Raw genomic sequence first — 138741 nt, 5'->3', positions numbered from 1 at the left:
ACACCCGGGAGCCCTCCTCCCCTGCACCTCAGAGCCGAGTGCTCCGTGGGGATATGCAGGGACTTGAGTCCAAGCATGACCTGAGGGGTAACACCGGGTTCTGTCCCCGTGCTGCTGGTTCAGCTCACAGGACTGGCTGCCGCCCGGCCACCTCAGGCCTCCTGGGAGCAGGGTCCAGAGTCCCTCTTAGGAAGGTCTCCCCCGCGTCAAGTGTAGACAGCCCTCCCTCTGTTTCGAGTTGAGGTTCACGTTTCTCTGCAAAACTCAGGAGCTCGTCCAGTCAGCCAGGCTCAGTCTCCAGGGCTCGGGGCTTCATTCTGTCCCTCAGGTCTCGGGACTGGGGTCCTGTCATGGCAAAAGGACAGCACTCAAAACCCGTTCAACCTTGAGACAGGCTCGGGGTTTTCTAGACACGTGGCTGAAACCAAGCGGAACAAGGTGAGGCGGAGCCCCGCCCACCACCCGGGCCCGCCCTCGCCCCGCCTTCCTGGGCGGGGCTCTTGGCGTGCCCTCCTCCACACACCTCTCAGAACTAGATGAGATAGAGCCCCACCCACTTCCCCGGCCCCGCCTTCCTGGGCGGGGCTCTTGGCATCCCCGACTCCTCCAGAACTGCCATCCTCCAGGTCAAAGCGAAGTGGTCCCACCCCATCGCGGTGACAGGAATCCGCATCACAGATGCCAACACCTCAGGAAAGGATGGAACAAGGACTTAGAAACAGGCTGCGACAGACAAAGTCGCGACAGGGACTTGCAACACGCACTTGAACACGGTAATGCTCACGTGTTCAGCACAAGACGATTTTAGTATCTAGGTTTAAAAACTCTTCACAAGTGGAGCACAAGGAATAACACACGATTGTTTGCAAATATACAAAAACATATCCAATAGGCTGGCATGTAATTTTAGAAAGAGAGAGCCTGGGCTCAGAGCAGATCTGCCGTGTTGCAAGGCACAGTGCTCCGGGGACAACCTCCCCACTCCACCCCCCCACCCAGCAGCTGCCAGAGAGCACAGGAGGCCACGGCCCCCTTGGGAGGAACAGCATCAGCTCCGCTTCACACATACACCCAAAGAAAAGGGCTATCTTCAGGCAAAAATTTTTAAATGATTCATTAATATCAGTATGGTACGTGTGCTTCCCAGGTAAAGAACCTGCCTGCCAATGCAGGAGACATAAGAGATGCTTTCCTGAGCCACCAGGGAAGCCCAATCAGCCCCAGAAATGGCTCCTAAGTGGAGGACGGCCCCAGGCAGGAGTTCTCCAGGGATTTAGACTCACAGCTCTACTCAGCAGCTGCTATGTTTTGTTGACTCAGGTGATAAAGAATCCATCTTCAATGTACGAGACCTGGGTTCAGTCCCTGGGTTGGAAAGATCCACTGGAGAAGGGAATGGCAATCCACTGCAGTATTCTTGCCTGGAAAAGCCCATGGACAGAGGAGCCTGGCAATCTACAGTCCATGGGGTCGCAAAGAGTGGGACACAACCGAACGACTAAGCACATGCTTTCTTCAAGGACATGTGAAATTCGCTAGATCCCAGGAACTTGGAAGTAACTGTCCTATTAGATGCTTCAAAGCTAAAACAGTGTTTATGGCACTTCAGGCAAAGGGGTATATTCACATAACCCTAAAGGGACACCTGCAGCATGGTACCTAAAATACAAGGCTAATGATTATTCAAAACAAACAACTTTGAAACTAATTCTAGCATTGGCAATGTGAATTCCACTTTGAAAATGACACGCCCACTGCACCACCCATAACTTAATATTCTTGTTGAAAGTCCGCACAGTCCCAAGACTTCCCTGGTGGTCCAGCGGCTAAGATTTCGTGCTCCCGAGGCAGTGGGCTTGGTCAGGGAACTAAGATTCCTCATGCTGCAGCTGAGAGTTCTCATGCCACAACTAAAGATCCTGAATGCCACATGAAGCTCTAAGATGCCACATGCCACAACTAACACACAGCGCTGCCAAATATTTAATATTTTTTAAAAAGTCAGCACATCCCTGCTCCTGAGAATGTCACCAACCTTGAAGTTTCCTGAGAAAGTGTCTGTAGAGCTCTTGGCATGCCTCCAGGTAGCCCTCAACCTGGGCCTGGGAGTCCAGGGAGAGGGGAGAGGCTGGCTGGAGATGTCCAGGGGGACCTGATTATACGCCTGTAAAGGTGCCCCTAGCTGTGCATTTGAAAAGTGGTCAAGGGGGACTTGAAAGGGCAAATGGCTAGAGATGCACTGTCCAGGTGGTGACAGCTTGTACAGGGCAGGGCACAGGAGGGGGGACATATGACACTGACCTTCCAGGCCTGTTTCCACTCTATACTACAATGTGCCATGATGCAGATTAAGCTCTGTGTGTAATGACCGAAAGACCACGGGGATCTTTGATACAACAACCCATGTAAATAAAGGATAAGCACCTTCAGGAAGCCAATTTTTTTAAACATCGTTAGGACCAAAGAGTGAATCTCAATCATCAAAGCGTAAGAAACTTTTAAACAGAAGAGTTTAAAAGTACTTTAAAAAAAAGTACAATAGGGACTTCCCTAGTGGTTCAGAGGTTAATGTTCCATGCTCCCTATGCAGAGGGCATGGGTTCGAGTCCTGGTCAGGGAACTAAGATCTGGCATGCCGCACACAACTAAGACCTGGTGCAACCAAATAAATAAACAAAAGCTTTTTTTTCTAAAGTAAAGTATTTACTGAGCACCTACTGCATACAAGGTGCTGCCCTAGTACTGCCCCTCCTGCGTGCACTCTGAACAGAGCACGGCTGGATCAGAAGAGCTCTTCCCTTCGACCCGTCAGAATGAAATACTTTATGTTTCACAGTTACAACTGGTTGGGGGGTGGAGAGGAGATAGGGAGTCACCTCCAGTCTCTGGTCACAGATCCCCGTGTGGAGCTGGCTGATGTTCAAAGTGACCAGAGACTCGCCAGGGAATTTGATGGTGATCACCACAGTGTCTGTGCTGTTTATTTGCCTGTGACGGGTCTCAGTTGTGGCGCGTGGGATCTTCGTGACATCATGTGGGACCTTTCATTGCATCACATAGACTCTCTAGTTGTGGCCTGTGGGCTCAGTAGTTGTGGTGCCTGGGCTTAGCTGACCAGTTACACATGGGATCTGAGTTCCCCAACTAGGGGTGGGATTGAACCTGCATCCTCCGCATTGCAAGGTGGATTCTTAACCACTGAACCACCAGGGAAGACCTATCTACATCTTTTAAGGAGGTCATATCTATTAATGGATAGAAGAACATTTTAGATGTCATAGGAGTTAATCTGGGGGAAGTATAGAGCTTCTGATATCCAAAGGGCAAGTAAGTTTTCTACACAGGGTACAGCTTTACAGCAAACAGGAAACTGAGAGAAAAGGGGGGTTATGGCTGGTGAACCAGTCAATCTAAAAGTGTCTCCTAAGCACAGGTGTGTGGCTGCCCCAGGCTCAGTGCGGACAGTGCTGCACGGAGACTGAGTCACCATCCTGCCCTGGGGAGGGGGCCACCTGGCCCAGGACAGCACAGAGTCCCCACCACATGCAGTAAAGATGCAAACAACTGAAGATCGAATGCCACAACTGAAGGTCCTGCGTGCAGATCACTGCAGCTCAGTGCAGCCAAATAAACTGTTGTTCAGTCGCTCAGTCGTGTCCGACTCTTTGCGACTCCATTGACTGCAGCACCCCAGGCTTCTCTGTCCATCACCAACTCCCAGAGCTTGCTCAAACTCACGTCCATTGAGTTGATGATACCATACAACCATCTCGTCCTGTGTCGTCCCCTTCTCCTCCTGCCTTCAATCTTTCCCAGCATCAGGGTCTTTTCTAATGAGTTGGCTTTTCGCATCAGGTGGCCAAAGGATTGGAGCTTCAGCTCCAGCATCAGTCCCTTCCAATGAATATTCAGGGTTGATTTCCTTTAGGATAGACTGGTTTGATTTCCCTGCAGTCCAAGGGACTCTCAAGAGTCTTCTCCAACACCACAGTTCAAAGGCATCAATTCTTCAGCACTCAGCTTTCTTCACAGTCGAACTCTCACATCCATACATGACTACTGGAAAAACCATTTGACCACATGGACCTTTGTCGTCAAAGTAATGTCTCTGCTTTTTAATACACTGTCTGGGTTTGTCATAGCTTTTCTTCCAAGGAATGTCTTTTAATTGAGGAGCCAAATAAATAAATAAGCAAATACTTTTTTAAAAGACCAAGAATGATTGGGAGCCTGGAAGTGATGCTTGTGTCAGCTACAAATTGGTACTTGCCATCTGCCTCTGCAGAGATTGAATCCTGCGCTGCTGCAGCTGCTGACCTTCGGCACGCCCTGAAGACAGTTCAGGGTGGAGAGTGGGGCACTCCATGATCCAGGGAACCTGGTGGAAAGGTCTTTAGATGGTTAGATATTTTCAGGAACTGATTTCATGATCAATCTTTGCATCTCTTCATATCTGAAAAAAGAACTAAACCCCTTCATGGTGACATCTACCCCTCATGACTAGCAGAAAACCTTTTGTAAAGTAAATACTGATTACACTGAAATCCCTCCCAAAATCTTATTTATTTACCTTCCCCCACTACCTCTTTGGAACAGTCTCTCAGGGCTACCTGAGGTGTGGTGTCCCAGGCTGCAGTCATCATTTTGCCCCAAATAAAACTGATCTCTCAACTCTCACATTGTGGATCTTTTTAGTCAACAGCTGAAAACTCATGTTCCTGGGTTCATGGCAGATTTATTCACAAGAACCAAAATATGGAAACAACCCAAGTGTCCATCTATGGATGACCACTGGGATAAAAAAAATGTGGTCTATTTATACAATGGAATATTATCCAGCCCTAAAAAGGAAGGGAAGTCTGATCACAACTTGAACATTAGCAGACCCTCTCTATTTAAAGAGCTCTCTGGAAAGCAAATGACTACTTTTGCACGGCTGGGAAATGTCTTAGCAGGGTTAATCCCTGCCAGGCCTAAAACCCAGGATCTGTTTACAGAAAGAAAGGAATATTGTATAAGCAGCTGCCCCATTGGTGATCAGCTCCTATTTCTAGACTCTGAATGAAGGATACATTCATGGGTCACAGTTGAGTAAAATAAAGGTGAAGACAAAATATCTCAGGCCAGGGGCTAATCTCCAAGGGAACAGATGTCTCATTTTCACCTCACTATCCCTGGCACCGGAACAAGCCTGCTGTTTTTTACTGGTTGGCCTTAAGTATTTACTGACTTAAAGTTTGAAAACAAGCTGGAATGTCCTCAGCTTTTTACTGCATTTTTCACCAGAAATCCTCATAAGACAAAAATGATGATTCACGCATTTGACCAAATACTGCTACGTGCCAGGCATGTTTCAGGTGGCCCGAGGCCAGGGAATCTGGACTGGACAGCACTCTTCACTTAATATTACTGATGGGGGAAGTTGTTATGGGTTGAATCTTGTCTCCTAAAAAATTCATGTGTTGAGGTCCTAACCCCCAGGACCTGTAAATGTGACCTTATTAGGTAACAGGGTCATTGCAGACAGTGAATGGTTGGGTTAAAGTGAAGTCACACTGGAGTCAGGCCCTTAGTCCAATAGGACTGGTGTCCTTATAAACAGGGGACATGTGGACACAGGCACACTACATGGGGAGGTGTCATGTGAAGATGAAGCGGAAGACAGGGTGATGCTTCTCACAAGCTGTCAACGACACCCTGGCACTTGCCATCAACCTCTGCAAGGACTGAGCCATGTGCTGCTGCAGCTGCTGACCTTCAACACACCCTGAAGGGATTTCAGGGTGGAGAGCAGGAATGAGGCGCTCTGGGCTCTGGGAAAAACTGGCAGAACAGGTCTTCGGATAGTTAGGTATTTTGTGAGCCCTATCCTCAGAACTAGCAAAGCACTACATCCCTTTGTGGTGACATCAGCTCCTTGTGACTTGCAGAAAACTTTTTTGCAAAGATAAGTGCTTGATAACATGAACTCCCCCTTCACCAAAATCGCATATATATTGACCTTCCCCTCCCTCAACCTCTTTGGAGCAGTTTCTCAGAGCTCTCTGAAGTGCCGGCTCCTAGGCTGTACTCCTCATCTCACCCCAAATATAACTTCACTCACAGCTCTCACGTTGTGCAATTTTTTCTAAATCGACAAAGCCAAGGAGTCCCAGGGGACTGGAGGCTCAGTGAGAGACCTGGAGGCACCTCCTCCACAGCCTGAGAAGGAACTAGCCCTGCCGACATCTTGGTCTTGGACTCCTGGCTTTCAGAACTGGAGAAGTGACTCTGCCACGTGAGGCCAGCACATGGGGGACCAGGGCAGTAGTAGCTGCCACTGGGGGTTCTGGCTCTGTTAGGGGAAACACTGACTGGAACCGGCCACCCTGGCCAGGCACCACGTAGTAGTAACCATCTACCTGAGTTATGTTAAGATAGGAGGTCCTGGGAAGGAACACGGAACTAACAATCCAAACATCTCATCCTCTGTCTTCCCCTTCTCTTCCTGACTTCAATCTTTCCCAGCATCAGGGTCTTTTCCAGTGAGTCAGTTCTTTGCATCAGGTAGCCAAATCATTGGAGTTTCAGCTTCAGCAACAGTCCTTTCAATGAATATTCAGCCTGATTTCCTTTAGGATTGACTGGTTTGATCTCCTTGCAGTCCAAGGGACTCTCACAACACCACAATTCAAAAGAAGGTGCTCAACCTTCTTTATAGTCCAACTTTCACATCCATACATGACTACTGGGAAAACCATTGCTTTGACTAGACAGACTTTTGTCAGCAAAGTAAGGTCTCTGCTTTTTAATATGCTGTGTAGATTTGTCATAGCTTTTCTTCCAAGGAACAAGCATCTTTTAATTTCATGGTTGCTGTCACCATCTGCAGTGATTTTGGAGCCCAAGAAAATAAAGTCTGTCATGGTTTCCATCATTTCCCCATCTATTTGCCATGAAGTGATGGGACCGGATGTCATGATCTTAGCTTTTTGAATGTTGAGTTTTAAGCCAATTTTTTCAATCTCCTCTTTAACTTTCATCAAGAGGCTCTTTAGTTCCTCTTCATTTTCTGCCATAAGGGTGGTGTCATCTGCACTTCTGAGGTTATTGATATTTCTCCCAGCAATCTTGATTCCAGCTTGTGCTTCATCCAGTCTGGCATTTTGCATGATGTACTCTTCTTATAAGTTAAATAAGCAGGGTGATAAGATATAGCCTTGACGTACTCCTTTCCCAATTTGGGACCAGTCTGTTGTTCCATGTTCGGTTGTAACTGTTGTTTCTTGATCTGCATACAGACTTCTCAGGAGGCAGGTCAGGTGGTCTAGTATTCCCATCTCTTGAAGAATTTTCCACAATTTGTTGTGATCCACATAGTCAAAGGCTTTGGCATAGTCAATAAAGCAAAAGTAGATGTTTTTCTGGAACTCTTTTACTAACCATATGCTATTTGTGAGAGATACACTTTAAATATAAGACACAAATAGATTGAAAATGAATGGATGGGGGTGGGAATGCCATGAAATAGAAGCATAAGAAGGTAAGAGTGACTATCAGATATCAGATAAAATAGACTTTAAGGCCAAAAAGATAAAAGAGAGAGATCTTTCATTAAGATAAATAGTTGATTCATGAGAAAGAGATGACCATCTTAAATGCGTATGTGTCCGGTAATAGATCTCCTAAACACATAAAGCAAAATTTATAGAACTGAAGGGGGAAATAGTTCTGCACCACAGTTGGAAGATTTTGATAATCTTTTCTCAGCAGATGAGAGGGGTAAAAATCAGCAAGCCAAAGAGGATCTGAGGAGCTCCTTGGTGTTAGGACTCAGAACTTTCAGTGTTGTAGCCCACATTCGGCCCATGGTTAGAGAAATAAGATCTCACAAGCTGCACAGTGCAGCCAAAAAAATAAAAATAAAAAAGAGAGAGAGAGAGAAAGATGATCTGAATAAGACTATGGGTTTCCTTTACCAAATTGCTCTACATAAAACACTACACCCAACAGCAACAAAGGAAGCAGGATGGAATTGGAGGCTGCCCCTACCCCAGAGCTGAACCGCTCAACAGACAGACTTAAGACAAAAGTAATAGAGAGAAACCAAAGCAGAAGAAGAAATTAGGAAAGAATTTAATAGATCCCAAAGAAAGCATTAGCTCAGTGGGTAAAGAATCTGCCTGCACTGCTACCAAAAAGTCTACAAATAGTAAATACTGGAGAGTATGTGGAGAAAAGGGAGCCGTCTTACACTGTTGGTAGAAATGCAAACTAGTACAGCCACTATGGCGAACAGTGTGGAGAGTCCTTAAAAAACTGGAAATAGAACTTCTATAAAACTCAGCAATCCCACTGCTGGGCATACACACAAAGAAAACCAGAATTGAAAAAGACACGTGTACCCCAATGTTCATCACAGCCCTGTTTACAAAAGCTAGGACATGGAAGCAACCTAGATGTCCATCGGCAGACGAATGGATTAGAAAGTTGTGGTACATATACACAATGAAATATTACTCATCTATTAAAAAGAATGCATTTGAATCAGTTCTAATGAGGTGGATGAAACTGGAGCCTATTAAACAGAGTGAAGTAAGTCAGAAAGAAAAACACCAATACAGTATATTAACATATATATATGAAATTTAGAAAGATGGTAACGATGACCCTATACGCGAGACAGAAAAGAGACACAGATATAAAGAACAGACTTTTGGACTCTGTGGGATAAGGCAAGGGTGGGATGATTTGACAACAGCATTGAAACATGTATATTACCATATGTATAATAGATGACCAGTCCAAGTTCAATGCATGAAACAGGGCACTCAAAGTCGATTCACTGGGACAACCCAGAGGGATGGGATGGGAAGGGAGGTGGGAGGGGGGTTTGAGATGGGGGACACATGTACACCCGTGGCTAATTCATGTCAATATATGGCAAAAACCACTGCAGTTGTTAGGGGAAGCACACTGATTGAAACCACCCACCCTGGCCAGGCACCATAGTAACCATTTGCATGAATTGTTTTATGACAGGAGATCCTGATAAGGAATATGGAACTAATAAGCCACCACCAACCAGAAGAGTTCGGGAAAGGCCGAAAGGAGACACCGCGTGTCCGTCTACTTCCCAGAATCCCTCTCGCTAGCATCCATCTTAGCTGAGCGATGCGTGGCACCACCAGTTTGAAAGACTCTGAATTAGAATGATTGGCCAAAGACCACCCAGAAACTAATCCCATCACAATAAAACCTGAGACTGCAAGCCACTCAGCAGAGCAGTCCTCCTGGGTTCCCTTACACTACTGTGCTCCACCCGGGTGCCCTTTCCAATAAAATCTCTTGCTTTGTCAGCACATGTGTCTCCCCAGACAATTCATTTCTGAGTGTTAGACAAGAGCCCAGTTTCGGGCCCTGGAAGGGGTCCACCTTCCTGCAACAAATGGCGACTCTGGCGGGACTCTTCTTCACTGAGACTGACAACCTGACCACTCCGGGTACTCAGGGGCCAGCTTGCCTGCCAATGGACCAGACCCAGCGGCTGCAACTGGGACCCTTTTGTCCCTGGTCTCCTCCTGACGCAGACAACTGGCCAGAGTGCCCCGACCGGTAAGGAACAAGAGATTTTATTGATCTCTCTCCCCTTCCCTCTCTCTTTCCTCTCCTTAAACCTTCCTATCCTTCCCCGTTTTTCTAGTCCCCCGGTCCTGGATGCAGGAATCTGGTCGGAGGGCCCTCAGCCTGAGCTGAGGATTGGAGACTGATTGCCTCTTCTTGGCAGAGAACTCGAATTCTGGTTCTGGTCTGGTCTGATTTCTGGTAGTGCCGAGTTCCAGTCCTCCCTTCGCTGGAGGCCCAGGGTAAAGTCCCGTAATGCCTGGGTATCTGTGGGTGGCAGGAGACGTCTGTAAGGCCACCACTTTTGCCCCCTCTCCCGCCTTCTCCCCCTTCTTTCAACCTGGCTTCCTTTCCTCCCTTTGAAATCTTTGAAGCTGTTAGTACTTAGATCTGAAGTTCTGTGTCTCTATAGGAGGTTTTCTGAGAGACTGTATTCTTGTATTTAAGGGAGTGTCTGATGAGGACTGCCAGGTTTATATGTGTGTGTTTTAACTCTGTTCTGTGTTGTGATTTTTGATGGCCGTTTTGCTTTGTCTGGCCACCATTTGGTTTAGACCTGCCGCCATTTTGTTAGAACTTGATTTTCTTTCCATATGCCTTGAGACCAGGACTCTCAGGAACACTTATCTAGACCATCTCTAACTCCTGATACTGAGGGAAAAGGAGAAAAAGACTTTAAATTTTTTATTTATTTCAACTGTTTTTTTATAAACTAGTAAATTCTATATTGTAATATCTAATTCATGACTAAACTTAGAAAATGAAGCTAGATCTTGCACTGTGTCTGCCTAAATATGTCTTGGTATGTCTTTGTCTCTGGGTAATATTTTTGAGGTTAATTTGTAAATAAACTCTATTTATTTGGCTTAAAAAAAGGTAAGTGCTTACAAATCAAATAATTCTAAATTAAACAATAAATTCCAGGTTAATTGAACTGGGAAATATTCAGATTAAATACCTGATATTAATGTTTGTTTGTTGACCTATCTAATATAGATATGTCTTAGAGTAATTAACATTAAGTAGAATATTTTCATTGTACCTAGGTTTAATATAAGTTAAATATTATATCTGTTACAAGTTTATCAATAAGGAAATTACCTTGAGTGAAGAAACGTCTAAAAAAATGTAAATGAGATATGAGCTTTTATATAAACTCTATTAAGAATAATTATTCTTTAGAATTATCTGTCTAAAATAGTCTCTCCAGATTGGTGTAACTTAAATTTCTAAGGGTTGTGCCAAGTGTGCTAAGTGTTGGAAGTCTGTTGAATAGTTAGGTTATTTCCAAATAAAATAAAGATTTTGAAACATTTACTACTAAACACTAATTTCCTTTTACAGAGAAACTAAAGAGATTTGGGACTATAAATGAATAATGTTTGGTGCCATCCTAAAATGTTCTAAGAAAGCAAGTGTTTTGGAAATTATCACTGATATTTATGCTCACCAATCTATAAAATGCTAATATAAAGGTAAGTTCTTGGTTGCTAAAGGAAAGTAGGAAGTGTGTTTTCAGTAAAAAAAAAAAAAAAAAGGTATGAAAAATTACTAAAAAGAGTTATGCATGATCAGGATTTTCTAAAATTGGATTACAATTAGTCAGATAAATGGATTTTGTTAGAAATGACACAGCCATAAGAAAACTGGGGTCCAAGATGGTGGAGCTGACTTTCACTAGACCTTGAGCCTTGGTATTTAGGCCTATTGTGACGTATCAGCAAGCTAAATGATGCACCCATCAACACTGACTAAATCTGACCACATGTTCTAAACCCTTTTAATTGATCTTTTCAATAAAACTTCCTAAATAGAATTCTTTTGAAGTTCTTTTGACCTCTAGCTAACTTTGGGGTGCTTCAGAGGGCCCCTGAAACATCCCAAAGAGAGATATTAAACTGTGTTTATTTCGTTGGTTAAATTACATGAAAAAGATTATCAAATGAGTAATAAATCCGCTCACGTTATGATGTATGGTAAAATTACTAATACAGATGTCCTAGAAATTATATGAAGTTCTTAACATTCTGATATGTCCTGGTATTCTAATGGAAAACCTGATGACTTCACAAAAGTTAACAAAAGGACTGAATGAGCCAGCGAATATGCTTATAACTTTTATGGTTTCTATCTGAAAAATTACTGGTTTGAATCTTAGGTTTTCAGGGAGTAGGGAAAACCTTCCTCTCAAACTAATTGTGACAATACTTTGGTAAAATTAAACGTTATAAACAAAACAATTATATTTTCTCTCTATCTGACTCCTCCAAAAATTGGAAATTCTTAGGTTTCCAGTAAGTTTATCAAATGAGTTAGGAAGGTTATCTCATGGGTACAAAAATCTCAAGAAATTTTTGAGACCTTAAAAAGGGAAGAATTCACCCAGATTTGTTAGGCAAAATCTGTGATAAGCCTTTGGTGTGAGTTTCCCAGCCCTGTTTTATTTTAATAGTTCAGTCTGAGACTCTATAAATATTTCAGCAAAATAAAAAGTCTATAATCAATTATGGTTATATAAATCATCAGACCCAAATTAGTGAGAACAGAACTATTTTGCAAACAAACTATCCTTAATTTGGTTATATTTGATAAAAATGAGGTTAACTTTTGGGAGAAAAAGATATTTTTCAAAAAATGTTAAATCCCAGTTTGTTAATGGAGGTCTGCATCTAGTAAGACTCATCTTTTAGATCGTTCTTTGCTGTTATGTGATATTAATGTAAAATTTAATTGAATTCTTAAAGAACACCCTAAGTTTGTTTCTGAAGCTTATCTCAGTAATCTATCTTTGGATGAAGATCAGATGCCTCATGACCTGCAACCAGGACTGGAAAAAGACATAATTTAAGGGACTGTCTCCAACCTGGATGGAAGGACTTTTTAATCAGGTACTCTTAACTAGCTCATGCACAAGGAAACTGAAGGGAAATTAACTCTTAGATTAATTCCCACTTCTAAAGGCCCCTACACTGGATTGGTCTACAGAGAAGACAGCTGACCTGATCTCACTTTAAAATGATGCTCAAGCAGGAGAAACTACACTACACTAGGATGAGAAGACAACGACATCAGAGGTAGACAGCTTGCCCAAGATGCTGGACCTGATTCGTATGATCATTTATGTTTTCTTGACTTCTTAGACCTTTGCATAAGGCCTTTTCTATCATAGGCCTGATTCTATGCTAGTTTTAGAAATAAATTCAATTGTTGGGTTTGTGGCCAATTACCTATGTCTAGTTCTGGGTTACCTTGGTAAATTTCTCTACTACAAGACTCTAACTGGTTGGCCCTGAGAAATTTTACTTTAAAAAAAAAAATTATAGTCATATTCAGGTCACTGTGATATTACTAGATGGGATCCCCTCACTGGGCCAATTAATAATGCCTGCTCTGACTCTGGCCATAAATTTGAGCTTTTTTCTATTACTCAAGCTCAATCAGAGAAACCAGAAAAGTTTCAGCAAAGGAGGAAAAAATCTCCCACAATTATGGGATGGATTTATATAGATAACACCAGGCTATGATAATTTAGGTTTAAAGTCTCCTCTGTGTTGGAAACAATTAAATCATACTAAGGACAATTAGTCTAGTAACACTAGAAAACTGGGCTATGTGCCTTATAGATGGTGCCAATATATAATTTCCCTGGAAGATAAAGATTCTACAGAGCAGACTAAGTCAGATGACCTGAGATATACGGCTACGTCTAATAGAAGCTCTTAACTTAAGTCTTACTTGTGACTTTAATAATACTGCTGGCTATGTTACTTGTATTTCACCTGTTTTACAAAACTTGCTGTTTCTTACACTGTCAAATGTGTGTCTGAGGCCTCTAATAGAATAATGCTATGCTATGCTATGCTAAGTCACTTCAGTCATGTCCGACTCTGTGTGACCCCATAGATAGCAGCCCACCAGGCTCCCCTGTCCCTGGGATTCTCCAGGCAAGAATACTGGAGTGAGTTGCCATTTCCTTCTCCACTACATGAAAGTGAAAAGTGAAAGTGAAGTCTCTCAGTCGTGTCCGACTCTCAGTGACCCCATGGACTGCAGCCTACCAGGCTCCTCGGTCCATGGGATTTTCCAGGCAAGAGTACTGGAGTGGGGTGCCATTGCCTTACGAGACAGATGATGGTAACAGTGTAACTCTAGATATGAGAAGCAACAAGAGGGAATATTTTCCTGGACCAAGAGGCTAGTATGACAGGTGGTCCAGAGAATTTTGGATGCTGTTTTATGGCCTAGTCCAGTAACAGCACATTGAGTGGCCTGTCAACAAAATCTTTGCCAAACCTGAGAATGGACATTCTCAGCACCATGGGATAAAATAGTCTTGAAATGTCCCCCTCAAAATCATGGTCAAGTTTATGAGCAAAAAGGGGCTCTGCCAACTGAAGACTGACACTTGCCATCTACATCTACAAAGATTAAATCGTGGCTGCTGCAACTGCTGGCTTTCAACGCCCCTGAAAGGAGTTCAGGGTGAAAACCAGGAATGAGGCACTCTGTGCTCTGGGAAAAACTGGCAGAACAGGCTTTCAAATAGTTAAATCTTTTCAGGAGAAGATTTTATGAATCCCAATTCTTGCATCTTCTTATACCTAGAGAAACACTGATGTCATTAACGGTGAAACCTGCTTTGGCTATTAAGGAAAAGTTTACAATTAAAAGTCAAAATAGAGTAGCTATGATTCAGATATCCTGGGAAATAAGTAGGTGATGCTATGGGTGTACTTTCAGGTTAGACCTTGTGTTGATAAACACTTGAGTTTCCTGAGTCATGTCAGGCTCGGATGCCACCATTCTCAAAACAATGTCTGCTGGAAGCTAGTAACTGCAACCTTCAGTTCAGTTCAGTTCAGTCGCTCAGTCGTGTCCAACACTTTGTGACCCCATGAATCACAGCACGCCAGGCCTCCCTGTCCATCACCAACTCCCAGAGTTCACTCAGACCCACATCCATCGAGTCAGTGATGCCATCCAGCCATCTCATCCTCTGTCATCCCCTTCTCCTCCTGCCCCCAATCCCTCCCAGCATCAGAGTCTTTTCCAGTGAGTCAACTCTTCGCATGAGGTAGCCAAAGTACTGGAGTTTCAGCTTTAGCATCATTCCTTCCAAAGAAATCCCAGGGCAGATCTCCTTCAGAATGGATTGGTTGGATCTCCTTGCAGTCCAGGGGACTCTCAAGAGTCTTCTCCAACACCACAGTTCAAAATCATCGATTCTTTGGCGCTCAGCCTTCTTCACAGTCCAACTCTCACATCCATACATGACCACTGGAAAAACCATAGCCTTGACTAGACAGATTTTTGTTGGCAAAGTAATGTCTCTGCTTTTGAATATGCTATCTAGGTTGGTCATAACTTTCTTTTCAAGGAGCAAGCGTCTTCTAATTTCATGGCTGCAGTCACCATCTGCAGTGATTTTGGAGCCCCCCAAAAATAAAGTCTGACACTGTTTCCACTGTTTCCCCATCTATTTCCCATGAAGTGATGGGACCGGATGCCATGATCTTTGTTTTCTGAATGTTGAGTTTTAAGCTAACCTTTTCAGTCTCCTCTTTTACCTTCATCAAGAGGCTTTTTAGTTCCTCTTCACTTTCTGCCATAAGGGTGGTGTCATCGGCATATCTGAGGTTATTGATATTTCTCCTGGCAATCTTGATTCCAGCTTGTGCTTCTTCCAGCCCAGCGTTTCTCATGATGTACTCTGCATATAAGTTAAATAAGCAGGGTGACAATATAGAGCCTTCATGTACTCCTTTTCGTATTTGGAACCAGTCTGTTGTTCCATGTCCAGTTCTAACTGTTGCTTCCTGACCTGCATACAGATTCTCAAGAGGCTGGTCAGGTGGTCTGGTATTCCCATCTCTTTCAGAATTTCCCACAGTTTATTGTGATCCACACAGTCAAAGGCTTTGGCATAGTCAATAAGGCAGAAGTAGATGTTTTTCTGGAACTCTTGCTTTTTCCATGATCCAGCGGATGTTGGCAATTTGATCTCTGGTTCCTCTTCCTTTTCTAAAACCAGCTTGAACATCTGGAAGTTCACGGTTCACGTATTGCTGAAGCCTGGCTTGGAGAATTTTGAGCATTACTTCACTAGCGTGTGAGATGAGTGCAACTGTGCTGTAGTTTGAACATTCTTTGGCATTGCCTTTCTTTGGGATTGGAATGAAAACTCACCTTTTCCAGTCCTGTGGCCACTGCTGAGTTTTCCACATTTGCTGGCATATTGAGTGCAGCACTTTCACAGCATCATCTTTCAGGATTTGAAAGAGCTCCACTGGAATTCCATCACCTCCACTAGCTTTGTTCGTAGTGATGCTTTCTAAGGCCCACTTGACTTACATTCCAGGATGTCTGACTCTAGGTGAGTGAGCACACCATCGTGATTATCTGGGTCATGAAGATCTTTTTTGTACAGTTCTTCTGTGTATTCTTGCCACCTCTTCTTAATATCTTCTGCTTCTGTTAGGTCCATATCATTTCTGTCCTTTATCGAGCCCATCTTTGCATGAAATGTTCCCTTGGGATCTCTAATTTTCTTGAAGAGATCTCTAGTCTTTCCCATTCTGTAGTTTTCCTCTATTTCTTTGCATTGATCGCTGAGGAAGGCTTTCTTATCTCTTCTTGCTATTCTTTGGAACTCTGCATTCACATGCTTATATCTTTCCTTTTCTCCTTTGCTTTTCACTTGTCTTCTTTTCACAGCTACTTGTAAGGCCTCCCCAGACAGCCATTTTGCTTTTTTGCATTTCTTTTCCATGGGGATGGTCTTGATCCCTGTCTCCTGTACAATGTCACGAACCTCCGTCCATAGTTCATCAGGCACTCTATCTATCAGATCTAGGCCCTTAAATCTATTTCTCACTTCCGCTGTATAATCATAAGGGATTTGATTTAGGTCATACCTGGATGGTCTAGTGGTTTTCCCTACTTTCATCAATATAAGTCTGAATTTGGCAATAAGGAGTTCATGATCTGAGCCACAGTCAGCTCCCAGTCTTGTTTTTGCTGACTGTATAGAGCTTCTCCATCTTTGGCTGCAAAGACTATAATCAATCTAATTTTGGTGTTGACCATCTGGTGATGTCCATGTGTAGAGTCTTCTCTTGTGTTGTTGGAAGAGGGTGTTTGCTATGACCAGTGCATTTTCTTGGCAAAACTCTATTAGTCTTTGCCCTGCTTCATTCCATATTCCAAGGCCAAATTTGCCTGTTACTCCAGGTGTTTCTTGACTTCCTACTTTTGCATTCCAGTCCCCTATAATGAAAAGGATATCTTTTTTGGGTGTTAGTTCTAAAAGGTCTTGTAGGACTTCATAGAACCGTTCAACTTCAGATTCTTCAGCGTTACTGGTTGGGGCATAGACTTGGATTACTGTGATATTGAATGGTTTGCTTTGGAAATGAACAGAAATCATTCTGTCGTTTTTGAGATTGCATCCAAGTACTGCATTTCGGACTCTTTTGTTGACCATGATGGCTACTCCATTTCTTCTGAGGGATTCCTGCCCGCAGTAGTAGATATAATGGTCATCTGAGTTAAATTCACGCAACCTTACTTTTTATAAAACTAGGCAACTGACTACCTGGCTAAAAGTCTCCCTGAAGTGCCAGGTCCAGACTGGGTTTCAGGCCTATTCTTCCAAAAAGAAATGAGATTTATTTTGTCTACTAAATCCCAGTTATCACTCCTCCAACTACTTCTAATTGGGTCTGTTACAGCAAAATGGCAGACCAAGGGATTGAAATTTTAATCATACAAGACTCAGATCTAGAACTTGGAACTCAGAAATAGTTCCAATTCAGTGTCTATACTCCAAGCTGAGGCAGTCCTATGCTCCATTTTGACAAGAAGTTATCACAGTCATAGCTGCCTAGTTCCCTAAATTAAAACTGAGTAGAACTCTGTGGGGCTCTGGAGTAGAGATCTGTTCTGTGTTCTCCATTTCTTGTCTGTAGGATATAGGCTTCATTCAGCCTCCTTGACATTCCCTGAGTTCCAAAGGGTGGATTCAAACAATTGCTAATCAGGGAAGGGAGGGGATACAAAAACAGGAGAAACAATCAAAGGTTGGTACTGCCTCCAGACAGAGTCCTGGTTCTTACTCAAAGAAATATGCATAACAGTCTTTAAGCCCCCACCCAGGTGGAGGGTGGTAACTTCAGACTGAACACAAGATTTCTGGAGCACAGCTCTATTGCCTCACCACCAACCAATCAAAAAGGGTCACAAACCCTGTAGCCCTCACCCCAAATGTTGCCTTTTGTTTCTGGGGACCAGAGATGACCATCCTGTTAGGTCTCCTGTTTGGCCCCTGTCTGTTTCATCTCTGAGAGGGGCCAACAGTTTCAAACTAAATTGCTGTTATTACAAGGGTGAATGCTGGTTCCAGGCAAAAAATACCTCGACTTAGATCTGGTAGAGAGAAACTTCTGCTCTGCTAGGCAGGCCTATGCCCATGCATAGCAGGAAGAAGTTACAGAAGGAAGAGACCTCTGCCCCAATTCCCAAGAAGTATCTTGAGTATGAAGTCTCTCAGGGGAAAATTGTTAGGAGAAGCACACTGATTGAAACCGCCCACCTTGGCCAGGCACCATAGTAACCATTTGCATGAGTTGTTTTATGACAGGAGATCCTGATAAGGAATATGGAACTAATAAGCCACCATCAACCAGATGAGTTCGGGAAAGGTTGAAAGGAGACACTGCATGTCCGTCCACTTCCCAGAATCCCTCTCGCTAGCATCCATCTTGGCTGAGTGATGCGTGCGTCACCAGGAAAGACTGAATTAGAATGATTGGCCAAAGACTATCCAGAAACTAATCCCATCACAATAAAACCCTAGACTGCTAGCCACGCAGCAGAGCAGTTCTCCTGGGTTCCCTTACCTTACTGCTCTCCAACCGGGTGCCCTTTCCCAATAAAATCTCTTGCTTTGTCAGCACATGTGTCTCCTTGGACAATTCATTTCTGAGTGTTAGACAAGAGCCCAGTTTCAGGCCCTGGAAGGGGTCCGCCTTTTACAATATTACAACATAATATTGTAAAACAATTGGCCTCCAATTAAAATAAATTAAGTTTTAAAAAAGGAAAAAGGTAAAAATTCTGGCAAAAACAATAAAATCTGGATTTTAGATTAAAAAAAAAAATAGAATCTGCTTGCAATGCAAGAGACACTGGAGACCTGGGTTCAACCCCCAAGTCAGGAAGATCTCTTGGAGAAAGAAATAGCAACCCATCCCAGTATTCTTGAGAAAATCCCATGTACAGAGGAGTCTGGCAGGCTACAGTCCATGAGGTCACAAAGAGTCAGACAGGACTGAGCACACACACACATAAAGAAAGCATTAACATAACCATCTGGGAATGACTGATATTTGATTTTCTTACATTTGTTTCATGATTCAGGATTACCCTTGTACTGTCTGTATCTCTACTGACATGGGACAGGCACCAAAGCCTTTGCAGTATTGCCCCTCATGCTCTCATTGACACATTTGTTTCCATAGGTGCCTCCAGGATGGCACACGGGCCCCTGATGGTTCTCAGAGCCTCTGATTCCAAGAGGGACCCTCTCCTTTCAGACTCAAGATAACAGTCAGGAGTGGGAACCAAGATGGCAGATTCAACTGTCTGTGAAACGCAGAACCCAGAGCTTCATGTCTAGACGTGTCCCTCGCATGGACTGGAGAAAGAGCAGCAACACATGACACTGAAACAGGCAGGAGACTTCAACTCAAAACAGTGTTCCAGTTTCCTTCGAAACTCTGAGCTGGGCCAGACCAGTGGATGGTGTGGGAGTGAAGACCATGCTGAGCTGTAGGACACATGAGGTGACCCAGAGGGGACTGGGCTCTGGGACGACACCTTGGTTCCCTTGAAGGAGAGTGAAGCTGCTTAAAAACAGCTCTGTCTGCTGCTCCCTGAAGGATGGGCTGAAAAAATGTAGCCTCAAACTATTGGTGATTTTTAATCTTAATTTTTAAAAAAAACTGTAATTTGAGCCTGCTGCTGCTGAGTCACTTCAGTCGTGTCCGACTCTGTGAGACCCCATAGACAGCAGCCCACCAGGCTCCCCCATCCCTGGGATTCTCCAGGCAAGAACACTGGAGTGGGTTGCCATTTCCTTCTCCAATGCATGAAAGTGAAAAGTGAAAGTAAAGTGGCTCAGTCGTGTCTGACTCTTCAAGACCCCATGGACTGCAGCCTATTAGGCTCCTCCATACATGGGATTTTCCAGGCAAGAGTACTGGAATGGGGTGCCATTGCCTTCTCTGTAGTTTGAGCCTACATTCTTTCAATCCATCCTTCAGGGAGTTGGAATATGCCAGCCCCTGCTGGCAGCAGGCAGAGGTGGGGGTTCGATCCCAGGTCTGGGAACTAAGGTCCTACATGCCAAGCAGTATGGCCAATATATATATATGAAACAATGTCTAAAGTATGGATTTTAACTGAAAAAGTTAAATTTTCACATCAGAGCCACTGATGCAGTGTCAGATTTTTAAATAAGGGGAAATACTAAGGATGATGAAAAAAGTGAAACAGAAGAATGGGTGGCTAGTGTGTCAGGGCATTTTCCTGTGCTTGAAACATCCTGATATTGTAGTGGAAGCAGCTTCTTCTTCCCCTTCCCAGTAGAAAATTAAGACAGATGACAGGCCCCGTCTCTATGGAGACATCTGTGATGCCATACACTGCTCCCAGGACCCCTTAGGACATGGAGCTTGAGAAGCTGGGCTTCTGCCCACCTGTGCTTGGACCTGCATGTCCATGCTTGGGGCTGTAACCCCCTCAGCACCCAGCTCCAGACCCAAATCCCACAGGATTGATCCGAGTCATCCTTCAGGTGACCAACTTTGGTCCTTCGATCCACGCTTACAATGTTACCCATCAGAGCCAGCGGGCCCAAGAAGAAAAGTCTCGTGCCCAACTTGATAGAAAAGGGCCTGATTGTCCTCCGGAAGGTGGCCAGCCGGGATGAACAGCCCCCGGAATGGAAACTCCGCCAACAAAAGCGCTCCCTCAGCAAGTCGGCTCAGGCCATCTGCCGCTACTACAAGACGCTGGTACGGGGTCTCGGGAGCAGGGATGGCCCTGCCACACATGATTATCTGGAGATGACATGCTCTCTGCTGGATCAAAGGCCTTGAGGGTGGAGGGCCGATGGGGCATCCTGAATCAGCTTGGGCGGTGGGTTGTGATGGGGAGATTCTTGGGGTGGATGGGGCCTGGGAGAGAAGATGATGTGTCTGTCTTGAGCCTTCCTTAGGGGCCTTTTTAAGAAGGAGGGAAAGGGGGAAGAGAAAATAAGGAAGAGAAAGTGCAGGCAGCAAGTTTCATGCGGGTACTTCATGTGGTGGGGGGCGGGGGGAGACTGGGGAGCCAGCCCACTCCCCAGGGGCCCGCTAAGTGGACAGCAGCTCTAGGCTCAGCTGACTGCAACTTCCAAAGCAGGGCTCCCACGGCCCTCATCGAGCAGCCAGCTTTAGGGGAGGAGACAGCCTGCGTGGTTGGCACACAGAGCCAGGCCCTGGAGCTCCACTGGTGGAGGGGGTGGAGGGCTTCCTGGGTCCCTCCTTTCCTGCTGGTCTCATTCTCCCCACTCCCCAGAGAGACTTCAACCAGAACGCCAGCCCCCAGGACAGCGGCTTCATGTCCGAAATGGAGGAGCTTCGGCGCAAGTTCCTCACACGTCCTGGCTGCCCCCAGTTCAGCACCAGGTCGACGTCCATGACCCACTACGGTAAGTGCATCTGACAGGGCCCTGTGTGCACACCCAGCCCCACTCCAGCTAACCCACCTGCTGGAGTCCAGGACAGCCTGCGGGTGTGGCCAGAGGAGGGGGCGTGTGCAGTGGCCGCAGCTGCTGCTTCTGAAACTGGCTTTCAGCTAAGGCTGGGGTTGGGCCTCGGGGAAGGGAAGGAAAGAAGGTCCTTCTTCCTTCCACTGGGCACATTTGTATCATTGGTCTCCCAGCCCACTTACCTTCTCTGGCTGTCAATCACCAAGATTCAGTAGGGTTGGGACACGGGAGGAGAAGGTGAAGACTCTGGAAGCTTCAGTAATGAGGTCCATAGGCCCAAAGGTGGGTCATTGGGGACCGAGCCCTGTAAGGAGCCTCAGCAGCCTCTTGTCTAACCCCACAGTGCTCTGATTCAGCCAAGAGGCTCTGAGAGGGCAACCAAGGTGCTCAGCCGCCACCCGCTAGCGCTGATCAGGCCAGGCGCCATCCCAGATTCCCGCTCCTTTTGTTCTCTGCTGCTCCTTTTGTTCTCTGACAGATAACATTATCTTCACGGTGGTGACATTAAGGCTGAGTGCCTGCAGCCAGCTGCTGGGGTCCTTTCTATGGATCTCAGGTGGCAGTCAGGCAAAAGTGGGGTCTCACCCTACTTGTCAGGCTCTAAGCCTTCCTTTCTCAATGCCGGGGCCTCAGAGAGCAGCCAGCACTCCAAGACCAGGAGGGTGGGGGTGTCTAGGGAGGGTGGGGGGAACACAGAGCATCCTGGGTGCAAGGATGAGCCCACATACTGTTCCTAGTGCACTCGCCACCATCTGATTCGTGCCAGCTTAGAGGACACGGGTCTGACCCTTGGGGTGAAGGGGATTCTGCAAGATTTTGAGGAGACAGTTTTACAGGAGGAACAGGGGCCATCCTCTGGGGAAGAGGCACTGATTTACAGAGACTAAGTTGCACCTGATCCGTTCTGGGGGGACATGCCAGGCGGGCAGGGGGACAGAATCACATTTCCATTCGGTCTCGTAGTCCAGTCCTGTGCTTCCACTGAGAAAAGGCACCTTGAACCCCACCCAGTGTTTCGAAGGAAATACGAGTCCTCACCCAGAGGTCTTGGAGAGACTTGGCCTCAACTGTTCTCCATTTGCCATCCTGCAGGTTCAGCCACAACCCTCTCTCTGCCTGAAGACACAGACATCGGCTCTGAGACCTGGAAGGAGGCTGAGAACCCACTCTCCAGCCAGCAAGGCTTGGATGTGAAGGTGGACGGTGAGGGCAGGCCGTGCGGGGCACTGGGGGTGTGCACGGCCCATGGGGTTCTCTCCTTGGCACCCCAGCCCAGAGGGCCCCTGTTCCCTCCATTCCTATGGTGCCCCATGGAATTGACTTCCCAGGACCACCTGCCTGGCCTGGTGTTCCTCACATGGGCCCTGGGACGCGTCTGTCCTTGAGTACAGGGACACCCAGGCGCCATTCCTACAGATACATACTTCTGTTTATCCAGAGATGAACTCCACCCCCAGAAGTATGCTTCACTTCAGAAGTGCCCCCTGTGCACAGGCAGCATCTTGCCCTGACTCCAGCTCTGGGACCCTGAAGGGGGCTCGGACGCCACTTATTCAGGCTGGGCTGGGGGTGGTGGGGACGAGTGTGGGAGAACGGGGAGCTGGAGAGGAGCCCAGCTGGACAGGGAAGGGCTCCTGGGGGAGTCTCAAAAGAGGGATGTTACAGAAGATCCAGGGCTGCTCAGCACAGGAAGGGTCTGACCACCCCCCCACCACCACCACCTTCCCTCTTGACAGGCTGCCTCCTTCCCCTTAGCAAGAGTGCCTGTGAGTTCAACTACCTGCGGAAGAAGAGCGAGTCCCAGGTGCTGAGCCCGACCCTCAGCAGCCCCGACCTGGGACAGAGCTACCCAAGGAAACGGGTACCCTGGTACATCTCCGTCATCCATGAGAAGGTATGGCTGGGCATGGAGCCTGGGCACAGATCCTGGTCCTCCTGTCCCGGCTGTGCGTCCTGCCAGAGGTGATGCCTGGCCCTCGGGGCTCTTGTTCTAGTCTCTGGTCCCAGGTGCAGTCTGAACTGACCTTCTGACCTGTCTCATGGCTTCTACAGGTCAGGTTCCTATCTGTCTTCTTCCCCATGGAGAGCAGTTTAGGCTGGCCTGGATGTTGCCCCCTCCTACACAGCTTCGCCCCATGTGTCAAGACCCTCAGCATCCATAGGCTTTTAACCCAGTCATTCCACTTGGGAGACTGTATTCCTTAACACAGTAATAACAATCAGCTTGATGGGCAAAGATCTGCCTATGGGTTGATTCATCATGCTGTCATCTTTTTCATCCTTGTTTGTGAGAGAGGCTGGCCTGTAATTTACCAGCCTTGTCATCCCCTTGTTTGCTTTTGGGGTCAGAGTCTTCCGGCTGAGTAAAAACAATGAAAGTTGAGAAGCGTTCCTTCTTTTTCGATTCTCTGGAAGAATTCACCTAATGTTGTTGTTTCTTTATTAAATTCTGAAGATTTCATTATCGAAGTCATCTGTGCCTGGTGATTTCTTACAGGGTTTGTGTTTTGTTTTTTTTTAAATTAATTCCTTTTAAAAATATTCAGATTTCCTTTTCCAGTTCCAGTTTTGGAAAGCTACATTTTTCTAAGAAAGTGTCCAAGCCATGTCAGTTTTCAAATCTAGGAGCCTCACTCTGTGCACAAGACTCTCAGTATCCTTCCAGTGTCTGGAGAAGATTCTGAAGAAGATTGTCTGGTTTTTTGTTTCTGACATCCCTAATCTCTGTCTTCTCTCTTTTTCCCTCCACCAGTCTTATCAATGTAAAAAGTCTCTTAGAGTCAGTTTCAGGTTTTTACAAAAAAAATTTTTTTTTAAAGCTCATGAAGCACTAACAACAGCTGTGGAAATAAGTCACATAAGATGCTGGGTGGTTTGTCATGAGCACACAGTGGGTACTCGTGAGCCCTCATAATATGGGTCCATGAGTATTCATTTTATCTTTATTCCCGAAACTGTACCTTTAATTTTATGATAGATTTCACAATTTGTTTTTAAAAATTTTTTATATTTCACAATTTAAAAAGCATTGATACCATCAACAATCCCACCTTTGGAAAATAGCCTGAGGATATAATTAGAGTTACACAGACATACTGTTCATGGGGTTCTCAAGGCAAGAATACTGACGTGGTTTGCCATTCCCTTCTCCAACAAACTGGAAAATTCTTCAAGAGATGGGAATACCGGACCACCTTACCTGCCTCTTGAGAAATCTGTATGCAGGTCAGGAAGCAACAGTTAGAACTGGACATGGAACAACAGACTGGTTCCAAATAGGGAAAGGAGTACGTCAAGGCTTTATATTGTCACCCTGCTTATTTAACTTATATGCAGAGTACATCATGAGAAACGCTGGGCTGGAAGAAGCACAAGCTGGAATCAAGATTGCCAGGAAAAATACCAATAACGTCAGATATGCAGATGACATCACCCTTATGGCAGAAAGCGAAGAAGAACTGAAGAGCCTCTTGATGAAAGTGAAAGAGGAGAGTAAAGAAGTTGGCTTAAAGCTCAACATTCAGAAAACCAAGATCATGGCATCTGGTCCTATCACTTCATGGCAAATAAATGGGGAAACAATGAAAACAGTGAGAGACTTTATTTTTTGGGGCTCCAAAATCACTGCAGGTGGTGACTGAAGCCATGGAATTAAAAGACATTTGCTCCTTGGAAGAAAAGTTATGACCAACCTAGACAGCTTACTAAAAATCAGAGGCATTACTTTGCCAATAAATGTCCATCTAGTCAAAGCTATGGTTTTTCCAGTGATCATGTATGGATGTGAGAGTTGGACTATAAAGAAAGCTGAGTGCTGAAGAATTGATGCTTTTCAACTGTGGTGTTGGAGAAGACTCTTGAGAGTCCCTTGGACTGCAAGGAGATCCAACCAGTCCATCCTAAAAGAAATCAGTCCTGAATATTCATTGGAAGGACTGATGCTGAAGCTGCAATACTTTGGGCACCTGATGCAAAGAACTGACTCATTTGAAAAGACCCTAATGCTGGGATAGATTGAAGACAGGAGGGGAAGGGGCTGACAGAGGATGAGATGGTTGGATGGCATCACTGACTCAATGGATGTGAGTTTGAGTAAACTCCTGGAGCTGGTGATGGACAGGGAGGCCTGGCGTGCTGTAGTCTATGGGATCGCGAAGAGTCAGGCGTGACTGAGTAAGTGAACTGAACTGAACACAGACATACATAAAAGGATGCTCTTTGCAGGCCTGTCAGGGAGGGGAATTCCAGGGGAAGGACTGCAGGCTAGGCTGTCTCCAGGGGCTCACACCATGTCCTCAGGGTCTTCTTTCTTTCACCTCTGTCTTCCTTGGCCCTGTCGTAGGCAGCATCACTTGCAGCAGCAAGTATGTGCTGTTGCAAAGTTAGCATCCCCACTGGAAACCAGCAACGCCTTCCAGGACTTCCTTTTGTTCTGGACACATTTGTTGCTATTTTTCAGTCACTAAATCGTGTCCGACTCTTTGTGATCCTGTGGGCTGCAGCACACCAGTCTCCTCTGTCCTCCACTATTTCCCAGAGTTTTCTCAAGTTCATGTCCATTGAGTTTGTGATGGTATCTAACCATCTCATTCTTTGTCACCCCCTTCTCCTGCTGCCCTCAATGATTCCCAGCATCAGGGTCTTTTCTAATGAGTTAGCTCTTTACATTAGGTGGCCAAAGTATTGGGGTTTCAGCATCAGTCCTTCCAATGAATATTTAGGGTCAATTTAGGATTGACTGGTTTGACCTCCATGCTGTCCAAGAGAAGACTCTCAAGAGTCTTCTCCAGCATCACATTTCAAAAATATCAACTCTTTGGTGCTCAGCCTTCTTTATGGTCCAGCTCTCACATCCATACACGACTACTGGAAAAATCATAGCTTTGACTGTACAGACCTTTGTTGGCAAAGTGATGTCTTTGCTTTCTTAATTCGCTGTCTAGGTTTCTCATAGCTTTGCTTCTAAGGACCAAGTGTCTTTAAATGTCTTGGCTGCAGTCAGTGTCTGCAGTGATTTGGGAGCCCAAGAAAATAAAATCTGTCACCTCTTCCACTTTTACCCCTTCTATTTGTAAACTGATGGGACCAGATGCCGTGATCTTAGATTTTTAAATGTTAAGTTTTAAGCCAGCTTGGTTCCCCAACTAGGGATTGAACCGATGTCCTCTGCATTGCAAGGCAGATTCTTAACCACTGGACCACCAGGGCAGTCCCTCTATGACTATTTTAACTTAATAGTGTAAACAATTCCCATATACCCTCCAGATTCTCCAAATGTTAAAATGTTGCCGATTTGCTCCATCCTCCTCTCCTCCCTTCTTTCTCTGTTTCCCTATGTCATTCATTCATTAAAAATTTTTTCTAAATTTATTTGGCTGCACCTGGTCTTAGTTGTGGCACAGGGGATCTAGCTTCCTAACCAGGGATGGAACCTGGGCCCCCTGTATTGGGAGCATGGAGTCTTAGCCACTGGACCACCAGGGAAGTCCCTATATCATGCATTCTTGCCCTGATTTTTAAAAATTCCCTTCTTGCTATGTACTTTAAATGAAGTTTTCAGTTCCTTTTTCTGAATGCTTGAGAAGGATACTTAGATCATTGATATTCCATTGCTTCCCCTGATTGTTGCATTTGAAGCTTATTAATTTGCCCTTAATCACAGCTTTTGCTTCACCGCATGTCATGCCACGTCCAAGTATTTGTTATTATTCTGTCTAAAATATCTCATAATTTCTTGTGTGGCTTCTTCTTTGACTCATGGGCTCCATGTGAGCCTATCTCTTAATTCTTAGACACCTGGACGACCTCCTAGTTATCTTTTCCTCAGACTCCATCTGGGACCATCTCCCTCTTGCTTGAAGAATCCCCTTTGTATTTCTGTCAGTCGTTCAGCTCTGATTATGACAAATTCTCTCAGTGACTGTCCAAAACCACCTTTATTTGGTCTTCAAGCTGGAATGATTAGGGTTTTGAGATTCTGAGAGGCAGTAGACCCAGCTCCGAAAAGCTCCTTGGAAGTCTTTGGCAGGTAGTGCTGGTTAGTAGGTGTGGCTCAGACGGTAAAGCATCTGCCTACAACCTGGGAGACCTAGGTTCAAACCCTGGGTCGGGAAGATCTCCTGGAGAAGGAAATGGTAACCCACTCCAGTATTCTTGCCTGGAAAATCCCACGGATGGAGGAGCCTGGTAGGCTGCAGTCCATGGGGTCGCAAAGGGTCAGACATGACTGAGCGACTTATTTTCAATCACACCTGGGCACTGACTGGGGCCAGGGCCTGGAGGGGAGGCTGCCAGGAGATCCTGGGCAAGGGTGGCCCTTAAGCAGGAGGGGCTGCAGGTAAGAAGCCGCTCACCTTGGGCTGGGGTCATGGGGTCCTCCTGGCCCTGGAGCTGCTGCTCTGGGTGGGGGGGGCAAGGGAGGGTGCGGCAGGGGTGTCTGAGTGTCTAAGTGGCCCCCTGGGCTGCCCCGTTTCTCCTCAGGACCAGTGCCTGTTGGCGCTAGGGGAGGAAGTCCAACGCCTCTCGGAGCTGGAAGCACAGGTTCAGAAGAGAGAGGAAGAGATCCTGGCTCTCCACGAGGAGAGGGAGGCCCTGAGGAAGCAGCTGAAATGCCTCCTGAAGAGCAAGAGCCAGGAGGCCGCGCCCAGCCATGTCTTGCGGGTGAGCAGCGGCAGGCGCTCCAAGGACTAGCCTGGCCTGGTCTTGCTCTGGGACGGGGCCTTGCCTGTAACGTAGGCATGGCATGCTGTCCCCGTCGACCCCAGGTGTGGGGTGGGCACTGGAGGAGGCAGGGTGGGGTGGGGATCTGGGGGCCATCGCCTGGTCTGAGACCTGGTTTCTTTCTCATCTGAGGATACAGCCTGCGTTTACGCTGGGTGCACATATGAAGTGGGGGTGGGGGGCTTCAGACCCCTGCTGGATCCTCTAGACACCTCCAGAAAAAGCTACCCAGACACTGATGGTGGGGGAACTGGTGGGCAGGGAGGCAGCAGGAGTCTGGAGAGCCTGGAAGCATGGTCCCGTGTCCCCCCTATTCCCCAGCCTCCCAGGGGTTGTCAGCGAGTGGGCACTGAGGGGCAGTGACCTGCGGGCGTGTTTGAGGTTGGCCTCCCCAGACTCTTCCAAAACAGTGTGCTTGTTACTGCTGGGCCTCTCACCAGGGGTACCCCCAGGGCCGTCACCTACACGGCACGGCCGCCTGCCCATTGATAGGGCAACCCCAGGCGGGGAACGGTGGGCCCCCTTCTGGGGGGACAGGTCTCAGTGACATGGGCCCTGGGGGAGCTGAAGGCCCAGGTTGAAACCCTGAGGGTGCCGTGGGCATCTCACAGGAGCGGCCGTTGGAGTCTATGCTGAAGCTGCAGGGGAGACAGAGTACCCTCAGAACCTTCCGAGACGAGGAGGACGTGGAGCCCTGGCGGCAGGTGTGGGCTGGCTGGGGCCGGGTCCCCCAGGCTGCCCGGGAGAGGCACAGGCCACAGCGTCCCACGTGCTGTCCTAACCTGGTGGCCCTCACTCAGGCTGAGCCCTCAGCCACAGCAGGGGAGGGGTGCTGGGGCTGCTCCTGGAGATGTAACCTGAGGGGAGCTGGCCAATAGCCCCGCAGCACTGTCCTCCCAATGCCCCCTTGAAGGTTTGAGCCTCCCTCCTGGGGGTGCCCGTAGCCCTGTCCAGCATCCCGTCCCCTCCCCCAGCTGCAGGAAGAGTGCAACAGAGGCAAGGAGCTGGAAGGAGGCGACTACGAGGAGGAAGAGTACCTGGAAGGGCAGGCCAAGAGGGCAGAGGACAAGGGGGCGAGGGCTAGAGCCAGCAGGAGGGAAACTCTGCAGGAGAACAGAATCGAGGAGGAGGCGGTGGCCATGGTAACTGCGCAGGAAGACGAGGACGAGGACAGGGATGCGTACGGGGCCGGGGAGGTGGAGGAAGAGGAGGACGAAGAGGTGATGGAGCTGGATGAGGAGAAGGAGCTGCAGGAGGAGGAGGCCGCGGCCAGGAGGCGGGCCGGCTTCGTGGACGACACCTTTGAGGAGGAGCTGATAGCCCAGCTGGAGGAGTATGAGCAGCTGATCCAGGAGTTCCAGTTCCAGCTTGAGATCACCAGGACCAGATACTCCCTGGCAACAGGTGGAATGCCAGAGGAGGCCAAGGCGGGACCCGCAGCGAGGATGCCCAGGACTGCCCACTTTGCCCTGGGTCCCTCTTGGCTGGGACCATGCGGTGGCCGCACTAGACCCCTGGGATGGGAGCAGGCAGCCAGCCCTCAGCTTGGAGCTCCGCAGAGCCCTAGGGATGGTGCAGTGACTGGCCCCCTCCTCCCTGCTTTCTCTCATCTCATGCAGGAGCCATCAAGTCTTTACAGCGACAGGTGGAATTCCAAGAGTCGCAATTGCTGAAAATCAACACGGAGAATGAGATGCTGCAGAAGGAGCTGCGGGAGCGGAAAAAACAGCTGCAGGCCATGTCTGACAAGGTAGCGGTATCCTCTGCTGTGCTGGGACATGTGCCATCCATCCCCGCCCCTACCCCCTGACAGAGACACTGGACTCAGGAGCTGATAGTCACTCAGTTATGTCTGATTCTTAGTGACCCCATGGACTGTAGCCCGCCAGCCTTCTCTGTCCATAGAATTCTTCTCCAGGCAAAAGTACTAGAGTGGGTTGCCATTCCCTTCATCCAGGGAATCTTCCTGACCCAGGGATGAAATTTGGGTCTCCTGCATTGCAGGCAGATTCTTTACCGTCTGAACCACCAGGGAAGCTGCCATAGCTAGACCTTATTAAGGGTTTGTTCTCATTTGTCCTGGGCACTCAGTAGCCGGCTAGAAACTTGTATCACTCAGTTCTGAAAATGTTCTCTGTTTACATGGATTTTAGTCCCTGTCTCTGTTTTCTCCGAACTCTCCCAGCAACCCCATCAATCAGCCAGCAGACCTCTTCTTTGGGTCCCTTTCTCCTTCCTGTCTGTTCCTTTCACTATCTTGTCTTTTTGTTCTACTTTTAGATTTCCTTAACTTTATCATCAGCCCTCTTACTGGTTTTTTAAAAATAATTTTATTTGTTTATTTAATTTTCGGCTGCACTGGGTCTTCATTGCTGCACAGGCTTTCTCTAGTTGCAGCGAGCAGGAGCTACTCGCTAATTGCAGTGAGCAGGCTTCTCATTGCGGTGGCTTCTCTTGTTGCGGAGCACGGGCTCTAGGGCTCATGTGGTTCGGTAGTTGCAGCTCCCAAGCTCCAGAGCACCGGCTCAGTAGTTGTGGCGCACAGGTTTAATTATTCCCCAGCATGTGGGATCTTCCTAGAGCAGGGATTGAACCCACCTCCCCTGCATGTAGGCAGATTCTTTGCCACTGAGCCAGCAGGGAAACCCTCCTCTTGAGTTTTAACTTTGTTTCATTTAGTTTCTAAGATGTTGCTTTTGTTCTCTGAATGTTCCTTCCCCACTCCCTTTTATTTAGAAGCACACTCATGTTTTATTTCTTAATGGCGGTATGTCTCTGACCTCCTAAACAGCTTAAGTGAGAGTTATGGGAGATACTTAAGGGATTTGACTGCTTGTGCTGTTTCTATTTCCTATAAGCTCCTTTTGTAAGTCTATTTTCAGTTTCTGTTACTCCTTCCAGAATTTTGCTCAAAGGTCAGAGGTGCCTGGAGTCTCTCAAACTGTGGGTGACCATTTTGTGTTTCATGGCAGAGAACTGTGCTTGGGTACATCAACGGAAAGTTAGTTCAATGGTCCTGTTGTTGGCTCCTTCCCCTTGGCTTGCTCAGATTCTCCTGTTATCTGGGAGACTGGAAGAATTCCTTGCCCAGTGTAATGGTCCAGCTGCTGGCATCTCCCAGGCCAGAGATCCTCTTCTCCCCCACCCCCCACCCCCCGCCAACCCCAGGGCCTCCAGTCTCCTGACAGATGGAAAAGCGGGAAGGTGCCTGGCATCTCCTGGTCAGGGCTGAGTCTGAGGCTCCTGATTTCTGATATGATGTTCCTCCTTGTGTCGGCCTCCATGTCCAGAAGAGCCTGGCACCATCCCCCACTTCTGAGATATCCAGGGACCTGTGGACTGGGCTTGTTTGCAGCTTCCCCGCTGCTGGCTTTGGAGTCTGGTTCCTTGGGTCTGCCTCCCGGCTTCCAAAGTGTGTTTGATACCTTCATCAGAAATTCCCCCTTCCCCTTTCATCAGAAATTCTGATGCTTCCCTTCATTTTACTGAGGTTCATGGAGGAAGGTTCAAGGAGGCAGCCATCTATCTCCCCCCACCAGCCCCTAAGCAAACCCCCATTGCCTTGCAGTTCTCTAACCTCCGGGAAGACAAGAAGTACCAGGAAATGATGGGCCTCATCGAGAAAGACAACCTCCTCCTCAGACAGGTGCCCTTGGGGTGGCTGGGGGGCAGCCACAGGTCCTGATGGCAGCAAGGAGAGTCAGCTGAGTGGGGGCCCCTCATTTCAGACAGTACCCTGTTCAGTAAATCCGGGGCCCTGGACACCCACTGGGGAGCTGGCCACAGCCGGAGCCAGGCTGGCTGGAGGAACTCAGGGAGAGGTGGCTGCCTCTGGGGGAAGGAGGGGTGGGCAAGTGGACCTACTGCTCCCCACCCCACAGCAAGTGTCGGAGCTGGAGAGTGAACTGTCCAAGCGGGAACAGACCATCTCGGAGCTGGAGGACAAGGTCAACCAGCTCCAGGCCCAGGTGAATCAGAGCCAGAACCACCTGCAGAGGCGGAAGCAGCTCCAGGAGGAGATGCAGAAAAAGAATGAGATGATTCAGCAGGCGGAGCAGCAGGCCCGCGAGGCCCTGGAATACACCCAGGCCAGGGTATGCCCGGCTCCCCATCCCAGCCCTGGAGAGCGCTCAGGCCTGAGTACACTCAACTCCTGCCTCCTGAAGGCCTGGGGCCCTTGCCCACCACTGCCGTCCCTGGGAACGGCCACCCTGGGGACCATGCACCAAGTGCTCTGGGCTCCCCTCTTCCTGTGTCCAGAAACACTGGTGGAGGAGGGGGCGAGGGTGTGGTGTGGCCGTCTTGGTCACCTATAGTGGCTGGAAAGAGCTGAGTGCAGGGGCTTCGTTTATGGAGGAGCCCCTTGAGTTGTGCTATGAAAGAGACCCAGGGATATGGTGGCCAGCCAGGGAGGGTCTGAGGTGGGAGAGAAGTAGTAGTAATGATGCTGTCTATTTATAACTTAGAGAGCATTTGCTGTGGGTCAGGTGCTGTTCTCAATGGCACCCCACTCCAGTACTCTTGCCTGGAAAATCCCATGGACAGAGGAGCCTGGTAGGCTGCAGTCCATGGGGTCGCTAAGAGTTGGACACAACTGAGCGGCTTCACTTTCACTCTTCACTTTCATGCATTGGAGAACAAAATGGCAACCCACTCCAGTGTTCTTGCCTGGAGAATCCCAGGGATGGGGGAGCCTGGTGGGCTGCTGTCTATGGGGTCGCACAGAATCGGACACGACTGAAGTGACTTAGCAGCAGGTGCTGCTCTCAGCATTTATTAAAGTCATTCAACCCTGTTAACAAAGCCATGATGTGGGTACCGCTGGTGTCCTGGCACCTGCAGCACAGAGAACGAACAGCCCATCTGAGTTTCCAGAGCTGCGTGGAGGCGGTGCTGGGGTGTGAGGTCCCAGGTCCTCACTCTGAGCCCCTGATAGATGTGAGCAAAGGCATAGGAGGAAACCATCAGTCAAGAGCTGACTTGCTTTAGAATCTAAAACCAGCAAAGGTAGAGGCCCTGAGCACGAAGGCTTTTGAAATGACATTTTCCCCACTGGCCAAGCAAGAGTGCGGGCTGTAACCAGCTGTGTTCTCCCTCCTGCTGGGGCCCGCCTCCTGCTATGCACGAGGCTGCCAGTGGCTGCCAAAGACTACACAGGCTCAGTGGTCCAAGCTGCTTAACTCCTGGCTAATGCCTGGTTAGTGCAGATGTCCACAGCTTGGAGCGCTTCTAGGTCACTTAGAGAAGGAGGATGGGCTGGGAGTATAATGCCCATCGCATGGCTGGTCAAGTCTGCAGGTTGTCTGCTGTGGGTCAGCGGGAGACTGTGGCTAAAGCGCCTCTGGGGGATGGAGGACAGCCTGGGGGGTCATTCAGAGTTTTGTTTTGACCATGTGCAGGTTTTGCTTTTTCAATTAAGAAACAAGCAAACAAATGTGGTGTGGTAGAGAGACTTTGGGTTTTGGTGTTAGGCCTCCTGGGTCTGGATTTTGATCAGGTCCCTTCCAGCTCACAGGAGACCACGCTGACCACTCACACGCTATTTCCAGCTCCTGAAGCAGGAGAGCTGAAGACAGGTCCACCTCCCCTGGAGCCTCAGAGAGGCAGCGGGTGTGGAGAACACTGTCTCTCTACTCAAGGTGAGCTTGGCTGTTTCTCCTCTGTGCTCACAGCTCGAAAGACTGAGAAACAAGATCATCCAGGCCACCTTCAACACCATAGGGATCAAGTCCTTGGCCACTGAGATCTCTGACAATGACATTCTGGAAGGCTTACAGGTATAAACGGTGCTCAGAGGCCTCCTTGTCCCCGGGGCCCCATCTCTAGGCCAGAGCTCCTGCATCTGCAGCTGGGAGCAGAGGGGAGAAGCCTGGATGGGAGGTTAGGAGCCTCCATTCTTGTCCTGGTGGTGTCATGCTTTCACCGTGACCCCAGCATGGTCCTTTCTCTCTGCTCAGGCAGAGGGGACTAGATTTCCCTAAGGGGTTAGGGAACAACATCCTGGAGCTGCTGTCGGTGTTCAGCAACCATCAGCAGCTGCGGAAAACCCACCTGGTATGGTAGGGAGGGAGCCAAACAGCTGGGTCCTGGTTCTCCTGCAGCAGGAGCCCAGCCCTAGGCTCTGCTCAGCCCAGCTCCCCCAGGGATGCTTCTTTGCATCTCAGCATGGCCTCAGCTGGAATCGTTGCTGAGCTCAGAGCCTGACATGGATCCCCTCCCTGGCCTCAGCCCACACCAGCTCCTCACCAACAAGCAGAGGTTTCAGAGGGGCAGGGAGGTTTGGGAGAAATAATGTGGCTTTGGGGCTGGCAGGAGTGTCACCACCCCGGGACCTTGGCTTCGCAGCTGTAGGCTGGACACTTGACTTGCTGAGCCCTAGAGCACCCCCTCTGTACTGGGGTGAGGAGCACTCCCTCTGTACCGGGGTGAGGAGCACTCCCTCTGTACCGGGGAGAGGATGCCTGCCTTCCAAGCCTCCTCCAACAGCATGGCCCTTGACCCCAGCAGCTACCTGTGACCTGCCACTGGCCCATTTGTCTCCGAGGCCTGGTTCCTTTCTTCTGTGAGGCTGGGTGGGTCCCTGGTTAATAGAACTCTTGTAGGGTGGCCAGTCCTCAGGGCAGAGGGGGACCCCTGCTTGGAGACCTGGGGAGAGGTCTCTGACTACTAGTGTTTGGGGCAAGGGAAGAAGGAGGTGCGGGGTGAGGGGTGGGAAGGAGAGAGAGGAAGGGGAGGGATGGGGGTAGGGAGGAGGAGAGAGGTTTTGAGAGGGAGGGAGGGACAGGGGGTGATGGGGGTGGTAGAAAGAGAGTGAGGGAGAGGATACAAGGAAGGGAGGGAGGGAGGGGGATAGGAGGAGTCATCACCACCCACCAGTAGTCATGGAAGAACCCCTTCCCTTGCCAACACCTGCCCCTCCCCACCCTGCACAAACCAGCAAAAGGCCAGAGAGAAGGAAGGAGGCTAAGGAGGAGGCAGGGCAGCCTTCCTGCACAGAAGGTAGAAGAGACTTTGCCCTGAGGGTCAGACTTGACAGCCTCTGATGTCTCTGGGAGTCTAGGCTCCTGGCAATTCCCAGAGGACAAAGAAGTGGATCTGGCCCAGGCTCCAGGAGTGAGCTGGCCTGGATGGTGGGCATCTCTACCCATCTCTGAGTTCTCTGCTTCACCCTGTTGGCTGGATCAGCCCTGATGGGAGTGGTTTCAGCACAGAAATTGGCAAATGCTACAAACCAGAGCTTTTTTATCCCTCCTGGAAAGGTTGTAAATATTCACCAGCACAGACAGCACTGCGGCAGCAGGCCCTTCTCGGGGAGAACAGGGTGGTGTCCCAGGAGCTGGCAAGGCCTGTGCGGACACTTCCGGGTGTCTTTTACAGAGGATCATCTCAGACAGAATGGAATACTACAACCAGCTGAAACAGAAGGGAGTCAAGGTGCCCCCCCTGCAGCAGATGGAGATCTTATCCTCACCCAGCAAGTCCAAGAAGATAAGCTCCAAGGAGGCCCAGCTCAGACCCTAGGTGCAGACGCACAGCAGAGGCCAGGGCCCAGCCTGGGTGTACCCTGGGTGCCCCTTTCCCCTCCATCGCCCCTCCCTCACCTATGGCCCCACCCTGGCCCTCTGATTCAGAATTACACTTGATGCTGCCCGTGGTCTCACCTTCTCCTTCACTAGGACACAGAGGGGAACTTGGGTTACATGAACACCCCTTCCCACTCCACAGCTCACTGGGTGTCAGCACAGCAGCTTGCACCCATGGCTCCTTCCTGGGGACACCCCACACTGAATATGGTGCCCTCTGGTGGTCCCAGGTGTAGGAGGCCTGAACTGGGCTCCTGTCCACCGCGTTTGGTTCACACCCCCGCAGGGGTCCTTTTCTGAGGCCAGCTGCACACACCTGCACGGCTCTCCCGCTGGGGTGCCCCACCGGGGCACTGCTCTGCTGTTGCGACCCTGCGGAAGGAGGAGGGTCGGCCTGCGCACTTTTCTGACCGTCCATCGTTCTGGTGATGACAGCTCTGCAGAGCACAGGCTCGCCTGTCTGTGTGCCCCGCACACAAATACGTGCTCAGTGGACTGGGTCCTTTGCCTCTTCTCTTTGCTTTCCACCCCCACCTGTCCACGCATCCTTTCGTTACTGCAGCGCCCGCCCGCTGAGGGCGTCAGGTGCATGGCCGCCGGGCCCAGGCCTCTAGCCTCTCCGAGAGAGCAGAAGGCCCCCGAAGACCGGCGCCTAACTGCACGCGCCCCGGGAGCTTTCTCGAATCGCCTAGTGCCTCGGTTCTAGCTCGGCAGGCGCGCCCGGGACCCGCTTTTGCGCTCGAGCCCGGCTCCCGGCGGGGAAACTGCGACAGTGGGGAGAGGGTCCGGATATCCTGGCCGCGTCTGGGCACCGCAGAGCGGCGCGGTCTGTGACCCCTGCGGCCCCTGAGGAACGCGACTCCTGGAAGGCCTGGGGCTCTGGCTTGCTCCGCCCCAGCCACGCCCCCGGGAAGCGCCCCGCTCCTCCACCCGGCCCACCCCTGCGTTAGGAGTCCTGCGGCCACCCACCCACCCACGGCCCCAGGTACCACCCCGTTTAGGCCCCACCCAATGAACCAACGCCCCGCCCCTTGTCCAGATCCCACCATCCACCGCCTCGCCTCCGGCCCCGCCCCCGCTCAGGCCCCACCACCCACCCGACCACGCCCCCTCTAAGCCCCGCCCGACTCCGGCCCGGGACACGTCTGCGGCGCGGAGCGGCTGGGGGCTGTCGAGCCAGGTGAGACGCGGGGTCGGAGTGCAGCTTCCTCGAGTAGCCAGAGGGAAGAGGTGGTGGGCTTGGTTTCTACAGCCCCCCGCCCACGGGGCCGCGGTCTCCCTGACCTGCGAGCGCCCGGCCCGGAAAAGTGGAGTTGCTGGGGTGGGGGCGGGGTTGAATGGTCCCTCGGCCCACAGACCCCCGAGGCCAACTGCCGGGCCAGCTCTTGCTGGCCGCTTGGGACGCCCCAGAGCCCCTTTCCCTTCCCTACTCTTGCTCCTCTTCACTTTTTCTTTATTTTCTCTTTCTTTAAGGTTGGAGAATTCTGAGACTCCCCAGACCCCAAACTGCGAGCTGGGAGGTGAGATTCACTGGCCGAGCTCTGACCATTTTCCTGGATCACAGAGGCTTCAATCCCTGACGTCAGGACTCTCCCCTTGTAAGTTGTGGGCTCCTTGGAAGTGCATTGGGGTGAGGGGGTCTTAATGTATGTACCGTCCCTGTGTGCCCAGAACTCTGTCCCCACACACTCCCAAGAGGCAGGGTACCCCTGGGAGTGAGGCTTCCAGGGTTCAGCAGGTGTCCCTGCCAGGCAGCACAGCCCCAGGGTCCTGTGACACTGTGGTCATCACGTGTGGGTTGGTCAGGCTGCTACAGATGAGTGAGCGAAGCCTTCAGACCTTGGCTCCAGCACACCAGCAGCTTCTGGTGGCTTTGTCCAGCCAGATTGACTTGAGGGCCACAGTCCACATCAATCAGGAACCCGTTCTATCACAAACACCAGGACCCCACTATGCCAGGCTAGAGCAGATTGGGCTGGCCATCCTCACACCAAGAAACCCACGGGTGGGCAGTGGGTGTGCATTTGAAGACTCAGCACCACCGGGTAGTGTTGTAGGATATCCAGACTGCAAAGTGGCTGCTCAGCTCCGGCCATCACATCAAGGAAGAGAGAAGGAGGTGCCTATTCTCTTTCACAAAAGCAAAAGCCTCCTGCTCCTGCTGCTCTCCAGCACCTTGCTCATATGTAGGTGTCATGGGAAGTTCAGTTAAGTTCAGTCACTCAGTCGTATCCAACTCTTTGCAACCCCGTGGACTGAAGCACACCAGGCTTCCCTGTTCATTACCAACTTCCGGAGCTTGCTCAAACTGATGTCGGTGATGCCATACAAAGCAGCAATCAAAACTTGTCTTAGCCCATGAGCATCGCTTGGGGCTGGGACACTGCAGCCTGGAATAAGACAGGAGCTCTGGCCACAGGAGGGAGGGGTGGACATTAGGTAGCTCACAGAGCTGGCTCAAAGCCCCTTTGCTGGACACACCATGGGAAAGCAGAACCCACAGTCAACAAATGTTTGGCTTCCCTGGGGCCTGAGACCTGGCCTGCATGGCTGCCCCCAGAGCACAGGCTCCCATGGGAAGGATAGGCTTTGTGGCTTTGAGACAAGCTCCCTTCCTTCATCCTGAGTCTGGGATTTGGGAAAGGGCAACCTGGAAGGGGTTGAAGGGGGTTCAGAACCGCCTGGTTTCATGAAATTCTGGGTTGGCTTCTTGTTAAGTGGCTCACTGTGCCTTTAAGCCTCTGTGTCCCAGATTACCTGGAAGACAGGTCAGGTTTTCGCAACAAAGTCTCAGGCCTCTAAAAGTGAGGGGCCTCTCAAGTCCCTTGACCACCAGCAGGGCATAGCAGTAGGTGAGGGAGGGGTTGCAACTGGGACAGGCCAGAATTCACAGCTACTGCCACTGCCGCCAAGCCCTACCAGCTGCCCCCAGGCCTGCTGCTCTGCAGGTGCCAGCCCTTTGCCTCCCAGCCTCCAGGGAAGGCTCTGGGGCCTTATCTGGCAGGAATGGGAGGTCAGGCTGTTATCAGGCTTGGTGACCTGACCCCAGCCAAGGGCCCTCCAGGGTGGCAGCAGCTGTGTCTGCCTGACCCCCAGGGTGGAGCAAGCTGGTGGAAACACAGCCTCTCACATTCCTGAGGGCAGGGTTTGGCAGACTTTCAGACTCTATTGGAATTCCCTCTTTGCCTCCTCCCACGTCACCCTGGGCAAGTGGCCTAACCACTCCGCACCCCTAAAGCCAGATGAAAGGATGTGGGAAGAAATTCCCAGGTGGCACAGTGGTAAAGAATCCACCTGCCAATGTAGGAGCTGCAGGAGATGTGTGTTTGATCCCTGGGTGGGGAAGATCCCCTGGAGGAGGAAATGGCAGCCCAGTATTTTTGCCTGGAAAATCCCATGGCAGAGGAGCCTGTTCATGGGGTCGACAAGAATTGGACATGACTGAATGAGGACACAAAGAAGCCAGCCCACCTCGGTGCCTCTCTGCCCTGGCCCCACCGCCAGGCAGACCCTCACCCTAAAAGCAATGGCACGTGAAACCTGACCGCTGGCCCCCTGGGGGTAGAACAGGCCTCAGTCCACCCTCTGTCTCTCCCACCAGAACCCTGTGCCCCCATGATGGAACCCCAGGAGAGTAGCATCAGGTACAGCAGGTGGGAGAACAGCCACCCGGATGAAGTCCATGTGGCCAGCGGGCCCAGTACAGAGGAGGCCTCAGGCTGGCAGAGGTGAGGGGCCAGGAAGGAGGGGCCCCGCTTCGCCCTGTGCAGACCCCTCCTGTCCTTCCTGGCAGCCACCACATCCGTAGACCTGGGCCCCACACTTCCCTGACTTGTTCCTTCACTTGCTCCCTCCTGTCTTCCAAGTTCAGAGTGCCCAGGCTGCCCTGCTGCCCGGGGCCTGCTCCTCCTCCTCCCCCAGCCCCCATCCCTACTCCAGTCAGGGCTGCCTGGGGCTCACGTGCCTGCGGTTCTCACCCTAGGGTCTCCCAGAAGCTGTGCTCGGGCAAGCTGGGCATCGCCATGAAGGTGCTGGGGGGCGTGGCCCTCTTCTGGGTCGTGTTCATCCTGGGCTACGTCACTGGCTACTACGTGCACAAGTGCAAGTAAACGCTGCCCAGACACGCCCCCAGGAGCAAGGCTGGAGGGACACCCTGTGTGCGAGAACCCTTCCATGTGCATGGACCCACCTGCCTACACAGACCATGGTGTACCCAGAGTCCTGTATAACAGCCCCGCTGTGTATACACAGCCCCCCGCCCAATGTATACACAGCCCCTCACCGTGTATAAAGGCATTCCTTGCACCAATGCACAGATTCCAGGGGCTCGCATGGACACCAGTGTGCACCGCTGTCACAGGCACCCACAGACATACAGCCAAACAGGGACACAGGTACATGGGAGCACACACATGCATGCCTGGCACATACCCACCCAGGGACCCATGTGACCGGAAGACCAGTCCCAGCCTGACTGCAGGACACACCCAGGCTAGGCCTGCAGCCCAGGGCCCCCAAACCTCACTTCTCTCCCTACTGGGGTCCTCCCTGGGTGGGCTTCTGGTGGGGCTGTGTCCTGCCTTGCAGGCTCCTCCCCTCTCTAGCCCTTCTGACTCCCGCTGTGGAAGGATGCCTCTAAGGGCAGGGGTATGTATATCTCTCTGACCATCCACCCTCCCCAGGGGCTGAGTCTTTTCCTGGGCAGAGGGGGGAGGGGGCCTTGGCCCTTGTCCAAGACCCACGGCTGTGTCGTCCCTCCAGGAACGTGGGTGTGTTCCCTGGGGCTGTCCACCCTGCCGGGTGGGCTCTGCAGGACCCTGGCCTTTATGCCTGCACGCTGTGGGAGGCCCAGACCCTGCACTCGGAGGTGGTCATTAAATGTCTGTTGAACAAAAACGTGGATGATGGTGTCTCCTATGGGCCTCCCCAGTGAGGCGTGACTGATGTGGAACTGGCTGGAGGGCATGTGGACAGCGGCTGGGAGGCCTCTCGCTGAGCTCTGGCCTTGGGATGCACCCAGTCCTGGCCAGGCCCTCTGGCGGGAGGTGAGAACATGGGGCAGGGCTGAGTTTCCATATGTGGCCAGGCCTACTCCTGTGTCTCCTGACCATGGATAGCGTCTCCCTGCCTTCGTGCCCTCCTGTTCTGGGCACCCTTATGAGAAACACCGTCTTATAGGACAGTGTCCTCACCCTAGAGTTGAGGGCAGGAGATGAGGACAGTCAGGACCCTCATGGGCTCAGCAGACCTGGGTATTGGAGGCTGAGCTGCCAGGGAGGGCGGAGACCCCATGGGACTGGCTGTGGGCCTGGGTCAGGTGAGCATGAGGTGGGGCTGCACCACCCAGGTGACCCTTTGGCTTTGAGTTCCCTGCTGGGCTGGGGTTCCCCCAGCAGTGATGCTTCAGCAAGGCCTGCTGTGGGGGGTAGGAAAGCAGGGTAAGGGGCCGTGGTGGAGGGTCTGTTCAGCACCCTGGCCTCTGGGGCCCCAGCATCCATCTCCAGAGAGACCCCCCCCCACCCCCACCCCCAACTTGGGGAGTGGGCACCACCTGTCTGGCCTCTTTCTGATGTCCCAGTTGGGAGTCTCCTCTGGCCATCTCAGGACTAGCACTGGGGCGGGTACTGTGGGGAGGTGGGCAGGGTCCACCAGCCTGGCAGGCTTAGACTGGGTGGCCTCCCTGGGCTCTAAGTGGTCAGCAGTCCAGTCCAGGGGTACAGGGGCTGGGCCTCCCCAAGGCCTGGTGTAGCCTTGGACAGGAGCGGGGCGGCGGTGCGGGACAGAAGGGAGGAGTCACCCTGGCTGTCCCCTGCCCCCTACTCCCTCTTTCTGAAGCCGGCTTGGCCTCCCTGGCTTCTGAGATGGCCTGCAGCCTCCAGGGCCACGTTCCTCTGGTAGCCCCCTCCCTCTACCATAGAAGCAAGTCTGCTGATGCACAGGAGTGTCTTCCCCAGGGCAAGGCAGGGAGGTGGGCAGGGGCTGCCAGCAGGCAGCTGTACACAGTGCTGGGGTCTGGCCTGGGTCTGGCCAGCCCTACCCCATGTGCCCCCATGACCCAGCGGGTCTCAGAATGGAGAGCTGGGGGCACCAGCTCACACCCTGATGGGTGCTCTGTATCCTCGGCCCCTGGGCTCTGCATCCTCGGCCCCTGGGCTCTGCTGGCACTGGGTGCCTGCCTCATGGTGGGGGTTGCAGGCAGGGGCACACAGGGCACCCCCCCACACACATACACACGAGCCACCTGAGACCCTCCCCCCAACCCCATCCCTCCGCCCAGGGCCCCAGCTGGACCCCGTAGCCAGGGTGGAGGCCGTGTCCCAGCAGCCCTGGGGGAGTAGGGAGAAGAGGGGAAGGGCTTGGCCTCTCCCTCAGCAGGTTAGGATTGGGGTGGTCTGCTGGGGTCCCAGCAACTTGACTCCTTCGTGTTTGTCCCTGGGTGGGGGTCTTCTGGGCACTGCCACAGGAGCTGGTTCCCAGGACTGGGGTGGGGTTGAGGGCAGCAGCCTCTCTGGGTCAGGCCCCTGTGACAGGAAGTAACTGTGTCTTGCTTTGTGGCCAGGGGGCCCCTGGTCCTCAGTTCTTCCACCGACACTCCCCACACCCTCCTCCAGAAACCCTGGGAAGGATTCACCAGGAAGGAGCCCAGATGTTCTTATCGAACGTTTTTTATTAGAGGGCTGGACAAAAACATCAGTTTTCCTGCTGTACGTTAAATATGTTTCCAAACTTCACACGCAATCAAGCTGCCCCAGAAAAGAGCAGAGGGCTGGCAGCCTCCCCACCATCAGGGAGGCCCCAGATCTGGTGACATGTGGCCGCTGAAGCCAGCCGGGAGCCAAGGGAGCAGCTTGGCTGTGGCCCTGGCCTGGAGCTCCCTGCAGAGCTTTGCTGTGATGTCCGCGCCCATCCCAGCCACGGCATCAGCGGCCTTGACAGCCAGAGGGTCACAGAGTGACAACGTGGAGGCACGAGGCGGACGTCCGGTAGGTTTGGGGAACACCGTCACAGGCGCCCTCTTTTGCCTGGCTAAGTGTGGCCGCCCCAGGGCCGACGACCGGCAGGCATGCTGGTCGTGACTGCAGAGCTGGGCCGGGTATCAAGGTGCCACATCGTTCCAGGTGGGCTGGCCGGGCCCTGGGAAACCCACGTGGCTGTGCAGCAGGCCATGTGCGCGGGGTGTGGGCCTCTGCTGCTGACGGCTGCACACTGGGTCTGGTGGGGCTCTCGCTAATGCCTCCCCCAAACTGTCCTTCTGATAAAACACACTAACTGTCCTTCGCAGGTCAAACAGCAGAGAAGTCACGGTGTCACTCCACGATGGGGAAGCTGGCGGGTCCCATTGTCTTGTCCTGGCTGCTCCTGGAGCAGTGAAATCTGAGAACTGCCGGCCTGGATTGGCATCACCTAGAAGGCCGGAAGCTGCTGAGCCTCTCAGGGCACATGCCCCATGGTTCCAGGTGTCAGACTCCTCACGTGTCCCCCAGGCACCATCAGCTCGTCCTGGTTCGAGCTGAGCGTGGCCGACCGCCCTGTCCATGCCGGGAGGCTTGTTTTGTGGTGGGAAACCTGCACACTGTCCTCCAATCTCAGGCATGACACCTGGTGGTACTGGTTTACGAAAGGGTGACCCCCACCCCGCCCCAGGTCTGGCCAGTGCAGTGGGAGGGCCCGGCTGTCACCCACCGGCAGGCTCTGCAGCTCACCCCCAAAGCATCCAGCAGCACTAGTAAGAAAAATGATTTGACCAATTCTAAGGTCACATTAAAAAATTTTTTTTATAAAAAGATGATGGTTTATGGCACCTGGAGACCCTGACGTCGCCCCTCATCTCCAGCTGCAGTGCTGGCGCCAGAGGACTTAAAAAAGACCCTGAATCGTAGAAAAATAACTGCGCAGCTCAGTAACACACACATGGTTCAGCTTCTCAACCTAGAGCTGAATATTCACACCAATCATGGTGTCCTTTCCCCCCTGAATACAGTGATTAGCTATGTGTCTATGTGATTGCAGAACCCTGTGAGCAGTTCATTCCAACATTTGAGTGACTTCATAAAGAGCGCTGGCAGTCACTTCGGCTGTGAAGGTGGACACTGTGGCCTCCCCCCATGGCAGGCCGGATGGAGAACTGAACAGAGGGTGCATATATCCTAAAAACACCGAGGTGAAGAATTGTTTAATACCACCCCACGGAAGCCCCGATGAGTTGGCGCAGTGGATGGCACAACCCAGGAGCCTCGGGTGGCAGCCTGGCCATCAGCGCAGCACGGTCACATGGGCAGCGGCGAAGTCCAAGTCCATCTTGGATGGGTACACCACCTTCAGATGCCCCTCCTCGTCCACCACCCGGACCTGCTCCACCACCAGCGGGGTGCTCCCTGTCACTTCGGCACCTGGAGTCGCCTTGGGGTCCAAGCCGTGTCCACAGACGGCGTCAGACTCGGGGTCCGAGAGGGAACTTTCCTCTCTGTTTTCCAGAGTGTACTTGTTGATTTCTGCCATTTTCTGCAAATGAAAAATATCTTCTTAATCGAGAGAAAAAGCCAACCCAGGGAAGTCATGGTAAAGGGCTGTGGATGGGCCATCAGTCCTGCGGGGTCAGTGCCTTGGTGGGTGGCATGCGCAGGGTGGGGCAGGGCTGGCTCACCAGGATGAGTGCATCCATGATATCTTTGCAAATCTGCAGGCTCGCGGCGCTCGTCACTTCCAGAAACAGATCACTTGTGGTTTTCTTAATCTTAAAAAGAAAATGGGAAGATTTTAAGAAAGAACCAAGTTATCACAAGCAGACGCCATCAGCTCTGATGTCTCCTCTGCAGAAAACCCCTTGTGGCACGTGGACCCAGACGTGGCCCCTCCGAGGGGCGCAGCGCACACGGTGAGTCATGGGCGGCCAAGGACGCCAGCAGCGACATAGGTGAACGAGACACGCGACATGGCCTCAGAAACACTCAGATGCTGACAGCAGCCCCCACCTTGGTCTTCTCGCTGTTCGTGATTGGTGGGAAGGAGATCACGTCGCCGTCCGCATCCACGAGGCAGGGGTAGTGCTCCTTCCCGTCCAGCAAGTGCAGGTACCTGGTGGGAGCACACACAGTCTCAGGCTTGGCAGTAAACGCGGGCTGGAGGGGGGCTCTCTGTCAGGGCAAGGGCACGTTCCCTGGGCCTCCAAGGGGCCCAATCCCAGCCGGTGGGCCCAGCTGCCCCCTGCCTTGGCCTCTGTCCCAGGCACTTAGTGGATGTGCCAATGGCCGCCCTTCCCCAGACAACACGCCTGCCAGGCACTGATTCTCTGAAGCCAGGAGATGCAGTGCTAACAGTGTGAGCGCCTCGAGGAGACTGAATCCCCGGGAGGAGTGAGAGTCCCCTTGCCAACCTGTGCAGGCCCGACACGTTCTGCCGCTTCTTCTGCTTCCTGTGCTCCTCGGCCTCCAGCTGCAGCTGTCGCACCAGGTCCTTGGCCTTGACCTCTCGGCGCCCCAGGGGGATGATCTACAAGGGGGAGAACTTCACACTGGCCTGGTGCTGTGGGTCCCAGTGAGAGGACCAGCTGGCTGAGGAGAGCCACGTCACGTGCGGACATGTGCCTTCAGAGGTCACCCCAGGGGCTGAACCTGAAACCCCTTAAGCACAACTGCGTCCCCACGCTTGTGCTCTGAGGTGGCTGTGGGAGGAGACGGGGCTGGCACCCATCCCCGGGGAACCCTCCTCTGCCGGGCCCGCAGTGCCTTGTGTAGCAGCAGAGACTAGGAGCAGGACCTTGACAGGACAACGCACACTGCAGTCAGCCCCAGATCAGGGGGTTTGCAACTGGGATGTAAATAGCAGTTTTTGGTTAAGTTAATGAGCAGCTGAAGGAATCACTTTCAAATTACACCTCCTTTGATGTTTACTTTTGAAGGTAACTGTCGACACAGCCTGCCTTATCCTCTTGCAGCACAGCATGGTCACATTCTAACCAGGATGCTCTGACAATCGTCCACATGTATACTTTTCTAAAGCTACAGACGGAACACTGGGACTGCACACTGGGCTGTGAGCCTCACCTTGAAGTCCTGTGGGGGGCGGGCAGCATAGAGCAGGGGCCCCCGGACAGCTCCGAGGTCGTGGGTTGCGATGGTGGCCACCGTCCTCTTCTCACAGAGGTCCTCGTGCAGCTTGTCTGCAGCAGGGGATCCAGGGCGGCGGTGCTAAGCGTGTGAGGCCCATCACCCTGGCCTCCAGAGCAGCCCCACCTGCTGCCTCCTTTCTCTGCCTCCCCAGCCACCTGTTTCTCTTGTGGAGCCTTCCTTAGAGAACTGTTATCTGCTTATTAGCAGGATTTTCTCTTTCCCCAACTCTTACTACACGACGCTCAACACTTCCAAGGATCCATCCCGAGCTAAGTTTGAGTGAATAAGCACAAGTGTGACTTCACAAGAAAAACCAGCCCAGATCTCAGGTCCTGGCTCAGCTCCCTCCCTGAACGGGTGGCCTTTCACAGGTGGCCTCAGCCACGCAACCATGCTTGGGGTTTCCCATGGGCAAGGATGTGCTGTTTATTTTAAAACCTGGGCAGATGTCACATAAAGACAACAAATTCCTCTTGTCTAAGTAAAGCTTCACAGAAACTCAACAACTCACCCAAGAACGTGCTGGCGAGAGCTGACAGTCCTAATACTATCTCATGTGAGACCAAGTGCGTCACTTACTACACAAATGTACTAGTGACATTTCAGAGACTCAGGACGGAGGCCCCTCCCCACCTACCCAGGCCAGGTCAGGGGAGGAAACCCAGGCGCTTTGCAGGAGTGACGCCCAAGGTCGCCAGGCCCACGGCCCATCCTCCCCGCCCGATGCACACAGCTGTGGGCACTCACCTGGCAGGACAGGAACCGCTTCAGCGCGTTCCCGGGCCGCAGATCCATGCCCCGCACGACAGCGCCCACGAAGAACGGCCGCACATCCCTGACCTCGGGGCTTGCCCGAACGGTCAGCAGGGAGGGGTTCTCTGACACGTGCAGGACCCGGAGCAGCAGCCGGCTGGCCTCGTCCACCACCGCGTCCGCGCCCTCGCCGCTCTCCCTCTTCTTCCGCTCCCGCCTCTTCCGCCGGCCCTCCTCCTTGTCGGGGCCCTCGGCCTTGCCCCGGCACCGGCCGCGGCCCCCAGCACGCAGGTACTCCAGGATGGACCTGGTCTGACAGCCGCTGACCATCTTCTCCAGACGTTTGTCTCGCAGCCTGTTCCCTCGGAAGTTGATGTCCTTGAGCTTTGGGCAGTCAGCCAGCTCCGCCGGGATCTCGCTCAGCTGGTTGTTGGACAGGTCCAGTGTCTGCGAGGGAGCCCGGGACACATCAGATCCCCAGCTCTGGTCTGTTGCTGGGCCATGAGAGGCCCCCAAGGCCCACCCTCATTGACCGTCTGCCCTGTATCAGCAACACAACACACGCCATGCTTGCCCCCGCCCCGGTGCCCAGTATGGACACATGGACTGTCCACTGAGGGGAGGTGTGGATGGCCTGCCAGTCACCTCTCTAAAATGCTGCATGACCACTGTGTGCTCATGGTTGCCAACTACAGCACAATTTCAGGTCGACGGTTGGGTTGAGGAAAAAAAGATGGCAAGGAGGGAGGGGAATGTTCGGTGAAGAACAAGCAGGGACTTCACATGAAAAACACATTTCCCACAAAATAGTGATAGTGTTTTTATCGTTTTCAGTACTTATTTGGTGGCCTTAGTTGCCCCATGGCATGTGTGATCTTAATTTCCAGACCAAAGATCAAACCCACATCCCCTGCACTGCAAGGCAGATTCTTAACCACAGCCCATCAGGGAAGCCCCAAGATGTTTGTAAGTAAATGAGCAGAAGAGAAAGAACAGAGCACGAGTAACAGCGTCGCGCTCCACGCTGAGATGCAGCGTTTCCAGCACACAGGGGATCCTCTTTGTACCCTGCATGTGTGATGGTGAGTTTGCGTCAATGCTGGGAGGGCTCTGGGCCCTTTGCTGTGATGTGGGAGGAGGGAGTGGGGGGCCACTGCTGTCTGTGCATCAGGAGGCCCGTAAGAAGGGACAGGAAGATGAGGGAAGCAGTCCTGAGTGCCGCTGACCCCCTGGGGTAAGAGGTGGTGGGTGGAGGGCAGGGTCCTGTGCCCTGGGGGTGGGGGTGGGGGAGGTGGGGAACAACTCAGCTGGTGGTAAAGAGGACAGCCCCTCCTAGGATACTGGCCACACCACTGTCCCAGGGGCCATCCAGCCCTGCAAGTAAATGGCTTCTTGTGGGGAGCTCTGGCGAGACCTTGCACAGCTTTGCGTACACCTGACCTGGGCTTAGGCACTTGACAGGGTGGCCTGGGGAGAAGCCTGCTGGCCTGGTTTAGTTGGAGCGAGCACAGGGGTTTGGTCTTTGAAAAGTAAGACAGTGATGGGTGGTAGGGGCCTCCTGAGGACTGAGGATCAGGGAGTGCTTGGGTGAGACCACTGCAGAGCCCCAGTGACAACCCAGTGGGCAGGCTCCTCTGGACACTCAGGAAGCAGCACTCACACCAGCATGGCCTGTGAGGAGTCCTGGTCCTGACCGGGACACAATGGTCCCGAAAGACCCACAGCCGGTGGCAGGGTTGTCACCAGCTGGGAAGGTGGGCAGGGGCTCTGAGGATGCCGTCTACTGTGGTTACACAGAAGGCAACCCCAAGTTACAAAGGGACCCTTCTTTATCACTCCTGTCTGGGGCCCTCTGGCTCGGCAGTCAGGCTGCAGCGAGGCTGGGACAGCAGTGTGGAGGGGCATGGCAGGTGGGAGTGCGACAGAAGAGCCTCCGCCTGGCAGGACCAGAGGCCTGGGGAGAAGGGAGCACTGCCAAGCAGGCTCTGATCCTGCATTCAACCTGGAAACAGAAAGAAAAGGTGAGCCCAATGCAGTCTCCAAGTGTCACCAGGGACTGAATACTCAGTGGTCACCAGGCTGCAGGTTAACTCAGCAGTCAGTGCTGCCTCTCTTGGCCTGTCCCTCCATGTGGGCAAGACTGGACGGGTGGGCAGATGGGCTGAAACGTGGCTCTTCCAGGCCACCCTGTGACACCTTGCCCCCCCACCCAATAGGACATGGTGGTGCCCCTGTCCTGCAGTTGCGCAGTGCTGAGCCCACGTGTCCTGTATCAGAAGACGCCTGCTCTGGAGGACTGGCCAGAGACACCTAGACTGATGTCTGCATGTGCACACCCAGCCAGGCTGGGGCCAGATGAGCTGGGTCCCGTGCCCGCAGGGAGGCTGTGAGCAGGAACAAAGGGCTGCTGTGTCACAGTCAGGTCTGCACATCCAGCCCTGGGGTCTCCTGTACCATCGAGACGGGCTTTGGCCGAACAGCCTGGACTCCACTGGCACCTCTGTGGCGTGAAGGCACAGCCGCCAACGATGGAGTGCGTCTGCCTCCGTGGTTAGAAGAGCCTGAGACAGCAGCAGGGGAGGCACCAGCAAGGAGTCGGGGCAGGAGGGATCCCCAGCTCTAACAGAGCCGTGCCAGGCCAGCAGCCTGGTGAAGTGGTCTCCACAGGGCAGGTGCAGTAGTGTCGGGGCGGGTCACACAGGGCAGCAATCACTAACACTGGCTATTTCTGAGCAGCAAGTGGTGGCAGCTCAGGACCTGCCCTGAGGCCCTGGGCAGAGCAGGGGGCTGGGCAGCTGCTGGGTCTCTGGGGGCCATGTCCAGCAGAAACAGGGAGACCACTAACAAGCAAAAACTGACCCCAGCAGCACCATGTGCCACGCCCAGCCCCACCTAAACTGCAGATTTGATGTGGAGTCCACAGGTTTCCCAAGTGGACCAGGAGCGCTGGGTGGGGGAGGGGGTCGGAGATGGGGGGGCAGTGTTGGGTCTCCAGGAGATGGGAGAAACCCGGACGTAACATCCACACAGGGAGTTCAACTGCACAAGAGGGTGGGAGATAAGAAATGCAGCGTCACCAAGGGGAGAATTAAGTGCACTTGGAGGCACCTCCTTCAGGGCACCTTCCCAGGACACCCACCCATTCCCTCCCTCCTGTAGGTGACACTGGCTGGGCACGGCCAGTCTCCACCCTAGACTACAACTTGACCACTGCTGGGCCACACTGCAGGGGAAGGACCCTAACTTCCTTGCTGAGACCACAGACACATATCCCTGGGGGTGTGGAAGAACCCCTCTGCTCCAGCTGAGGGGACCAGGACCCACCATCTCCAGCAGCAACTGATAAAATAAGAAGATGGAAAGATACTTCTTTGTGGAAGCTGATTCTGGGAGGAGTCCTGTATGTGAGTGACACTGGGCCTGGCACTAGCAGGACTGGGACAAACCCCGGACACTGTGCTCCTTCAGCTGACAAACGTGCTGTCCCAGGACAGCTGGGGGCATGTCCGTCCTGCCCATCCCTCCAGTGGTCCCCAATGGGAGTGCCACGGGTGTGGAGAGCAGTCACTGACAGGGCAGAGAGCTGTTAGTGGGGGCCCATCTCTGGCTCGTCACAGTCCAGCGGCTGAGTCCATGGGTAATGGAATCTGGTGGCGAGAAGCCTGGCTAGGGGCCCTGAGGCTGGGCCAAGGAGGAAGCTGGGCTCTCCAGGCAGCGTGGGCCGGGACGGGGAGGACAGCTCTGTGCAGCCTCCTTGCCCCCATGGCTGCAGTGGAGACGAGGGTCCGGCCTTCATGACTCTCAGATGAGTGGACACCAAGGCACTCACAGGGGCCCTCTGTGGACTGGGGGTTGAGTGGGACAAGCAGGGGCTGTGTGCTGTCACTCTGGCGGCCCCTCCAGGTGCCCACATCCATGTGACTCTCCCGTGACTCTCGACTGAGCTCTGCTTACAGAACCAGCAGGATGCAGTGGACTCAGTGGGCTGTGGGGTCCATGTCTGCTTCCCGAGAAGGCCTGGCTCCGGAGCCCTGAGGTACCATGTGAGGGCAGACCATCTGGCTGGGGCGGGAGACATCCCGAGATGACACAGAGAGAGGAGTCAGCCGTGTCAGCTGAGCCCAGCCTGAGCCCACAGCAGCTGACTGCGGCCACACGAGCCATGAACAGCAGAGGCGCTGGTCCAGCTGGGCTGGCCCAGAGTGGATGACGGGGATCAAAGAAAACTGCTGTTGTTGTGTTAAGCCGCAACCTTGGCCCGGCTATACAGCCACAGAGGACACGCACCAGCACTGTCACCGTGCTGTCTTCACGACACCACTGTCACCTTCACAGTTCTCACAGGGGAGGGGATGGGCAGGAGCCCAGGGCGCTGCTACAAGATGCTGAACTGAACCCACATTTTCCAGTTCTGAGCTCAGCTGTCCCCCCACAGTGCAGGAAGGACAGAGAAAACTGGTGTCCTTGCAGCTCCAGCAGGTGGAGGGACTCTGCTTCACCCAGTTCAAGCAGCCGTTCCCCCAGGGAGGCATCACTTTAGAAAAGGCTCCCAAAGGACATCAAAGTCCAAGCAGATTCCCAGCAGCTCTGACGTGATGCTCTCCAAGAAACGGCCTCTTCATGTAACAGAGATGGATGGCAATCTAAAATGGGAACAAGGTGGGCCAGGAAACTGGGGGCTGAGCAGTGAGACATTCTCTCTGACCTGAGTGAGGGCATTCTGGGCACAACAAAGACGACTTTACGGGGCAGGTATGCAGAGCTACGTAGAACATTAAACAAAACAAACCCAAACTTTCACCTTCTGTAAAATCAAGAGTGGGAGACGGGTGACGCAACAGAAAGGGCTTACACCACGTGTCACACCAGCCTCTTAGGGAAGCTACAGCCCTGGGAACCAGTTTCTGGGAGTCGTTCCAGGAGCCTCCGGAGCGGCTTCCTGGAAACACCAGCAAGTGCGTGTCACTCTGTTCTTGCGACCACACACACACACACACTTCTATCCTGACACAATGATGTTGTTCTTTGCAATGCCATGGACCGAAGCACGTCAGGCTCCTCTGTCCTCCACGATCTCATGTCCATCGAGTTGGTGATGCCATCCAACTATCTCATCCTCTGTCACCCCCTTCTCCTGCTCTCAATTCTGCCCCCAATCAGGATCTTTTCCAATGAGTATGACTCTTCACATCAGGTGGCCAAAGTACTGGAGCTTCAGCTTCAGCATCTGTCCTTCCAGTGAATAGTCAGGGTTGATTTCCTTTAGGATTAACTGGTTTGATCTCCTTGGTGTCCAAGGGACTCTCAAGAGTCGTTTCCAGCACCACAATTTGAAAGCATCAGTTCTTTGGCCTTCTTTATGATCCAACTCTCACATCCCTACATGACTACTGGGAAAACCACAGATTTGACTATACCAACCTTTGTCGGCAAGCGATGTCTCTGCTTTTTAATCCTGACACATAGACATTTGTAAAATGAGCTGGCAACATCTCAAGAGCAATTCCCGATGCAAAAAGGTCAGTTGCATACACATTTGATTGTTTAAAAAAGTCTGCACAAAAGGGATGGAAAAAAAGTGAAAGAAACAGAGGCCTGCCTCTTTAAGGACAAGAGCCTCTAGACTGGACTTAGGCCGTGGTGCCCGCAACCTCTGCCCTTCTGTCTCTTCCTCAATAGATTTACTAGGCCTTAGTTATGAGCCCAGCATTGTTTGACCCGGGGTCCCCAGATAAATAAAACAAGCAAGCAGCCCCTACACAGAACAGTCTAGAGAATGCTGAAAGCTATTCGCTGTGTACTCTGGGCAATCCTTCCCGCCTCCTGTAAGACAGGAATAACCATCCTTGCCTTGAAAAGTCGCTGCTGGGGTCCAGTAAACTATCCTGTGAGATCACACGAGGGGCCTTATGCAAATTCCAGTCATTTCACAGCTTCCTGCCCTGTCTGGGAGGTCCCGCGTACAGAGCTCACTGTCCTTTCGCAAATATTTGGAGATACAAACATTTAGCAATGAGTCCCTGCTGCTGACCTGCTTCCGACCTGAGCGGGAAGCCCACCCAGTTCGCAATCAAGAAACACAATCAAAGTGTTAAGCGTTAAAGCCCAGTTGTCAGCAGAATGTGATGCGAGCCGCGAGACCACCAGAGGATGGAGGTCAGGCGAATGGGAAGGGACCTGGGGGTGGACCGGCTTCCCAGCGGTGCCGACGCTGCGGTGGCCCTTCCCGGCCGAGGAGAAACGGCTCAACACCGGGAGATCGCCCACCGCGGCTACCAGAGGGCCCGCCCCGCTCACCTTGAGCGACGCCAGGTGGGCGATGTCAGGGCTGAGCTCCCGGAGGCAGTTGTCAGCCGCCGCCAGTTCGCTGAGCAGCGGCAGCGCGCCGGGGAGGAAAAGCGCGGCGGGGAAGGCGTCCAGGCGGTTGCCGGTGAGGTTGAGGGTCTGCAGGCGCGGCGCGCACCGCGCCAAGTCGGCCGGCAGCTCGCGCAGCCTGTTGCCGCTAAGGTTGAGGCTCTGCAGCTGCGGGAGGCCCGGCGGCTCGGCGGGGCCTAGGCCCTGGCCCGGGGGCAGCGCCTCCAGCGCGTTGCCCGACAGGTCGAGCACACGCAGCGCGGGCAGCGGGCCAAGCTCTGGACTCAGGCCGGGCCCCAGCGCGTTGCGCCGCAGCACGAGGCTGTGCAGCTGCGGGAGGCCTTGCGCCAGGCCTGGGCCTGGCTCGCGCAAGCTCCCGCAGCCGCTCACCTCCAGGTAATGCAGCAGCGGTAGGGTGAAGAGCCGCGGAGGCAGCCGCCCGCCCGCCGCGCGCACCCGTTCCTCCAGTCCGGGCCCCGTCAGCAGCAGCTCCCGCCGCCGCTCCCGCTCCGCCAGGTCCAGCTCGGGCCAGGCCTCCGACACCGCAGCCGCCGCCGCCATCGCGCCGCCGCTCCCGCAGCCCCTGCCGGTGCGCTTCCGGGGCATGCGGCACAGCTTCCTGTCTGGGCCGGAAAGCGCCATCGAGAGCAGCGCGGGCGCTAGAGCGCCGCCGCAAGCGTCTTAAAGGAGCTGGGTACAGTAGGGGCGTTGGGACCTTCAGCGCCTTGGACCCAGTTCTCGCTGTGGGCGTGGGACCTTGAAGCACGGGCAGCTGGTCGAGCCCTCCCACCAGCGAGGCTGTCGGGAAGCAGCAGGAACGACCGAGTCCCTAAGAAAGACCGGAGACCGAATCTGCGGACGCGTCGGCCTCACGGCCCGGGGGAGGTGCTCGGCAACGTCGTGACTCCCCGGGCTAAAAGCCGTATACAGGGCGAAGGGGGAGGAGATGCGTGGCTTTTGGGGGAGAGGAACGGGCCTTAGAAGACAAACGGGCGGGAGGACCGTGTGACACTGTCTATGTTGTTCCTCCTAGTCCCTCGGGGGTCTCGGGCGACTGAGTTCCTTTGCGAGGCTGTTTAGGCAAGAAGGGAAGTTCAGACAGGCCTCTTCCTGCATTGACTGATTTTCAGGGGCATACAGCTCACAATAGCCAATGTACCGAGGTACACGTTTCCGGGTGGCATAGACCTTTACCCTTCAAACTCAACCAAGTTCATCTCGGTAGTTTCCCATCTGTTGGCTTCCTCTCCCTGCCCTGTGGCCATAATCACCCCCATGCGTGCGTACTGAGTTGTGTCTGATCCTGCGACCCCGTGGACTGCCCAGGCCCCTCTGTCCATGGGATTCTCCAGGCAAGAACAGTGCAGTGAGTTGCCATTTCCTCCTCCAGGGGATCTTCCCGACCCAAGGATCGAACCTGCGTCTCCAACTTCTGCATGGCAGGTGGGTTCTTTACCACTGCGCCACACGGGAAGCCCTTTAAAGCCCCAGCCGTCCTGTAATCAGAGTTGAGATGACTTTCCCTTGTCGCAAGCATCGAATAAGTCTTTTCAGTTTTTAACAAGCACCTTGTGCACTTTTTTTTCTTTATAGGTTAGTGGTTTGTGTATTGGAGTCATCAGGAAATTAGAAATGAATGTGGCCCCAGCCCCCTTGTCCAGAGATGCTGGCCTAGCAGTCTGGGCTGCAGCTCGGGTGTGGGGATTTACACGCTCCACAGGCATTTCTGTTGGGCAGGCAAGTTTGTGAGGCTGCTTGGGAGCAGACAGTTTGCCTGTGTTAGGACCCACGGGCCGGAAGTGTTTGGAGGAGGGGGTGAGAGGAATAGTGCTGAGGCCGACTGTACTATTCTCTGTTCCTGTTTTGTTAACCCCTCACCCCAGCAGAATTGCCAGTTTTGTTTTGAAATTTCTGAACATTGTATTGAAGGGTGATGGACTTCCAGAAGGCACAACACATCCGTGTAGCCATCATGAAGCTCAAGAAAACAATGATCACCAGTCTCTACAACACCCCCTTGTACCCTGACACTGTAGTTTTGCTGCTTTTTGGTGCTTCCTGTATATGGTGCAGGGCCAGGCCTAGGTCTGCGGGAGTCGTCTGTGTGTGGGTGGCACTTGGGCATTGTCTGCTCTCTGGTGTTTCAGTACATTTGAATGAGTGTGTGTGTGTGTGTGTGCGCGCCGCTCAGTTGTGTCTGACTCTGAACCCCATGGACTGTAGCCCACCAGCCTCCTCTGTCCAAGGGGATTTTTCAGGCTAGAATACTGGAGTGGGTTGTCATTTCCTCCTCCAGAGGATCTTCAGGACACAGGGATTGGCATCTCCTTCACTGGCAGGCACATTCTTTACCATGGCGCCACCTGGGAAGTCTGTTGTGAATATACCGTGTTTATCTACAGCAGAGCCTCTGTGCTGCGCTGATTTCACCCTTGTCACCCTGTGACCCCACACAGGAAAGACACTGTTGTGACCAGTTCCATCTGTGAAGGACAGGCAGTGACTGTCCCAAGGTCAGGAGAGGTGAGGGGAGGCCCCTAAGATCTTGTCCGCCCTTGCACTTCCCTCCATGTGCACTGTAGCCACACCCAGAAGAGCTTTAGGTCTCCTCAGTGATTTCTTGGAAGATTGTACACCCATACTTAGTATCAGTGGCTTTCAGTTCCTGGGACCTGCATGTCCTCTTGCCTGCTTAGTTTCCTGGAGTAGGTTTCTGGGCGGCTGTGCGACAGCTTGTGCTAACACATGCCGTCTTGATAGGCAATGTGGGTAGTAACAGTTGTGTAGAAGCTGACACTGGACACCACCAACCACCACCACCAGGAGAGAGGATAGTGCATTGTGAGACAAGCTGAAAGCAGATGGCCATGTGGACATGAGCTGAGCTGCACACGGAGGCGCGAGTGACAGATCACGGGGCGGTTCCATGTGCACAGCATGTGAACATGCACACAGCAGCATGAGTGACAGATCATGGGGCAGTTCCATGTGCACAGCTTAAACGCACCAGACTCAGGGTTCCATCATGAAGGGATCCACGCCTTTGTGGTGAGTCCATGAAGACAGCAGAGGTGGATCCTGGGGATGGTGCGAGCAGACCCCAGTGCTATGGCTGCACCTTCCCCAGCCTGGCCCAGGTGCTGGGTCGGCCTGTGGGGGCAGCCAGTCCAGCAGACCCCTCTCCATCCCCTTCCCTGCCTGAGTCCTGGTTCCATCACTGTCCATACCCTGGTCCCCGCCCATGTCCCTGCCCTGGTTGAGGCTGGGGCTGGAGGCCCTGGGTGCCGGCCTCACTTGCCCTCCTGCCTCTGGCCCAGCCTTAGGATCCCCGAATTTGGTGAACAGCACTCCCAAGCGTTGTCTCCTTACCCTCCGGGGAAAGGAAGATCTCGATTCAGAACCCTCACAGTGGTGCCAACAGTCACCCCACAGTATCAGACGGGATGCCGCTCCCCTGCATTTCCAGGACTGGTCTCCGGACACCAAGAGGCACTAATAGTGAAGGCACGGCCAGATGACTGGTGCGGAGGTGGCTGTGGGCCACTCCTGGGGAGCCCTCAACCTTCAGGATAAGGGCCGCGAAAGGGGGCCGTGGGGATGAGCCAGACCCAGGCTGCCTGCTCACAAGACCACCCCTTTCAGAATCTGACTCCGCTCTCCACTTGCACCTGCGGGATACCTCTTGATGGGGAGGGGCCTGCACACTGCCCCTGCACATGAGCATTCACACTTGGGTGGGGGTGGGGTGGGGGCTGTGGTGTCCATCCTGAAGCTGGGGGGGGTGGGGGGCTTGCTCCCGCCCCACTGGGAAGCATCCCCAGGTACCTTGGGCCAGAAGAAAGCTTGGAGCGATTTCAAGGCCATTCGGGCAGGTGGATGGCCCCACGCCTTCCGTCTCCCCCATCCCTGCCGTGGGCTCAGCACCTTCCCCACCTGAGCTGAAGGAGTGGAGGCTGCCTGGGCGGATCTGCTATGTGCAAGGGGGTAGGTAGGGGCCTTGTTAGCACCTTCCTCTCAGCTCCATTCCAGGTGGGGACCAAGGCAGAGACAAGCAAATCTGGACTCCACTACCTGGAACCTGTGCCCACACCCCCGTTCCAGGGTGCACAGAGGTGCAGGGTTTAGGCACTGAGCCAGTCTCCCTGGCTACAGTGGAGGTGAGAACAGCTGCCCCACAGGTCTTCGGCGTTCCAGAACACCCACGTGGGGGCACAGGACCTCTCAATGCAGCAGCTCAGGGGGTTGCTGCCTTAAGCCCTGACCCCAGATCCAGGAGACGCAACCCCACCCAGGGCTTCCCTGCCCCCAGTGGTGGAGGGCTGGGTGCAGGCCCCAGGGCTCCCAGGACTCCCAGGACTCGGGGCGCACGTTGTTTCGCAGGCTTTTGTTTTTAGTGCTGACCTAGTTTTTTTTTAATTTATTTGTTTTCGGCTGTGCTGCGTCGTCGTTGGTGTGTGAGCTCTTCTCTAGTTGCGGTGTGTAGGCTTCTCATTGCAGTGGCTTCTCTTGCCGGGAAGAATGGGCTTTAGGGCGCGAGGGCGCCGACTGTTGCTGCATAAGGTCTCAATAGTTGCGGCTCCTGGGCTCTGGAGCACAGGCTCAATAGTTGTGGCGCACGGGCTTAGTTGCTCTGCAGTATGTGGGCTTTTCCTTGATCAGGGATCAAACCTGTGTCTCCCATATTGGCGGGCAGATTCTTTACCACTGAGCCACCAAGGGAAACCCCTGATCTAGTTTTTAAGAGCAGATGAGCAATGGCACAGATGAACACCTAACTGAGAGCAGGTGGAACCATACTCTCCCAGAGTTCACACCAGCTTCCCCCTCCTTCCTGTGCACAGGCTCGTTCACACACTCTGCCTATGCAGGTAAGAGCACCGATTTTTGCTGTTTAAACTGTAATGCCCCTAAACTTCAAGTTTATGTATATGTGCAACCATGTCCAACTCTTTGTGACCCTATGGACTGTAGCCCGCCAGGCTCCTCTGTCCATAGGGATTCTCCAGGCAAGAATACTGGAGTGGGTTGCCATGCCCTCCTCCAGGGGATATTCCTGACCCAGAAATTGAACCCAAGTCTCCTGCAATGCAGGTGGATTCTTTACTTGCTGAGCCGCTTGTGGAAGGCTTCCCCTTCCACATATAAGGGGAAGCGTGTGCGTGCGTGCGTGCGTGCGTGGTGTGTGTGTGTATGGAAAAAACTAACTTCAAAATGGAAACAATCATAAAATCAAAACTAGTAAAAGCTTAAAACCAGTCTACAGCAGAGAAAATACTGTTTTACTTACTTGAAAAGCAAAATAACCTTGTTGGCTGGTAAAAATCCCCTCTTTAAAAAGGAATAAAAAAACACAGGAAGAGATTAAGAGGTATGAACCTCTGATGGGAGCACAACTGGGGTATATATAAAATGTTCTCTTTATCCCACAGGATAAAATTGGTCACTATTTCTAACTTCTGTGCAGCTTAAACTCTTTTAGCTTCTTTACCACTAAACCCACAAATAACTTATTTTAGGAACTAGACTCCCTCCTGGCAACTTAGTGCCCCCTGCCCCTTGCCCAGCAAACCTCAGCGACTCAGTGGCATCTCAGGGCTGCATCACGCCTGCATGTTTACAGAAGATGTAACTTAACCATAAGCTTTTCAAGTATAGTCTTCAAAGGGACAGAACATTTAGTAATCTTTTTATTATATTCACATGCTCAGGGTGAATTCAACCCTGAGCCCTGAAACAACAACAAAAATATATTACTTAGATGTTTTATAATTTTGGTACCTGAAATAAAGACAAATAGAAAACTATGTCAAAACATTAAAAAGTTGCAAATTTTCATTAAAAGTATTTACATTTGTATTCTAATGCCAAATTTATAGATAATTCTTTTAAATTAGAATACTCTGAAATATGAAAATAATAAATATTGTTAAATAGCCACAACATATTCATGAATGAAATTTCAGTTATTAATTACTGTGCCAAGTTTAGATATTTATGAATGGCCAAGGCAGCTTACAGTTCCTTTTTACTTTTTTATCCTTTATTCTTGGTTCCTTAATAGCATATAACCCTGTAAACCTTTTAAATGGCCACTGATCACTGCCAGGAATCATTTGAACATAAACACATGATTCTTCTGTAATCAGCAAGATCGACCTGTTTTAAATGCAATTAATTTTGTCAATCACTAAAAATTAAGTATTTTTATAAACATCTTTACATTACAATATACAGAAAACATTATATGTATGTTTCTTAGAAGTTTTGATTGGCGAGAAAAGGATAATTTCTTGGTTAACTTTTCTTGTTCTATTTAAAGGAGTATTTTATGTATACTTCAGCAATGGGTTAGAAGGTTGTGGCAACACACCTTTTTGAATCAGGAAGAATCATTTTATAATTACCTTGGCATCCATACTCTGCTCTATCGAGTAAAGTTTTACATTATTTCTCCCTCCATACTTTAAAATTTTTTAATAGCGTATATTTTTGAAGGTAATTCTCTTTGTCAGTCTTATTCTGGCTCAGGATTTTGAGTCAACCACATGAGAAAGTATCAGTTCACCACAGACTGACTAGTACAGGTTCACTGTCACTAACTTACCCAGGGAGTACCTTGCTCAAATAGCTATTAGTTTTTCTTTTAAATATTATTATATATTTTGTTAGTTTTCATGGTTTGGAATTAAAATTTCTTACATTAACTGTGCAGTACAAATTTCATCAGTTCCGTGAGTTTCTAGTGGGCATCCTGGAAGCCCACCTGTCACACACTCAGGAGGAAGGCGTACCCCTGGGCACACGGCCGGGCAGGAAGGGCAGGGCTACCTTCTTTGGGTCTCTAGTGGGCTGGGCACCTGGGGACCACAGGCCTGGACACGAAGATGGCCTTTCCAAGCACGTTTTGGACAAACTCTGGCTTTTCCCTACAGCTACCTGGCTCTGGAGCCAGGCAAGCCACTTCCACAGGCTGCAGGGGTTGGGTTGGTTGCGGGCTGGTGAGGAGAGGTTTGGTTTCATCATTTTGCTTGGCTTTTATTAAAGTACGGTATAATGTGTTGGAGAAAAGAACATACAGTTCCAGTTTCCACAGATCCCAGTGGGTCAGTGTGAGGGGCTGGGCAGAGGCTCAGAGGCTCCTCTGAAAGTTAAACAGGGTGGGGGTCACTCCATCTGCCCCAGGGGCTTAAGGAAAGGCCTTTCTGACTGACATCTGCTCACATGAGTGCAGGAGCATCAGGGAATGTCTCATATATTTTTAGGGCTTCATGCATGTAAAGAACTTGAAGCCCCCTGAGGAAGGGCCTGCTGTGCAGCCATCAGTATTAACCTCCGATCCCCTTGGGGTGGGGGCCAGCATGGGGGTGGTGGTGTCAAGTGGGCCACGCTCAGAGCACCTGCAGGTGAGAACTGAGGGGACTGGGCAGCGACCTTACTTCTCCACCTTGACCTTACTTGATGCTGCTGTGGACGTGCAGGCTCTGCAGGCTGATGGCTCCCTGACCTTGAGGGGAGGAGTCACAGCCGGGGAGGAGGAGCACAGGGTGGACTCGCAGGCACCAGCCCACCTTGTCCCATCCTGGCCCCATGAGCCCTGCGAACCGTCCCCCATCCTGAGAGAGACCCACGTGCAAGAGGTTTAGAGGGAGCGAGGACTGGAGAGGTTGCTCTGCATGCGCCTGCCCGGTGCTGCTCTTTCGGCAGAACCATCTCCCTCTGTGACCCTGGGCGGGAGGGCAGAGACCCGATAGCGGAGCCATGGGAGACAGAGCCGCACCCGGGATGGGCACGGCCAGGAGCCTGGGGCAGCAGGGGCGAAGCGGGGGTCAGCACATCTAGGGATGCTCCGAGGAGACACAGCCATGTCATGGGAGCTGCGCGGCCCCTCTGGAGGTAGGCGCTGCGTCCTGTCACCGCTTCGTGTACGTCCTGCTGGAGCCTTTACTCAGGCCCCCCTTCGGGGTGGGGATCTTGCTTCCCACCTTGGATCCTGAGGTCCCTGCCCTGGTGGCGGCTGGGCCTTTACCTGCAGTGGACATGCAGACACACAGAGTGCAGGGACACGTGTGAGCCAGGGCACAGAGCCCAGTGGCGGTGTGAGTGGCAGGTGTCACAGACACTGGGAGGAGCGGACTACGAGGGGCCCGGACGCACCTACCATGGGGTCAGCACCATGCATGGCGGTCACCCAGCCCGTAGGCGGCAGGGCCACCCACGAGGACACACATGTGATGGCAGAAGAGGAGGAAGAGCCAGAGGAGCCTGGCGCACGCTTAGAAGGACCAAGCCATACACCTCATTTTCAACTTCAAAGCCTTGACTCCCAGATGAGAAACCAGAAGCCACGTGGCCAGGGCCCCACTTCCAGGCTGAGAGGCTGGGGCGGCTCCCCAGCACCGTGGTCCTCACTCACGGTGTGGGGCGCGGGAGGCACCTCGCATCAGTGGTACAGCCAGCCCATCTGCACTGAGCATGGCTCCTCAGGTTCTCATTGATCACGTGCCCCGAAAATAAAAGTCCGGTATCCAATACTCTTTCAGGTCAAGAATAACTTTCTAATGAAAAATACTAACTTTTCTGTAAGGCATTCTAAATCTGACATAAAGTAGCCAAAACTGATTTAGGAATCAGGTCGTGGCGCCATCTGTGGTCTGCTACTGCAGTTCCTGTTTCTGGACACTGGTGTGGGTGGTCTGGAGGGACACCAAGCCTTGAGTGTGCCTGTGAACACCCGCGGTTTGAGTTGTCAACTCCCTGAGCACCACCACGGAGTCTGGGCGAAGCAGGGTCACAAGAGGGCCTTTAGCCAGAGCCTGTGCTGCAACATGATGACCCTGCCTGCCAGGGACCCAGGGGCAGGGCCGAGACCACGCGGGCACTTACCCGGTGGCAGCACGGGCGTCCTGTGAAGCACATGCGTCCGGCGAAGGTTCATGGTGCAGCCAGCGGGGCCCATGAGGTGAGCCTTCCACGCCTGAAGTGAGAGGCATGCAGTGTGGCAACCAGGCCACCAGAGGGGCCACCAAGATGACCAAACCAGAGGCAGTTACTACACATGGCAGTCTCAGGGGGTTCCTGAGCTCTGGGTGTGTCCTGCCCTGAGCCCCTGAGCACGATGATCCCAGAGCACCCGTGACTTATGAGCTTCTAAGATACTGGCCCGCACGTCACATGCCTCCTGACTCTTGCATGGCTGAGCACCATGTGCTGAGGCCGCTGTCACACATGTGCAATGATGCAGGGGGGAGGGGCTGAAGGAGGCCCTGCCAGCAAGGAAGCGGGACCTCGGTCCTACATCCAGTAAGAAAAGGGTGCTGCCAGCGCCTGGAATGGGCCAGGAAACTCCTCCCCAAGTCGGGCCCACAGATGACAGTGTGGCCAGGCCGACACTGTAAGTGCAGCACTTTGAGACCTCGAGCAGAGGACCCAGCCAGGCCGTGCCTGGACTTCTGACCCGCAGAAACTGTGACAGAATAACGGGTGTTCAAGCTTGTTGGCGGGTGGAGACTGGTTAAGAAAATATAGAGGAAACAGAGGAAAAAGGAGCATAGCCTGCTGCTGCCTCACCACGTGGCCTGAGGCAGGTGCCGTCCCCTCCAGGCCGGAGTTGGAGTGGTGGCGGGGGCAAGAGGGGCAGAGGTCACTGCAGATGCCAGCACTGCTCAGAGCAGGGGGCTGGCTGGTCTCCACAAGGAGGGGGCTGGTCGCCTAAGACAGTGGCAGCACAAGGTGACGACAACTAAGCAGAGCCACCTAACCTCTAGCTGAACAGGGACCGAGGAAAAGTGCACACATTTGAGAGCTGCCTACATGTAAGGAAAAAATTAAGCCATTAAAAACCCTTGTTCTGTAAGAGGAGGGATAGGGAGCAGGGGCAGGCTGGCAGCTTCTGCCTGGTCTTCTCTGAATTGGCCTCATTTTACAGACATCAGAACCCTCTAAGTACCTTATATAATTGCAGAACTTGATTTTGAAAACTGCCAGGACCTGCACATAAACTGAGACAATGAGGCTCAATTGTTACCAGCCGGGGTACAGCAAGTGGAGTGACTCCAGTGCCCTGAGGCAGATGCTGGAGCCCACGTGTCCAGGGGGCAGAGAGGGACAAGAGGAGCTGGGGTGGCCAGCAGCGTCACCCTGCCCACAACGACCGGGGACCCTGGGGTCAAGACGTGCCCACTGTGTGACGGCTGGATGGGCATCTCTGGGGGCTTTGGGAACTAATTCTCGGGAGGATGGAAAGAGACTCTGTCCTGAGACCCATGGAGTTAAAGCAACCCCTGCAGCTCAGACTCTGAATCAGCAATGTCAGTGTGAACTTTCACGGATTTATCTCGACGTTTTCCCGGCTCTGTCTGCAGAGAGGCTCAGAAGGGTACTGGCCCACAAGCAGAGCACCCAAGGGGGTCACGGAAGGTCATTTCCAGTGAAGGGAACCAGGAAGGGAAGGCTTGGTCGGAGCCAGGAGGCTCTGCGTCGCCAGGGCCCACTCACACTGCCAGGCGCCCATCTGCAGAGGCCCCACCGGCCAGAGGCTGGCTCATCCACACACCGCAAAGCACTGTGATGCCCACACAGCTGAACATATCCCATAGCCTAAAGCCATGGGTTCGCAATGATGCTAAGATCCAGACAAACAAATAAGCTACCGCCAGAAGATGCTGGGCACACAGCTAGTTATTCTGAAAACTAGCTGACAATGGAAAGGGAAGGAGTAAGCCTTCAAGTACCTCCCACACACAGCCAAACCCATGGCCAGGAGGGCAGAGCCGCCTCCCTGAGAGCTCACAGATGTTCTGGGGTGGGGGGCACGGCATAGAAACCTGGAGACAGAGCTCCAGAACCACCTCTTCCCGACACCCTGTCTCTGCGCTGGTCCAGCACTATAGCAGCCTCGATACCGACAATCGAGGTGCCTGGTCGCCACCCCCACTTCAGCCTCTCCCCCAGTCCCAGTCCCACACCAGCCCTTCCCCACATCAGTCCCCTCCCCTACACCAGTCCCTCGCCATGTCAGCCACCGTCCCACGTCAGCCCCCTCCCCACCACCCCTCACCTCTTCTCCGGGGCTGAAGTTCTCATGGCACAGAGGACACCGGTTTGCCAACTTCTCTGATTTGGCGGCTGAATGAATTTGAACGAAACAAGGATTTCTGGTTACTCCTGCGGGTCGTTGATAGGGCACCAGTGGCACTGGCAGACGTGGGACCTGACCTCCAGCCCTGCAGCTGGGCCCCCGGGGATGACACAGTTTGGGGTCTCGAGGTCTGAGGGCACTCACGGTTACAGTCTCTGGTTTTGACGTGTCTGGGCAGCTCCTCCTTTGAAACAGCCTCGCTGCAGCGGTAACACCTCCCAAAGCCGTCCTTCTGGTCACACTCGGTCAGCAGGTGCTCCGTCAGGCTGGAAATCTCCACCACCTGCAGAAAGAGGACATGCCACGTGGCTAAGCGCAAGGTGGTGTGCTGTCCCGGCCCCTGCGAGAGCGCTGCTTCCTGAGGCAGACGCCTGCCTGTCACCTCCGTGGTCATTTAGGGTACTTTGCTGAAGACCCCTTCCCTGCCCCTGTGCTTGTCACGTGACGCCAGGAGCATCTGGAGGCCATGGCTGGGGCGGGCAGGGGATGTGAGGGTTCACCCCACAACCCTAACCCTAACCTGAACCTGAAGAGCTCAAAGGCTCTACGTGAGGCCTGGGGTTCCATCCTGGCTCTCGGCCGTTTCTAAGAATATGCTGGAAACACAGGAAGAGACCCTTTCGCCACTGGGACACCTTTGCCAGGAGCAGCTGACATGCACCCGAGAGCTTCACCCCACAGACTGGCATACTGCTCAGGAGAGAGGGGCTCTCAGAGTGGGATCTGTCTTCCGCGCTCCCCTCTGCAAGCTGGAGAGCCTTGAGGACAGACAGGGGAGAGGTTCTCTCCTGCTTCTCCTCCTCTGTCTGAGCAGGGCTGGCTCCATCACAGGAGATGAACGATGGGGGTGCGGGAAGCCTGCCTGAACAGGATGTGAAACGTGTTAGCCCTGAAAGGGACCAACAGGGAGGACAACATTAAAACAAAAAGCTCCCGCGCGGCAACGAAAACGCTGGACATGGCGGGCACCGCACATCCAAGTGTGTCAGGGACGACCACACATCAGTGATGATGAGACAGCCAGTTCAAGAGCCGGCGAGACACCGGAAGTGCTTTGCAAAGAGGGAGCAGCAGGCCAACAAGGGACGCGGCTCCCCCTCAGTTTCATCAGGAAAGCGAAATGGGGCACACGGTGGGTGGCACGGCTCTGCAGGGAGGGCTCACTGGACGTGGGCCACTCTGTGACCCCACGAGGGCCCTCGAGGTGTGCACCCAGAAAGGTGCATCCACACGCACAGAAGATGCACACGAGAGAGGCCCAGCAACGCTCTTCCTCAGTCTCAACCCCGCCACACGCAGGGAAAGGATGGATAAACTGTACATTCAGACAATGGAATGCCGCAAACAAAACCCAAACGCAGCACAGGAGTCCACTTCCATAAAATTCAACAAGCAAGAAGCAGGAATGAGGACAGTGAGGAGTGGAGGGGTCCGTGGGGTATGTGTCCTGGTGGTGATTACTCTGAGGTATCTACTTTGTGCTAATTCAGGAGCTGAAACACCTACGGCTTGTATACACTTACACATGCGTTACACTTTAAAAACTAAGAAAAATCAATCCCAACTAAACAGAGTGATTTACATTCAATGATTTTCCCCACAGCTTTCCTCTGAAAACACTAAGGCTCTGTGCCTGACCTGTCTGCAGTGTTCGCATCTCGTCAGCATGAGGCAGTGCTTCCAGTAATGGAGGTCCAGGCCTTCTTCTGTGAAGGACTCACTCCTCTCCCCACAAAAAATACACAAACTGAAACGAGACAGAAAGGTCAGAAGTGAGGCCCAGGTTTAGGTTGGCCATCCCCACTCCGCAGGCTCGCAGGAGCTTCGTGACCTCCAGACCGCAGCCAGTAGCCACGGTCCCGGTCCTGAGTGGGCTGCAGCTGGACCTGGAGGCAGGGCCACACCTCACCAGAGGGTCCTCAGGGACGGCCGGATGGCTCCTTATTACAGATGTAAAAAAAGGCTTCACCATGCGGGCGTCTGAGATAAACTAGCTTAGGATCCCTCTGAATTCTGTCAGTGTCATCAAGAAGAAAGGATATTTTAAGTCACAAAAAAAGAGTAGACTCTGTGTGTGTGTGTGTGTGTGTGCGCGCGCGCATGCTCGCACTCTGTAGCGTTTGACTCTGCAACCCCATGGACTGTAGCCTGCCAGGCTCCTCGATTCTCCAGGCAAGAATACTAGAGTGGCTTGCCACTTCCTATTCCAGGGGATCTTCCTGACCCTGGGGATGAACCTGCGTCTCCTGCATTGCAGGCAAGCTCTTCACCACTGTACCACCAGGGAAGCCCTGAGTAGACCAAGACCTTTCTCTTAAATTCCTCGTAGATTTGTCTCGGCCACTGGACAGGAAAAAGCATTTTGCTCCTGTAAAATGAGCCTGACTATATTCAACACCCTGTGATAAACCATAATAGAACAGAATTTGAAAAACAATGTGTATACATGTGTAACTGAGTCACTGTGCCATACAACACAAATTCATACATTGTCATCAACAGCACTTCCATAAAACATCAAAAAAGTTTTTTGAGTCTGTGACAGGCCTTTTGACAAATAGGCTGCTCACTTCTGTCGGGGAAGAGAGGGAAGGTTATCCTGACTCAGCTGATGCTGCCTGGTTTGGAGGCCTTTTCTGAGCTTCTGAAGTCACTGAAAAGAGCCGATCAGTTCGCGGAACCCTAATGAGCCGGGAGAATATTACGTCTCACAGTGCTTTCATGGTTGGTCCCTCTAATCACCCCACAGTGGGTTAGAGGTGGCTCTACTCACTTGTCTAAATAGTGGTTATCTGGAATTTCTGGAGCGTTTGGTGGGGCCACTTTCCTTTCTTGAGTGTCTAAAGAAATGAGAAAGTGATTTAAGTAACTTTTTGTAGAAAACTACTTTCAAAGTTTTAGTAACCAGCTGGATATGAAATACAGTTTAAAAGTACAAGTTAGTAACAGGCAATGCTTTACACTTGGCTCTGCGGCGTCTGGGATGAAGATGTTTGCTGAATATACAGAGGTGGTTTCAATGCAGAATTTTCGTGATGTACATTCTACGTACCCTGGTTCTTGGCCTTTGTAGCTTCACTCTCTTTTTCCTAAAACACAAAGACAGAAGGCTCAGGTCAGGCGGCTGCAGTGCCTATGAGAGTCTATCCAGGATGCAGTGTGATCCTCAAGTGTGACCTCAGGGTCTGAGGCAGAATTTACATCCGCAAACAACACATTTGTCTGAAAGAGTCGCCCACACTTGACCTTACACCATCTCCTTTGTCCTGCTCCCCCATGGCCCCTCCCTCGGGGCTCCTGCCCTGTCTCCACGGAAACCAGTCTTTGTCAAGGCCACTTAACTCTTCTCTGGGTCACCTGCTCACCAATGGTGTCCCCCGTGGGACATTCTGTGGGCTCCCAGTGGCATGTGGCTCCCCAGCCCGCTCCTCTAGGCCCTTCTTAGTTGGGCTCCCAGGGTGTCCCCTGCTCCTCTGGGACTCAGTCCACCCCATCTGTACAGATCCTGAGGGTGCCCTTGTCCAGTTCCAGGCTGGACACCCACCTCTGTGCTCATGACCTGGATGTCTGTCCTGTCAGCTGGCCTCTCTGCTGCTCAGAACGTACTCAGGCCTCTGATGTCACGTGAATGTGACTTACCCAGACCAAACTCCTGCTCCCACCCCCCCCCCCCCCCCCCGCCCTGTGCTCCCCCCATGCCCGTGCCCTCGCAGCCTCTGGCGTGGAGCCCAGCACAGTCAGGAAACTTGGACACGTCACGCCTCCCTCCTCTCCCCATGTGGCCTGGCCCCGGCCCATCAGCCAGCCTGCAGGCTCTGCTTTCACACACCTGGATGCCTGCCCTTGTCACCACCTCAAGCACAGGGGCCAGAGGGACCCATCATGCCCTAGTAAGGGATTCACTTCTGCTCAAAAGCCCTGGTGGCTTCTGTGTCAGCATCCAGGAGCTCCTCCCACCCCAGGCTTTCCTCTCGCACCAGCCAGTCTGCTCGACGTGAGCTGCTAGACCCGCCAGCCTGGGCTGCCCTGGCCCAGGGGAAAGGGAGTCTCAGGAGGGCTTGCAGTTTGGCTGGAGAGCAGGGATGGGCCGGCCCCCGATCCGTGGCCTGAGTGCATGCACAGACACTGTTGTGACAGCAGGAATCACAGTTTACCTGACAGCGAGGGACTTCTCTCAAACTTCAGTTCTGAACACAAAACCACACAAACACTATTCTGGGCTAGGGACAGACTTAATAGATTGATGTTGAACTTGCTAATGGGGTTCACATGATTTATACACGTATCTAGAGAAGGTAAACTTATAGATGGGTTCTAGGTAATGGTGGGTTAGTACACTTTGCAGGGAAACAAATTGTGCCAAAAGTGAAATTTTAGTTATAAATTTTACCTTAATCTATGCTTTGAACAGATTAGAAAACTGATTAGTAATTTACAGCTTTTCCCTAAAACTCAGGAGCAATCAGGCGATTTAAAAATATTCTGCCATTCTCAAAAGTTTTGGAGACAGCTGGTGGTGGTGGTGGTTACACAATGAGGTGAATATGCTTAAAGGCACAGAACTTGAACCTTAAAAATGGTGAAAATGGTAAAATTTATATATATTTTATAATAATAAAAACCAAAAAAAATTGTCATCCTCCCGTGAGACGCCATGAGCAGTCATCTCAGGACAAGGATGGGGGCCCATGCAGTGTGGTCCTGGGGCACCTCTGGAGCCCAGGAAGGGTGGGTGCACTGCGAGTGCTCAGCAAACACTGAAGGACAGAGGAGCCAGTGAGGGTGCTCCAGGGGAGGCGGGGGATGGGCACCTTCGTGTCGTGACCACAGGGACACAGCCTGTGACCTCAGCAAGCCCCCACAGGCACTGTGACAGGGGCCACGGTGGCAACATGGAAGGGGCGGAACTCGGCCACCTCCAGCTCCTGACCTCGTGTGAGCACTTAGCTTTCTGCACAGTTTCTTCATCTGTATCATCGTGCTGGGAAAAAGCAGCAGCAGCCTGGCCTGCTCCAGGAGGCCTCAGGGGCTGCTGACTGTCCAGGAAGGTCCCTCATGGGCACGGGCCTCCTCCCTGTTCCCGCCAGGTGGCTGTGTTCCTGCTCTTTTCATGGATTCTGACGCGCCAGCATCACTGTCGCCCTCCGTCACAGGCACTTCGACACATATTCTGCCATGCTTCCTTTCCTTTTCACCATTCTTAGCCACTTATTATCCTTTTTTACAAAGTGGCGGTCAGAGCACTTCCCAGGAGACCCGCTGTGGACACAACTGGGGACTCCTCGGCTGTGTAACCAGCTCAGATGCCCACGCCCTTGCTCTCTTACTGTCACCTGAAGGACGTAACCATGAAAGCCAGGGTGATGACACGCGTGTGTATGGGCTGCTGAAGCGAGCGCATGATGACACGCGTGTAAATCACAGAGGCAGGCCCTTCAGAAGGGACACGATTCTACGGGACCAAATGCCGTCTGATCCCCTGTGCACGGGGACTACGGCTTCCTGATGGGAACGTCTGCCTGAAACCTTCTGCTTCCTGCACAAGGCAGGCAGACCTTCGAGTCAAGCTTATTTTCCTCCTTAGCCTCTGAAGGAGGTGAGGACCTGTGGGTGGGGGACCTGTCCTCGCCTGTCCCTCCCCGCTCCCCCAAGCTCCTGCAGGCCCAAGTGTCCTGTCTGCTCTAAACACAGCCAGGCCAGCAGTGTGCTTCATCCCCGACGGGAATGAAGAGCAGATGATTCAGCAGGGGATTCCTTTTATTTCCCCCTGAACTCACTGAAGAAACAGCAAAGAATAAAGATGTCTGTTTATAGAATCCCACGAAAAGCAGACCAAGCTCTCTGTTCATCTATATAAGGAAATAATCGCTCACAGGATTTTGACCGAAAGCAGGAGGGGGAGAGACAGAGACTCCTGCCGACCTGGACTTCGGCCTGCATCTCCTTTAGGGCCGCCAACTGCCCTTGCAAAGCTCTGATTTCTTCTTTCTTTCGTTTTTCCGCTTCTTCAGCAGCAGCTCTTTTCTGTGCCTGGTATGGAAAGATTTTCCATTAGAATCGATTTTTAGGGTAGCCTTCGGAACTGAGTGATAAGCTATAGCACATATGTCTCTTATACATTACAATCCTCGCTAAGACATTTGAATAATATACCTATGATTAAGAAAAAGATCCACCAGGTTCAGCTAATAAATGTTTACTGTTTTTACTGTTTTATTTTTAATTAAATATAAAATGCTTTACTTTATACTAGAGCCTAGTTGGTGAACATGTGCTAAATGTCTCCTATGGATAAACCTGAGGATGTCCTCACATGAGGCCACCATCACCCCTGTTCACAGACACAGTGGAGGAACCAGGACCAGTGTCTCCTGTGTCCATGCAGCTCCTTGAAACATGCGTCAGTTTACTCTGGCACCAGATTACTTCTTAAACATGAGGTCAAATCATAACTTTGGGAAGTTAACTCACCCTCATCTCGGCATCTGTGGGTCTGCCATCTATTTTGGCAAACCCCTCAAAGATCGTTTTGTAGAGGACGTTCCTGCGGGTGGTGCTGTCGTCGGGCGGGAGGTACTCTAGGACGAGAGCCCGGTGCTGCGCGTACAGGTCCAGGATCATCCCCACGGCCGCCTCACGCACCTCTCGCACCCTGTGCTCCAGGGCCTGCACTGAAAACTGAGAAGAGGGCCGGGACGCGCTCTTGTGACTCAAGTTGTAAAACAGCCACGTTTAGTTTTTCTGGCGTAGAAAAAACATAGTGTTAAGTCGCTCAGTCACGTACGACTCTTTGCGACCCTATGGACTGTAGCCCACCAGGTTCCTCTGTGCGTGGGATTCTCCAGGCAAGAATAGTGGAGTGAGTAGCCATGTAGCCATTTCCTTCTCCAGGGGATCTTCCCAACCCAGGGATCGGACCCAGGTCTCCCACACTGCAGACAGATTCTTTACCATCTGAGCCACCAAGAAAGCCCAAACATAGAGGCAATATAAACACTTTAAAAATAAAGAAGACATTGCCCACAGAATTCCAGCTACTAAGATGCAGACTTTCCCTCACTTATTTTATACTGGAACTTGTGTATGCAATTATCATTTTGCTCTTTCCTACTTCAGGTAATAAATGGCAGTTTTAAAGTTACATCCTCCTGTAAACTAAGCATTACAAGGCATGTCTGTTTCAGCTCTTTCTAAGAAACAGAGCGCTAGGACCACTGCACAAGCCCCCTTGGAAGTCTCTCCAGCTCCCTGCCCCTTCCACCTGCCCCTCCCCCTCCCAAGGCATCAGTCCCTGAAGCTGGAGGACATGAACCCTCAGACGTTCTCATTATGTGTGTGCCATGTGTGTGTACACAGGCTTTTGTTTGACATCATAAATGGGCTTCCCAGGTAGCTCAGTGGTAAATAATCTGTCTGCCAACACATGACACAAGAGATGCGGGTTTGATCTCTGGGTTGGGAAGATCCTTTGGAGGAGGAAATGGTAACTTGCTCCTATATTCTTACCTGGAGAGTCCCCATGGACAGAGGAGCCCAGTGGGCTATAGTCCACGGGGTCACAAAGAGTGGGACATGACTAAGCACACACATACATAAATGGCTCACTGTGCGTATCATTCTGACACTTTATTTCTTATTCAATGTTTCTTTTTCAGGATCTGTGTGTGACCTTGAAGTAGGTGAAGGATCTGATCCATCCATCCTAAGGATCACACGAACCTATCACAACATACCAGTTCCCATACATAATGGCCTTTCAGGCATCGGTCTCTCACTAGCTGGGCTTCTTCACTTCCTCTCTCCACCAGCACAGCCAGGTTTTACCCTGAACCTTGTCATCCTCAAACCCCGTAAGAACCTTGAGATGTTCTGACTGCAAGGAACCCGCTACCCCCTACCTGGGATGGTGACCTCCCACCTCCCCAGCCCACTCATCTGTGCTCCCTCCCATCTGTCACCTCCCACGAGGTCCTCCTGCCCTGGGGGGTGGGTCCATCACTGAGTCACCCCGGCATTCCTGCCCACTCTTAAATCTGGGGTCCCCTTCCTGTTCTGTGTTCACCAGGTGAAGCAGAAGGTGCTGCAGGCTCCAGCACCCACATGTGTCAGAGGAAGCAGGGACGTTCTGAAATCGTGCCTCTCCACCCCACCCCCCACTGATCTGCAGCTAGCACTCCCCAGACACCCACGTGCTGCAGCCACCAGCTTGGGCCTGGCTGTGGCGGCCACCCCAAGGCGCTCACCCGCATCACACTGTCCACGGTGAAGCCCGCACCCTCCGTGCCCAGGTCCCGCAGCAGTCGCGCCAGCAGTGCCATCTGGCTCATGGCCAGGTGAGTTGAGGAGTTGGCTTTCAGCGGCTGGACCAGGTAAGATGGGATGACCTGGAGAGACTTCACTTCCTTAAACAAGGCTATCTCCTAGAGAGACCAACAGCATCTGCTAAGTTTTACTGGAAAATGAGAGGGGTTACTGATTGCTAGTCGCAAAGTAAACACTGAGGGAAAAAATGGGAAATAAAAGATGACAGTGACAGACGACGGTAAAGTCATTTGTCTGTAAGCGCCTATTTCTTTTTAAGATATGATAACAATTAAGAACAAAAGCCTGAATCATCAGAAATAAGAACCATGATCACTTAGAGGTGAATTAAAGCTTTACAGAAAGTGTGATTAAAACCTTAGTTTCTCTTCTCAGGCTCTCACAACCTTAAGAAAAATATTTTCTAATTTCTAAAATTCTAAAAGAAATTAAGTCTTGCTGTAAGAACCTCCATTTCAGTATTTTTAAACTTTAGCCAAGCGTGTAGCAGGCACATATTCAGATGGACTGATCCCTGATGGGTTGAGATGAAGGAGGGTAAGTGCCTCCACACGCTCTACTGTCTCCACTCAAGTATTTCTATAATTAAGATACTCATTACTTAACTAGCCAGATACAAGGCAAGAAAAAGTGATAAAATATTAAAGGAAAAGACTGAAGAAATGATAAAATATCGATGAAACATGAGCTGTAACAGACAGAAGTCTGTTTTTGGCAGGTCTGTGGCCACACCACCTAAACACCTTCTCATTCTGGCAGCACCGTTGGCTCTGCCTCTGGGCCCATGAGTGGCTGGAAACCAATGGGGAGGAGGAGGGAGGAGAGCCCCCGAGAGCAGCAGGAACATTGACCTCCCTGGGAGACACAGATGCCGCGCACAAGGGGCCGCACATGGCCACACGGTGTAGGCCGTCGGAAGCTGGTGCAGTACGGGAACGCCTGCACACGGAGGGCGCTCAGCACCACTGCCGTCCTGGAGGTGAACGTGGCTTGGAAACAATTAGGGGCACGTTCAATGCATCCTTTGAAAGAGTTCCCCCAAATAACGCCACTCACTCATTTTCCCTGAACGTTTTAGTTCATTAAATAAAACAAGATCGGTGGTTCTTCCTGGTGGAGAAACTATGGAAGTTTTGGCTTCCTTCCCTAGAAAGCCGGCCTGCTCATGGCACTGGGTTCACGTTTGGAGGAGCTCACAGACACCCTGCACCTTAACCTGAGGTCTCCTGGTCCAGATGGATTCCTGACAAGAGAGCAAAGCACACTCCTGTGCTGCCTGGCTCAGCGTGGGCCCCAGACTCCCAGCTGCTCACATCCACCTTGGCTCCCCCAGTGCCCAGGCGAGAGGAGGCATGTTGGTGGAAAGAATAAAGGCACTTCATCAAGACTGTGACCTGTTTATTATTATTTTTAACTCCACTTTTCTATTCTGGTCTGGCTCTCCGTATATTTTTATTTATTAAAATTAAAAGCCTATGCTAAATAAGAGAAACAAAGAAAAACTGTACATTGTAGCCATGTTTAAGGCAGCATTTTGCTGGGTCAGAGGAGAAGGAAGTTATGATGGTGAATCACACGGCATAACCTATGACTGGCTTGAACAGATGGGACCTTGTAAGGTACTATACTAAGAAAGCCAAGTATCTCCTGTTATGTGTTTATTATTGATGGCTTCAAACATCCTGGGGAAATCTGTACCTGAATAAAATTAGAAGCCATAACCCGGAGGCGAGCAGAAGAGTCTCCAGTTCTCGTGAGCAAGACAGGAATCGTCCTCTCCACACAGTGAGCCGTTTCAAGTCTGCCCAGTTTGTGTTTAGGAATATACTGTGTAATTATCATTTTCAACAGTTTCAAAGATGCCTGAAAGACCTAAGAAAAAAGTGAGAAACACGGATAAGCCACTCAACTCAATTCCACTAAAAAGAAACATGAAATTTACTCTCAGTAATCAACAGGAATGTTACACTGAAAACTACACGCTGTCTGAAGGACTGAAAATGGCCAACTGCCAACTGCTGTGCACACAGTTCCCTGCACACGGAGGGCACGGGCTCATCTCTGTGTGTTATGAGGTCTCCGACACCGCCCCTTGAGACCGAGGGTCTGACGTTTCTGCTGAACTGCATAAGGTACTGTGTGAATGCAGACGATGGTGTAACTGGGGATGTTCATTCTTATGGCCCTTTCAGAGTTAGGAAAGTTCACTGGTAACTCCAAGTTCCTCAGGTGTCGGGAAGATCAAACGTGAACGTAGCGTGAACAGTACAGCGGCCAGGCCTCTGTGCACACAGGGCCAGAGGGCACGGCCCATGGGAACAGAGCCCAGGCTCCTCGGCGACCGGGTTTCTTACTCAAGGTCTTCATCCCTAGTGACCTTGTGCTTGGTGATGACAGTGAGTGGACCAGGCTGCTTCCCGGGATACCCTGACCTCCAGGGGATGGCCCGGCAGCTCTCGGCAGACATGGGGGCCCCTGTGGGGTGGCGGGACTCACTGGGGTCACGATGTCGCGGATGGCTCTCCTGACGAGGAAGACGGCGGCCCTCAGCGTGCTCTTCAGGTCCTCTTTTGGGGTGCCCACGGGCGTGTCCGTCAGCTGCTTATGCAGGGTGAGGAGCGCGTCCTCCCGGTGCGACCACGTCTTGGAGTAGGCTCCGGCCACCTGGGAGGGCAGGGGGCGGCCTTCAGGGTGGGCGGTTGGCCCTGTCCCCACCCTAGCACCCCTGGCTTTGGTTTGTGTCAACAAGACACAGCTTTTCTAAACACAGGACCTCCACCCTCTGGGTACATGGGTTTGGAGAAATACTGCTCCTAGCATGGAAAGTTTTAAGTCTGTGTCCATTAAAACACGGACAGTATTAAAAGCTCCAACAGAACTTCTCGAGGCTAATGACGCTCTGGTATTTTCTTTGCTCTGCTGTCCTCGACCCTGGAGCCAGCAGTGCTCCGGGCGGGAGCTGGGTCTGGGCCCCAGGCCTGTGAGCACCGCAAGGAAAGGCCCTGGTTGGGATGTCCCTGGTGGTCCAGTGGTTAAAAGTCCACCTCTCAGGGCAGAGGACGCAGGTTCAATCTCTGGCTGGGGAGCCAGGATCCTCCATGCTGTAGCGCGTGGGCAAATAATTAAAACAGAAAAATAAATAGAAAGAAAGGCCAGGCTCAAAGGGACGCCATCAGGAGACCTGAAATCCTAGCTGATGCTCGTGCTCTCCCACGTGATGACTGATCATCAGGACGTTCCCACTGGACGGTGAGGACAAGGGTGGGACCGGCAGAGGACCAGGAGCCCTGTGGAGCCGCCCACCCCACCCGCCATTGGCCTCTTTCCTTACCAGGGCCTCTCCTAGCACGTCCACAGCAGAGCTGGCTTCCCGCAAGGCCTTCTCCGTCAGGGGCTCTGGCTCGCCTGCGGTGTCTGCCCTTCGAGCCTCGTCGCCGAGCACATCTCTCCTCTCTGCCTCGGAGACCGCCGCCCCGAGCTGCTTGCGGGTCACGGGGAGAGGCCGTTCATCGTAGGGCAGGGAATCAGGCTGTGGGAGGACAGGGCAGCTACAGGGCCTGGCGTGGGGTCCCCCCCTCGCCTGCTGATCCCTGTCTACACCCATAGGCTGACTGCCTGGGACATGTCTGGTCTGAACGATGGTATTTTACTGAAGTATCAGTCTCGTCAGGTTAGAATAATTTATGAATTGGGTGTAACTGAAAAAAATCAGACAGGAGTTTCTATTCCCTTCTAAGCTTGTTACAGACCTAATCAACAAGCTATCTAGATTCTGCCACAATTACTGCTCACCACTAGAGACTTCAACAGCCAAAAGACCACTAGAGTAAAACTTATTACATTCTTCTTCTGGAAAGACCTCTGGTATTTTCTCAGTTCGTTAGTTTACTTGTAACTATCAAGCCTCCTCTGAACGCATCCATTGTCCAGCAGCCCTGCACTAACACACGTGGTGGAAGCCCTGGGTCCTTCTGTCACTCCTTCCAGCGCCTGCAAACCTGCGGCCCTCAGCAGAGGCCTCCCGTGGCCTGTCCTCAGTGACCCACATGAGCAATGAGGCTGCCAGGTGATGAGGCCGGTCTAACCAGGGTAAACCTGGGGCCTGGGGATGGGCTCAGGGTAGGACAGATTCCGCCCACCCTCCCCCACCTCCCCGATGGCAAGATGTCCAGACCGGAAGCTGAGGCCCCTGGGACAGGTCCAGCCCACTGAGAGGGCATCCGGAACCAAGAAAGCGGACCCGCAAGATAGGAGTCAAACCTACCCTGAAACCCATGTGGACTCTTAGACTCCCAGTTATAAACACCAGTAGCCCATTGGAAACAGGCTTTCTGCCATCTGCCACACAGGCAGCTCTAGCAGGGATGGCCTCGTACATGACTTGTCCTGAGATCCCGTCAGGGCGGGAACCTCACTCATTCCCAGAAACACCCTCTCCCACACTGCAGCACGTCTTTGCAGAGAGCAGCAGAGGCTCAGAGGAGGCAGTCTTAGTCACTGGCGGTGTTCCTGAATGCAGGGCGGGGAATGAGGCCCCCTGCTTTTGTTCTCTGATACACTCGTTCCCCAGGAAAGCCCCCACAAGACACAGGGCCTCCATGTCTGCCCACGGCGGGAACCTGAGTTACCTACGTGGGTCTTGGGAGGGGGGTCAGTGGCGGGAGGTGGCCGGTCCACTGTGGGACGCTGAGGAGACACGTCCAGGCAGTGTGATGAAGGCTTCTCCTGAAGAAAAGGGTCCGCAAGCCGGTTTTCTGACACCCTTTCCTCTGGCTGTGGCAGGGAGCGCATGGGCGGCTGGTGGTGGGGGCTGCTGGGACAGGCCAGGGGCTGCAGGGGCAGGTCGAGAGGCCTTCTCATCTGGGGGAAAATGGGCCGTTCAGCTCCCAGTGTCCCCGCCACACAGACCCCACCTCGTTCCCCAGGGGAGCGCTGGCTTGGGAAGACACAGGTGGAAGCTGCACTAACAAGGCCACGTCACGGCCCCCGACTACCTGATGTTACCGTGTGGATCACTCAGGGGACGCTGTACCAAAGCAGGGTGGCTGCTCACAGAGTGGGCGCTGCAGCGTGGAGGCTGCAGGTGGGCGGGAGCACCCGGGCTGGACCCACACGGCCGGTGCTGGTCCCTGTGTGTCTGCAGAGCAGGCTACTTCATGTCACTCTAACAAGTGCAGTGGGCTCAGCTGTGGTCGTGTGCTGGGCTGGCGGAAAGTGCTTTAGGCAGACGACCACATCTCAGGTTCCTTGTTCTCACCGCCATGGAAACAATGGGGAAACTGAGTCCCAGGGAGGATGAGGAATGAGTTTGAGACCACAGAGTGGGGCGGGTGGAGTGGGGCCAGGAGCCAGCAGTGACAGCTAGAGCCTGCACTCCCTGTGCTATCCCCTGGGCACCAGGCCTGTCTCCTGGCCTGGAACACGGGTCTGGACATGGGACCCTCCCCTATTGGCCCGAGCTGTCAGGGGCCCCTCTCCCTGTGCTTCCCAGGACCACATGGGTGGGGCTGCCACCAGGAGACACAGCCATCTGCTGGGAGGCTTCCAAGCTGACCTGCCCCATGTCCATCATTGGAGTCCTCCTGCAGGAGCCTGTGAAGGCTGAGCCCCTGATGCCCACCCGTGTGGATTCGGAGAATAGCTCTCCCGGCCCCCCAACTCCGGGTCCTGCTGCAGGCCCCACCCACCAGCTCGGCGTCCACCAGCTCGTGCAGCTGCAGCTGCTCATACACGCGGCTGCGGAATCGCTCCATCTGCTGCTTCTTCTCCTTGGCCAGGTCGTAGTCTTCCTTCTCCACAGCACAGCGCTTCTCCACCTCGTACCTGCCCAGGCGCTCCCCTACCTGGAGCACACAGCGTCAGCTCTCGTTTCACAGACTTGCTCCCAGTGCAGAGACCGTTTCAAAGTTAACGGTTCGAGGACGGTGTGGGCGACCAGCCTCATGTCCGGGAGACGGGGGAAGGACACAGGGAATGGAGGGGACTGGCCACGGTCGCCTGCAAGCTCACAGCGGTTTAAGCATCTCAGCTTCCTGCTGCCTTAGATGGCATGCGGCCCTGAGGAGGGCTCTGCAGGACTACATGCTCGTGGTCTCTCTCATCTGCTTACACCCCTGAATCCACGCTAACCCTGTGGCCTTCTGAGGCCTGGCCCTTCTCTGGGCAGGCGCCAGGGTAATCAGACACAAAGCCTATCGTGGGTGGCAGAGGAGCTGTTTCCCAGAGGCAGTACCTTCTGCAAGTCAGCGATGGCTTGTTTCAGCTTCTTGGCGTAGTCATAGCGCTCCTTCTGCACGGCCTCACGCTTCCGTTCGTCTAACCGGCGGATGATCTGTGCCACTTCTGGGTCCTGGTACATGTCAAAGGCTAAGTCGTCTAGTGGAGAGATATAATCAGACTTCCTACAGGAAAGAATAGAATATTTTAGAGCCAGTTTTAATCTACGTGATACTGCAGGGGAGGTGCTCTCCACACACTCAGGGCTAAAGATGGGAGATGCCCGCCCCTATGGTATTTCCTGCCAACAAACCTCATTTACTCACTCTCTCATCTATCACCCGCTCATTCATTCTCATTCACTCACTTGTTCACATTCACTCACTCGTTCACATTTGCTCATGCACTTACTCACTCACTCACTCATCCACTCGTTCATTCTCATTCACTCACTCAGTCACTCACTCATTCACTCACCTCTTTCCCCACTCATTCACTCTCTCACTCATGCACTCATTCATATTCACTCATTTCATTCACTCATTCACATTCACTCTCATTCATTCACTCACTCACTCATTCAACAGATATCTCAAATGCAGACTGTGCCCAGCTCTGCTCTGGGTGCTGGGACATGACAGTGCACGAGAATCAGCTCCTGAATCATTTGGAGACTTGGGAAACCAACATCAGAGCCGGCCACGACTAGGCCCTGGCCTTGCAGAGGTTGATTTGGGGGGACTCAGGCTGAGCCCAGGCTTCCATTTCATGCCACAGTAACAGTGACAAGTGTTAAAGATGCTACCACTGGGCTTGTACATCAAGGTGTCCAACTGTACACCATCACCCGGTTCTGCAGATCAGAAAGATCCTTCCTGGAATAAATGACCCAAACATGATCTAAATGACTGGTTTCTCATGAACTCTGACCTCCATTCCTTCCTCCTAGTTCTATGACAGGACAGCAGCTCCTGGGCCTGATGTCTAGAACCATGACACCGATCTAACTCCTCAACAGAAGAGTTAGGGACGTGGTTCAGAACCTCCCCATCTGCGGAATCAGACGTAAACACTTCCTGTTAACTTTGGCTCGGGGGTCCTTATGTGCTGGGAAACTTATTAAAGATGTTATCTGTCATAAGTTTAGCTGATTAATGATAAATTCAAGCAGGACAGGGGACCACGTCCCCTTTCAAAATCATCCTATTTCTGCATGCCTTGACTCAGGTACTGGTGGGCACAGCAGCAGGCACGGTGGCCGTGGCACCTCTGTTAACCTCAGTGAGGACTGACCAGCAGAATGTCTCCATGTGCCCAAGGTCACAGTGACTATTTTTACCTAAATACATACCATATTCTCAAATCTAACTTGCTCTGCCCTGAAGCTCCAGAGATGAAACCAACACTTCATTCTACCATAGAACCCTACAGAGGTTGAGATGATGTTGGAACACCCAGCGTCAGCAGTGCCCATCACTCACAATGCCCCAGTGGCGCCTGTGGACTCAGCCTCAGGTGTGGCCCATGACCTGCTAAGACCTCACTTCACCTTCAGGAAAACCCTGGGTGGGGGTGCAGCAGGACAGGAAGCTGCAGTCTGCTGTCCCCCGTGGCTAACTTGAAGAAGAACTGATTTAAACAGAAGTCACCGTTCCCCAGAGGGCTTTTATCAGAGATACTGAGCCATCAGTGAGCTTGGTCATCTCTGCTCACGAGGGCAGAGCTGCAGGTGGTGCCACCACGATGCTGAAGGAAGCGGAGACGGCACCTGCTGTCAGTGCCCGCCTCCCCCAGGTGCTCCTCATGCCAACCTGACAAGGGGAGGCATCTGCGTGGCTTGTGTAGGTGGGATGGCTCACCCTGCACTGTGCCTTCTTACACACTGAACTGTAAGCGTGGCCTCCACTCCAAGGCACCACGCACACCACCACCTGAGGCGACCCCTGGTCCGCCTCTCACTCAGGCTGCGGGGACCATGAAACCCAGGCCTGTAGGGGCTGGGGAGCTCTGTGGGGACGGGTTCACTGTCTGCCGGGCGCATGACTGGTATCGCCGTGGCTCCGAGTGACAGGCTGGAGAATCGACCCCACATCTGATGCAAACAGAAGAGCCGGCTGTTCTGACCACGTGCCCGTAAGCATGGAGTGACACACACCACAGGTCATGGGCAAACACCATCTACTAATATCGAGGCATCTTATCTTTTCTAAGCATCTTATCCTTTCACTCTTGGGGAGCTGCTGTCAGAAATGGGGCCCTGGGTGTCATTTTGAATTCCTCTCTCCTTAGGCTGGGTGCTGTTAGGCAGGGTGCTGAGGACTTGGTCCCAGAGAGGTGCTGGGACACAGGGAGGAAAGAGCTGTACCCTCAGCTCTGCCCTCCAAGCCTGACCTGCTAAAGAGGCAGCAGGATGGCTAAGTCTTGCACAACTGCGCGCATGCAGAGCGTGGAGAGGCGCTCGGGAGAACCTGGAGACGGGCAGAGGCGCGCAGGAGAACCTGGAGACGGGCAGGTCTCACTCCCTTAAGGACTGAAGCTCTGAGCAGAGGGAGGATGAAGCTCAGTAACTGACAATCTTGGTCAATTGTTCCGTCTATGAATTTACCTGTGCCACTAAAACATCAAAGGATGGCTGACGGCTCTTTTGTTTGGTGATACTGAACCACACAGGAAATGAAGTCCTCTCTGAAGGGTGCTGAATGAAATGTGCTAAACAGAAGGGTGACCTTAATCTGCAGTGTATTCACGACAATCCCATCAGCGGCTTATTCAGCTCCAGACCGCGCTTTGGGGCCCCCGAGTCCAGGGTCCTTTAGAGCTGGCTTCCAGGGAGGAAGTCCCAGAAGTTTACGGCCTGGGGTGGGCGGGGCTCTTACCCAGAGCAAGTTCCTTCAAGAGCTGGGTCCTCCGCATTGTGCCCCAGGTAGTGATCAATCAGCTTCTCTCTGGAGGTCTGTGGGGGAAGTTCCGCTTAGTATCTCAGAGGAAAAGGAACAACGTAAAACAAAGGGATGATATGATATGAAGGGGCTTTGGTGATCCCGTTTGCTGGCGGGACAACTAAACTTCTCGAGCAAAGGAAAGTTTAAAACAACAGCTGCTGAAAAATCACCTGCGAGCTGGTCACCAGACACTTCTGTGAAAATTTATAGGATGACACTTTTGTGACAAAAATGAATGACCCCTCCTTGTTAGAAATAAATGTCTCTCTTTAGGAATGAAACTTCCCCTACTTACAATATTGCTTTCATCACCAAAGTCTGCAGGGTCTCCAATGATATTTACTGCAACCAAAGCAACCTAAGAGAGAATTCACCAACAGAAATTAAGTATAAATGTTAGACAGGACTTAACCCCTTTATAACACTCTGATTCATCCTGTCATCAAATGGGATGATGTACATCTAAATGCACTAATTGCAAAATCTCATGCTAACGTAGAATTATTAATGATTTTCAAATTACATAATATTCTAATGTTGAATCAAGTAGCTATTTTAATGTTTGAAGGATGTTAAAACAGTAACAAAGTTTCAATGCAGCCTTATATTGAAACATCCACCTGAGTTAAGAATGGGATCATATCTACCTGATGGTGGTAAGTTAGACAATGAATGAAAACCGACATTAACGCAGCTCAGTTTGTCCGAGGCAGTGATTCTCCCATGACATGCCCCTGCCCTTGAGAATCACTGAGGCTGAGCTAAAACCCAAGGAACCCCTGGTGAACAAGGAGAGGAAGTGGAGGAAAGAGACGGTTTAGAACTCTGCTGTCATGCATGGACAAGGCACCTGACTCTGTCTCAGACTCTCCTCCAGCTCACCTGCTCAGCATAAACTCTGACTGGCTGGAACACTTGCGTGCCTCTGGAAGGGGCAAGGAGTGTTATAAATATCTGCTTCAATTAAAAAGACTGCTCTGATGCCTCTGATTTCCACTGTGTTAATTATGCCAAAGCAACAGAAAGGGAACCAGAGAGATTCTGGACTGCTTGCCACATGAAATCACCTTCCCAATTTCCATCAGGATATTTACCTTACAAAAGTCTACCTAGAACAGTGTTGTCCAATAGAAATATGATGCCACACAGATAATTTTAAGTTTTCTCCTTGGCAGAGTAAAACAAAGTTTAAAAGAAACAGATAAAATTGATTGTAACAATATATTTAAACTTAATACATCCAAAATGTCTCATCTTGTTACTGAGTCTGGGTGACACACACAGCCCATGCCCGTGGACCAGTCACGCCCCCAGCATACACGGCCACATGTGACTGGTGGCCCTGAATCGGAGGAACAGCTCCAGCGAGCCTAGCACTGCCCCACAGACAGCACCCTGAAGGAAGAGTGCAGGTTCTTCTATGAGGGGAGACACCACTGAGGGGCAGGCCCATGCGTCTCACCTGGTTATACACATTGTACTTGTTGACGTGGTTTTGGTGAAAGATGAGCTTCAGAAACTGCCCCACTGCGTCCACATACACCGACTTCAGTTCCCGGGCTTTGCAGCCTGTCTTCTCATTGTCACAGAGAGACACGTAGCTGGAAGAAAGAACACACCTACGGAACCACGTCGGTGCAGAAACGCTGTCCTTGGCTCCCAGTGAATCCCCCAGGTTCCAAGGCAAGGTAGGCTTGGAATGAAAGGAAAACCAAAGCCTGGGCAAAGTCCAGAAGTCAAACTCTAAACAGTGTTCTCCAGACAAGTTCTGCATCTGAAAAGCAGCCTGAACACGACCGATCAGCGGGAACGCTGCTCAGTGAACACGCTTGGCATGCAGCAGGTGTGCACAAGCTGTGAGATCCGGACCCACACGTGAGGGTGTGAGCAAGCACCACGGCAAGGGGGATGCCGCAGTGTTTACCCACTTTGAGGCAAAACTGTTCAGGCTAGACATCCCCACTATACACGCTAAATTCCACCCTTACCCAAGCCTCCGGAACCGCTCTGCTTGATACGGGGTGAAGTACTCGGGCAGGCTCTCACTGATGTAGAACTCAACTTTGCTGGGGATCATGTACTGATGCGCGAGCAGCTGCAGCTTCCTTATTCGACAACGCTCCACCATCTGAAGAACAATTTCTTGTGGGAACTGGCAAAACCTGAAAGCAAGCACAGTCCTGTTTTCCTGCAGGATCACCATGGAGGGTTTCAGGCAGTCCCCAGCCACACGTCCAGGTAATGGGGCAGCTCTGTGGGTTCTGACGCTGCAGGGGCCCTGGTCCTGGCCCCCTCAAAGCCTTCCAGTCACAGCTGGAACTCAGAGTGGGGTCTGCCGGGCCCCCAGAGTGAATCAAACTTGGAGCGGCTAGTTTGTGGTTTGAAATGAAACCCAAAGTTTATCATGAGATAGACACACGAGATAAACAAGAGGCTGTCCAAGTGAGCCAGAGGATTTCCTGCTGGAACCCACACACTTGGGGAAACCCTTCGCTTTATAGAGTCCCGAGTGGAGTGAGCAATGAGCAATATGTCCTGAGTGCCTCTCACACTTGTTTCAGCAGCCTGGAGGAGAAGCCTATGGTTGACCCCACTGGAGCGTCAGTTTTGCTCAGAAGGCACACAGCCGTCAGAAACCTCAATGCGCAGTACATAATCATGACCAGGGAGACAACACTAGGCTTTGACAGTGGGTGGGGCGTGTGCCGAGCAGGCCAGGCTGGGTGTGCCCAGCAGCAGGTGTCCAGGGGCTACTGGAGCCGGGGAAGTCCTGAGGATGGGGCAGTAGGCAGGGCCCCTCCAGCACACGTCACGATGCCTGAGAGCGCAGCGGTGACCTGGCGGCTGGCCCGCATGGCCCTCTCCCGCCTCTCCTCCCATCTCCTCACTACACCCCTCCAGACAGCTACACACACACGCCAGATGGCCCAGGGAGCCTCCTGTGACCCATCCCTGCTCTCCTGGCCCCATCTCATTTCTTAGCTTCCCCCTCAGCCAACATCACAGGTCACTGACCTCCACGAGGCCAAGTACGACATGCACCTTCTGGTCCTGACCTGGCCCTTCCTGTCCTGTCTATGCCCTGGGTAGGGTTCCAGGCTCCCTTCCCTATGCAGACTCGCCGTGCGTGGGGCATACCCCCGACCCCATGGCTTTGAAAACCTCCCCTCGGGGAGGAACCCCAAGCACACACCACCCTGAGCCTGAACTTGCGCACCTCACAGGTGACCTGACACTGCACACAGGCATCCGAGAGGCGTGAGACACCACACAGACGAACACGCTCCCCGTCCAGCTCCCCGCCCCGCCTGCCAGCCTCCTGCCCGTCCTGACAGAAGGAGTGCACAGGGAGGAACGTTAGGCTGAGCAGATGGGGCTCTGGGCACTTCTGTGTTTGACTGAGAAAGTGGGGCCAGTGACGACAGACAGAACACTCTTATTCTGGGGGTGAGATCCCTGGGGTTTCCTAATACTGAGTTTTCAAAATTGCCACTTTTGTTAAAAAAGACACATGTGGGGCAGGACAGCCAGGAAATGGGGAACCTAGCAACTCGAGCTTCGAATACCCTTCGGCCAAGGCTGCTGTAGACATTTATGATGTTTACTGTTTCTCAATGCAGGGCACAGACACTGTAATTGGTGGTGAGACCATTCTAGACATAGGGACGCAGTAATCTGTGTGAAAAAAATCCTTTATTATTAAAAAAAACAACTACAAAATTGTTTAAGGAAAACTAAGACTACTGACAAAATTTTGAAGTTGTGTATTTTAAAACCCTTCAAAAAAAAAAAAGCTATGGGAATTCCCTGGTGGTACAGTGGTTAGGACTCGACGTTTTTACTGCTGTGGCCAGAGTCTGATGCCTGTCCATGCCTATTGGGAAATGAAGATCCTGTAAACCATGCAGTGCAACCAAAAAAAAAAAAAAAAGGCTATGATTTAGCTATTCAAAGGTAGCTTATTGAGAGTTTATAGATGAATCAACACTACCCCTCAAACTGATTAAAAGAAAGGACAATACATTGTAAAAGCAATGAAGGGAAACCCCATGCAAAATGGAGCCAGAGAAGACCTGAGCAGACCTTTCTCCAGAGAGGACATACAACAGATGACCAACAGGCGCATGGAAAGATGCTCCGCATCACTGATCATTAGAGCAACGCAAATCAAACCTACAATGAGACATCACCTCACATCAGCCACAATGATTATCATCAAAAAAATCCACGAATAAATGCTGGGGAAGGAGTGCAGAGAAGGGAACCCTCCTACACAGTAGGTGGGAATGTAAATTGGTATGGACACCATGGAGAACAGTATGGAGGTTCCCTAAAAAACTAAAACTAGAGCTACCATACGACCCTGAAATCCCACTCCTGGGCACGTACCTGGAGAAAAACATGATCAAAAGGATACATGCACCCCAGTGTTCACTGCAGCACTGTTTACAATGGCCAAGACACAGGAATGGATAAAGAAGATATGCTACATGTATACAATGGAATACTACTCAGTCATTAAAAAGAATGAAATAATGTCATTTGCAGGACATGGATGGACCTAGAGAGAGTCATACTGAGTGAAGTAAGTCAGACAAAGAGGGAGAAATATCATATGACATTCCTTATATGTGGACTCTAAAAAGAAATGATACAAATGAACTTACTTACAAAATAGAAAGAGACTCACAGACTTAGAGAATGAACTACCGTTGCTGGGGAGGTGCGGAGGAAGGGACAGTTAGGGAGCGTGGGATGGACCTGTACACATCGCTATATTTAAAGGAAATAATCAACAAGGACCTACTGTATGGCAGAGAGAACTCTGCTCAATGTTATGCGGCAGCCTGGAAGGGAGGAGAGTTTGGGGAGAATGGATACGTGTATATGTATGGCTGAGGCCCTTCCTGTTCACCTGAAATTATCACAACATCGTTAAACAGCTATACCTCAACACAAAATAAAAAGTTCTAAAAAATTTTTTAAATTGACATACAAAAAATAAAATGGAGCTGGGTCCCTGAGGGGAGCCTTAGGCACGCCCTCCCTTCACCCCAGCCACAGAGACACCGTCATCACCCTGATCTCCTCTCTCCTCCAGTGGACTGTGCTTCAGAGCAGCCCCTGCCAGTTGCTCCTCTTCCCTATAAAGTGAGGTTCTTCTCTCTCCTTTGTCCCGATTCACCCATACTCTCCCCAGCGTGCCTGTCCCAAAAGCAATTTCTCTGCCATTCTGCAATCAGCTCATTCCGCGGGTAAAACAACTGACTGCTTTATTTAAGGCTTACGTCACACGGTGTTCAGAAGTGGGGTCTGCACCTCCCAGAATATTGGAAATAAAAGCAAAAATAAATAAATTGGACCTGATTAAACTTAAACGCTTTTGCACAACAAAGGAAACTATAAGCAAGGTGAAAAGACAGCCTTCAGAATGGGAGAAAATAATAGCAACCAAAGCAACGGACAAAGAATTAGTCTCAAAAATATACAAGCAACTCCTGCAGCTCAATTCCAGAAAAATAAATGACCCAATCAAACAATGGGCCAAAGAACTAAATAGACATTTCTCCAAAGAAGACATACAGATGGATAACAAACACATGAAAAGATGCTCAACATCACTCATTATCAGAGAAATGGAAATCAAAACCACTATGAGGTACCATCTCATGCCAGTCAGAATGGCTGTGATCCAAAAGTCTACAAACAATAAATGCTGGAGAGGGTGTGGAGAAAAGGGAACCCTCTTTTACACTGTTGGTGGGAATGCAAACTAGTACAGCCACTATGGAGAACAGTGTGGAGATTCCTTAAAAAACTGGAAATAGAACTGCCATATAATCCAGCAATCCCACTGCTGGGCATACACACCGAGGAAACCAGAATTTAAAGAGACACATGTACCCCAATGTTCATCGCAGCACTGTTTATAATAGCCAGGGCATGGAAGCAACCTAGATGTCCATCAGCAGATGAATGGATAAGAAAGCTGTGGTACATATACACAATGGAGTATTACTCAGCCATTAAAAAGAATACATTTGAATCAGTTCTAATGAGGTGGATGAAACTGGAGCCTATTATACAGAGTGAAGTAAACCAGAGAGAAAAACACCAATACAGTATACTAATGCATATATATGGAATTTAGTAAGATGGTAACGATAACCCTGTATGCGAGACAGCAAAAGAGACACAGATGTATAGAACAGTCTTTTGGACTCTGTGGGGGGGGGGATGATTTGGGAGAACGGCATTGAAACATGTATAATATCATATGTGAAACGAATCTCCAGTCCAGGTTCGATGCATGAGACAGGGTGCTCGGGGCTAGTGCACTGGGATGACCCAGAGGGATGAGATGGGGAGGGAAGTGGGAGGGGGGTTCAGGATGGGGAACACATGTACACTTGTGGTGGATTCATGTCAATGTATGGCAAAACTACTATAATATTGTAAAGTAATTAGCCTCCAGTTAAAATAAATTTATATCAAAAAAAAAAAAAAAAAGAAGTGGGGTCTGGCAGAGATGAACCGTGGAACTGCAGGGGGCCCTGCCCTTGCCCCATGCTCCCCTCCTTCAAGTCCTCCTCCTTCCAGGCCAGCCAGCAAGGCTCCTCTCAGGTCGAGCTGCTCCTTTTGGCTAGGCTCTTGGCTTTACCCAGGACCTGCCTTTTTTCTTTTTGGGATGGCTTTGTCCTTCTGGGGGGTTGTTGTTGTTTAGTTGCTAAGTGTGCCCGATTCTTTTTGACCCCACAGACTCCCACCAGGCTCCCCTTTGGCTGGTACTCCCCAACTTGTCGTCCCTGCTGGAAGTGTGCTGGAATTTTGGTAAAATTCCATTGAAATCAGACTATTTAGGGATTTTTCTTTTGCTCTTGAAAAAAGCTGAGAAATGGGACACTGGTCACCTAAATACTTCAGGGACAGCCTTCCTTTCAGGGATCCTGGTTGGTTTTACGTTTAAAAACTATGGTCCTTCCTCAGGCACATTTTTAACTAAATGGACTGACTTCACCCCCACGTAATTCAGAATATCAACAGCCATTTTGGGGAACTTTCAACTGCCCCAATCCTATTTCTCTCAGAACCAAATGAAAAAGCCTTATTGGGATGCTTATTTTAATTGATATCTTGGAGCTTCCAAACACATTCTGGACTCAAAAATTGCCTCTTTACAAAATATCACTCCTAGGCTAGTGGGGGCAAACAAACAATCGAAAGAAGACAAGCCGGCTTCTGAGGCCCCTGCCCCTACCCTGTGCTGCTTTCCCTCCCCTTCTGCTCACTGTCTGCTCCTCTGCACCCCTCAACCCCCACCCCTCTGGCTGAACTTCCCTTTTTCTCCAAACCCCTCCCCATTTCCCCCTTCCCTGAACTTAAATCCTGCCCCTTGAAAGCTAAGCCTTTTAGGGGTCCAGATGCTAAATCCCTAGGTTCTTAATGGTCCCTGGACTAAAGCTGAACTTTGAGCTACAGTCAGAGATTCTCCCAAAGGAACTGAGGACCCCCATGCATTTGCTGAGGAGTCCAGCACACTTCTGAACTTAGCAACCTAGCTTCTCACGTTTATGTCCATCAGGCCTGACATCGCGTGAAACTTGCCTGATGGGAAAATCCTGAAAAGGATTTGGAGAAACAGACTCTGACTGACAGCAGGAAACCCAAGAACTTGCTAGAAATTTTCACAGAACAGTTTCCAAAGGTTTTCTTAATCTTGATGATTGGGACAAAATTCAGGCTTGCATGCAGAAACTTATAAAGCCTGCTCACGACCACTATAGTTGACTTGAGAATGACGGGTCTTCTTTTGGATATTGAATCCATTTGGGTTGCCTCCAACTCTGTGTTCATAAATGGGCTGAATAGGAATTCTCTTTCAGTTAAAAGGACCAGGATGGAATGGAAAACCATGTCCACTCCAGGTCTGGTTACTTTGGTAGACCAGCTTGTTTGAGCCCTGGATGAGTCAACCAAAAGGAAAGCCACTAACATCCTTAATCTTCAACAAATAGAGCCCCCGTCACACCTCCGAACAAAAACAAAACCCCTGGTCTCTGCTATTACTGCAAAAAGCCAGGACATTGGGGGAAAAAAACAAAAAGACCTTTAGGGCTTAGGCACTGCAGGTGCCTTCCACGCTCCAAACAACCTTTCCATGTCCTCTTAACCCAAGCACCAGGCTCTGAGGAACCACAGGTATTCTTCCCAAACCTTCTAATTGGCTTGGAGAAACCACCCTCCAGACTGGGAAGGAATCTGTGTCCTCACTGACACCAGAGCCACACTCTCGGTGCTCAGCCCACTGCTCTCAGGCAGCTCCTGCCTCAGAGTGCTGAACAGCTGCAAAAGCAGGGGATTGCTAACAAACCCCAGAAGGTCCCCATCTTGGAAGCTGATCCCTTTCGTCCAGGCTGTTTGAGAGACACGTACTCTTTCCTCCTTCAGTTCTCTCACCCCTATTCGAGCAGGGGCAGAGATTTCTCAGGAAAGTGCCATCCTGGAATGTCTTTCTCCTGAAGGGGGAAACAGGTCTAGAATTGGAACTGTTGGCCATCAAAATAGCCAACCAGGTGAAATGAAAGACCTCCACTATCTTTTACTTGCTCGGTCTCAGATGTACTAGAGCTGATTTCAAGGACACTAATCACTGGTCACCACTGGATTGGCTACTGCTCTCCTTATATGAAAAATCTTCAACTGAAATTCACTGAATCCAGTGTTCTCCTATTAATATTTAAATATATCCCTCAAAACTTCTCCCCAGAATTAATCAATACCTTATAATTAAACAGAGGTCCTTAGAGGCATCAAGTCCATAGCAGAAGATTTCAAAGCCAGGGCCACATGCTCGCTCGTACCAGTCCCTGCAGCATTGTTTCGCCCGTGAGAAATGCAATGGCTGAGCATGGAGGTCTGTCCAGGATCTCTGGAATGCATAACGTCGTTACCCCTGGCACCCTGTGGTCCCTAAATCCATCTAAGACCGGCATCCGTTCTTACCAGGAGCAGAATCACCCTGTGACTGCTCTGTGGACTGCTTCCTGAGGATGAGTCTTAACCACTGGACCACCAGGAAAGGCCCTGAAAGTCCCTCTTACTTCTCCAAACTTAAAGGCTCATCTGGACAATAAAGTTTTCTGTACGCTCTACTTTGTTAAAATATATGGATGGTTTGCTTCTGTGCTCTCCTCTAAAACTTCACAGGAAGACAGCATTCACTTGTTAAACCTTTTAAAGGGACACAAGGTCTCTAAGGAAAAACTGCCATTTGCTCAAACTTAGGTTCAGTATTTAGGGCACCTGATCTTAGAATGAGGCCACATTTAGATTCCTGTAGGCTTCACAGTATTTTCAACTTCCCCAAACCTGAAACTCAGTCCAATTACAAGGTGTTTTGGGTAGCTAGCTGCTGTCAAAACTGAATTCCAAATTTCTCTCTTAAGGCCCAGCCCGTATATGTTTTCTAAAAACCAACAAACTTGGTCCTTTTATTTGGGGAGATCAGGATGATACTGCCTTTGGAGCCTTAAAGAGAAGTTTAATAAGGGCCCTGCCCTTGGACATCCCAGTTATCAGTTTCCTTTCTTCCTCTCTGACATGAGGAAGGGGGAAACACCCTTGGAGTACTCGCCCCAAAACACAGGGACCATCATCGACCCATCGGGTATCACGGCCGACAGCTGGACCCTGTGCCATGGGGACAGCCCCCTTGTCTCAGAGCCACTCCGGGCACCAAAAACTAATCCCCGGGTTCCTCTAACCATCTCTGTAGCCTGTGCAGTTGAAGCTCTCTCGAATCCTCACCATGCTGGCCCGCCAGCCGTCTTACTTCCTGGAAACCCTCCTTCTGACTGCTCCTGAATAACTCACTCCTGCTGTAATAACCTCACCCCTGCTACTCCTCTCCCGCTTCACCGACAAAACTCCTTCAGACGGCTCACACCAACACATCCCTTTGACTCTGCAGTAACTCACAGGAGACTCCGCTGGCCAATGCAGATTTCCCGTGGTTTACTAAGGTTCTTATTCACAGGATGAAAAGGCAGATACCACGTGGGGCTGCTGCCGCAGCGCCTCTCAAAACTGTCAAGGCAGCACCGATACCATTGTCTGCTTCAGCCCAACAGGAGGAAGCACACCCTCTCACTGGCACTCGGGGTGCAGCCACGGGCAAAACCACTGGCATTTATACTCAGAGCCTGTAGGCCTGTGCAGTTGCCCATGACTTTGGGATGATATGGGAACAGCAAGGTTGACCTACCTCTGATGGGAATAAAGTTTAAAATGGCTCTTATGTCTGAGATTTATTAGATGTCATACCCATGCCACCTGCCCTGGCTGCTGTCAAGGTCCCTGGGCATTCCTGACTTGACTCCCTGGAAGTGAAAGGAAACAACCTTGCTGGCGTTTCTGCCAAAACGCTGCTCTCAAAGGAACCTCTGGCTAAACCTCTATCGTGGTCCAAAGGGACAGCCCCATGTGCCCCAGAGGACAATTTGGGAACGCTGACTAGAAATGCCCAACAACTGGCCCCAGAAAAGGAAAAACAACATTGGGAACTGAATAACTGTTGACTTGATAAAAAGAGAACTCTTGGTTTAGGCCAAACCACAATCTGGTCCTAGCAGAAGCTCCAGAGTCCCCATCAGTGCCCACTGTACATGCATGATGCCACTGTCTACTGGAAAAACGACAGAGCTCACGAGCCAGTATTGGAGGGACAATACTACTAAGGCTGTGAAAAGCGCCCCCCTTGCTTGTTCATCTGTCTGAAACTTAATCCAGGAAAGCCTGTCTGCACTGCATTAAAATGCTCACGGGCCATGTGAGGACTGGCAAAGGGATTTTATTCAGCTGTTCCCATCTCAGGGACATAAACATGTTTAGTTATGAGCTGCACATTTTCTCACTGGACTGAAACTTTCCTCTGTAGACAGGCTACTGCTTCTTCTGTGGCTGAGATCCTGTTAGAAAAGACCATCTATACCAGGGGAACCCCTTGAACTTCAGTAGCTGAACACTTGGACAGGTGGGTCTGTGCTGTCTGGTCGGTTTTACACTTTTACTGTCTTACCATCCTCAATCCACAGGGCTAATCTAATGCATTAACGACATTACTAAGACCCAATTGGCAACATTTGTAGAGATCTTCCAAATTCCTTGGCCAAAAGCATCGCTGTTAGTCCCTATAAACCCCTAGATCCACTCCTTTGGGAACTCAAACACTCACCCATTGAGATGGTCAGAGGATGCCCAGGACAGCCAGTCCTGCCTCTTCTGACCTACAGCTGATAAACAGAGACGTGCTTCAATACTGCAAGGGCCTTACTGCTTCCACTGACAGCAATCATGCTTTAATAGCATAACCTTCTCACAGCAGGCTCCCAGGAGACGAATGCTGTGAGCATCACACCTTGCAACCTAGAGATTTCACCTTCTGGAAAAGACACCTCCAGAAGGACTCCCTTCAACCTCACTCGAAAGGCCCCATCAGGTACTGCTAATCAACCCTTGTGCTGCTAAGCTCCTGGATTCATGTCACACCTAGAGAGAGCACCAAGCCCTGAGTGGATGGCCCTGCACACCAACAAGTGGTGATGTGAAAGCACCAATTTCCAGGAATGGAAGCAGACAACATCTGACGAGACGGATGACCAGGACTGACCAGGCCCCTATGCCCTTTTCTCACCGTTGCTGCTAACTTTATTTCCCCTGCTCTTCCTTGGACAGACACCACTTTTGTACACGTTTCCCAATCTCCTGTGAAAGAGGGGTGCCTTTCTGATTGTTGGATTTGTCACCAGAAACCTTGACCTGTCCATGACAGAAGTGACCCCTTACTCACCATGTAAGTGACTTCTCTGGAATCCCAATGCCACTCTGTACCTAACTGTTCTGTAGGGCCCTTTTATAAGGTGAGAATACGAAATTCATGTGCCCTGTTATGTGGCTTAATTCAAGTTCTCTTGGATATACATGCAGACGACACTGGAGTAGCCGACGTGAGTCAGACCATGTGTTAGCTGGCTGTCATACCCCTGTATTTAGGAAGACTCTCAGTATGTGATAACGTCGTATTTGAGGCTTGGCTGAATGACGCTAATGACTCCTTGATATGGACAAACGAGCCCACAAATGCCGCTCCTGAGGAGGGGGTCCTACATCTCCTCCTGGCTACTTTCACATGTGGAAGTCCGGGTAATGGCCCCATGCTTGGACACCTCGTTGTCTCCATAGCTGGAGTGTAGAAAAACAGCGTGCTTTTGCTATATTCGCTGTTCTATTTTCTCTTCATAACAAAATAGAAACCCCCCATGGATCCACCCTATTAAACCTCCTTAGCTGCCTTATATGGAGCTTCTCGGAGGCACAGTATATGACCCTGGGTTTGCCTCTGTAGGGAGAGTCCTTCTCCTCCCATCACAGTAGGTGCCAACGAACATGATCAGAAACCTCTTCCCACCATTAGAAGAGCTGGCCGATTCCATAGCCAAAGGAGTAGCCGCCCAATGGTGATCACTTAACTTACTGGCTAAAGAGTGCATGGCCCCCAGTTACCTATTTGCTGAGTAAGGAGGTGTTGGAATGACAGCAAATACCGCCTACTGCACATGGATAAATGTTCCAGGAGAGGTAGAAACCCAATTACAGAAAATCAGGGAGCAAGAGCACTGGTTGCAAAAATGTTCACCTGATATCCCACGGTCCTTTCATTTGTTCAGCTGGCTACGTTCAGGCCCAAGTCAGGGGTCAGAACCATTATAAAATTTGGAACTGTCATGTTACTTTAAATTTTGTTTTGCATGATCATTTCTGAAAAACTCCGAAAGGAAAACGCGTCTGAATTTTAAATGGGATTTGCATTCAACTTTTCAGCAATATACCTCCTGAGTAAATGTAAGTCACGAGTACATGCCTGAGTGTAAATGTCATACAGATTCACACACTCGTGACTTAGGAGCAACAGTCAGCCTTCTACTGGCACCTGGAACACCAGGCTCGAGGAGCGCGGACCCAGGAGGTGAGCGGCCTCAGGTGGCCGACGCTGACAACACTTGGGAAGCCCGATCAAGCCCCGGGGCAGCCCAATAACCAACTCTGCCCCACCTCTGGGGAAGAAAGAAGGTTTCTTGGGAAAACGTTTCTGAAAAACACTCACTAGTGTTACATCACTCAAGTAACGAGCATTTTTAAAGGTGTACAAATAAACATTCTAGACGAATCTGAAAGAGACTTTCTGGGTTGAGGTCCTATATTACATGATAGCGGTGAGATGCAAAATCCTTACCACCCAGCACAGAGAACGCCGACTGGCCCTCAATCAGGGAACTGGGTGCGGGAGGGGGGCTGGGGGTGCAGGCAGTTCTTCTACTTTTCCGTATGTGCACACTTAAGTGAATGTGGGTTAAAGAGGAAAAGTTTCAACAAATTTTCATTAAAAACAGAAAAAAAAGAGTCCCGCATGTAACTAGATGGGTGAGGCGGCGGCACAACCCTACCAACCCTACCCTTGCGTGGTCCTGCATCTGAGTTGTAACAACATTAGCACTTAGACCGAGAGAGCCCACGTGCCCCTGACAACCCACCCTCCACGGTCCCTCATCCTGCCCACCTCGGTGACCTCCACCCGCTGACGGTCGGTGCGTGGATCATCAGTTCCCGGGCACTGAAGCCGTCTTCGTGTCCAGATGAGCTGACGACGACAAATCCAATCTTGTGGGGCATTCTGCGAGCCGGGCTGTGTGCGAGAGCAGGAGAGATGGCTTCAAAATTGAGGGACTCAGGGGCACACAGTGACACTGTCACAAGTGTCACTTACATGTTAGTTCTCGCCTCGCTGACACACAAGTAATTCACAGCCCAGTCAGACTGTCCCATTGCTTTGAAACAGTCTAGTTTCTATTATGTAATTTCTAAGGTACCTCTGATACTACTTAACAGTATCATTCACGTTACCGTGACTTTTCCCAAATACACTAACATGTCCAAAGAGCCTGAGCAGCATCGTGGGCTGCACTGTGTCCCCAAAGCGCTCTGAAGTCCTCACTCCCGGGACCACTGACAGGGCGTCTAGGAACAGCGTGCAAGTTAAGAGGAGGTCATATGGGAGTAGGGAGGGCCCTGCTCCAACACGACTGTGTCCTTATCAGCAAAGAGCCAGGGACACACACACACAGGAGCCAAGTGACAAGGGCCAAGCAGCTGCAGCAACACACCCACAAGCCAAGGCCATCAAGACCCCCTGGACACCTAAGCTGGGAGGGCCAGGACGGGTTCTGCAGAGGGGTTGTGGCCCTGCTGGACACCAAAGCTGGGAGGGGCCAGGAGGGGCCAGCAGAGGGGGCATGGCCCTGCACAGGTGCACCACAACCACCTGGACACAGAGCTGGGAGGGCCCAGAAAGGTTCTGCAGAGGGGCGTGGCCCTGCACATGCACCAGGACCACCTGGACACAGAGCTGGGAGGGCCCAGAAGGGTTCTGCAGAGGGGGCGTGGCCCTGCACATGCACCAGGACCACCAGGACACCAGAGCTGCGAGGGCCCAGGAGGCTCTGCAGAGGGGGCGTGGCCCTGCACATGCACCAGGACCACCAGGACACCGGAGCTGGGAGGGGCCAGGAGGATCTGCAGAGGGGGCGTGGCCCTGCACACATGCATTTTGATTTTGGACTTCTAGCCTCCATATTTCTGTGGCTTTAATTCATCCAGTTTGTGTTACTCTGTTCTGGCAAAAACAAGGTCTTTTGCTAAGATATGGATATGAAGTTTTTCAAATTAGTTAGGAAACTAATAAACCAGTGTGTTAAACAGCTATACAAAGATAAGGGGGAAAGGGGCAGTTTAATCAACAGCATAATCATTGCTACCTGAAAATGCTGACCAGCAGAGGCAGAGCAGAACCACAGACAGACCCTTCTGTGCACAACTGTGCTCCTGGGGCCAGGCTGCATGGCCAACGGTGGGGAGATGGGTAAGTATTGCCTGGATGATTTTTTCTCTCAGGAGAAAAAAATCACATCTGGCTTGGCTCACAGCTACCTACCATCATGTTGAGCGTGGCTGTAATGATGTCCAGCTCTGCCCACTCCTTTGAAAACAGCACCTCAATCCCAATTTCCCTCCATGATTCCGCCCTTCCCACACCCTGCACCCCTCAGCCCCTGACTGTGGGGCATGTTTCCCAGCTTGGTCAGTTCAAGACTTCCACGTCCTCCTCAGAAACTGACTCAGGGATGGAGCCATGAGAACGGGACCAAGGTGCTCAGTCCCGGGACTCTACTGCGGGGGCTGAGCTGCAGCACAGCATCAGGGGTAGGGAGTAAGGGTTGGGAGGAGGGTGGGGAGGAAAGCGGCTGCTAGAGTAGCGGGGAGCTCTGGGCAGGGGGTGGGGCTGACATGAGGAACCAGTGTTGAGACAGGCAGGGACCCCCACCTTGTGAGCATCAGGACTTAAAGCCCAAAGGACTCACAGACTCCCACTGACTCCCCAGTTACTAAGGCCGTTGATGCTCTGCAGTTGGCCGATTTGGCTGAAGGGTCAGTATGCAACCAAGAGCCCTCAAAAACACAGAGCATAAAGCCTTCTCCAGAAGGTTCTCTGGGGTGGGACACACTATTAACTGAGATTTTCAGGAGGAGGTAACACATGAGCACACCCCACGTAAGACGTGCTTGTTTTAACGTGCTCAGGATGGATCTGGATCCTCCTCTGACTGTTATTGAGACCCTGAAAAGGACTATGTTGACAAATTAATTGCTGGCCGGCATTTGCTAAGGTTTCTTGGACTATATGAACAGACGCATTAAAAACAGAATGAGAAACCACTATTAAAGATCCCAGTCATTCGGTATACAAAGCTCACTGAAGGATGTCACAGGATAGTAGAGGAACACCAAACCAACCCGGAAACTGATGAAATGCAGGCACAGAAAACGGACGAGTGTGTGACTTAATCCACAGCAACTGCAGAGCGTGGCCTGTGTTCCAGCTCCCACGCCAGACGGGCACCAGTCTGACCCAGCCTGCAGCTCCTCCCACACGCTAGGGTTCAGGCTCACAGCCAGGGCTGATTTTCCCCTCGGTCTCCATACCTCCCCCAGCCCATCTACTTCTAACCCCCACCCCTCCGTGCCAAGTGTCACTGGCCCCACCTTTGGAAGGATGACTGAATACATCCCCTCTTAGGGATCCACTGTCTTCTCTAGAAGACAGTAGCCAGGCCTCTCGACCTGGAGCACTGCCCCGCCTGAGGGACCCTGCTCAAGCCCAATCTGCCATTCTAACCCTCTCTTCATGTGGTAGATTCTAAAGTCCAGCCAAACTTATTGAAGCTCAGGGTGGGAGCCCTGTGCTGGGGATTCCCCACATTCCAACCACAGCCCTGGCATCTAGGAGCCAGGGAGAAGTGCCGAGGAACGGCAGAGGCAACGTTATTACCTCGGTTTGGGTATTTGAGAAGGATTCTTTTTCGGCCACCTCCTTCCACCCTGTACCCTAGAATCTTTTCTGCATAATCCTTCAAGTCTTCTGTAAGAGACCTGAGATGTCACTGAGGACTCCAGTATCAGGCACTACAAAATTCACCATTAACATTTTGGGGAGAACGGAGCTCTGTCGGGCCCCAGCTGGCCGGGTGCACAGAGGTCCTCTCCCCACAACGAGCGCAGGCTCCATCTTCGGCATCCCTGCGGAGTCAGCTTTTGACTCTGCATCAGGGAAATTGGATAGCTACATTACACTGAAACAATTCAGCAACTTCCAAATGTCTTGCTACAAGGCTTAGGAGACGAAACTTGTACTCACTTTTTTCTTATGAAAATGTAAGTAGTACACAGTTAAACGGTTTACGGTAAATGGCACACAGTTAAATGGCTTTTGGTGCAGCAACCTCAAGGTTCGCCAAGTGCCCCAGAGAGTCCTCGGAGCAGACGAGGTTCAAGAGCCGACTCCTTCCCACCTCGCACGGAGTCGGGGTCGCCGGGCTCGCGCAGCCGCCCAACGCAGGGACCGAGCGCAGGCGCCACGGGCCGCCCGGGCGGTGACGCAGCGCGCGGGCCGCGCCCACGGAGGCCTCAGTGGACCCAGCCCCGCCGCTCCAAACCCCGCACGTCGGTCCCGCCCCGGCCCGCTCGGGTACCTGTCAGGACACTCGCAAGACCCAGGATCTCCGCCGGCCCTCGGCAGCGCCGCACCCTCTGCGGACCTCAGGCAACGCCTCCGCCCCCGCCCCGGGCCGGCCTACACCCCCGAGCCGCAGTAGCGGTGGCAGCCGAGGAGCAGCCGCGGCGGCCAGCGCCCATCGCCCGGGCCGCGGCCGCCGCTCTCATGACAACCAGGCCGGCCCGCCCGGGCCTCCGCGCGTGCGCGACCCCGCCCCCGTCGCGCTGCGCCTGCGCACAAGGTGGGGGTGCGCCGCCGCTTTCCTGGCCTTCTGGGTAATGAAGTTTCCGGCGGCGACGCCTGCGCACAAGGCGGGGGCGCGCCGCCGCTTTCCTGGCCTTTTGGGTAATGTAGTTTCCGAGGGCGGCGCACGGCCTTGATTCGCCAAGTGGAGACCACCTGGAGTGGACACCAGTGCGATCCGCCGAGCAGGTGCCGCCCGCGGGGCCAGAGTTTCTGAGGATGTCGGCGGTGCTCCGGAAGCCCAAGACGTTCAAGCTGCGGTCCCTGCATAGCGAGAAGAAGTTTGGGGTGGCGGGCAGGAGCTGCGAGGAAGTGCTGCGGAAGGGGTGCCAACGCTTGCAGGTGCCCCGTGGGGCCGCGGGGTGGGAGCCTCCACTTGCAGGATGGGACCGTGCTGACCCATCGTCCTGCGGCGTCGGGACTGGCCGAGCTCAGGCTGCCCCAAGCCACACAGTAGGCCCCCGAGTCCTGACAGTGGGAGGGGACGCTGTCCACCATCTCTGGGCAGAGAGCCTGAGCCTGACCACTGCCGATGGCCACGTGCCCACCCTGGGCTCTGTCCGGGCTCCTTTACATGGGCTTTGGTGGCGTTCAGGTGCCCTGCCCTGAACTGGGTGCTCACACCCCATTTCACAAATGAGGAAATTGATGCACAGAGGGACTGAGTAATCTGCTGTAGCCACCAAGGAAAGGCTGGTGTTTAAACCCAACCCAGTACTGCTGCTGCTGCTGCTGCTACGTCGCTTCAGTCGTGTCTGACTCTGTGCGACCCCATAGACGGCAGCCCACCAGGCTCCCCCGTCCCTGGGATTCTACAGACAAGAATTCTGGAGTGGGTTGCCATTTCCTCCTCCAGTGCATGAAAGTGAAAGTGAAGTCGCTCAGTCGTGTCCGACTTGTAGCGACCCCATGGACTGCAGCCCACCAGGCTCCTCCGTCCATAGAATTTTCCAGGCAAGAGTACTGGAGTGGGGTGCCACTGGCCTTCTCCACAACCCAGTACTAGGTCCACCCAAAGCCTCTTAGCTGAGCCTCTGATGGTGTGGGCACTGCGGGGACAGGTGTGTGTGTGATAGGGGGTGGGCTGTGATTGGGGTCCTTCCAGGCTTCTGGATCCTGGTGCCCGGTCTCAGCAGACGGCCTGAGTGAGTGAAGCCTCTGCCCCTGCGATCAGGAGCCCACCTGCTTGGGAGACATCTGGGGAGAATAAGAGGCACTGCTTTTGCACTTCCAAACCAGGGATGTGGGAGACGCCTGGGCTGCAGAGATCCTCATTTCCTGTGCTGCGGAGAAGTCCCCAGTGCCTTGTCTAGCTCCTGGGCCAGGTCAGGGCAGGGGAACTTTGGAGAGAACTGGGATGGCTCTCCTCCCTTCTAACTGCCAGGCTCGGGACAGCTCTGGCCTGAGGCCCAGGGACCCGGTTCTGGTGCCCATCGGCTCATGGCTCACATGCTCCCTGCCTTGGTTTCCCTGGGGTAACATGAAGGGTCAGGCTCCGAGGCCTCTTATGGTCCTTAGGTACTACTGTTCTAGGGATTTCAGCCATCCTTCCTACCCTTGTTGTCTTAACTTCCTCCCCTGGGCCTAGACCAGCGCTGGGTGAGTGCGTACTTGCATGGCACAGGGGGAGGGAAGGAACTGGGTATGAAAACTTATGAAATGGATCAATGTGGCATGGCAAAGGAGTAAACCTCAGCAGGTTCACAGTCCCGTGAGCTGGTCACACTTCTGTAGGCAGAGGCAGTGAGTCCTGCTCAGTAAGGTTCTCCTTAATTAATCAGTGCCAGGGAGAGACTTGAGCCATAGGTATTGCGTGCTAACACCTGTCAGGCCGTGTGCCTCGGTGATGGGGATGTATTTACAGGCTTAGTGCAGTCAAGCGTCATTTTTGGAAACGGGCTTGAATTTTAAAGTGCCTTAGGGGAGCTTTGTTTGAAAGAGTCTGAGTGGTGAATCCTGCAAAGTGGTCACCAGTGTATATTCATCTCTGTGACTTTCTTAGAATGACCTACAGTAGGGGCCCTCGATGGATATTCTCCATATGTGCAGACTGCATCTCTGGCAGGATTCTTTACCACATGGTTCCTTCTTGTTCTCTGTGAGGGCTACAGATGGGAAGACTTCAGCTGGCCACCCCAAGATTGGGCCCCCCTGAGACCAAGGAAGTGAGCATCCCACCCCAATCTCACCTCCTTCTTCTCCCCAGCTCCCCATCCCTGGTTCCCGCCTGTGTCTCTATGAGGATGGCACGGAATTGACTGGAGATTACTTCTGGAGTGCCCCCGACAACTCAGAGCTTGTGCTTCTCACTGCCGGCCAGACCTGGCAGGGCTGTAAGTGTTGGGGATCTTGGAGACTGATGGGGAAGTGGGTGTGGTTGTGGAGGTGCAGAGGCTCTGCTAGGGAATGCCAGCCTTGGGAGGGAGGGTCCCCATGCTCTGGACCCTAAAGGAAGAAGCCCCTGGAGGCAGAGCTTGCTCAGATGGCTGAGTTGTCCATCCTCTTGGCCAGGAGCCCACCTGTCCAGTTGGTTGTTGTATGTGTCTCTTTAGGAAATTCCTTTAGTTTTATTTATGTTCATTTGAAGTGTCCTAGTATTGGAGAAGGAAATGGCAACCCACTCCAGTGTTCTTGCCTGGAGAATCCCAGGGACAGGGGAGCCTGGTGGGCTGCCATCTATGGGGTTGCACAGAATCAGACACGGCTGAAGTGACTTAGCAGCAGCAGCAGTAACTCCTAAGGGCAGAGAGTGGGCTTTGTGGTTTGGAGGCTACCCAGTTTTATAGGAGAAGCAGAGCCAGAGAGCAAGGTTGTCCTGTTTACTGGGCTTTGTTGACCAAAATAATCAACAAACAGTCAATAATAAGAATAGAAAAGTTTTATTTGAGCCAAACTGAAGAATGTAGCCCAGAAGACAGTCTCTAAGATCACTCCGAGTATCTGCTCCGGAGAAGCAGGGTTTTCAGCACAGTTTTGTGTCTTCAGGACAAAGACTGTTAAACAAGTCAGGATGCATTCTCTTAAGGGTTCAGAAACAGCAGATCAGCATGTGCACAGAGCATCAGCATGGCCTTGGCACCAGCAGAATCTTGACCATCGAAGGAGTAACCATCATTGGCGTCCCAGGAACAGGGGCATTTAAACTTTATTTATTTATTTTGCTGCATTGCACAGCTTGTGGGATCTTAGTTTCCCAACCAGGGATTGAACCACGGTCCTTGGCAGTGAGAGCTCAGAGTCCTAACCATGGGATCTTTAGGGAATTCCCCAATCTTTACTTTTAACATGGACTTGCTTTACTTCTGGTCAGTGCACCCTTTTCTTTAATAATTAAGGCAGATGCACACCGTATGTACGATTTACCACAGACAGGCTGTTCTAGTCAGCATCAAATTCAAGTTAACTTATGTAGAAGTCCGAACGACCCCCTGTGTCTCAGTCGGTAAACATTTCCTTAATCTGTTTTCTAAGGGACGGGCAGGTGACTGACTCTACGCTCAGTGTCTGATCTCTGTCGGGTTTGTGGACACCCATCCATCCTCAGGTTCCTGTTGGCGCTGCCTTATTGGAGCCAGTGCCCTTGGAGGTGGGTCTTTAGTGGAGTCTTTGCTGGGTGACAAGTGCTACTATGGAGCCGGAAGCCACTGGCCAGAAATGGCTTGTCTGGAGGGTTGTCTGGCCCCTGTAGAAAGGGGCTTCCGATTCAGGTGCTGTGGGAAGGCAGTGGAGCTCCGAGGACTGAGATTGTCCTGCCCCCTCTGCTGAAAGGGTGGGGAGAGAGAGAGGCCCGACAGGAATGTGGATGTGGCCTCGGCCCTTGGCTGGGACTCTGCTGTAGCAGTGAAGGTGACATGTATGGTGTGGCGAGCATCCTTCCTCCGTCGGGCCTTATCCTTCTAGAGAATTAAATCTGAATAACGTTACCAAGAAAAGGAAGGAGCCCCACGCTGCTTTCCAGAGCTGTGGTTCTGGCTTATTTCCGGAGCAAGGACAGGAGCAGGCGCCTGTGGCCTCACCAGGCCTTGTTGCTGTTTCTGCTTTAGCCACTCCGGCAGGCGTGTGGTGGTGTCTGGATTCACATGTTCCTCCCAGCTGATGGTGTTGGCCATCTTCTCCTGGGCCGATTTACCACCTGTAAACCTTCTCGTGGAGCATCTTTTGTCCGCTATGTAGCTGGATATTTTTCCTGCTTGAGTCTTGCGGGTTCCCCTGGTCCATTCTGGACGTGAGTCTCTGTCAGACGTGTGGTTGGCAGATAGATTCTCTGCAGCTCGTCTTTTTGTTTTCTTAACCAGGTCTTATACATGGAGTAGAGATTTTTACTTTTGATGAAGTCCTACTTGTCCCTTTTTATCTTTCTTTGTTCTATTTTAATCACTAAGGCATGTCCAGCTCTAGATAGCCCACCAGGCTCCTCTGTCCATGGACTTTTCCAGGCAAGAATACTGGAGTGTGTTGCCATTTCCTTCTTCAGGGGATCTTCCCAACCCAGGGATTGAACCTGCATCTGCTATATTGCAGGTTGATTTTTTATCACTGAGCCATCAGGGAAGCCCCTTTATGTGTCTGTACATATACTTTTGTGGTTCGGTCTGAGACTTTTTCGACAAGCTCTAGGTCTTGAAGATTTTCTCTGTCTTTCTGCACCAGTTGCTATGATCACGTGGCTTTTCTTGCTTAGCCTGTGGAGGGTGGATCACATTGATATTTGAACTCGGAGCAGCCCCAAGTCCCTGAAATGACCCAAACCGCTGTGGGGCCTGTTCCTCTTGTGGGTCTGGACTTCTGCTTATAGGATGAAGAAGCCCTTAGTTTCTCACGCTTACCTGGAGGGCTGGCTGCTTTCGGGTGCGTGTGGAAAGGTGGGGAGTCAGCTGAATAGTGAAGGGATGAGCTGGAGCCTGAGGCCTCAAATGAGGGCCCAAGACCAGGTGGTTTCACTTGGAGGAGGGAAGGCCAAGGGGGAAGGGCAGCAACTCCCTTTGGTGTGTTTCATTTCCTGTGTCCTCCCCTTCTGTCCTTCCCACTGTCACCTTAAGTGTGGGGGGCCAGGCCCCAGGCCTGGAGCACTGGGCTGGTGGCTGTCGGGGCAGGGGAAGGAGGCGATTTCCCAGAGGCCGTGCTCCAAGGCCTGGTGGCCTCTCTGTCCCCTTTGGTGGCAGTCGTGAGTGACATCAGCCGCTTCCTGAGCGTGTTCCAGGAGCCGCACGCAGGTGTCATCCAGGCCGCCCGGCAGCTGCTCTGGGACGAGCGGGCCCCACTGCGGCAGAAGCTGCTGGCCGACCTGCTGGGCACCGTCAGTGAGAACATCGCGGCCGAGACCAGGGCCGAGGACCCGCCGTGGTTTGAAGGTACCTCATGGATTCTGGCCTGGAGGGAGCGGGTGTGGAGGGCTTCCCTGGGACTGACTCTCTGAGACCCGGGGTCTCCGTCAGTTCCCAGATCCAGGGGTTTCCCAAGCACAGGGCCAGGCTCCAGGCAGCCCTGGGGTTGGCGGTTTTATTTTTCAATCGTGATGAAGTAAAGTTCACCATCTTCACCATTTTTGGGCACTTAGTTCTTCGTTGGTATTGAATATATTCCCAGTGTTGTGCAGCAGCCCTGCCACCTGTTCTCAGAGGTTTTCATCCCAAACTGAGGCTCTGTCTCCAGTGGGCATCACTCCCCGCCTCTCCTCTGCCCCTGGTCCCCCATCTTCCTGTCCCTGGAATATGACTCCTCAGGGACCTCGTATGAATGAGCTCATGCATCTTCCTTCTTCACTCAGCATAACCTCTTCGTGGTTCATCGTGTGGAGACAGGTGTCAGGATTCCCTTCCTCTTTAAGGCTGAATGATATTTCATCTCATGGGTGGACCATATCTTCTTTATCCAGTCACCTGGTCCTATCTCACCTTTTGGACTGGTCTTCTGAGCCAGGTGGAGCAGCCCCCTTGGGAGAGCGGCTCCCCGGTGGCATTTGAGGTGCTCTGTGCTGGTGGACCAGAGATGACTTCCTTTGCAGAAGGAGCAGGTTCCCATCAGAACGTTTCTAGATGGAGCCGAGTCAAGAGCCCTCCTGTCCGCCCCTCCCAGGAGATCACAGCCCCAGGCTCCAGGCGTCTTGTCTCTCCTTCCGGCAGGCTTGGAGTCCCGGTTTAGGAGCAAGTCTGGCTATCTGAGATACAGCTGCGAGAGCCGGATCCGGAGCTACCTGAGAGAAGTAGGTCCTGGTGTGCTGGGCAGGTTTAGGAAGCCGGTTCTGCCTCTGGGACTTGGCTCCCAGGACCGGCGTGGATGTCAGAGGAGTGAGGGCTGGCGCGGGTGTGGGTGCAGGTGAACATGAGCCAGCAATGAGTTAGTTGCTTGCCCCGGGAGCCCCCTGCCATTGCTCCTTATACCTCATGGTCGGATGTCAGCCAGGAGGTGTCATGTTCCATTCTTTGCAGGCCACCCGCTACCCCCACACCTTGACCTTGCTCCCGGCTGTGTGTCCTGGACTAGAGTTTATCATTCGTGGTGCAGAACTGCCCACACGTGCTCTGTTGAGAGCACAAAGGAAACCTCAGGGCTAGGGTATCTGAGGCCCTGGGGCCTGACCCAGCTCCCCCTCGTCCCTGCTTCCACCCCTGCTGACTGTAGCCACCCTCAGCCTCCTTCTGCTGGTGAAGTGCTCTTCCCACGCTGGCTGATGGGTGATCCAGGGCATCATCCACAGGCCCCGCTGGGTGCCAGCCCCATTCTGTGATGAGCCATCTGCTGTCCTGCTGTCATTCCCACTGGGCCAGGCGGTCCCCTTGCTTCTGCCTGGTGCTCAGTGTGGACCCATGGGTGCGAGTCCTCACCTGCACTCCAGTGGGTGGTGATGTGGTGGTCACTTCACCTGCACCCTTTTTCTCCGGTTTCTTGCCGCAAAGCACCGGGTAGCGCTCAGGAGACGGAGCAGCCAGTGTACCCGGAGCTTGAGTTTGTCTGATTGTGACCAAAGCTCCGTCTCATGGGCCCAGAGGAACTTTCCAGAGTCAGACAGTTATGGTGGGTGTGAGCTCTGACCCCCAACCTCAGGGCCCTGCTGGGACTCCAGGGGGCAGGATCCACAACCCCCAACCTCAGGGCCTTGCTGGAATTTCAGGGGGCAGAGTTCAGACCCCCCCCACAACCTCAGGGCCCTGCTGGGACTTCAGGGGGCAGAGTTCAGAACCCCCAATCTCAGGGCCCTGCTGGGACCCAAGGGGGCAGGGTCTTTGAGGGCCGTGGCATTCAGTGGACTGGGATCCAGGCAGCAGTGGGTTTTAGGATGTGTGGCCAGTGCTCAGGGATGCCCCTGCCTCTCCAGGTGACCTCTGGCGCCTCCCTGGTGGGCGCAGAGGCTCGTGAGGAGTACCTGCGGCTCGTGGGCTCCATGCAGCAGAAGCTCCAGGCTGCCCAGTACAACAGCAGCTACTTCGACCGAGGGGCGAAGGCCGGCCGCCGGCTCTGCACCCCCGAAGGCTGGTTCTCCTGCCAGGTGAGCCATGAGTGTATCCTGGGCTACCCTGGCCAAGGCCTGGTGAGCTGGGGCAGCCCTTGGGTGCCAGCTTGCACAGGGTGAGGGAGTGGTCAGCCCCACTGGTGGTTCCCAGATTCCAGTGGCGTTGCAACCCCTGGAGGCCTTGTGAGGACGGCTGGGTCCCTCCCAGGGTTTTTGTTCAGCAGCGTCGTAGGGCCTGAGAACCTGCCTTCCTGACGAATTTACGTGATGCCTGTGCAGGGAGGGGTCAGAACACGACTGCTTGTGAGCAGAGACCTTGCCCTGGCCTCAGAGGAGGGAGGTGTTTGTTTGGGTGGTGGCTGACGCGTGGTCTGCCCTGTGGGAAAGCCCGGATGAGAGAGCCCGCCCGGATTCAGGGTCGTGGCCGGATGCGACATCTCGGCACTCGTAGAGCTTGGCGCCCTGGCGGCGTCGGCTGCAGCAGCATTCTGAGCTGTGGGGACAGAGCAGGGGCACTGCTTGCTGTGTGCTGCTGCTTGCAGGCCAGCTGTGGGTGGACGTGAGCTGCATGTAGCACTTGCAGTGAAAGCCCCTCCCTGCCGCTGGCAGGGGGCCAGTCTCCCCCCCATAGCCCCCCGTGCCTCTGTCCCCCCTCAGGCAGCCCCCTCCAAGGGTGATGTCCCAAGCACCCAGACACTGCTCCTTCCCACCTGGCTTCACGTCACTCTCACCTGACCACTCCCTCCTGGGCAGTGTGACCTGAGCCCGGCAGTATGTGTGGCAGGGACAGCGACCAGCACTTCCACCTCAGCACCTCCACCCCAGCCTGGGCAGGCTCTGGGTCGAAGGCCTGTGAGCGAGTTGGGTGGTGGGTTTCTTGCAGAGAGGCTGTGGGGGCCCTCAGGGTGCCGGGGTCTCTGGGTGGGGTGCAGCTGGGGCTTCAGGGGGAGGTGACGCTTTAGTGCGTCTGCGTGGCCCAGCCTGTGCAGGTAACAGGGAAATGCTGGGATGCCATAGAGGAGGCAGAAACGGTGCAGCCATGTGATGGAGCGGTGTGGGGAGGGCTGCGGGCACAGGAGGTACACGGTAGGGAGCCTGGCATTCCTGGCGGCTGACGGGTTAACTGGTCCCCTCTGCAGATGCAGTGCATTACTGGGGTCACCAGGGAGTGGGGTGCCTTGCCAGGACAGAGTATCTGCCTCCTGAGCACAGACCATGTACAGGGCCTGATCCCCGACTGGGGCACCCCCGACTTGGGGGAGCGGCTCTTTGGCCTCAGGGCCGTCACCTCTTCTCTTCCATCCAGGGTCCTTTTGACGTGGACGACTGTACCTCCAGACACTCCATCAACCCCTACAGTAACCGGGAGAGCCGTGTCCTCTTCAGCACCTGGAACCTGGACCATGTGTGAGTGCGCGGTGTGGGGGGTGTGGGCACAGACTGCAGCGCACCTGCTGGCCTGGCCCTGCCTGGCCTCCAGGGCTGATGGCCGCCTGGTGTTCCACACACTCAGCTCGTGGATCACAGACCCACGGATGTCCATTGTCACCTGCGTGGTGCTGTCACTCAGTGTGGTGGCTCAGGTCCCCATCCATACCAGTGCAACCCTCCGTGCCCCCTCGCCCACCCCCAGATCCCACCAGTGGGCCAAGCTGGTGGTCGGCAGCTGAGGGCCCAGTCAGTTTGGCACCAGTGGGATCCCTGCCTGTCCCAGGGCGGGGGGTGGGGGGACTGGGCGGTGATGTGCAGGGCGTTTCCCGCTTTAGCCAGTGTGAGTGCGTCTTGGGTGGCAGGATCGCTTTTATGTGTACATCAGCTCATTCAAAAAAGAAATGGAAAATTTTACTATTTTAACCGAGACGCTTTTCTTGTTGACTCTTGAACAACATGGGGTTTGAACCACGCGGGTCCACTTACACACAAGGTTTTTCAGTAGGAAATGCTACAGTTCTCCATCTGCATTGGCTGAATCCATGGATACGAAGGAGGCACAGATACGGAAGAACCTGCAGGCAGAGCCCCCGCATAAAGACATCCTCGGGTTCTTGCCTGCGTGGGGCGCTGGCTCCTTGTGTCCTTGTCTGCCCCCACGAGTCTCGGGTTGCTCTGCAGGGTGGAGAATCCTCAGGCCCCAGCCCTGCCCCCCTTGGTGTCGGACCTTCTGCATGCTCCCCGCCTGCTGGGTGGGGAGCAGCTTCTCTGGCTGCAGGTCGTTTGCCTGGTTACTAGGAAGGTGGGCTGTCCGTGAGTTTGTCGGCCATTCGTGTTCTGTGAAGTGGCTGTTGCCGCCTCTGCTCGTTTTCTGTCTGGCTTTGGTCTCCTAATTAATTTGTGGGAATTCTTTCTACATCTTGGACACTGGTTCTTTGAGGGTATGTTTTTATGTTTTGGGCTTGTACACTGGAGCCAGGGTCACGTCTCCTGAAACACGTCGGTTACATTTCCGCTCTTTCTCTAAATGTATGTACATCCACATAGATACACATTGCTGCTGCTGCTGCTGCTAAGTCGCTTCAATCGTGTCCGACTCTGTGCGACCCCATAGACGGCAGCCCACCAGGCTCCCCCGTCCCTGGGATTCTCCAGGCAAGAACACTGGAGTGGGTTGCCATTTCCTTCTCCAATGCATGAAAGTGAAAAGTGAAAGTGAAGTCGCTCAGTCGTGTCTGACTCTTAGCGACCCCATGGACTGCAGCCCACCAGGCTCCTCCATCCATGGGATTTTCCAGGCAAGAGTACTGGAGTGGGGTGCCATTGTCTTCTCCGTAGATACACGTACTGGCTTTTAATTTAAAATGTGGTTTTGACCAGGAGGCAGCCAGGGTCTGAAAACATTGGCTTCTTTTCCTGAGATATGGCCACAGGCCCACCCCGACTGGTGGGGCTGAAGCCACGAGCCATGTGTTTAAATAGTGAAACGCAGAGGAGTAACTGACTCTCAGTGCAGCATATGTTGTCCGCCCTCCTGGACGGTGTCACCGCAGCCCAGGCCAGGTTCCTTGTCCCAGCTGGTGGCCTTTTCAGGGCTCTGGGACGCGGCTGCAGTGGCTGGCTTCCAGAGTCTGCCCTCCTTCCCCACCCTCAGGCCCCCTCACACCACGAGGGTGCATGCACCAGGTTGCAGCCTGTCCCGGGAATGATGGCTGGGTGGCGGGGCAGGGGTCCAGGTGGGCTTCAGGTGGGCAGGGCTTCTGGGCCCAAAGGCCCGCTCCTGAAGCAGGGGCCCCAGGAGCATGGGGCTGGTCTTCCTTCTGAAACAAGCACTTCCCTCCCTCCCTTCAGACCTGTCCTTGGCCTCTTCTTTAACTTCATTCATTTGGCTTTTATTTTTCATTTGTTCTTTCTATTTTGGAGGTGTTTTTCTTGCTTATCAGTTACTTTGCATCTCTCTTGTCCTCTAACATACACATTTCAGGTTGGAGTCCGCTTTAGCCACTTCCTGTGAGTTGGGTAACTGTATTGTTATTTGGGTCTAAGGACTCTGTCATTTCCGTTGCAATGTTATGGCTGCTCTGTGAACCCTTTGGTGTTAGTGTTAGTTGCTCAGTTGTATCTGACTCTTTGCAACCCTGTGGACTGTATGTAGCCCACCAGGCTCCACTAGCCCACCCGGCTCCTCTGTCCTCTCTCTGTGGGATTCTCCAGGCAAGAATACTGGAGTGGGTAGCTGTTTCCTCCTCTAGGGGATCTTCCTGACCCAGGGATTGAACCCGCGTCTCCCGCATTGCAGGCGGATTCTTTGCCGTCTGAGCCAGGTGTAGAGGTAAGCATGTGTCTTCAGTCGCTGCCGGATTCCTGGCTGCCTCTCCTGGCACCTGTTCACTGCCGCAGTCACTCATGACTCCTCCAAGCCTGCATGGTGGTGGTGTGAATGTTTGTGGACTCAGATCCACGTGGCCTCAGATATGCGCGGCTGGATTTAACCTAATCTGCTGCTCCCGGCCCGTCCTGTCAACCTCGACATGTCCTTTGGTCTGAGGGCTGTCCCACTGGCCATGTTATTTCTTTTATTCCCACAGGCTTGAGACGGTCCCATCTGAGCTGACAGCTGCCATCCTTTACCCGTGTGGTGAGGCTCAGTCAGAGGCTGTCAGATAACTGCGTGTTGATTCCTTGCTGGCGGCTTCCATACCACCTGCAGCCGTATGTGGTTGGATGTGTAGAAGTTGGATGTGTGTCTGCGTGAGAGGTGGGCCAAGGGGCCTGGTTTTCCACATGACTGGAGGTTCACAGGGTGCTGATGGCACCCTGGGCACAGCAATTGCAGGTGTCCTTACCTCGAGCCTCCTTCCCACCGCCACGTTGCATCTACTTGGCCACCTGCTCCAGCAGACACGGAGCCAGGGAGGCCTGGTGCAGGCTCACACATGGGTACGTCCTCTTTGAATGCCATCATCACCACTCAAGGGAGCCCAACCCAACCTGCAGGGAGGATGAAAGACCCTGTGGGGAGAAGGGCCAGCCCCCAGCCAGCCCACCAGCAGAGCACAGCCCTGAGAGTGGGCCAGGCCGACCCACAGACCATTAGCGGGGGTTGGTAATTCATACAGAGGCTTTTCCTTCCTCTTCCGGAAGACCCGGACCCTTGGCAGCTTCTCTCTTCCTCCTCTAATGGTAGGGCGGGGGTCTCAGCCCCACCCCTCCTGGCTTTCGAGGCCTCTGGGACCCCACCAGGACTGGAACCCTGGTGGGCTGTGGAGTGCAGCACAGTCCTGTGGTCCAGCCACCGTTTCTGTGTCTGCAGAGGGAGCCACCTTCTTTCTTTTATTCCCAGATACTTCCTCCTTGGTGCTCAGCATTTCTCTGGCATGGGGACAGGGCCCGCTGTGCCAGTGTAGTGGCCCCGAGCCCCCAGCTTCGCTGTTTCTGGCCCCATCTCATCAGTGTACAAGCTTCTCCATTGGGTGCCGTGAGGTCTTTTGAACTGTTGTTTATACGTGAAATCGGGTCACATAAAGCGATGTCATGGTTGTTTTAAATGGACACACGTGTCTGCAGATAAGATTATAGGATGAGGTCTGGAAAGGCAGATGTCAGACCCTTAATGGGGATTGTCTCTGGGAAGTGAGATTAAAGGCTGTAGTTGGAGGTGACTGTAGCTTTGTTTGTAAGGTTCTATTTAAAAAATGTTCATATATCATCCTGTAATTTTTTAGTGAATTTGCACATAGATAAAGTATGAGCCAAGGAAGTAGAATGTTGTTGTTCGTGTGATGGGACTATGCTTGACTCTCATTTTTTCCAGCGTACTTCTCAGTATTTTAACTACGCACCATGTACTTTTTACAACGTGACATGGCTGGGTGGCTGGCCTGGTGGGCGGGGGCCATGTACGGCGATGGTGCCCCTGTCAGTCTGGGAAGGGGTGTCTCCAGCGCATCGGTGGCTGCTGGGTGAGCCCTTTCCCAGTGCCCATCCCCCTCCGGCTGGGATGGTCTGAGGGCGGCTCCTCTGAAGAGCTTCACTCTCTCCACCGGTCTCTCCTGGAAGCAGCCAAATCTTGATGGCTCAGCAGAAGATGCTGCTGCTGCTGCTGCTGCTAAGTCGCTTCAGTCATGCCCGACTCTGTGCCACCCCATAGATGGCAGCCCACCAGGCTCCCCCGTCCCTGGGATTCTCCAGGCAAGAACACTGGAGTGGGTTGCCATTTCCTTCTCCAATGCATGAAAGTGATAAGTGAAAGTGAAGTCGCTCAGTAGATGAGGCGCTAACTAAATGGGGGCAGGTGGCGGGGGTATTGTGACGACAGAAGATGACGTCCCTAACCTTGCTTTACAGAATAGAAAAGAAGCGTGTGGTCGTGCCCGCGCTGGCCGCGGCCGTCCACGATGCGGAAGGGAGAGAGGTGGACTGGGAGTACTTCTACCGCCTGCTCTTCACCTTGGAGAACCTCAAGTTAGTCCACATTGCCTGCCACAAGAAGACCACCCACAAACTCCACTGTGACCCCAGCAGGGTCTACTGCACCCCAGCAGCACCGCGGAGGAAGCGGCATGCCCGCCAGCGCCTGTGACTCGGCCCCGGGAGCACGTGCATCCTTCCAACAGGTGCTACTTCACGCAGCGTGGGGGACCTTTAGGCCCCTAACGAGGGGTTGAACCCATGCTCCCTGCATCGGAAGTGCAGAGTCCACCCTGGACCACCAGTGATGTCTCAGGTGCTTGTTTTTTTTGGCCACTCCAATATTCTTGGAAAAAACTTGAAAACATTATCCTACAGACTCTGGTTGGAGCACATTTCTGAAGCTGTTTTCTGACCTCCACGAGCTCAGCTGCCAGAGGACAAGTCTTGGGGCTCCCAGGATGCCTGGGGTCAGGAGTGGCGGCCCTGAGGCTTCACCTGTGTGAGTGCAGTGTCCCCCATCAGGTAGATTCCCCTCTTGCCTGGCCACTTGGGCAGGTTTCGGGGAACTTCAGCTCCATGAGCCTCCACTCCTCAGGCAATGCAGTGCCCCCTCCTCAGGCCTCTGCTGAATGGTTGAGAGTTGTGACTCTTTTTGGGTAAAATACAAGGATATTCACTGCTGTTCTGTTTCCAACAGCAAACAGTGGGAAACCCTCCAAATGTCCAGAGAGCTGATTGTGGCATGATGCTGAACTATAGGAAATTGCTGTTTTTATGGGTCAGAAATGGTCAGATTAATTTCATGATTCAACCCTACACATCTACCTAATACAAAACACTGTAGCAATTTCAGGCGTTTTGTGAGGTGCGGGAAGCTGGCTGTTAAGCATACAGGCGAGGAAGGTGGCTTGGCCATGTCCAGTGTGACGAGTGTGTATCACAAGCATGTGCTGGTCATGCAGAGACTGTCACAAAGGGAGGAATCCTGGGGGGTGGAATGGAGTGTGACTGAATCACAAAGGACCAATTTTCTAAACCATGCATTTTATGATCCTTGAAGATTTTAAAATGATCATAATTTTTTAAAATTTATTTTTTGAAGTCACATTTTATAATACTTAAATTTTTATACTTATTGTATAATCACAAAAGCAATAAAGATTTTTAAAAAATAAACATGTCAAAAAAGTTTGCCCTCATTGAGAATGACGAAAATGAGAAAAATAAGGGGTCAATGACTTAAAAAACTGACGCAAATCTATGTCACCGAAACATACACACACTTAATTTTTTTATTATTATTTTTAAAGAACTTTAAAAACGTATTTATTTGGCTGCCCTGGGTCTTAATTGCGGCATGTGTGATCTAGTTCCCTGACCAGGGCTGGAACCTGGGCCCCCTGCATTGGGAACTCGAGAGTCTCAATGGGCCACCTGGGAAGTCCTTCCACATACTTTACAAAGTGCCAGTCCTCTGTGGGATTTGAGAAGTGCTCTGTCAACTCATGGTGTCGACCTGGTCTGATGGGAAGTGGGGACGTGGGAGAGGCCAGATGCCCCAGAGCTCGGCGGTCTTATCTGTGCAGTGGAGTCCCAACCACACCCAGGGGCCCTGGTCCCGCCAGCTCCACTGACTGCCCCCCGCAACTCCCCAACACCCTGCGCTGCGGGGGTGCACCCATTCCAGCCTCTTTCTGACGTTTCTGGAAAGCAGCTCCACAGAGCTTCCTCAGGACCTGCCTCCTTATTCTACCCACCCCAGACACCCTGGGCAGGATGCACCCTCAGATTACTCACAATTAGAGCAACTTAACATGCCCTGTAATGTGCTTTTCGAAACTTTAATTCATCCCGGGCCTGATCCGTGTTCCTCCTGTTTTGCTTGTCACCCTGGGCTGGCCTGCTGGGGTGTCTTCTCTGTGCTGTCTGGACGTGTGAGTACAGAACAGGTTCCCCAGATGTGTCGCACTGCCCCAGCCCCTCTTTACAGGGACACCTGGAGTTTTCTTCTGGTGACATAGACTTGCCACAGACACAGACTTGCCACCTGCCTCCAACACCCAGCAGAGTCCACAGGGCATTCCCTGTGCTCAGCGTGACCCTCCAGTCACCACAAGAGACCACAGCTGTGACTTAGGGGTGACAGCTGGTACTGGAGGGTGGGCGGGACGACCTACCGTACCATCATCCATCGTGGGTTAGAGATAGAAAAGCTCAGAACGTGTAAGAAGCTGCCCGGGGCTGACAGGGCAGCCTGGGGGGCTGGGGAGGACCCTCTCCATGTTCCCTGAGGACCGCGAGCTGCCAGACCTTGGGCTTCCAAGACTAAAGGTGACATTTTGCATTTTGGTGGGAACATGAGGAGGCACACGTCCTGCAGGGTTGACGCTTCTCCTGGGAGCCAGTGTGGGTGAAACACAAAATCCCCTGAAATCAGCATCCCAGGCATCCCAGCGCTGCAGTCACAACAGTCATTCTGGCAGAATCTCTGTAAATTACTCTCCCTGGCTGCTTCCAAAGTGCCTCACAAGCAGCATCGTCCCATCATTAAAGCAGTTTGTTGTCAGTAAATCACAGAACGATTCAGAGCAGGGGCCGTCACGGCTGCCGATGGGACAGCGGTCTCATGGAGGCAGAGTGACTGCAGTGACAGGCACCTCGGGGCAGCTTTGTGGACTGTCAAGGACAGTGTGGGGCCTCACTGGGTGCTTTAACTCCATTTTGCTCCCAAACGTAGTTCACAGGACGTCTGAGGGGGATGGAGTCTAGCGGCCATCATGACTGAGCCAGGAGTGTCTACCAGCCCAGAAATAGCGAGACTGCTACTCACTCACGCAAACCTAGCTCGGCCTCTGGGACTGCAGGCCGCTCCCCTCCTGTGCCAGTCACTCAGGACAGGTTTCCTCCTGGATGCCCTCCTTGTCCCTGGCCTTGGTGTCCTCTGCCAGCAGCCAGTGACAGGAGGTGGTGGCAGACAAGCAGGCCCCCGTCCCTCTCCAGAGCCCACTGGGAGGGATGTGACCCAGGTGCCCCGTGACACGAGGACCCTGGCGGTTTAGCTCAGCTGGGCAGTGGTGCCCAGCAACCCCGCACCACAAAGAGCATGGCCTCGCCAGACAGCGACCCCCCACTACACGGGCGAGGGACGCACCCAACACCTGCCACCTCACAGACCCCACGGCCTCACCAGAGGGGCTGTGTCCTTTCCAGTCCACAGCCCTGTGCTCTCAGCTTGGGGGGCTGTACCCAGGGCGCCCCCCCAACCCACCCCCAGCCTCCAGCTGCTGAATGGACCCGAGGGCCAAGCCAGCCTTGAGCAAAGAAGACAGGACAGAATGAGCTTTCTCACGGAAGGAATACAGCTCAAGGGACAGAAAACTTCCTTAAAAACATTTTCAAAATATATTTTATTTCTTTTCCATATGGATTTTGCTAAATGTCCAAGGTAAACATAAACTTTGTGTATGGAAATAAGGAGAGTTCTTTAAGAACCGGCATTGAATCAGTCATAAGAATGATCAAATTTTGATTATGGAAAATAAACCTGCATGTTATCAAAAGTAGAGAGCTTGAGTGAAGAGTTTTCTTGACAGAGATGTCTCTCATTTATGAGAGAAGTTTGCTCAACCCACCACCACGTGTAGAGATGGGAGAAAACACATCACCGTGGAAACAGCAGCTTTATACCTGAGGACGTTCAGCCCCCGTGCACCAGCCTCCCGCAGGGACTGCCCACCTGTGTGGGTCAGCGCTGAGTGCTGATTATGAGCACGTCCTCTTGGAGACGTGTTTTGAATAAACCCCGTAATCTGCAAAATCATCATTGTCAATGGTACTAGACGTGCAGAGAATCAGCGTGTGCCTCTCACCCTCTACGTTTCCGCACCATCGGCATCATCCTCCTCGTCGTCTTTGGCTCTGAAATGCATTTTCCTAAATTCGCGTCTGCTCATGGAAGGGCAGGATGAAGACACTGGCGGGAGGTCCTTGGAGGGAAGAAAACACCTGGCATAAGCCCCCTGGCTCCAGCCCCGTGTGGGCTCAACTCCCCTCTGCATGATGGAGGGAAGGAGAGGCCCTGGGTTAAAGGCAGGAGCCAGCCCGGCAAGTGTGGGCAGCTGCCCTGAGAACCACAGGCCACGGCCACGACTTCCTATGGCACAGCAGGGCCCAGACGCACACAGGGCCAGGCCTGCCCACACCTGCACTCACCAGGGCATCAGTTCTGGGACTTAGGGGGGTGGGGCCCCAAATTGGCATCTGTTTTGCTCTCTCCTCCCCAGTGAGAGTTCTTACTGTGTGTGATCCGCACCAAGCAGCGTGCACACGTGAGGACCGAGGTCAGGACCCAGCGTGCAGTCTGCTGGGGATGCCCATCCTGAGTGGGAGAGAAGCACTGGCCTTACCTGCATGAGCTCCACATTTCCAAAGAAGCGGCTCACAGGCATTGGCTGGTTGCTATCGTCGTCCAGAAGGGCACTGCCGTCCATGAGCAGTGGGGCCCCGGGGCCCTGCTCCAGGTCCAGTGCCGCCCCGTCCCTAGCGGGGCAGCCACCGTTGGACTCTCCTCCCACAGGGGCCCCATGTCTCGGTGGGAGTGGCTCGTTCTCAGTCTCTGCCGGGCTGGCATCGCTCTCGGTTCCACAGCGCCCTGGGAGGGGACCAGCTGTCCCCTGGGGAGTGGAGCCGCCAGCTTCCTTTCCCAGAAGCGAGGCTCCATCCTCGGCCGACGCCAAAGGTTCGTGTGTACCCGGGGTCTCGGAGGGCGTGGCAGCGCTGTCACTCCGGTGTTTCTGGAGTTCTGACTTCACAATATGACCTTTGTCATACTTGAACTTCTTGGACGTCCGCCTGTCGGTGGCTTTGTGTGATGAGGGAGTCTGTCAGGAGAGAACATGCAAGGGGACACCAGACATGTTTTGGGGTACAAAGCAGATGGCATATAATTAACACGCCTCAACCCTGGAGGCTGTCTGTCCTGCTCCTGGCAGACAGTGTCCCTGCTGGAACCACAGCTTCGAGGACAGGGTCCTTTCATGGTTTCCAGTGAAGGGGCAGCGTCCAGATGGATGGCTGGGAGAGAGTCCAGACATGCCCAGTGCTGCCCCCGAAGGGTGCTGTGACAAGTGAAACGACAACCCAAGAACCAGTTTCCATTTGTCTCTGCTGGGACGTGGGCTCCCAGGGGACAGAGCTCTGTGTCCCGGGCGCAGGAACGGGACTTGACTCAGCGCAGCTTTAAGGAGCAGTGCCCTGGGAGATATGGGCCGGTGCGGCTGTGAGACCCAGTCCAGCCAGACCCCAGGCTGTGGCTCAGGGAGCAGCTCCAGGAGCTGGGGCTGCCTGGCTGCCAAGCCTGCAAGACCCTGGACGGCAGACACGGGCCCCTTCCCTCCTCACCTGCCCACAGTGGGGAGCAGCACAGCCCATGCCCACGTCGCTCAGGCTGCCTGGCAGAGGCTGCTGAGCCCACTGCCCTCAGAGGGCAGCACAAGCCCTGAGGTGGATCCTCCCACGGTCCCAGCACCGTGACCTTCATGCTGGTCTGTTGGCCTCGCCCCAGGCTTTCTAATGCAACATGTCTCATGGAAAGGTAGACACTCCATCCAGTCCTGTCTCTGAGGGGTGAGGCTCACCTGACATGCTGTCTGGGCAGACGTGGTGACGTGGGTATCCTGGGCTGAGGCTGACGCAGCTGAGCAGCTCCGGGCTCGGAGGCGCGCTGAGGACCGCACTCCACCTGCCAGCTGAGCCAGACCAGAGGCCAGTCAGAGACTCAGAGACGGCCCCTCCCGCCCCCATGTTTTTACTGACTGTGGAAAGACAGCAGCCTGTGTCCCTGCTCAGAAGGTTCTTGAACTTTTACAGGGTGTCCCGAGTTCTTGGTAAAAAGCAAAAAAAGCAAAAGACACCCCTCCATGCCCCCTCCTTGAAATCTCAGGGGAGGGGTCCCAATCCCATTGGCTTGAAGGCGCTCCAGCTGCTGGTGGACAGATCTCGATGCTGACAAACCACCCCACCGCCACCTCGCTAAGAAGGCAAATCAAGTCTTCTAGTAATAAGGAAAAGATTAATTAAAACAATAAAGCTTACAATCATTTTTTTTTTATCAGTATTACCACTGTTATTCCTTTTTTTTTAATTTAAATTTATTTATTTTAATTGGAGGTTAATTACTTTACAATCATTTTACTTAAGAGTAATTTTAGGTTTTCAGAAAAGCAGCGAAGATGACAAGGGAGTTCCCGCCCCGGGCATCCCTCAGCTTCCCTGGAGCCAACAACCTGCACGTCTGTCAAAATGAAGATGAGACCGGGCTTTATGTGAGTCTCACCCGCTTCTTCACTAACTGCTTTCTCTGTTCCAGGATGGGGACACTTAGACACTTAGCAAACAACACACGAAAGCTCAGGTGAGAACTTGAAAGTGAGAGAGGTGGGTGACTGGGAGGAGGGAGTCGTGGAGGGCAAGCTAGACAGCCCCCAGTCACCGTAATCGAGACCTGGAGACACCGACCAGCTGGATGGGGGGCAACACGTGCCAAAGTGGAGGAGAGATCAGAAATCACACAAGCTCCTTGAGAAACCTTTAACAGCAGCTTCTCACCCATCCCTGCCCCGCCCCACCCCCACCCCCACCCGCAGAGCCTTAGACATAAGAGATACAGGTTGGATCCCTGGGTTGGGAAGATCCCCTGGAGGAAGGCATGGCAACCCACTCCAGTATCCTTGCCTGGAGAATCCCACTAGGAGATTGTAAATGGAAAAAATACGGAAAAGACCCCCGTTAAGTCAGCAATTACTCGAGAAAGCAGGCTTGCTTAGCAACAAAACCATGAGACAGAAGTATAAGACATGCCCCCAGACAATAAAACAGTGGTGACGTGAGCCCCATGTCCTGCCCAGTGAGCTCAGTAAGGTAACGATCCCTAGGATGTGCTCTCTGCATACACAAAACAATAATTTGTGGACCTTGCTTGACCATATAGGGACAAGAAAACTCCCCTGCTCAGCCTGGAGGAGGAGCTGATGATGGAAGCATGATGTCTACTCAAGGAAGACAAAGTTCTTCTCTCCCTGTCCACTTTTCCTTTGATTATAAAACTAAAGCCTAAGTTCTCAGGGTACAACACCCCCTCTTCCACCCACTCGTAAACTGCACAAGCATCCATTCTAATAATCACTTCTTATCCATCACTTTGCTCTTGCTGAATTCTTTTCTGCACTGAGACATAAAGGACAGTGGCACTGGAGCTCTTTAGAGCCCCAGACATGACGCCAATAGGTCTCACAGTTAAGAGTCCAACTCCAAACGTATTGATCCCGGGTCACACTGGCTTTCTCAAGGTGGGGTGTGAGGGAAATGGACTGGCCCTCGTGACAGCTGCCATCACCCAAGTGTTGATGCTCAGGTTCTGCTCGTGCTGAACAGCCTTAAAAGGAGCAGCACTCCCACTTCAAACTCGGGAGAGAACCCTGCTTGGGTCACACACTCATTGGAGCCCCTCTCCCTGCTCTGCCACCAGAGTTACCACATGAAAGCCCTGGTGGCTTGTCAGGGGGACTGAGCCAAGACCCTGCTGGGTTCTGGGGTGTGTGCTGTGTAGGCCCTCCAGTAGCAGCAAGGTGCGTCTAGGTGCTTTCTACATAGTCCTTAAAATACTAGGGTGCAACCGCTCCTCAGAGGGCTTGTTACCACTCAGGGCAGGGGTGGCGGACCCAGTACCCAGATTTGCTATAGTATCTAAAATGTCCAGTTTTCAACAGAAAATTAGGAAGCATGCAAAGAAACAGGAATGTAGACCCAAACACTAGAATAATTGCAAGTAAAAGAAACTGCCTGTGACAGTGATCAGATGCGGGATTTATCAGAGAAGAACTTCAAGCTAGCCATTTTAAACATGTTCAAGAACTAAGAGAAACCATGATTAAAGATTTAATGACTTCATACCAAATAAGAGATTATCAATAAAAAAAAAAAACAGACATTATAAAAAAACCAAATGGGAACTCAGGAGTTGAAAATTACAATAGCTGAAATTAAAAATTCACTGGTGGGTTTGGAGTGGGCAGTGCTCAAGAATAGATATGGACCAGAAGAATAAGAGAACTTGAAGATAGATTGCTAGGTTACACAAACGGAAAAACAAAGAGAATTAAGGATGAAATAGAATGGAGAGAGCCTCAGAGACCACTAAATGAACCATCATACATGTAATGGGAGTACCAGGAAGAAAGGAGTACAAAAAATATTGGAAAAAATAAGGGCTGAAAACTTCCCAAATTTATTGAAGAACAATGTACAAACCCAGCAATCTCAAATAACTGAATTTCAAGTAGGATAACTGCAAAGAGATCTATAGTCAGATGCAACACTACAAACGCTGCAACTCAAGGACTATGGAAGATCTTGCAAACCGCAAGAGCTCACTCAGTCGTGTCCGACTCCTTCTAGGCTCCTCTGTCCATGGGATTCTCCAGGCAATAATACTGCAGTGTGTTGCCATCTCCTCCTCCAGGGGATCTTACCCACTTAGGGATGGAACCCGCGCCTCCTGCATTGCAGGAGGATTCTTGGGAATCCCCAAGCGGCGGAGCTAAACAATCCATCACAAGGCAGGGAAGTCAGACTGGGAAAGTGCCATCCACATGGGGTCTTCAGGAGATCCACTTTGGAGTCAAAGGTACAAACAATAAAAAGGAGAACAGACCAGGAGAGCCCAGGTGCGGCTCCCATCCCCAAGAGGCCCACCTCCATAGGCAGGGCGTATCCAGTCCCGGGCCCTAGACCGCCCGACGGCAACCAGTACCAGGAGCTACCGCCCCTCAATTCTCTCCACCCTTCGGGGTGGACCCCTCGTCGTGTGCCCCAACTTGGGCTGACAGACTCCGGGCCGGGCAGCGTCAGAGTATCGGGGGTTCAGACTAGCTCTGGAGAGGGAGCCCCCCATTCCAGAACTTGGTCTGGGAACATCCTTCTCAGAGCCCTCCAGCCGGGGGGTGTAGGGTACGTGCGCCTGTGTGTCTGGTGTGTGCTTCTGTGTGGGGGGGGGGGGGGGGGCCTAAGGGCGTGGCCCGAGAGAACCCCCCCTCCCGGGGGGCGTGGCCTGGGAGACCCCTTCCGGGGGTCGAGACACAAGCGTAGACCCCACCCCCCTCCTTCCGAGGCGTCCTGTGGCTCAGCCTCAGCTCCCACGCGGCCTCCGCCCCCCTCACCTTCCGGCTCCTCATGAGTGTGAGCGGCGCGTTGCCGCTCCCAGCCCCGCAGCCAAGGCCCCGCGCCCAGCCTAATCCTTTCCACCGGAGAAGAGATCCGGCGGCCCTTGGCTCGCGCCGCGGCGTGTGACGCCACCAGAAGACTGGCCAATCACAGCTCGGCGTCCCCAGGTATGTGATCCAACAGAGTCGGCGTTTTACGTGTGGGCGGGGAGACGGCCATGTTTGTGAAGGGCTCCTCCCTTGAGGTTTCTCCGCCGCCATGTTTAAGTGGGGCGGCGGCCATGATTATAAGGGGCGCCTCCTCGTAGTTTCTGCGGTCTCCATGTTTAAGTGGGGCGGTGGCGACCAGATTGAGGGACCCTGGCTGCTGTCCCTGGCCACGAGCGTGGAGGTGGGCGGGAAGGTCCAGCGCGGTGGTCTCTTCCATGCGAGTCGGGCAGCTGAATTTCCCCGGTGCCGGCCCTGTCTTCTGGGCTCCGGGCGCGATGCTACAGTCCCTGGAAGTGGGCCCACGAGGCCGTCCCCGGCCGTGTTCGCACTGCCCGCCGCCGGGGGCGGGGCGAGGCGGGCCGGGCCCGGGGCTGCACGGCGAGCCCGATCGCGGGGGCTCGGAAGGCGGCAGCCTCTCCCGCCGCGAGCTCCGGGGCGGCCACCCTCGGGTGGAGCTCCCGGGTGGAGCCCCCCGCGCTAGGCCGCACCACCTAGCGGCGGCCGACGGGCGGGAACCTGCCTTCTGGGTCCCGGGTCTCGGGCGCGGGCGTCGGCGCCACGGGGCCAGGTCCACGGACGAGGCTGAAGTCTGCCGGGTTTTCGGGCCTCCAGAGCCGGGAGACACCAGCCTCTGTGCCCGCGGGAGGCTCCTTCCGGGAACCGCCCACCTTCTCATCAGGGACGCAGAATAAACGACTGTGCTGTGTACTTTTGTTGTTATTATTCTAACAGGTGAGAACATTTACATCAGGCAGTTTTATCAGAAACACTCGATTTTGCACTTAAAAGTGTAAAGGTTGACGTGTGTACCGCTCGAGGGACCCTCACTCATGTGGTCTCCTGGCTCTGCCAAAGGTTTCATGCTCTGCTGTGACGGAATGACCCCCGAAGCCTGGAAAAACAGTCGATGCCCGTTTTTAGTACATAAAAAGCAGGGTCCCTCAGGATCTTCCAAAAAGCCCTGCAGACTGTCTCGTCTTTAGAAATCTGACTTTTGTTATTAGGGGGAGCCCCTTCCCATAGACTGCACTTGGGGCTTTGCCTTCCGCGGTGCATCAAGTCCTAGGGTACACACTGCACACTCCTGCACAAGCTAACCCACCTGGCCTGTCCGTCTTCCTTCCCAGTCCCCTGCTTCTCACTGGGTTATTCCCCATGGTGCACAGGGAAGGGAAAAAAGACTAATGCAGACTGGCAGGAAATCCATTTGAAGAGGAAGCGAACATAATCACTGTCAGCTGCTAAGAAAGAAGCAAAGTGATACAGTGTTAAATACCTAACCTGTCCCATTTTCAGGCTTCCCAGATGTCACAATGGTAAAAATTTCCCCTGCCAATGCAGGAGACACAAGAGATGGAGGTTTGATCCCTGGGTGGGGAAGATCCCTTGGAGAGGGAAATGGCAACCCACTTCAGTATTCTTGCCTGGGAAATCCCATGGAGTTGCAAAGAGTCAGACAGGACTGAGCATGAACATCCCATTTTCACTGGAGTGGGTTTCATAATAAGCTAGGTTCTATGGTTCTACTTCGGGCTCCTTAAGGGCTCTGAGTTCTCATTAACCTGGGGTTGATGGTCACAAGCCAGTGTTTGGCTCCAGGTGGTTATGGTTAATGTCCGTTGAGATGAGCTGGACCACATCCTCTCAGTGTCACCCTGGTTTAACCTCCCTAAGGTGCTCTTGGGCTCTTGTTGCTGACACATTCAGCTGTTCCCTCACCGTGCTCCTGCCCCTAGTCTGTGTGAGTGGTACTCCCAGCCGCCCAGCCGCTCAGGCCTGACCCCGAGGCCCTTACTGCCCGAGTCCTTCAGTGAACGTTCCCCGTCTCCCTTCTCCTCTTGCCTTGGCAGCCAGAATGGTCGTTGATCCACGGTGACCTGCCCCTCTGCTAATGCTCTTCAGCTCTTTCTCACCGCTTCTAGAATGAAGACCAACAGTCCTAATTGACCTGCATGGCCCAGCACAGTGCCTGGCTCAGCGGCTACTCAATGAGTGTTGGTTGAATAAGTGCACAGGAGGCGCTGTGAGGTTGCCCACCGCTGCTCCCTGTCTGGATCCATTTAGCCCTGCTGTACACCCCCTCCCGCTCTGCTGTGCACCCCACTCCCCTGTGTGCCCCCGCCCTGCATGCTCTGTTCTTTCCACCTGGAAAAGTTTCTCCCCAGCCCCCACCCATTGTGTTCAGCAAATTCATTCCTTAAAGCTCAACTCAGATTCAGTTTCTTGGTTGGGGGACATTACTAAATGTTCCCCCTCAAACCCCCAAATTAAGTCTGCCAATTGGGTTTTTTTTTTTCTGGTCATGCTGTGGGGGCATGTGGGATCTTAGTTCCCCGACCAGGGATTGAACCTGTGCCCTTCACTTTGGGACCTCAGCGTCTTAACCACTGGAAGTCAGTCTGCCAATTGTTTTTTAGCATCACGCACTCTTGCTCCAGGACACGGTGCCAGCTGGCTCTGCCCTCTCTCTGGGAGCACCACATGGCACACACCTGCACTTGCTCACTCCATGTGTCTGCTGAGCTTCTCTTGTGGCCAGCACCAAGCTGGGCCTGGGGTGGCAGTGGTGGTGAGCTCATACGGAGCCTGCCTTTTAGTCTTTTGGCCCTGCAGGGGGTTGGGCACTGGTGGAATAATCACACAAGGAGCCATCAGTCTGTGTTGGAGCAAGAGGCCACAGGGAGAAGCCACACAGGGGCAGCAGCTGGGATGTCAGACCCACGCGGGGTCAGGTAAGACTCCTTGGAGAGTGGGAGTGGATCGTGAGTCACCTCTTCCTCCAGGACCCAAGCACCTCTCAGGTTCCCCAGGAGGAATCACGCAGGAGCCCCCGCCTGGGCAGAGGGTCACCCTTCCTGAGGCTCTGCCCTGGTGGAAGAGCCGTGCTTGGACTCTCTGCTCTCCCCACCTCCCCAGCTGCCATTTCAGGATGTGATCCATCCTGGAAGGCACACAGAGAACACAGAACCAAAATCATGCCTTGGAGCATCCTTCTGGGTTCCTCGGCGCCCTTGGTGTCTCTTTTTCTTGCTCAACGGCTGTACCCCCTGCCCTTTCAGGGTTAGGGGCCCTGAGAGGGGTGTCTCATGATGGCAGGATGCTGGTCCTCGTTGGTGGTTGGTCCCGCAGGTGGATCGCAAGCTCCCTGAAGGCAGGGACTGTGTCCTGCTCACAACAATGTCCTAGGACCCTGGCCTGTGGCTGGGACATGCTGGCAGGGACTCGGGAAGCACTGGACAAAAGATAGATGGTGGTGATGATGCATCAGAAGAAGCTGAGGATGGAAGATTCCAAGGAAACTTTGTCTTCTCAACGAAGACACAGTCTCAGTGCTGAAACACCTGTGTGTCCACAGCTCAGTATCTGCATTTTATGAACACCACAGGGCAGGCGAGAAATCAGAAGAGAATTTTCCACTGATTAGCAGTCTGTCGGTTCATTAACTAAGGCCACCCCTAATCTGGAGTGTGTCTAGTTACTCCCAGCAGATACTGGCCTATATGATGAGGGGTTGTCTCTGATATCCTGACCCTTTATATTTAAAAGAAAGATGGAAAAAAAAAAAAAAGCTTTCAGTAGGTCGTGGAGCAGCAAGAACTCTCATTCGTTCCTGGAGGGATTGAAGCACAGTGCAGCCACTGGAAAACAGCTGGGCAGGTTCCAACAAATCCAGACAGAGTCTTAGCATCCGTCTCAGCAACCATGCTCCTTGGTAGTTACCTAGAGGAGCTGAAAGCCTGTGTCCACACTCAGTCTGCACACGATGTTTATATCAGTTTTATTCACAATCGCTAAAACCTGGAAGCAACCAAGATGTCCTTCTGGAGGTGAATGGATAAATAAACTACAGTGCGTCCAGACAATGGAGTATTATTTAGTGCTTAAAAAGAAATGCGCTCCAAAGCCTTGAAAAGACAAGGAGGACGCTTTAAATGCATTTTACCAAGTGAAAGAAGCCAATCTGAAAGGCTGCATACTGTGTGGTTCCCACAATATAACATTCTGGAAAAGGCAAAACTATGGAGACAGTGAAAAGATGAGTGGTTGCCAGGGGCTTGGGGAGGGGACAGATGAGTAGGCAGAGCATAGAGTATTTTTAGGGCTCTGAAAATACTCCGTACAATATCATCACGATGGCTGCGTGTCATTATGAAAAAAAGTGAAAACTGTTAGTTGCTCAGTCGTGTCTGACTCTTTGTGACCCCGTGGACTTTGTAGCCTGCAGGCTCCACTGTCCATGGAGTTCTCCAGGCTAGAATACTGAGTGGGTAACCATTTCCTTCTCCAGGGGATCTTTTTGACTCAGGGATTGAATCCACATTTCCTGCTTTGCAGGCGGATTCTTTACTGTCTGAGCCACCAGGGAAGCCCGTATCATTATGAAAGTGGAAGTCGCTCAATCATGTCTGACTCTATGACCCCATGAACTCTAGCCCGTCAGGCTCCTCTGTCCATGGAATTCTCCAGGCCAGAATACTGGAGTGGCTTGCCGTTCCCTTCTCCAGAGGATCTTCCCAACCCAGGGATTGAACCCAGGTCTTCCGCATTGCAGGCAGATTTTTTTACCATCTGAGACACCAGGAAGCCCAAGAATACTGGAGTGGGGAACCTGTCTCTTCTCCAGGGGATCTTTCTGACCCAGGGATCGAATCCTCGTCTCCTACATTGCAGGCTGATTCTTTACCAGCTGAGCCACCAGGGAACCCCGTTATCATTATAAACTTGTCCAAATCCATAGAATGTACAGCACCGAGAGTGAGGCTTAATGTAAACTGTAGACTTTGGGTGATAATGACATGTCAGCCTAGGTTCATGTATTGTAAAAAACGCGTCCCTCAGGTGGGGATGCTGATGGTGGGAGGTACATGGAAAATCTCTGTGCATTCCCCTCAATTTTTCTGTGAGCCTAAAAATTCTCTTTTAAAAGCCTACGAAGGAAAAAAAATGTGATAACTTTCAGCAGTGATTAGAAAAAAGAAAAAGCTCACAGCCTGATTTTTAACGTTTTAATTGACCTGAAAGACAGTTTCCTTAGTAGCTCACCTCTCCTGCCTGACTCAGTTGAACAATCACAGCGCTACAGCTGTGCAGCCGTCTAATTCCTTGAACGAGTCAATTACACGCAAATTTGCCAAGGTCCTACCAGGCACCAGGCAGCTTCAGGACATGAAGACTAACAAGGAGGTGTAGGCTCAGAGTCCTGCAGGGCTCACAAGAGGTGCACATACCTCCTGTGAGCAGAGAAAGTGCCAACAAGTTCCAAAGGGCCACTAGTGTGCAGAAAACAGTCTCTGTGGAGGCAGGATGGTCAGGGAAGGCTTTCTGGAGGAGGTGATGCTGGATGCAAAGAGCCGACTCACTGGAAAAGACCCTGATGCTGGGAAAGACTGAGGGCAGGAGGGGAAGGGGACAACAGAGGATGAGATAGTTGGATGGTACCACCCACTCAATGGACATGAGTTTGAGCAAACTCCTGGTGATGGTGAAGGTCGGGGAAGCCTGGCATGCTGCATTCCACAGGGTTGCAAAGAGTCAGACATGACCGAACGACTGAACAACAATCTGTGGGTGTGGGAGCCCAGGGATGCCCTATATAAGGTCTTGCTGGTAGTTAAATATCAGTGCAGCTTCCATCAGCTGCTTTGCAGGCTAATCAGTCTGTGACATTAAAGCCTTTGAGAATAAGAGGTCATTTTCTGCTTCAAATCCCCTACAAACTACTGGGAAGAGGGGTCAACGGTGGGTCTATTACACAAGTTCACATTTCAGCAAATTCAGGATCCACGGAGAGACCTGTGTGAAGGCGCCCTACCCCAGCTCATGGCTGTTCCCCACTTCTCTTTTCCTCCCTGACAGGAAACTTGGAGGCGTCCTTATTCAGAATTTCTTGATCTTGTTTTTCCTTGTTCACTTGGCTTTCCATGCTGGGCTGCTGTCTTTTATCTTCAATTAATCATGTGTGTGTTCTAAAAAAAATCTAACTGTGCTTCTGTTTTTACTGCTAGCAACTCTGAATCGTCTTAGGAAGTAGTCAGGATGTAAATGTATATGAGGCAAAATCCTCCTGATGCCTCCAGTTGCATCGACATCAAATGGCTAGAAATTCATCAGGATCAGCCAGGGCTGGTCCCCGGAGGCCTTCCGATCGCACTGTAACTGCCATCAGTACCATTCGTTTCATTCATCCAACATTTACAGAGCTCTGTGTGTGTACCGCACTTCAGCGCTGTAAGAAATACTGTGTCCACATCACACAGCTCGGCTGACAGCTGTAAGGGGTGGGGGGCTCCCGTGAAGCTAGGGGGCTTGGGATCTCGGGGAACCGCAGACGTTTACTGCAAGCCAGGGCAGAGGTACCACCAAGCTGCTGCTTTGAGAACTGCTGTGATCCCCATTTGCCTTGACAACACGTGGAGCACACTGCCCAAGGGTATTAATGGAACCACAATCTAAGTGGGACATTTAGGACTGTGTCCTGGCCTGGAAGTTCTAGTTGGCTGTGTTGGGACAAAGCTGTTCGCTGGGCATGGGCATCACAGTGATCATGGCCTTTGAGTAAAAACCCAGGGATTTGCAGAGCCTGGAAAAGGCTAAATTTCCAGTAAGACAGAGAAAGTGCTGTTTTATGAGGACCTTTGGGCCAGCAGGAAGAAAGACACAAAGGAGAAAAGGTCTATTCTGAGAGCTCCAGGCCCTTGGGCCAGGGTGGGGGTCATGGACCTTAGCTCATGGTCACATTTACCGGGGATGCTCAGGCCAGGAGGGAAAGTGTGAATTCGTCTGTCGCCGCAGATTTACTCCTGGCTTTCGCTCCCAGGTGTCTTCCATCGCCCCCTCAGCTCGTTTGGCTAAACAAACGTCAGTGACACGTTAGGAATAGCTGCCAAAGGTGTGAATTTGCATCGTTAGCTCAGTGCTTTCTCCCTCCTCACTGTGTGGTTGTGTGTGGGCTGAGCGTGGGGTTAATACGCTTATAAGGTGCTGAGTTCTGGGCATTGCCTGCATCCCAGCCTGAGCATCACGGGACCCTGCTTTTCCAACGTGATATGGGGAAGGCCACCAGGAGAGGCTGGTGGTGACTGTGGTTCTCACTGACATCACATTCTGGTTGGACACGGAGTCAGTTAGCACGGGAAACAGTTGACCTCAAGTCTAGGTCTCAAGGGGCTAAATTTCATCGGAGTCCAGGTCCACCAAGTTCCGCCTGGGCTGCAGAGAGGTTTCAAGGTGCCACCCCCGCCCCTGCTGTCGGGAAAGGTGATGAAGGCCCTCTGAGGGGCAGCAGGGCGATGGGAGTGCCTGCCTGGGGTGGGGTGGGGGGACCCAGGACTGCAGTTTGTGAAGCCTTCCTTCCAGATACCCTCAGCCTCTAGAAAGACTTGAAAGCCATGCATATGCAGGTTTGCTCAGTGATGTGGGTGGGGCAGGGAGGTTTTGCACCAGCAGCTTGGAAATAAGGTCTCTGGGACCTCGTCTGTTTCCCCTTCCCAGTGGCTGGTGGCCAGACTCAGAGAGGGAGAAAGTTACTCGATAGGGGAGGGGGTTTATTCACAGAAACATAACCTGCATGAGTCTGCAGGGGCCCTAAGGGATGCCAAAAGTGCCCCCACCCCACGCTGGTGAGCGGGGTCTTCCCTGATCCGTGGGCACAGGGAGTACAGTGACACGTGGCCGCCCTGCCCACACCAGCTGGCTCCTGTGCCCGCAGGAATCCCCATGTCCTTGAAGGGCATCTGCCTCCTCGCATCCCCGCCTGCGCTGGCGTCCCCGTCATGCTGCTTCCTAACCATCCAGAGCAGATTCAGGTCCCTGCATTCTGAGGCAGTTCAGTGCCGGGTAAGTGTTACCGTGCACAGATTGAAGTGGTACAGCCAGGGTTACCTGTGGCTCCTGCTCAGCAGCTAGCAGGTGTGAGCCGATGTCGTGGACATAACCTTGCTTCTCAGGGGTGCCTCGGCCATGGCTGGCTGGCTGCCCGGTTCTCTGCAGTCTCACCTGTCTCACCCGGGCGTGGGCTCCCCTCCTACCTCGAGCCAACCCTCTTTCAGTCTGGGCACAAAACGGGAGGGGGAACCTGCTTTGTTGTCTGGTCTCCAAACACGTCTCAGTTTGTGGGGTGCTGGCTCGTGGACAGGGAGCAGCTCAGAAGGTTTATGCCTTATTGAGTCTTTTATGACTGAACCATCTGGAAATCTGGGAACGTTTCAAGCTAATGCAGTTGGCACGAGCTTAGAGGTGAAAAGGTGGGGATGATCTTTTCTGTTGGAGTTGCCAGTCCCAGGATCACTAACTTCCATATTCCAGAAGGCAGATCTGTGTCGGATCCAGGTTGGGACAGAAACTCATCTCTGTCCTCCCTTCCACACACACACACACACACACACACACACACACACACGGGCACGTCCTGGAGAGTTCAGTGTGTATGCATGATCAGTTGTGTCTGACTCTACCCAGCCAGGCTCCTCTATCTGTGGGATTTCCCAGGCAAGAACACTGGAATAGGTTGCCATGCTCTTCCAGGAGATCTTCCTGACCCAGGGATCGAACCCAAGTCTCTCATGGCTCCTGCATTGGCAGGTGGATTCTTCACCACTAGCGCCACCTGGGAAGCCAAAGTCAAAGGACTCAAGGCCTCATTCAGTTGCAGGTTGGGGGCCCCCAGGACCACCCCAAGTTGCTGATTCTCCTTAAGGAATCACAGAGCTCATGAGAGGTATGATCCTCAGGATTCGGTTTCATTTTTTCAGGGAAGAGATGCAGGTTGAGATCAACCAAAGGAGGAGATGCCCAGGCAGAGTTCCTAGGAAAGTACCTGAGGAGGAGTGCCCTCCCCATAGAGTGCTCTCCTGCACCTCAGTGTCCCATGCCCTTACTGGGTAGGCCTCCAGTCAACTGATTTTTGATTGATGATTGATTTCCTGCATCATTGGCCTCAGTCTCCACCGATACCCTTGCCCCCCACCCTGAATCAAGAGGTTGGTCCTTCTGGCCCAGCCAGCCCCACCCTGAGCCTTCCAGGTGAGCTGTTCCCCACCCTATATCACATTGCGTGCTCAGTCACTTCAGTCATGTCTGACTCTTTACAACCTCATGGACTGTAGCCCACCAAGGTCTTCTGTCCATGGGGATTCTGCAGGCAAGAATACTGGAGTGGGTTGCCATTTCCTTCTCCAGGGGATCTTCCCAACCCAGGGATTGATCCCGAGTTTCTTATGTCTCCTGCATTGGCAGATGGGTTCTTTACCACTAGCGCAACCTGGGAAGCCCATTATTGGCCCATTAATGGTGAACAGAGGCCCCCAGGAAAGCAAAGATACTCCTATGAGGCAAGATATCTTAGGAGTGATTGCTGGAAGTGGGGGACAAAAGCCAGATTAAATTCATTAACACACACAGGCAGAGTGGGGGGAAATGAAATAAAATGTTGCTCTGTGGGTCTGCAACTTCTCCTTTCATAGGCTGGTTGGAAATTTCTTATCTATTTTTTTTCCTGATTTCTGTTGAATTCCCTGGAACGAATGCCTATTGTCTGTATGTACCTGATTACAAAGGAAAAGGTTTTATAGAACATTTTTCCTCTCAGGAAGAAAAAGAGGCACCCTACCAATTTCTCAGTGAGAGATAAATGTTCTTTTGAATAATTTTTAATTTACTAACTTTTTTTGATGCCATTGGTTTGAGGATGCAATCTTCCAGCAGCGGGGCTTGCAGATAACGATGTTTTAATATTTGTGCTGCTGCAGAGGGCGCCCAGCGATGGCCGCGGCATGATTTGTAAGGCAACTCCTGTCATCTAGCGGAAACCACGAAAATGGGACCCCAGGCTGCCTGGTACAGCCTTGTTCCTCCCCACAGCCACCGGGACTGGAGCGAGGCTCCTTTCTCTGGCCAGACCCAGAATGAACCCAGCTCCTCATCCAGACCGGAGGGCAGCCTCTGCTGTCTGCTGAGAAGTTAATTATCCATATCCCCAAAGAGATGTTGTTGTCTGCTCTTCATTTTCTGCCTGGAATTTTAAAAAATAACGTATTTTCAGGTCAGTAAAGTTTTGATGGTTCCCTGCATGGCAGCTCCTGAGTCGGTAGTTGCTCTGTATCACCCACAGGGCAGAGCTGTGTCCTAACAGTGATCTTTTCCACTTGAGTTTCCCAGCGATTGGTTCTTTACTGCCAGGATGCTCAGCGTCAGGTACCTCTGACTCTTGGAAATAGCGTCTGAGGCCCCGTGGTCCAGGTCGGGGGGTGCCCATCTACCTCTCAAGCCTTCCCACCTGGGCTGCATTTGTGCCATGGACACTTATCTGTGTGGTGAGTGTGCAGCATCACACCCAAGGCTGGGGCTGGGGTGCTGAGTCACGCAGGGAGGCTGCATCTTGGCCTCAGATCCTGGGGAGGTCTCATGGGGATGGCAGGGATATGGAGGTGAAGGCATCAGAGGGGCCGGGTGCCCCAGCTCTGCAGACATGGTTCCCCCCAACTTCTGACCAGCAAGAGAGCTTCAGCTTTGCAGAGAATAGGGTGTCCACCTGCAACGGCAGCTGACACAGGTTTGGTGGGATGTGCTGGACAGGAGCGCGGGCCCTGCCAGGTCCCCTGTAACAACTGAGTGAATAACCAAGTTGTGTTGACATTGGGGGCGTTCTGGCACCTGAGCTCCATGCTGATGGGATGGGTCTGGTGAGGCTCCTAAGTTTTCTGAGCGTATCCATGGGTACCTGGACAGCTCTAAGCCTCTTCCGAGAATTCCCTGCCTGTCTTCTCACGCCCTCCACGAGACAGCTTCTCTCCAGGCCCCATTTACACCTGGAAACAGGCCCAGAGGTGGGGTGTGACTTGCCCAAGACCACAGAGCACGGAGGGCCTAGGCGGGATCTGGGCCCGATGCCCCTGCTTCTCCACCCGCTGGGGCTCTTCAGTGGAGGGACCTGTCCCTGGGGAGGCCTGGGTGCGAGCGCGGGGTGAGGGAGGGTGGGCCGCTGGGAGCAGCAGGGCCACATTACCCACCAGGTCTGGTGTCTCGGGTCCTCGACACCAGGGGGCAGGATGAGACAGGGAACGGAGGTGGAGGTGGTGGCTCCGGGCCGGCCCTGCTCTTAGGAGGGCGGTGGGTGCAGGCAGGCAAGTGGGGCAGAGAAAGTGGCTGTTTTTTCACGACCTTCAGGCCCCTCTGGCAGGCTGGGTGCAGAGTGAGCAGCCCTACTCCTTTAGAAAATGTGCATTTCCGCCTCTCAGGCTCCCAACACCTTGGCGAACGCCAGGGAGTGAATTGAGAGAATTAAAAATGAGTTAAAAAGAAGCGGCAGCTGCTTCCAGCATGGAGCTGTCAGGAGTGGAGCTGGCCTGCCGGGCGGTGCCTGCAAGGACACCCGTGCCCCCGCCTGCCCTCTGGTTTGGTGGTCATGTGGATTCCCTCGGGGTCCCTGCAGTTCTGTGCCTCATAGGGGTTTCTTGGTGAGGGAGTGCTGATCTTCTGCTGCCTGGAGTTTTGCCTCCAGCTTGGGGCTGGCTCAGCCCCCCTCCTTTGCTGGTCTTTGTTTTCATATACTTTTAAAACATTGAAGTACAGTTGATTTACAATGTTGTGTTAGTTTCTGGTGTACAGCAAAGTGATTCAGTTATGCATACATATATCTATTCTTTTTCAGATTCTTTTCCCATATAGGTTATTAGAATATTCAGTTCCCTGTGTTACAAAGTAGGTCCTTATTGGTTATCTATCTTATATATAATAGTGTGTATACATGCTAATCCAAAGCTCCTAACTGATCAAATTCTTTTTTAGTTTAATTTTAAAATTTATTTTTATTGAATATAGTTGACTTATATTGTTTGCTAGTTTCCAGTATATAGCAAAGTGATTCAGCAATATATATAGCAAAGTGTATATATATATATATATATATATATATAAAATATAGTATATACTATTATATATTACATATATATATATTATATGTATTCTTTTTTAGATTCTCTTCCCTTGTGTGCTATTACAGAACATTGAGTAGCGTTCCCTGTGCTATATAGTAGATCCTTATTGGTTATCCATTTTAGATACATGTGTTTAGAAACATGTGTTTGTTAATCCCAACCTCCTAATTTATCCCTCTCCTCCATCTTTCCCCTTTGTTAACGATAAATTTGTCTTCTGTGTCTATGGGTCTGTTTTGTAAATAAGTTAACTTGTATCTTTTTTTTAGATTCTACTTATAAGTGATATCAGATGGTGTTTGTTTTTCTCTGACCCCTTTGCTGGTCGTTTCAAGCACCTTTGCTGCCCAGGGACCTTCCTGTGTGGCGGTGGGGGCTCAGGCCCTCACCTGAGTTCGCCAGCACAGGCCATCCCATCTGGTGGGCGAGCAGGGCTCCTTGCCTCCGGCCTCAGTGCATGGAGTCTTAGGACTCGGATGGAATTTCATCTGTCCCTCCCTCCCCTGCCCCACTCTCCCCTGGCCTTCTGGAAACTCCTGCTCTTTTGTGGGGTACCCGGGGATCTGATGGTCCACATCCCTAGTTCACAGAGAAGGGGGAAACAGAACTCGGGGTGACTCAGGCGCTTCCCAGTCCCAGAGCCCCTGGTGGGCTGGCTCCTGACGCGTGTCTGCCAGCTCTCCCTGTGGGTGGCTGTACTTCCCCAGGGCTTCGATTCTGGGCCTGTTTGCTGCTCCAGCTACTGTTTGTTTCCTTTTCTCCACCAGATTTTCCTTCCTTTCCTCTTGCCCCAAACCTTCTTCCTTCCTCTGCTTCTTGGGGGCACTCATCCAGGCCGCCAGCCCAGCCCACTCACACTGTTGTGGTGATAGGTTTGGGGGACAGAGGATGGGCTAAGGGATTCCCAGAGTGTCAGGGCCATGTGGTTCCGAGCCCCCTGGAGAGGCCAGTCTTGATTGGAAGGACAGTCGTCACAAACAGTCTGCCTCAGGGGTTTACGGACATCCTCCCAGGATGTACCCTGATGCCTTGATCCCATTGTTGTTGTTTTCCAGTCCTTAAGTCGTCTCTGACTTTTTGCGCCCCCCATGGACTGCAGCACGCCAGGTTTCCCTGTCTTTTACCATCTCCTGGAGCTTGCTCAAATTCATATCCTTTGAGTCATGATGCCATCCAACCATCTCATCCTCTGTCATCCCCTTCTCCTCTTACCTTCAATCTTTTCCAGCATCAGGGTCTTTTTCAATGAATCAGCTCTTTGCATCAGGTGGCCAAAGTACTGGAGCTTCGGTCCATTCGAAGCATCAGTCCTTCCAATGAATATCCAGAGTTGATTTCCTTTAGGATTGACTGATTTGATCTCCTTGCAGTCCAAGGGACTCTCAAGAGTCTCCTCCAGACTTGACCCCGAGTCTTCAACTAATCTGAGCCCAGAAACAGATTTGGAACTGAACATGTGGATGTACTGTCAGATCATCCCACGACACTGGCTTCCTCCTGGACCTGAGCCTGTGGGTGCGGTTCTGAGCTGCTGCAGGTCATGGGGACCCAAGAGGGAGACCGCGGCCCTGGTGGTGGCAGGAGCCCGTGTGTCAGTCAGCAAGCAGAACCAAAACAAAGCAGAGACTTGGAGAGCCGCCTCTGGGCCTGCTCTCTCTGGGCCTTTGAGGTCATCTTGACCAGGCAGCCGGTCTGCAGCTCATCTCACCCGCAGAGGCAGAGCCCTCTCTGTACAGATCTGAAACATAGCCCACGGGGTAACTTTCTGTTTCCTTGGCTCCCATGAGCGCTCGGGGGAATGGCAGTGCTCAGAGCTCAGTCAGGCTCTCGCTAAGGATGGGCCTGTCCTGAGTTGTCACTGGGGTTCTCCCAAACCTGGCTCTGTGTCCTGGTCCCCCCAGGCTGAAAAGTGGCCCCGGTGCAGGGAGAGGCGGGGCTGCTCAGCTTCAGGAGCAGACATGGGGATCCACCAAGTCTCAGAAGCGTCTAACTCCTGGTCTCGGCCACTGCTCTTCATTCTCCTTGAGGGAGAATTTTTTTTTTTAACTTCTTATTTTGTATTGGAGTAGAGTTGGGCTGGAGAAGGCAACAGCACCCCACTCCAGTACTCTTGCCTGGAAAATCCCATGGATGGAGGAGCCTGGTAGGCTGCAGTTCATGGGGTCCCTAAGAGTCGGACATGACTGAGCGGCTTCACTTTCGCTTTTCACTTTCATGCATTGGAGAAGGAAATGGCAGCCCACTCCAGTGTTCTTGCCTGGAGAATCCCAGGGACGGGGAGCCTGGTGGGCTGCCATCCGTGGGGCCGCACAGAGTCGGGCATGACTGAAGCGACTTAGAGCAGCAGGGTCGGGCCTCCCGGGTGGTGCTGGTGGTAAAGAGCCTGCCTGCCAGTGTACATACAGGTCTGATCCCTGGATTGGGGAGATCCCCTGCAGAGGAGCATGGCAACCCCTTCCAGTATTCGGGCTGGAGAATCCCATGGACAGAGGAGCCTGGCAGGCATAGCACGCAGCTGATTAACAGTGTTGTGTTAGTTTCAGGTGAGCAGTGAAGGGGTTCAGCCATTCATGTACACGTATCTGTTGAGGGGGAATTTCTATCCTTGCTTCAGACTCCCCCTACAAACTTGCCCTGAACCCCAGGAAACAGACCTCTCCTGGCAGACCTCTGTGGTACCATGTTCGTGCCTCTGCCCTCAGACTATGTCTGGGCCCCCAGTGACTCCAGGTGGGCCCTTTCCTGTGGCAAGTGGCCAGGGGGTGGCAGGAGAGCAGGAGGTTGTGAAGGGTCCCCTCATCTCTTTGAAGTCTGACAGGATCTCCTCTCTGGCCTCAGTCGTGCTCACTGGGCCTGACCTCTGACCTCCAAGCTTCAAGGCTCAGGTGAGCTGGCAGCCTTAAGAAACATGGTGTTGGGCTTCTGGGTGCGGACTACCTAGTGGGTTTGGATGGAGGCCTGTCCACTGCTCTTCTTGCTGGAATCCTCTTGACATGGCTCAGAAAGCCCTTCCCTCACCAGGCACTCTGCCCAGACACCTCCCCCAAGGAGGTCCAGGTGATCCAAGCTCAGCTTCTGCTGTTCGGGCTGCTAAGCACATTTGGGGACAGTGACAAATGACACTGAGGGAAGGACTGGCCATAAGTCTGTCAGTGTTGAGGTCTGCAGACAGAAACCATGAGGTCATTGTTTGGGGCCTCAGTGAGACAGGCTTAGGTTCGAAATCGACTTTGAAATATGGATTATCCATGCATTCAGCCCGTACTTACTGTCTTTTACGTGCATGACGTTGATGTGGACAATGCTGGGGACACCACTGGCTTCAAATGCCTGCCCTCGTGAAGGTTGGGGCCTAGGGAGATGGAAAATAAGTAACATCTACGTGACTAGGCAGGCTACACAGCATTGTGAGATCATGCTGAGGGCAATGGGAGACTCAGTAGGATGGATGGGGGACAGGAGACTGGGGAGGCCCTGTGACGTTAATAACATTGTTGTAACGGAAGCCAGCATCCTGAGAATGAGCTCAGAGACCACTGCCAGGGTGTGAGAAAGAGCAAAGACTGGCTGGGTTTGGCACTCCTGTGGTTTCTGGAGCTGCTCGTCCTCAGAGTGGTTCTGATCCATGGTGGTAGCCATGATACTGGGGGATAAGGGAGAAACAAGGGCAGCCAAGTCCCAACCCTGCTCATCTGCAGGGTGTGTGACCCCATTCCTGGCTGTGACAAAGAACTGGTGGAGACACCCAGGCACCACCTTAAGACCAACTGCAGCAGTGCACTTTATGCTCACTTGGGCTGGGCCTCGGTGCCCAGACACAGGGCCAACCATTATTCTGGATGTTTCTGTGAGGGTGTTTCTGGATGAGATCAACATTGGATCAGTGGTCTCTGAGTGAAGCAGATTGCCCTCCAATCTGCTAGAGTGGTGGGCCCCATCCAATCAGGCAATGGTCTGAATAGACCCAAAGGCTGCCATCCCCCCAGCAAGAGGGACTCCTGCAGCAGATAGGCTTTGGACCTGAACTTCAGCAGCAACTCTTCCTGCATCTCCAGCCTGTGTGTGTTGGGCTTGCAGTGTCTGTGACTGTGTAAGCCAACCCCTTGGATTAAATCTCTCTCCATGTTATACATGTCTTTTTCGTTCTGTTTCTCTGAAATCCTGATTCATGCATGAAGGTAGGACACGGTTGGGTGTTCTGAGACAGAAGAGTAGAAATGGTGACTGTCCAAGGAGTAGCACCTAGTGGGGGCTGAAGAGCATCTTGGGGATTTGGATGAGGTCTGTGTGGTGATTCCAAGAATGTGACTGAGAGTGAGTGTGTGATGTCCTGGTTTCTTGGAGTGAAAAGTTGCTGTCCTTAGGCCAAGTTGTTGATGGCTGTGCTATCAGAGCCTCACCGTCCCCAGGAAAACCCCCATTAAACCACAGCACATAACAACACCCCCTCCTCCGGCAAGGGAAGCCTCTAGCCCCTCCAAAGTTGACCTGCTCTCGTCCCCTGCCCGGGCAGCCTGCCATCTCATTGCAGTCTCTTCCCTTTGGTGAGTTGCTCTACTATGGTCCTGGCCTCCTTGACTCATGGATTCCTCCAGAAAGGGAGGATCTTACTATTGTCTTTATGAAGCATCCCTTGGTCCTTCTGTCCATGCTGGATCCTCTGTGCCTCTCTCCTTCCTTCCTAGCCCCATAGTGGAACGCCCACAGCCCCATCCCTGAGGGTTCTGATCCCTCATCTCTCACCCCAGCCAGAGGGCTGGGTCGTCTGCTGCCAGGTCACTGCCTGCATTCCTGTGAGTCTGGAACCTGCTTCTCAGGTGGCTGAGGTTGCCCAGCGAGAGGAGGACCATGAGACCTGTGGCATGGCCATGGAGCATCAGCTGTGATCTTGGCACCCAGATGCAGTGGCTTTGGGGTCTCATCTAACCACCCCAGAGCCCTGGCTATGGTCCCACTTGGGGGCCTGGCTCCCTTCTCCAGGCTTGGGGGTTAGTGGCCTTTCTCCCCATCTCTCCCAGACCTCACTGCTCCAGCCACCCTCTTGTTTACAAAAGCCTCAATTACCATAAGAAACTCCCTTTTCCTAAAATGTGGGACATCTTCTGTCTTGTCTGGACCCAAACGGGCC

At 52.5% G+C, this 138741-nt stretch overlaps 6 protein-coding genes, 3 long non-coding RNA genes and 1 other non-coding gene across 24 annotated transcripts; 6 read left to right on the top strand and 4 right to left on the bottom strand.

Moving 5' to 3' along the window:
* The first annotated feature begins 19002 nt into the window (after positions 1-19002).
* Positions 19003-35790, top strand: CCDC27 (coiled-coil domain containing 27). Of its 2 annotated transcripts, XM_059875750.1 has the most exons (13): positions 19003-19445; positions 20459-20678; positions 21223-21355; positions 22508-22618; positions 23152-23309; positions 27896-28075; positions 28747-28839; positions 29110-29539; positions 29755-29885; positions 31704-31781; positions 32017-32229; positions 33808-33912; positions 35513-35790. In XM_059875750.1, the coding sequence occupies exons 2-13, from the start codon at positions 20493-20495 to the stop codon at positions 35654-35656; spliced, it is 1962 nt and encodes a 653-aa protein (XP_059731733.1). In that variant the 5' UTR covers positions 19003-19445; positions 20459-20492; the 3' UTR covers positions 35657-35790. The 2 variants fall into 2 exon arrangements, with proteins under 2 accessions (XP_059731733.1, XP_024832549.1); XM_024976781.2 differs by lacking the exon at positions 19003-19445 and having other exon boundaries at positions 20294-20678.
* A 1051-nt stretch (positions 35791-36841) lies between these two features.
* Positions 36842-40614, top strand: SMIM1 (small integral membrane protein 1 (Vel blood group)). Its single transcript, NM_001163727.1, is given in 4 exon segments — positions 36842-36898; positions 37192-37316; positions 39320-39446; positions 39701-40614. Coding segments are annotated over 2 exon segments (240 nt in total). The 5' UTR covers positions 36842-36898; positions 37192-37316; positions 39320-39333; the 3' UTR covers positions 39828-40614.
* A 1753-nt stretch (positions 40615-42367) lies between these two features.
* LRRC47 (leucine rich repeat containing 47) lies at positions 42368-53508 on the bottom strand. The gene is given in 8 exon segments (NM_001102298.2): positions 42368-44220; positions 44363-44452; positions 44691-44793; positions 45092-45207; positions 45762-45873; positions 45876-45877; positions 46575-47027; positions 52878-53508. Coding segments are annotated over 8 exon segments (1743 nt in total). The 5' UTR covers positions 53496-53508; the 3' UTR covers positions 42368-43971.
* Positions 44700-52478, top strand: LOC112441843 (uncharacterized). 2 transcript variants are annotated; one of them, XR_003029754.2, is made up of 5 exons: positions 44700-44789; positions 47468-47662; positions 48449-48601; positions 48797-49252; positions 49740-52478. It is a non-coding gene; the product is annotated as an uncharacterized lncRNA (long non-coding RNA). The 2 variants fall into 2 exon arrangements; XR_003029753.2 differs by having other exon boundaries at positions 48445-48601.
* Positions 53509-53595: 87 nt separating the features above from the next.
* LOC112441842 (uncharacterized) lies at positions 53596-54498 on the top strand. The gene is made up of 2 exons (XR_003029752.2): positions 53596-53819; positions 54325-54498. It is a non-coding gene; the product is annotated as an uncharacterized lncRNA (long non-coding RNA).
* A 4105-nt stretch (positions 54499-58603) lies between these two features.
* CEP104 (centrosomal protein 104) lies at positions 58604-98882 on the bottom strand. 4 transcript variants are annotated; one of them, XM_002694118.7, is made up of 22 exons: positions 98693-98882; positions 95167-95292; positions 83540-83713; positions 83014-83152; positions 81847-81909; positions 81486-81562; positions 78626-78794; positions 78081-78236; positions 77026-77253; positions 75725-75922; positions 74890-75057; positions 74092-74265; positions 72315-72491; positions 70543-70749; positions 69994-70101; positions 67124-67160; positions 66845-66911; positions 65710-65818; positions 64216-64354; positions 63991-64058; positions 61818-61908; positions 58604-60960 (listed from the first exon to the last, which is right to left on the bottom strand). In XM_002694118.7, the coding sequence occupies exons 2-22, from the start codon at positions 95277-95279 to the stop codon at positions 60845-60847; spliced, it is 2778 nt and encodes a 925-aa protein (XP_002694164.1). In that variant the 5' UTR covers positions 95280-95292; positions 98693-98882; the 3' UTR covers positions 58604-60844. The 4 variants fall into 4 exon arrangements, with proteins under 4 accessions (XP_002694164.1, XP_024832548.1, XP_015330669.1 ...); XM_024976780.2 differs by having other exon boundaries at positions 77026-77223; XM_015475183.3 differs by lacking the exon at positions 98693-98882 and adding an exon at positions 98359-98548.
* Positions 70744-72606, top strand: LOC132342474 (uncharacterized). Its single transcript, XR_009490862.1, has 2 exons — positions 70744-71921; positions 72137-72606. It is a non-coding gene; the product is annotated as an uncharacterized lncRNA (long non-coding RNA).
* Positions 91183-91257, bottom strand: MIR2320 (microRNA mir-2320). Its single transcript, NR_030869.1, has one exon. It is a non-coding gene; the product is annotated as a microRNA mir-2320 (primary transcript).
* Positions 98883-99050: 168 nt separating the features above from the next.
* DFFB (DNA fragmentation factor subunit beta) lies at positions 99051-113440 on the top strand. 9 transcript variants are annotated; one of them, XR_003029595.2, is made up of 8 exons: positions 99051-99300; positions 101165-101291; positions 104121-104309; positions 105081-105160; positions 106274-106444; positions 107715-107815; positions 110428-110779; positions 112187-112275. XR_003029595.2 is itself a non-coding variant. In XM_005217070.5 (8 exons), exons 1-7 carry the CDS (start codon positions 99178-99180, stop codon positions 110504-110506), a joined length of 870 nt encoding a protein of 289 aa, XP_005217127.1. In that variant the 5' UTR covers positions 99051-99177; the 3' UTR covers positions 110507-110551; positions 112187-112274.
* Positions 113441-115640: 2200 nt separating this feature from the next.
* On the bottom strand, positions 115641-121569 carry C16H1orf174 (chromosome 16 C1orf174 homolog). 2 transcript variants are annotated; one of them, XM_059875544.1, is made up of 4 exons: positions 121004-121569; positions 117889-117999; positions 116659-117132; positions 115641-116238 (listed from the first exon to the last, which is right to left on the bottom strand). In XM_059875544.1, exons 1-4 carry the CDS (start codon positions 121007-121009, stop codon positions 116125-116127), a joined length of 705 nt encoding a protein of 234 aa, XP_059731527.1. In that variant the 5' UTR covers positions 121010-121569; the 3' UTR covers positions 115641-116124. The 2 variants fall into 2 exon arrangements, with proteins under 2 accessions (XP_059731527.1, NP_001073258.1); NM_001079790.1 differs by having other exon boundaries at positions 121468-121547.
* Between the last annotated feature and the right edge of the window lie 17172 nt (positions 121570-138741).

The sequence above is a fragment of the Bos taurus genome, chromosome 16 (assembly GCF_002263795.3).
Source record: "Bos taurus isolate L1 Dominette 01449 registration number 42190680 breed Hereford chromosome 16, ARS-UCD2.0, whole genome shotgun sequence".
In the NCBI taxonomy this organism is placed as follows: Eukaryota; Metazoa; Chordata; class Mammalia; order Artiodactyla; family Bovidae; genus Bos; species Bos taurus.
The sequence above is the reverse complement of the archived record's forward strand: the minus strand, read 5'-3'. Positions and strand labels throughout refer to the sequence as shown.

Bases quoted from the DNA above. Each gene is read 5' to 3' on its own strand.
- CCDC27 (XM_059875750.1), top strand. From the start codon at position 20,493: ATGTTACCCATCAGAGCCAGCGGGCCCAAGAAGAAAAGTCTCGTGCCC. The intron at 23,310-27,895 runs GTATGGCTGGGC...GTTTCTCCTCAG, and splicing joins TCTCCGTCATCCATGAGAAG to GACCAGTGCCTGTTGGCGCT. The intron at 29,540-29,754 runs GTGGAATGCCAG...CATCTCATGCAG, and splicing joins CAGATACTCCCTGGCAACAG to GAGCCATCAAGTCTTTACAG.
- CEP104 (XM_002694118.7), bottom strand. From the start codon at position 95,279: ATGCCCCACAAGATTGGATTTGTCGTCGTCAGCTCATCTGGACACGAA. The intron at 83,153-83,539 runs GTAAGGGTGGAA...TCTTTCTTCCAG, and splicing joins GAGCGGTTCCGGAGGCTTGG to CTACGTGTCTCTCTGTGACA. The intron at 77,254-78,080 runs GTGGGTGGGGCC...ATTTTCCCCCAG, and splicing joins AGCTGGTGGACGCCGAGCTG to ATGAGAAGGCCTCTCGACCT.
- DFFB (XM_059875359.1), top strand. From the start codon at position 99,178: ATGTCGGCGGTGCTCCGGAAGCCCAAGACGTTCAAGCTGCGGTCCCTG. The intron at 99,301-101,164 runs GTGCCCCGTGGG...TCTTCTCCCCAG, and splicing joins AGGGGTGCCAACGCTTGCAG to CTCCCCATCCCTGGTTCCCG. The intron at 101,292-104,120 runs GTAAGTGTTGGG...CTTTGGTGGCAG, and splicing joins CGGCCAGACCTGGCAGGGCT to TCGTGAGTGACATCAGCCGC.
- C16H1orf174 (NM_001079790.1), bottom strand. The intron at 117,133-117,888 runs GTGAGCCTCACC...CTCTCCTGACAG, and splicing joins CTGCCCAGACAGCATGTCAG to ACTCCCTCATCACACAAAGC. The intron at 116,239-116,658 runs GTAAGGCCAGTG...CTTCCCTCCAAG, and splicing joins GAAATGTGGAGCTCATGCAG to GACCTCCCGCCAGTGTCTTC.